Genomic DNA, 101,958 nt, shown 5'->3' with positions numbered 1-101,958 from the left:
CCAAGCCATGTCTCATCATGGGTGATTTTAACGCTCATCACATCTTATTTGGCTGTCAATCAAATAACAGTAGAGGAAATAGTTTGTACAATATTATTGATGAATTTGACTTGTGTATTTTAAATGATGGTAATCCAACAACAGTGCAATATCCAAATAGGAATCCATCTGCAATTGATATAACTCTTGTCAGTCCCACATTAGCTCCACTTTGTGAATGGCGTGTTCATGATGACCCAATGGGCAGTTACCACTATCCAACTCTGGTTGATATAATTGTGAAGCCATCCATATATGAATCCCGACCTGTAGAAGAAAAATATATTTATAATAGAGCAGACTGGTCCAAGTATTATAATTTATCAGAAATCTGTTTTTCTTATTTAGACATTGGTAATACAGAACCTCTTAATTTGTATAATAATTTTGTAAATATTTTATATGACATTCGTTCAGAAACAGTTCCAAAACTAGAATCAAAACAATCCATGAAGGTCATGAGGAAACCTGTTCCCTGGTGGAACCAAGCATGCCTTGACGCTGTTAAAAAATCTAAAGAAGCCTTAAGTCTATATAGAACATCACCCAGCATTGCTAACTTTATAAACTACAAAAAGGTTGATGCTCAGAAAAAAAGAACATTAAAAGAAGAACGTGTGAGGTCTTGGCATGAGTTATGCAGTAGTTTTAATAGGATGACACCGGTTTCTAGGATATGGGGATACATGAAAAAGTTTAAAAGAATTGGCTCTTCTCACAATAGATATTTAAATGATGAATGGGTGCCAAGTTTTTTAGATAAATTATCAGACTCATCTCCATTAAATAAAAATAATTTAAATAACATTAATCAGTCAGATGAAACTCCAAGTAACATTTTTCTAAATAGACTATTTACACTTAATGAACTGTTTATATCACTCAAAAGTAGAAAAGACACAACACCAGGGTTAGACAATATACCATATATGTTAATAAAAAAGTTGCATCCTAATGCTATAGAAATACTTTTGCATATTTATAATAAATTATGGGATTGTTTAGTCATTCCAGAATCATGGAAAACACAATGTGTCATTCCCATCTTAAAGCCAAATAAACCAGTAAATAGTCCTTCATCATACAGACCAATTTCATTGTCATCATGTTTAGGCAAACTTTTTGAAAATATGTTAAAGTTACGTTTAGATTACTACGCAGAAACTCAAGGAAAGCTACCGGATGTTCAGTTTGGATTCAGAAAAGGCAAAAGCTGCACTGAAAGTTTTGTTTCATTTATTAGTGACCTTAAAAAGGCTAAACTTAGTCATACAAATGTTATATGTGTTTTTCTAGATGTAAAAGGTGCCTTTGATAATGTTAATATTGAAAGTTTAATTACTGTATTACATCAATTAGATCTCCCTGCAAAAATTTTAAATTGGATTTTTGGTTTTTTATATAATAGGACTGTATATGTAAAATTTAACAATAAGCTGTATGGCCCTACAACAGCTAATAAAGGAACAATGCAAGGTGCAACCTTATCACCCTTATTGTACCTTTACACATCTCAAATCCTTAGTTTTGTAAATACATCCCAAGTTAAAATATTGCAATTTGCTGATGACTTGCTTTTGTACTGTGAAAATCAAAATCTAAATATGGCTGTTGATTATATGAACACCGCTTTAACTCAATTACAAAGATATTACAGCAACATTTTAAAATTAGAAGTTAGTCCCGATAAAAGTAAAGTCTTAGTAATCAGTAGAGACCCATATGCACAGTCCATTGTAAATATTAGTTATAATAATAATGTAATTCCTATTGCCAATCATCACAAATTTCTAGGTGTTATTATAGATGATAAATTGAAATTTGATAAACATATAGACTATATAAGCCAAAATGCTATGAAAAGCATAAATATTATGAGAAGTTTAGCAGGAACATTCTGGGGTTCTGACCCAAAAACACTAAATATGCTTTACAAAAGCATAGTCAGAAGCCATTTTGACTATAGTTCCCTAGCATACATGAATGCGAGTAGCACGCTTTTAAGAAAATTGGATGTATTACAAAACATTGGTTTGAGAGTCATAAGTGGAGCCATGCGCACCACTCCCATTAACTCAATGGAAATTGAAAATTGTATACCTCCATTGTTCTTGCGTCGTTTACAGCTGGCTGAGAGATTTTGTTTAAAGGAGTTGTCGTGTGAGAATCTTGTTGTCTTAGATAAAGTGTTATACCCAGTAGAAATTGCTCAGTCAGCTAACATCTCGGCTAATACTCTCATTACAGGTTCTTTACCTGAAATATCCATAATTATGATGAACACCAAAAAAGTGACAAAAAATATGTACATAGATAACCAGTGGCCAATTTATAAGTACTCATATAATACTTTACTAAGTTATTTTAATGTTAAATCTCACTTAGACCTGATTAAAAACAAATTTGACTTTCTTGAATTTATAAATGATAAACATGACTACTATATTATCTATACTGATGGCTCCAAAAATGACCATGTTAAAGCTGCATATTATGACCCTCAAATGAAAGTGACAAAATGTATCAAAATCAATAGTAATTGTAGTATATTCACGGCTGAAGCTTGGGCAATATTAGAAGCTTTGACATATGTAAATAGTAATGTAAATAATGTAAATATTCTAATTGTAAGTGACTCTAAGAGTGTTTTAACTGCTGTATGTAACAGTTCGTTAGAATATAAGCAAAATTATATAATATGTCAGATTAAGGATAGGCTATGTAAGTTACAGAAAAATGTAGAATTTTTATGGGTGCCCTCCCACAGTGGCATAACAGGAAACGAGGTTGTGGATCAGGCGACTCGTCGGGACCACGACCTGGACCTCACAGAATCTTTTAAAGTGCCATTTACTGATTATTACCATTACTTCAAAAGTATTACTAAAGGAATATGGAAAGAATATTGGAGACATAATACAGAATTACTGGATAAAGGAAGATGGTATGCAAGCATACAAAACGACTTACCAACAACACCGTGGTATTATAACTTTAAATACACCACCAGGAAATTCATGACATGTATAAACCGTCTGCGATTTGGTCATTGTTTGGTCCCAGCACATCTTAAGAGGAAAAATATTATTACTGATGATAAGTGTACATATTGTTTTAAAGAAAATGCGGACATAAAACACGTTATATTTGATTGTGAATCGTTTGCCATGCAAAGGCTGTTACTTGTCAGTGTCATTAGTGATGTTGCTGAAGAGAACTCGTTAAGCAAAGAGTAAAGTAAGTATAATAGGTAAAGAGAGCCCTCTTGAAGCATTTTATGGAAACTCATTTGAAAGCGCCATCTCTGATTCTCCCCCGAAACTAAGTATGTATGTGTGCGTGTACAACTACATATGCATCCATACGTGTACTTTCGTCCCACATAATATTAGGTCTACTTGGTCGGTTTAAAAGTCCATTTTTTGATTGGTTTCTTGTAACAAATAACTGTAATTGTTTACAAGGAGTCAAACAAAAAATGTACTTGTAAACCGCCCAAGTAGACCTAACATTATGTGGAAAACGTTAATTAATGTTATCAATAATGGAATTATAAAAAAAACAGAATATTAAAGTAAATATGTTTATTGCTTTCATTTTGTTGATAGCGTAATACAATAAGTGTAGGGAAAATAGTAACAGAGACAATAGACTCGTAAAGAAGCAAACTTGTTGTTTACCTCTCGTGCTTATATCGAGATCAAAACATGCGAAATATTCCAAAATTACTAGTGTATAGAGAGATTTAAAAAGTGGAATCTTGATCGTTGCAGAGTCACGAGAAGCGAGCAAACTTTGCTGCCGAGAGTAATTCATGTTTTACTCCACATGATCCCTAGGAAAGTACAATTTTTGGTAAATAATAGAAAAGAAGGCGTGTGGTGAAAAAGCATTCACACACAAGAAGATACATGTTAATAAGAAAATTTACTACGCCATAAGAATAAGAAGAGCCTAAAAATATGCGTTATACCAGTGCAAACTCCATTTAACATATTTTATTTTTGTAATGTTTATGTCTGTTGTAATATGATTGTGCTGCACGTTTAGTTTCGTCGTCATCATCATTATAATTTATTTTACCACATAATATGCGATTAACTGATCTGCACCAACTGTACAGTAAAACATTTATTGTAGTGTTTGTGAAATACTGGGTCAGTTTATCTTTATGTATAAAACATTTAAAAGGATAATCAACCAACACATCAGTTATTGCGGTAATGTCTTTTTTCAAGTTATTCTTCGGCACATTTTTTTTTAAAAACGACATTGTAATATTTTGTATGTCATGAAAACAATTGACAAAATCCTCGCTTGGGTAGCAAAGCCATCGCCTCGTGCTATATTCTTTTGCTTTAATGAATGCATTTTTTTTGTCTGCGTCTTGTCCATCAACTAGACTTTCTCTGCAGGTCTCACACCTTTTGACAACATTTTTAAGACATTTAGTCAGTACCCATCCACACACATAATTCCGCTGACCCGCATCGGATTCTTGTAAATTGTCACATGAGAAAACCTCAGCATTACATTCTACATCCTTTTCAGGTGGAACGTCTGCGTCTGCATGTTTTTCTTTCAGAAAGAAATCTAGTGTTTGTAGACATTTATTTGAGTCATCTTCGCAGTTCGCATTTTTGGAATGGAGCGAGTTATAATTGTTTAATAAAAGCGCTTTAAAGGCCGCTTCAAACGCCGTAGTATTAGGCGCGTTGTTTCTTGCCCCATAGCTGCGAATGTTCCCGAAAAAGTTTTCTAAGGGATCCTGATTTAAGTGTCGGGTTAATAAAATGTCAAAACCGAACTTTTCCGACAAAACTGTCCATATTCTTTCTACACCTTCTATAGTTTTAATAAAATTAATAACAGATGGGACGGTCTGTTCGATTTTTCGCATTTTATTCCCACTCATTTCTTGTTTTTTTATAAATGTTACTGTCTTTAAAATTGTTTTACAGTCTTGCCATAGTTTATGATGTGGCGAATTCCGCTTCACGCATCCTTTGTATTTTTTTCCGTTAGGAATGCTTATGGTATTTCCATTCAGGCTGTCGAATAGGTCGTCGAGCATCAAAGTAATGTCAATTAATTGACGACACTCCTGAGGCAGATCGCCACTGGCCGATAGGTGTTCAGCGGCTACAGCTACGCTATGGCTAAATAATTGGGTCGCTAATTTGACTCGCATTTTTTTTATTTTTTGTCGATTTACATGCTCTTCGGTCAACTTGTCCACTAGCCGTAGTTCTCCATATGTTCGGTCGGCGGCATATAACATTTCATAATGTTGCCACATCACTATTTTCTCTTGCCCGTTTGTGACATAGCGCATGTCCTTGGAAAGTAAATTATTCCTGAGTCCCTTCATTAAATGGGGAGTGTCATAAATATGGATAATGTTTTTGCCATTTATTTTAAAATGTTCATATGGTAACTCCTTCTGTAGCTGTTTATTTTCTTTTTTGGTGTCATTTACTAGTTCCTTGATGGCTCCAACATTTACTTGGCTCTGATCACAAACAGTATTCACGATTATGAGACCAGATTTTTGTGCGTGTTTGATAACATCCACAATAATGTTTTTTAATTCCGTTTTCTGCAAACATGTCGTAAAATAGTAGGCAATCGGTTGCTTAAAATTATGTTTGATTCCTTTTACCATAAATACTAAGGCGTGGTCCGCAAACGCCTTGTCACGGTTGCAAGCAAAGCCTTCCATTCTATCCTTCTGCGCATTATAAGAAACCTGCGGTTTTAATGACATCTCGTCGAACATGAGGCTGCATAATCTGTCAGATAGGTTTTGCTTCGCAACAGTTTCCTTAATTTTTTTGAAAATTATAGGGTTTATCCCCGGTCTAAGTTTTATCTGGCCCAGTAAGCGCTTCATAGCTTTTGTAGATGGTAAGGTAAAATATTTATGAAGTAATGCATAGCATTTCGGACTTTTTTTGTATACAGATAATGACAACACCTTTTCTTCAACAGTGAAGCGTCGTCCTTTTGGTGTTTTTTTCGCTTGCTGCTGCATCTGCATAAATAGTCGCGCTGGTTTTGTCATGTTATTTACAATATCCTGGAATGCAGGATTGGTTGTGAGGTCTTCGGCATTTGCCAGCCTCGCTGCAAATGACTTGGATTTTTTCTGTAACCTTATTATCTCAGTACGTAGCCGCTTGATTTTTGTACGCAGTGAGATTGATTCTGCTAAGCTGGTGCTAGATGATTTTGTTTTCAGCCCATCTGAAAAACAAAACTGAATGTGTGAATTTGGAAGCATGGTTAAAAATAATAAACCGCACTGTTACAATAGAGACTATTACTGCCATGTTCTGCCGCCAGAGGGCAACATTAATTTGTTTGGTAAACCACAATGCAGTGGTTCCTAACCTTTTCAGTCCGGTCACCCCTATGACTAACTAGGTAACCTGATCTTAAACTGATTTTTATGAAATTTGGTACCAATAGAGATAGTTTTCTGAGTTGGTACCGAGGAAGGACAAAGGATAGCTTTTATAAGATAAGATAAAAAAGGAAGCTCCGTGGAAGTATGTGTGGGTAATCTATGTATAATAAGCAAATAGTCTGTTCGAGATCCTGAAAACGGTGAAAAATAGAGATACTACTCTTAAAAATACGTGTAGTATCTCTATTTTTCACCGTTTTCAGGATACCTCATTAGTTTCGTCATGATGCCTAGAAAAATGTATTCGAAGAGAGTATTAGCACACAAAAAATATCAAAAGTTATAAACAAAAAAAGGGGAGATTAAATAGTTGTTTTTTATTTCCCCAATATCGCAATAAGTATCTGTCCTTCCTTTTCCCGAAGCGATTTTGTGCTGGCTAAAGCTATTAGAACCCTTAATTTTCAGTGATATATAAGGCTTAACATGCTTTACTTTTAATATTTTTTGTGTACATTACACGCTTCGAATACATTTTTCTAGGCATCATGACGAATGAGATATCACACGTATTTTTAGGAGTAGTATTTCTATTTTTCACTGTTTTCAAGATCTCGAACAGGCTAAAAAGGTGGATAAAAAGTAAGCTACTTAAATCATAAATTCCACGTAGAATAAGTCGTGGGCAAAAGTTAGTAGGTATACAGTGTGTAACTGGCTTGCGGGCATTTATTAAAACTGATAATAATATGATCCATTAGCAGTTGTTTTCGTGTATTAGCAAATCATATTAATGTGAATTAACAGCTTAATTAAATTTCGTATTTGCGTAATTGTCGTTACTCATATCGCTAACGCACGTGGTACAAGGCATATCATGGTACGGGGATAAAAAACTGAGACAACTCTATAGCCCGCTCCACACTCGCGCGCGAATCGCGGCGCGAAGCCGCGAACGCGAGTCTGGAGTCGATTTCGCATATCAGCGAACTAGACTCCACACTCGCGTTCGCGGCTTCGCCCGCGATTCACGCGCATAGTCTGGAGGGGGCTTATCACAAAATTACTGTCGTCCTTATCATTGCGTTCATATATGGAGGTTTTAAGTGTTTTTTGTAAACTTTGACATGATAATTTCAAAAGTCGTCAACACGTCGGGTTGTCAAAACACACCAAAAAATATGCAAAAGTGGTATTAGATTTTCTTTAAAATGGGTTACGATGCTCAAGAGCTGTTAATACACGTGGAACTGCAGCTCAAGGCTTAAGGCTTTATCGGAAACACTTCCCTAATTGACGACATCCACACAATGCTCGATTGATAACAGCGGCTTCTCAGCGAGTTCGTGAGATCCAGCCAATCGCCCCTGGTCAGCTTGAAAGCGCAATGCACGGGACCGTGCCAGTGCAAGTTGGGGAATGGATTCTCGAGCACTTCAGACAGGTAGCAAACCAACGACAAGTACCTTACCTACTCGTATTATGTGGCGTTAATGTATTATATTGTAATGTATAAAAATTAGGGGTTTGAATTTAAGTTTAATTTAGTTGGTAATAAAGTGTTTATCAATGAAACTAGTGCCTTTAATTTGGTGTAGCTATCTTAAGTGTTGTTGGTATACTTGGTATCGCTAACTCTTAAAATTAAACGTCGTAATAATAATAAACAAAGTATGAAGAGCTGTCATTAGCACTTACTTGTCAATTTACTGTGCTGACCATTGCTGGCAATTAAAATTTCGTTAGAAAGTTAATAAAGGCTGAATTTTAGTTTTTTAAGTAAATTAAGATCATGGTTAAGTTAAAGAACTATGTTACTTTACCCTGTTTCAATAAAAGCCCACTTGTCGGTAACAGACTGTATACCTATTGTATAAATGTAAATATACCTTGACCGCCCAAAGCACCTCCCGCCCATTTAGATTTGCTTATCACGCTGTAATTATGCTCCATGATTACACCGGCGCGAGCTTGAGCAGCACTCGTATCTTGAGTTATAGCTGAAAAAGTATTAAGATTCTTATTATCTATCCATTATACATACCTACCTACTAAATAGGCAGAAATTTATGTCATGAATTTCTATCGCTTTATTGTACAGTGTTGAGTGAGGTACGGCTAAACCGGAAATAACTGAATCGAATTTGATGAAATCCGCTCGTACTCTGAAGCTATGGCTGTGGCTAAATGTCTCTGTCGCATAGAGCTGGGTGCGCCTCATGCTGCCCTCCAGTCGCTATTATGTGTTCCCTTGTTTGGGATGAGGTTGTTATTGTTACTCATGAAACCATGACATTAAGTAAAATTTCTGTGAGAATGAAATAGAGGGCAACTGCTAGAATACTCTCCTTCACATTCCATATTTTAATTGCTTAATTTTACAAAAAAACATGTACCTTTACAAGTAATTAAACAATATTAGTTAGTTGTACATTGTTGTTCAATACAATTTTCGTTGGTCGCCACTTGAGAGACATCTAGTATCGAGTAGCGGTACTGATAATTCCGCTACTCGATGCTAGATGTCGACTATGAAAATACTAATATTTTTGGTACCAAAACTGATGGAGTGAGCACTCTTGTCTTACTATATTTCTCTATGGTATTATTTAAGCAAAAACCTACCTGCGGAATTGCTTTGTGTTGGTGTACTGAGACTCTGAAACTGCGGAAAGAAGGCGGCTTGAGGCATTTCAAAAACATCTGAAAATATCATTTTTATATATAAATAACGTTAGAAAAAGAGAAAATGTGGCGAGTAACAAAAAACCCGTGGTAGCCTGTTCGGTAAGGGAAATTATCGCTTACAAACAACAAACACAAACAAACAAACTTTTATCCCTTTTTAACCCCCTTAGGGGTTGAATTTCCAAAATCGCTTCTTATCTCTTGTACACTTTATATATAAATCTAACCTGGTGTGCAAATTTCAAATTTCTATCTTTTGTAGTTTCGGCTCTGCGTTGATGAATCAGTCAGTTGATGTGTCGGTCAGGACACTTGCATTGCATTTATATATAAAAATATAATATAAAATATATAGATTACCCGTATTGGTTGGTAATGCAGCCTGCTGTGGTGCTTCAATAGAAACTTGTTGTAAGTTTGAGGTAGAGGCTTGTTCATTAATGTTTGGCTGAGTAGCATGCGAAATTTCCAAGATGTCAACATGCCTTTGTTCTGTAAAAAGGTACAGAGATTGGTTGTTGCGCATGCAAATTTGAACCCCATACAAACTTTCATCCCTTTTGAACCCCTTAGGGGTTGAATTTCTCAAAATCGCTTCTTATCTCTTGTACACTTTATATATAAATCTAACCTGGTGTGCAAATTTCAAATTTCTATCTTTTGTAGTTTCGGCTCTGCGTTGATGAATCTGTCCGTCGGTCAGGACACTTGCATTTATATATAAAAAATATATAGATTACCCGTATTGATTGGTAATGCAGCCTGCTGTGGTGCTTCAATAGAAACTTGTTGTAAGTTTGAGGTAGAGGCTTGTTCATTAATGTTTGGCTGAGTAGCATGCGAAATTTCCAAGTTGTCAACATGCCTTTGTTCTGTAAAAAGGTACAGAGGTTGGTTGATGCTCTAATGGACGGAATAGTTCATATGACGGAATTAGCTACGTTAACCATATTTCTGTCAGCGGTACATTGCATGTAATGGCTTCTTTTCTCTAAATATCACTATAAAAATTATGCATACTGCTTTTTAAAACACGTAACAATAGTAACCTAATCAATCAGTACAGTCAGCAGCAGAAGTTGCTAAGCGGGCGAGTGGTTTAAAATGATCTGGACGCGACTTTATAGTTAAGACAATAAGAGCATGTCAAGGTAATTTCGAATACCTCGCCCGCTTAGCAACTTCTGCTGTTGACTGTACTACAAGTACCATTGCGGCTACGTGCCAGATACAGCCTAGTCGCATTTTTTGTTTTAAGTCCGACTCACGCTTGAAGCTAAAGGTACTCCTCTTTGGGACACTTCGGGAATTCGGCCACAAAACTTTATTTTTTAACTTCCTCATTTACCGCCCAAAAGTGGCCCTTATGCCTAAAATTCATTTCTTTACGTTACACGTCCATCCGTGTTTGGGTCACTAATTTACATAATTATGTGTACCAAATTTCAACTTAATTGGTCCAGTAGTTTCCGAGAAAATAGGCTGTGACAGACGGATAGACAGACAGACGCACGAGTGATCCTATAAGTGTTCCGTTTTTTCCTTTTGAGGAACGGAACCCTAAAAACATCCTTATAAAGAGTTAGACTGGTTTTTCCGACTTACGTATAACTAATTCTGAAAGATAATCTTATAGATTCATACCAGGTAAATGCAGTGAAGGCACTGCTAATCTATTTAACCGGTGATTACGGTTTTTGTCTGCATTCTTGAAATGTTTATCACAAATGATCCTCTTCTTATGGTACTCATAATCCGAAGATTTTTCCAACTTGCCACCAACAAGTGTGACCCAAGATTTGAATTGTTCTGGATACTTGTCAGGATTTGGAAAGCGATGGGTTATTGTTCCTGAAAAAATAAATTTACTCTCCTTGTATTATGTCTGCCTGATACATGTAATGTAAGATAATGTTAAAATAAGTATGTATAACACATATTTTTATACCATGTCTGGAGTATCTAGATATGGGATTTTGAACTATACATATGCATAGATATGACAAGATTCTTATAGCTATATTTTATTGTTAATTAATAATATTTAAATGATAAGTTTTAAGAGGTATTCTAATAAGCCTACAATTTTTCATTTTTATTTGTATTAGGTATAGGTTATTTTAAGTAATTGCTATGCCCTTGCAGGGTTCATGTTTGAAACAACTTATTTGTTATTTACTACCTATATGTACAACATGAATGCAAATAAAGAACTTGAACTTGAACTTGAATGTATTAGGTACCACAATTCGTGAAAATGAACTTACCAGTGTTTTTACATCCAAAAGCACATAGTCTAGGCATTGTAGCAGATTTATCGATAGTGGCCTGCCTTATCAAAAGTTACTAGTACTTAGGTACTAGTACTTAGGTACCTACCACGAAATAAATTTACTGTAAAATAGCGTCCATATCGCACAAAATAACACAGCACACAGCGAATGCTCAACGACAAGGCGGAGCAACACAGAGATAACTCAACGCACTTTCGGGGTTTTCATAACAGGGTATGTGTTTTAATTCGGGCTATAATCTAATTTCTTCAGAACCGTAACGAAGAAAATGGCTGAACCATCACTGAAATATTTCAAATTTACCCTCTTCCAGTGACAGCAAAAAAAATTGCTTGTCTATGCTTGACATGGTCTTGGCGGATATGCAAGTGTTGCCAGCATAAAAAAACAGTATAATTAAATCAAATTTATAACAAAATTCTTATTTTTTCACAAAATTGATTGAAAATTATAATAATTACAAATATGAATTCGTACTTATTTTAATTTAAATATTAATGCCACTGAAATTATATACATTTTATAGTGACATCTGGTGAAGTAGTTTGTGTAATCGGAAGTCAACTAATTTTGTGAGAAGCAAGATATAGAAGTCGCCTGCATCTTTACTGACGTTAACTACATTTGTAGTGTCCCCCCCCTGTGTGTCGTTAAGTGTTCCCCGCCTCGTTCAAGATTTATTATCTAACCCAGTTTATTTTATACCAGTATTTAATTTTATTTTAAATACTGTAAAAGAAATTTAATTTAAATGTATATACTTGATTGTCATGTAAGATATAAATTACTTGTATATTAAGTTTCAAAAGAGTTAATGTTATATAAGTTGTGTTTGCTAATTGATACTAAAATTGTTATTCTTTGTGTACTAGTTTATCTCATGTTGTTATGGCTATTATTGTGGTTTTTTATGGTTTTTATGTAATGTTTATGAATACGACTGAAGGACTTGTATCCATGGTCATGTAATAAATTAAAAAAAAAAAAAAAACCTGTTTCGTATAGTTCGTTTTTTTTTTAACACTATAGTCCGTTTATTTTAGCATTAGAAAGAACTTCGCAGAAGTTCGCTAGTGGTTCTAAATCTGGCACTTTTAGCGGTAACAATTTGAAGTAAATTATATGTATTGACCATGCTACATTAGATAATTCAATAATTATTAACAATAAACGAGCCTGATAAAAACTGCACGCTTTCTTCTGCGGAGTTCTTTCTAATGCTAAAAAAACGAACTATAGAAATAAGGTAAACAATCTTGATGTGTCTTTTAATTGAAAAACACATTTTAAAAATAAATTACGGCAAATATGTAACAATTATGAATCTAATACGATCATTTCTAATCTTCTGCTTTCATAAGTAATAGTTTTCTATTTTTAGAAAGCGTTTTTCAATTAAAAGGCATGTCAAGATCGCTTACCTTCTTGCAAGTTTTTTCTAATGTTAAAAAAACGAACTATGGTTAACGTTCGCGAGGACTCATTTTTGGGTTCGAAATGAGTGCAGAGTGCAAGTGAGTAGAATGTTTAAATTGTTTTAAAATAATAAACGAATACGATTATGACCGTGACCGTTTCTTATTCCAATTTTGTTTGCTCTGAAATGGATCATCCATTAATTACATCACACGTTTAGGGGGAGGGAGGGGTCAAGAAAATGTGACATATTGTGACATGGGGGAGGGGGAAGACACAAACTTTGTGACGTCACTTTAACTTCATCAGTAACCGAAAATTTATTTAAATTATTTTATTCGCTGTACATAACAAGTTTTTAAAACAATAATCGTTTGTATTCGTTATATTTCTTTCCTAAGCAGTTTTGGGTTATAAAATTACTAATATTTATATCGACAAAAATATTTTGATAAAATATTAATAATACTTAGGTACAATACTTAATTCTATTTGGCGATTTCGTAGAAAAAATGTGACGTCACACTAGGGGGGAGGGGTTTGCCAAATGTGACCAAGTGTGACAAGGAGGGGGGGAGGGGTCAAAAAACCTAGAAATTGGTGTGACGTAATTAATGGATGACCCCAAATCCAAAGAGCATATAATCACTACATGTTACTATCCAGAATCCGGTCGGTTAGTCGTTCACTAACCGGTATCCGGCCGGATGTTAAAATATTGGCCGGATAGGCCGGATACCGGATAATAACCGAATATCCGGTGCATCTCTAGTCCAAATTACGTAGGTAGCTTTTATTTCATGTTTTTCGAAGCTGATATTCTTTGCTCTGGATTTTGTCGAATATGGCTCTTTTACATGTAAATGGGGAAAGGGAAAATATGTAATAAAATCAAGGTTTTATCATGAACTAGCCTTTATTATATACGTACTGTCTATTAGGCGTTGAAACTAATATCTTATATCTATGTCCACATGACGATGGTTCATTTTAAACGATGGTTTATATTTCGTGTTAGGTTTTAGGCGTTGGCGACGATCCAGTCGGTGTATCTGTTGACGCGAGTGTTGACACCGGGGAAGTCAGGGTGGGCGCACCCCATGCCCCAGGATACGATACCGACTTGGACGTCGGTGGGGTAAATTACACGGTGGACGAGAGGTCCACCGGAGTCGCCCTGGCAGGCATCCTTGCCACCATGGTACTGGATGCCAGCGCATATCATATTGTCGGTGATATCGGGCCAGTTCTGGTAGCCAGGCTGGGTTTTCAGCCAGGCGTACTGGGCGGAGCAGTAGGCTTGGCTAATAATGTTGATTTCGACATGCTGGAGCTGCTCAGGGTAGCTGCCGCCGCTCTGCGGGAAGTTAATAGTTTAATCCAACATAGTAAATCAAACAGAGGGTGGAAAGGGAATAAAACTTATTGAGCGAAGCGTTAGCGTAGAGGTTTCCGTTTTAACTCGAGCAAATAGCTATCGTATGTCCGCTACAGGCTACAGGTCGTAATGCTCAACCGATTCTCGTGAAATTATGTAACCATATTCATTGCTGAAATAGTTTTTTTGTCTATTTTGTTTTCGGAAATGTTTCCAAATGCGGAAATTGGCATAAAGGACTTAAGCACCAATAGGGTCTCAGGCGCTTAAGACCATTGAGTTCACTGTGATAACAAGGCTTTATTAATCTTAGAATAAATTTAAAACATTGTTAGCAGACGTTTATGCTTGTTAAAAATTAAAACAAGGCTTTTTTTTTATTGTCCTACTAAGCGGTATATGTCATCCTCTCTCCTCATGGTTTTACTGCACCTGAAAGATGTACATAGTTTAACTTACGGAGAGGGCGCCCCATCCGATGGTGGTGACTGGGGTGCCATCAGGGAGGTTGTAGTTGGGGCCACCAATGCTCACAACACCCACGGTGTCGCTGAAAATGGCGGGGGTGGCGAGTTGGATGATGGCGATGTCGTTGTCGAGGGTGTTGCGGTTGTAGCCGCCATGCAAGTTCAGCCGGGACACTTGGTGCTCGGTGCCGCCGCTCGACGCCAGCGAGGTGCCGAGGCGAACTCGCCACTGGTTCTCACTGTCTCCTCTACACAAAAAACGCCAATTCATAATTGGATCACAAAAAACTTATTCTTTTTTTACCTACATTACATAGCTTCTAGTTCATGAGCCCCATCCAGACTATGCGCGTGAATCGCGGGCGAAGCCGCGAACACGAGTGTGGAGTCGATCCCCCCCGGCCCGCCCCGGCTTCGCACGGGTTAACAGATTATACACCTAAACCGATGATAGGTGAAAACCTTCGAGCAACACGGAAGGGAGGCGGCATTCGCACTATTTCCCCTCTGCCTAGGTACAAGATCAACTGATCTAGCGCGGGTAATAAAACTAGTTGGGCTCGGATTTTTCACTATAGACCAAGTCCAAGCGGGCGGGGGACTTTGTTTCATGGTGTTTGTTTAGTACAATTATTTTTAAATTTTGCGTTTGCCTTTCAATTCTTAATTCTTTATTCGTTAATCACCGGTACATAAATAGGTGGTAGTGATAACTTTTTCTTTGACAAATAAGTAGATGGGTACATTGTTTTAATATTTTTGAATATATAGAGTAGAGTACCTACTCGTACCTGCCTGGTATATATGTATATCTTCTCCCTTTCAATATGTTTGGTCCTCGTATCGCGTTCGGTAGGTATGGTATTATATGGTATATCGGTTTTTATTGTTATTGGGGCTAACTTTTAAACTACATATGTAGTGGCATACAAAATACACCTATGTTGCTCCAATCTTTCATAAAAATATAGCTTGTAGTACGTATAGTTATAGTATTAAAGTAAAATGGCTGTGACATACAGACAAACGAACAGACAGATCTTGGTTACGGTACCCTAAAAAGCTAGTTGTACCTACTAGACTTTGCATCTTATCCGTGTTTAGACCTGATAAAAATATGTCTTGTAATTCATACCGCAAACAGCCTGATGGTTTTAGGCGGTACCTATCTGTAAAGCCCAGTACTTCACACTCGTACGCGAATCGCGGCGCGGAGCTGCGAACCAGTGAATGAATATTCCTTCACTGCTGCGAACTGCGATTTCGCAGATCTGTGAAATCGACTTCACACTGGATGCCCGCTCGTCCACACTCGTGCGCGAATCGCGGCGCGAAGCCACGAACGCGAGTGTGGAGTCGATTTTGTAGATCTGCGAACTTTACTTGTAAACCAGTATTGAACTTACTCGTAGCAATGCGCCGCCGAGAGGACGGACCGGGAATTGATGAGGGAGCCACCGCACCACTGCTCCCAGAATATGTTCCACAGATGGTACTGCATGTTGGCCATGTATTGGTACTCTTCTGCTGTCGTGGGAGTGCCCCCCACGATACGTTGTGGGTTTTTATGGGCCGCTGTAAACATATAGTTAAATGAATTTGAGTTTTTAACCGACTTCAAAAAAGAAGGAGGATGTCATTGCAAAAACTTCATCCTTCTTGGGAATCAGGCAGAAAGTGCTGCGTATTTAACCTTTGCTTGTTAGTAAATAAGGTGGATTGGGATAACTTAGAAAACGGGGTAATTTTGAATATAGCAGGGGTGCCCAATCTTTTTCAGTCCGTGGTGCACTTGCGATTTTAAAATTTCGGCGGCGGTGCTCTAATCTAGCTTGGCTATTTGAAATAGATAGGAAGGGAACATGGTGAGGACACTTGAGGAGGATTGCCTCACGGGGCCCCTCTCTACTACGGTGGCCCAGGGCGCCGTGGCGCGCAGTTTCGGAACCCCTGGAATATAGCAAATATCCATAAAACCCAAAGCACTTCATACTTTAGCAACACGTACATGCTGTTGCTACTGCAACGTTTAAATGACCACGGCATCGGCATCTTGCTTACTGTTGCTACAGTAGATAAAGACGGATTGGCCGGTCGAAGTATTTAGCAGTTGGTGCCAGTATAGATTGTCCTGTCAATCCCTAGAAATGTGTCAAATTCTTGTTTTTTTTAATGGGATTTTGCCAGCCTTTGAAGCCAAATCTCATAGAACTAAACTTGAGAAAGGGGCAAGCTATGATGGCGCCATATATGCAAACTTTTGACAGTTACCGAACCCCATTACCCCGCCACACATTAACATTTCTGTCATTTCTATTACAGGCTTTTTCAGGCATTTTTGAATTTCGATCGCTCGCTTTAGTCACACGAAAATCGGTGAAAAAAGTGCGAAATCCTGATTTTTAACACGCTTTTATTAGGTCGACCTGTATATACAGGGTGAAATTTAAATCACTGGCCATATTCATTCCCGGCACTAGGTTACACTTAAGGAATCTATTTAGCGAAAAAAAAGAGTACACTTTTTTTTAATTTTCATTTTTCAATTTTTAAATATTTTCCACGAGTCGTGGTCACCCTATTACCACAAATGTAAACAAACCTAATAGTAGGTTTTAACAACAACATCAGCAAAACCCTTATCTGACCTTCACTAAACCTTATAATCGTTGCAATAGGGTCCACCCAGTTAGTGTTGGCGATGGTAGGCAGGTTTATCAATTTCGAGGGTAGTCTAAACTAAACCATTCCGCGCTAGCGGTAAACATAACGGTAAGCATAAATGATTAGTCACTCGTCACTCGCCAACCTTAAAATAATAATCGCGCGCGTACTAAGGTTAAAAAAAATGTTTTCGAACCGGGAATATTACGAAGTGGTACGGTGTTATTTATTAAGTGGTGAGTGTTTACGTGGTGCACAAAGATTAATACGAAATGGAATCCGTTCCACGCCTTCGCAGACAAGGATTGAATCCAAGAGTACCATCTCGTGGGACTTTCGTTAATTGCGTCGATTTTTAATCAAATGTACGTAAGTTGATTCAATTTTTTAAATACGCCTGAATGCAAAGATTCCTGACCTAGTTTTTACTCATTGTTTTCAAGCCACGGACGTTTTGTTAATAATCATTAGTCAGAAATAACATTTTAGATTAAAAATGGGTTGCCTTTGCATTTTGACGGTTCTAAGCCCGTTAATATGAAAGGAAAAATTAGCAACTTATGTAGGTAATCTCGCTGCAATAGGGTTCATAATTGGTGACGCGATTGCAAACAGCGGGAGGGGCGGGGTGTCAATGACCTTAACTGATAAGAGAGAAGCGGGTGTAGTGGGTAGTTGTCGGTTCACCATAACGTACGAGGTTTTTAGGACAACTTGATGATGAGTTATTTCGAAAAAAATGTACTGAGCGGTAAAGAAAAAACACGTGTTTAATATTTTTTCGAGTTCTTTCGGTTGTTTCAATTTGGCCAGTGAATTAAATTTCACCCTGTATGCACAAAAGAGATAGGTACAGAAATCAATCTACATACAAAGCGCGCTCGAGCAACGCACACATAGACACTGCTCACGGACACGATATCTCGGACCAGTTGGGACCAGTGCGAGCGCGAGTGCCATCCGCTTGAGACACGCGTCTGTGAACTTTTTTGTGCAATAATGGAGAAACAAAACAAAAAGTTATTATAACTGTACAGTGGACGGTTGTTTAAATTCATCATTAACCGGTGAATTGTCGTTTTTTAAGCTACCAGTGGTTTCAGAGAGAATGCGTATGCGAATTTATTACATTGTACATGAGAATGCGAATTTATTACACTTTAAAATATAATAATCGTGCATTTCGCCTATCTCGAAATCATCGCAAGATATTTTCTGTGGCAAATTTGTAATATAACAATGACATTTAAAATTAAAATAGCTATTTGAGTTATTAATGTTATTATTAATTTATATTTCGATTCTTCCCGTTTCATCCTCAACAATAAATCAAACAACTAGATACCAGATACGATACGATAGATACGAGTGCCACTACCACGATAGTTTTTTGTGCATAAGTCATGCATAGTTCGCAACAATCGCAACCCTCTAGGGCGACCGCCGAGCGTAGGTATGAAAAGTAAAGTACATACATGTGATTGACTTCTGTACTTATCTGTTTTGTGCTGTATGTAACTAACTATGTACCTAATGGAATCTAAGGTAACTAATTTAACCATCTTCCAAGGATCGTAGCGTCATGAAAATTGGCAGCTGTATGTAGTTCTGATAACAATACAATATTATGGTACTGTCGAACTGATCTGATGATGGAGACAGGAGGTGGCCATAGGAACTCTCGACCTGTATGTAACTAACTACCCATATAACCATTCCAGTCGCAGAATCATCAAAGTGGTAACTAAATGTCAGATGTGTCGTAACAGAGTCCACACAATGTGTCTAGAATTGTTTCGAAACAAAGTGTCGTCGCCGTGTCTACACTTTTCCGTAACAAGGTGTCGACACTTTTGTGTGCACTTTGCGTGCGGTTTGCGACTAAATCTGACAGCAAATTTGTGACAGCAAATGTCAATATAAAATACCTCTTGAAAACCAAAGTTTGTCAAACTACTATTAGTGTCTCGTGTACTCGTAATTCTAGTAATCATGGGCGTAAGTCATCATGGGCGATGCGAATGATAAAAATCGACCAAAACCATATAAACACCCAACACCCGTCAACCTTTTACAGAAAAGTTTTTAAAGAAATGCAATACGCTACTAGGTCAGGCAACGAATGCTCAATAAAGTTGTAGAGGGAAATGCTCGGAACACAATTTTTGGCTCCTTAACTTGGTTTGGACAAGTTAGGAGGTGAACATATCAAAAGTCCTCGGCCGTAGCCTTTGAGCGGGGGGCAGAGAGGGGGCTTTGAACTTTGAAGGTCCCATTTTCCAGTTTTTCGATTATATCTCGGAAACTATGCATCGTAGCGACATGGCCACTTATAGAAAATGAAAGTTAATTTAATTTGTTACAAGTTTATTTAGTCAATTTTTTCCATATATTGAATAGTTTTTGAGATATCCGCTCTTGAAACTTTATTTAGGGCTCTCAATTTTATCTTAATCTCTACATCAGTGAAGGTGCTAGGCCGTGTTCCACAAAATTTTAAAACAATTTTTTTAGGGTTCCGTACCTCAAAAGGAAAAAATGGAACCCTTATAGGATCACTCGTGCGTCTGTATGTCTGTCCGTCTGTCACAGCCTATTTTCTCGGAAACTACTGGACCAATTAAGTTGAAATTTGGTACATATATGTAAACTAGGGACCCAAAGACGGACATATAACGTAAACAAATTGATTTTATACCCAAAAAATGACCATTGCCCCCCCCCCCCCCCCACCCCGTTATCTCCGAAACTACTAGGTCATAAATTTTGAAAAAAATCACAAAATAGTCCTTTACCTATCACGATTATTAAGATGACAGGAAAACATATTAGAAATGTGCAGCCAAGCGCGAGGCGGACTTAATGAACGGAACCCTTAATACGCGAGTCCGGCTCGCACTTGGCCGGTATTTTTTAAACTCCTCTTGACGCTTAACCGCTGAACCGATTTCGTTGAAATTTGGTATAGAAATAGTTTGCGTCCCGGAACAGGACATAGGATAGATCTTATAACCAAAATCATCTTTTGAAGGTGTGAAAAGTGGCGTGAAAATTTGTACGGACAATCAATAACCGCTGAACCGATTTATATGATGGGATGGTCTACAATTCTACATCTTTGATTTAGTTGAAAATGATAAAAAACATGACTTCAAACCTAAACTTAAACAGTAAGTATTAACTTCAAGAATTCAATTCTGAATTCCCCCCTGCACCACATTTCACACCTTTAAAGGATGATTTTTGAGATAACTTATTATGTCCTGTCTCGGGACTCAAAATATATGTGTACCTTTAAATTAAAACTGTTCAGCAGTTTAAGCATGAAGAGGAGTTTAAAAGAAAGTATTTTAATAAGTTTATATGTTTTTACTTCGGAATGGTGTCAATGTGATACCATAACTAAATTTGGTACTGTGAATTTATACGAAAACGATACCAAACATGGCCTCGTAGCTTTACTGATGTAGAAGTCAAGATAAAATTGAGAGCCCTAAATTCTTATTACTTGGCCTAACTTGTGTAAAAGGAAAAGGAAAAATAAAAGTCTTCGGCAGGAATATAAGACACAAATATAATTTTTAGAGTTACTATTTCAACCATCAAACATAAACATACCTTGATTATATTATTCTAGTGAGATACGCATATATAAACAAAAACATTAACAAAATTACAAGGTCGAAATGTCACGGAGCTTATGTGAGTTATATGTGAAAAATAAAAACTTTTATGACAAGAAAATCTGGACACAATTTTATTTAAGAATCATCCAATTGCGTCGAGGAATCATCAGTATTTTTGCTTGTTTCATTACCTCCTTGCTTCTTTTTTTGTCCTTTGTATTCTGTAGCAATTGGTTAGATCTGAAAATAAAGATAACTTGCGTCGTCACGGATGTCGATTTATAGGTTTTATAGTGCAGAATTCGAAAATGATGACCATTTTATAATCCAAGATGGCGGCTACGCATGTTGTCATAAAAGTCGTCATGAATATTGTTTTATAGGTTTTAGGACGTGGCAGGTCCAACAATAGGGTATATTACTGCAATGTTCTGCCGCCAGAGTGCAGCACTACCGACTCAGTAAATTCATAGACTAACTTATACATACTGTGCCTTAAACTGTTTTTTGACAAGTTTTCAAAGACAATAAAATATGACATTGATGCATCAAGGCGGTTTGTTAACAAGTGCCTACCGGTAAACGCGAAAATCGAAAGTTAGTTATCCGCCTCTTTATCGCTCGAATATGCGAGAGTGATAGAGAGGCAGAAACCGAACCCTCGATTGTCGTGTTTCACGATAGGCGATATGTGAGTGACGAAGTGACGCATGTTTGTTTACTGTATGTGTACTACTAGTGCCACCTACGCAGAGCTTTGCCTAATATTCCCTATTGTCTACATCACTGTAATTGAAGTCACAGGCCTCCATGGGCTACGGTAATCGCTTACCATCAGACGGGCGGTGTGGTTGTTTGCCACCAACATGTTAGTTAAAAAAAAACTCCACTATATCGCCAGTTAATACCTAAGTACTTATTTTGCGAAGCTAATGACATTTGTCACAAGAAATACGACAATTGTCACGAAATTCCGACACAGAACTCAAGAATTACCGAAAGTTCTTTGAAATCTTGTGACAATTTCCATCATTATCATCATAAACATCGCAAAAGAAGTACCTGTTTTTGCCGATATAATAAAGTTTTTAAAAATAATACAATGATGGTGACAAACAGGAATACGGCCCGCCCGATGGTAAGCGATAACCGTAGCCCATGGATGCCTGTGACGTCAGCAACAATGAGACTTGTCGAAATGTCGCACCTGTCACGTTACGTCACATTGTCACGCCAGGGAGTACATCTGAAAATTGTGTGTTCCCATTTGTCCCCATCCCGATAAGGTGGGAAAAAATGGGAAATATTTACATGCAAATCCTATTCCATCTGTTCCCTACGGAGATAAATGGGAATACATCCGAAAATTGTGTGTTCCCATTTGTCCCCACCCCGATAAGGTGAAAAAAATGGGAAATATTTACATGCAAATCCTATTCCATCTGTTCCCTGCGAGGATAAATGGGATTACATCCGAAAATTGTGTGTTCCCATTTGTCCCCACCCCGATAAGGTGGGAAAAAATGGGAAATATTTACATGCAAATACTATTCCATCTGTTCCCTGCGGGGATAAATGGGATTACATCTGAAAATTGTGTGTTCCCATTTGTCCCCACCCCGAAAAGGTGGGAAAATTGGGAAATATTTACATGCAAATCCTATTCCATCTGTTCCCTACGGGGATAAATGGGAATACATCTGAAAATTGTGTGTTCCCATTTGTCCCCACCCCGATAAGGTGGAAAAAATGGGAAATATTTACATGCAAATCTTATTCCATCTGTTCCCTACGGGGATAAATGGGAATACATCTGAAAATTGTGTGTTCCCATTTGTCCCCACCCCGATAAGGTGGAAAAAATGGGAAATATTTACATGCAAATCTTATTCCATCTGTTCCCTGCGAGGATAAATGATAAATGGGATTACATCCGAAAATTGTGTGTTCCCATTTGTCCCCAGCCCGATAAGGGGGGAAAAAATGGGAAATATTTACTTTCAAATCCTATTCCATCTGTTCCCTGCGGGAATAAATGGGAATACATCCAAAAATTGTGTGTTCCCATTTGTCCCCGCCCCGAAAAGGTGGGAAATATTTACATGCAAATCCTATTCGATTTACGTACAAAAATGTCCCCCTGTCAACTTTCAATCGAGATTTAATCGATAATTTATTCGATTAATATTCAGATTAATGCAATTTCAATCTATGTTAGGTCGACTAAATTAATCGCGATTAAAATATGAGGATTAACTTTTTTTTATTCCACGGCATGGCTCTTACATTTTGAGAATATCTGAAAACGAATGAACACAAGGAGCCATTTTGCAAATCCAGTAACTTTGTTATTACTTTTGACAGCGCGTGTCATGTGTCAACACAGAGTCGACACAAAGTCGAAACATTGCGACTACTTTGTGACTGCAATATTTCTCAGCCTTAAACCATATTTATACATCATAATTAACAAGTTTCGTAGTATGTAAAGCGTTATTTCTGTTATTTAAGTATAGTATACGCATCGAAGTACTAAAAATGCATCAAATAATATAGTTATGAACACAGGCACTGAGAAGTAAACAATTTCATTTCCGGCTATACTAAAACAATGTGGTGGCGCGTTGATTATATTACACTTAGTTTATCAAATCACTCGAGCAGTTTAATTCCCCATAATAATTTAAGTCCTATTGTAATATAAATGCAAACAATATATAATTACGTCTTGTAATCCGTTTTAGAGATGGCGTATTAATGTCACTTATTTTTATTTAAGCATTTTTCCATCTGACAGATTCCATTTGACAGGAACAAAATGAACGAATGAACGAATGATTTTGGCATAAAGTAGTCGCAAACCCGAAACAATGTGTGCACACGGCGACCACACTTTATGTCACTTTGTGTCATGTGTCGACCCTTCCCCATTTCTGGTAACTGTGTCGACACGGCGACGACTCTGCGACTGGAATTGTGACCGAAACAGACGGTGTCGACACAAGATGTGTCAACACCGCGTCGTAACGGCGACTAGAAATGGTTGTATGGGTATGTAATGGAATCTAAGGTAACTAATTTAACCATCTTCCAAGGATCGTAGCGTCATGAAAATTGGCAGCTGTAGGTATGTAGTTCTGATGACAATACAATAATATGGTACTGTCGAACTGATCTGATGATGGAGATAGGAGGTGGCCATAGGAAATCTGTGATGAAACAACGCAACCTAATTGTGTTAGGGGTTTTTAGACTTGTCTCGATGAGTATTCGTTGTCTGTCGTAAGACAAGTACAGTCAGCGATAAAAGCTTATACCAAAAATTAAATTTTTGCCAAAAACTTATTGAAATATGAACTATAAAAATTTGGAATCTAGTGGTATAGATGGACCACTCGTTTTCAATTCTATTAGTAGAATTTAAATGCCTTAGCTAAGTAGTGGAGATATTGTGGAACGAAATACACGAAATCGAGCGGTCGTAATTCAAAAATTGGCTCCTAGCCCGAAACCCGAACGAGAACTGTTAGCCCCCATTCGCACGACAGCTTTTACAACGCGCGTTAAAAAAGCGCTTGAATCTGTCCCCACTCTAAATTCGATTTAACGACCAAGGCTTAAAGTCGAAAATCCAACAACGCTTGATAAAAAGCGCTACCGCTGTCGTGTGAATAACTAAATACACATGTATCCATTTGTGTCATTCAAGTGCTTTTTTAACGCGCGTTGAAAAAGCTGTCGTGCGTATGGGGTATGGGGGCTTAGTGTGAGGACTTTTGCGATTAACTCAAAAGCCCCCGCCACACTCGTTCGTGGCTTCGCGCCGCGATTCGCGCACAGTGTGGAGCGGGCTACAGGGAGTGATATCTTCCGGCGGACTGTGGACTAGGTAATCAGCTCTGCACAGACTTGTATGACAAAGCGTGGAAATGAGATCATCAATTCTATGAAAATATGACGTTATTAATTAATGACACTACATACAATACTTTGTTTTGTCAGTCGGTGCAGTTAAATAGCTTAACGGATTCTAAGAGTCCTTAACAGTAATAAGTAGGTACCATATTTAAATGATTGGGCAATAAAAAAGAAACATTTCAAAATACGATTGGGTAAACCATTCAAAATAGTACAGTCAGCATCAAAATAGATATTGACGGCCAAAGTGACCAAATCTATCGTTCGTAAGTTCGTAACACAACTTTGACACCATAGAAATAAGGATGTGTTCCGATATATTTGACCACTTTGGTCGTCATTGTCCATTTACTTACCTAACTTTAGTTACATTGAAAACAATAATTAAACAAACATTTACCTTACTAAATTTAATAATTAAAACAGAGATTAAATAACCAAATAAATAAATTATAAGTCTAACCCTAAATTAGCCTGAGGCATTGAAAACACCCATTCCCACATAACAAAAACTACCAAATTCAGGATCTACCTCTTGGCCGTCTTAAAGGGGCATTAAATATTATTTTCACCACACCAGCTCGGAAAGCCTTACTTTTGCACTTCGAAAACTGATGGGAACTAATACCTAACGCTCAGATGCCCTAGTATGTTTCAGGGCCCTCTCAATATTCGCTCGCGACCCACCAATGGGTCGCGACCCATAGTTTGGGAAATGCTGACATAATCTATTCGAAAGTTAGTTAAAAACTAGTTTAAAAAAATGCACACATTCATTTGGTTACCGGTTAGCCGATTACTGACTGCATGGGTACTAGGGCATGCAATATCAGTCTCGGGAAAGGTTTCAAATTTCCCGGGTTTGGGTCAGGACCAGTTCCGAGAAATCCCGGGAATTCGGGAAATTTCGGGAAAATTAAAAAAGTTAACATTTTGATTGAATTGATTATAACAAAATGATTAATTAATATTTATATTAGTTTTTAAACTAAATCATACTTAACGGTTTTTATTTCGACTAAAATATACCTATCTATAATGTCAATAGTCAAATTCAGACGTTTTCTAAGATTCAACTAACTAACGAACTAATACGGCTCAGCAACCCAAAAAGGGTTTTGGCCTCCGAAACGAAAGCACGCCACTTTTCCCGATTCTGCGCCGTTTCCTGCCAATTATCGGCTTAAAGCTGACACAGATCTGCTTCCACACTGTCTCCCCAGTGGTACTTGGGCCGACCTACCGGGCGGCCACCAGTCGGTCTTCCCAGGTATGCCCACTTGGTAGCCCGATCCTCTCCCATTCTTAATAGGTGACCGAACCAGCGAAGTCTGTGGGATTTCGTTTCGCCGATGATATTGGGTCCGGCCACCAACTCCTCGATTTCGGCGTTCTCCCGTATCTTCCACGTGCCGTTGTCTCTTTTGATAGGTCCCAGGATCTTACGAAAGGTCTTTCTTTCCACTACCATGAGCTGACTTTCCTCTTTTTGTGTTAGTGTTCAAGTCTCGCACCCGTACATAAGGATTGGTCGGATAACGGTCTTATATATCCTTAACTTAGTATTTCTGCTGAGAAGCCTGGACATCAACACTTTATGGAGGGCTGCGCTGCATCGCATGGCGTTTTAGATGCGAATATTGATCTCCTCCTACCCCCAACATGGAGACTTCCGCGCTGAACTCGTGTATTTTTGTAGAGCTTCATGTATTCAGTTTTTGACCGGTTAATCCTGTGACCTATCCTAGGGGCCTCTCGCTCCAAGACACTGGCTGCCTGTACTACTTCATCGCGGCTTTCCCCTAATAAAGCCAGGTCGTCCGCGTACCCTATCACTTTGTGCTTGCCGCTCAATTCCAGCCTTATGTCCAACGTTAACACTGTTCGGACAACATTTTCAAGGGCTAAGTAGAAGAGCACGAGTGATAAGGCATCTTCCTGCTTTAGACCGGTCATCACCTTGAATTCCTCGGTCAGCTTACCGCCTACCATGACACGCATCCTACTCTCTTTTGTTGCTGTACTACTAGTTTTCTAGGGATATTAAAATTTACAAGAATGGCATACGGAGCGTCCCTATCTATGCTGTCATAGGCCTTAGTGAAGTCCACAAACAAAGAGTGAACGCTTTGGGCGTACTCTCCCACTTCTTCTTCATAATCTCTTTGAGCAAGAAAATCTGGTCCGTCGTGCTGCGGTTTCTGCGGAAACCACATTGGTAATCCCCAAGGATTCTTTCAGAATATGGTTCCAGCCTCTTGAGCAGTACGTTGGACAAAACTTTGTACGCTGTATTGAGTAAAGCGATTCCTCGATAGTTTGAGCATCTCTTTTTCAAGCCTTTTTTGTGGACTGGACAGATGACACTGACGTTCCATTCGTGTGGCTGTTCCTCTAGCTCTCATTTGCTGGTAATATGAGGGTAAATAACTGATCGCATCTAAACTCTGTCACTTAAACTCTTGTTCACTTAAGATCTTAATCGGTTACAAATGTAACCAGTCGAAGAAAACGTACTCATATACCATTGCTCTGTTGAACAAAGTATTGTTTTAGAAGAAAAAAAATATATATATATATATATATATATATATATAAATATATATATATATATATATATATATATATCTATATATATGTATGTACAACATAATTTCGGCTTGTAGCCAATTCGCAATTAGACATAAATCGATATAACATATCAATTATAAATTTCCCGAAACTTCGATATTTTCCCGGGAATTTTGTTTCCAGTTCCGATACTGGCTGAAAGTGCCCGTTCCCGGGAATTCTCGAGAAAAATCAGTCTCGGGAATTCCCGGGAGCATGCCCTAATGGGTACTTACCTATTTTGTAGCTGTTTAGCCAGACATCGTAAATTTTATAGCATTTTCGGTGCAGTGGAGAGCCAATTTTCGGAATTGGTTGTTTCAACCCTAATGATTAATTAGCGTTCATTACGTTAATATTAACCTTAATTTACCATTTCAGTTGGAATTATCTATACCAATTCCGTTAACACCACTCCGCTGCACCGAAAATGCTATAAAATTTACGATGTCTGCTGGTTACACAATGGTATTAAAGTGAGGTAACGAAATAAAATGGTTCTAAACAGGTAGGTACCTAAATTGGACAGATGGACAAATTAAATAGGTCTTATATAAATTCGACAGCTTACCTGCGGCCAGGCCCAAAAGGGCGAAGAGGACCAAAACACGCATGGCTCTAGTTGGATACCTGCTATTGGCATGAGGTGAAAAGTAATTTCTATTTATATACTCAAATGCGCCTCTTATCAAATATTAATCAGCTTTAAATTTTATAGGTGCTGATTACTGCGCTTAAGATATACTTACTGCAGGTGTTTAAGAGACAAACGAACCTAATCAGCCACCGCCATGCAATCGAAATTACGCTCTGATTTTAAGATGACGTTCTGAAATACCATGAAAGGGTCTAGCAGGCTAAGCGAACTATTAGAAGTGCCCCCAACGACGGATTTGGTCATTCTTTCAGGTGGTGTACTGGCAGGTCCTAAGAACTCTCTATGCTTAAGAGCCAACAGGAGTGGTCATTTCTCCATACAAACGTACTCGACTCTTTCCTCCGTGGGTTTTGATGCTAGAGCAATGATTTTTTCAACACAGATTAATATTATCAATATCTGTGTTGGACCGTTTTGCTTTTTTTGATATTTTTGTTTTTTAAGGTGCTAGAGCCCTTCAAAAATGGCCAAAATGGCCTAATTGACTATGTCGCAATGAGAGGCGTAGTATTCAAAACTGATATCAATTAGCCAAAAAAGCAAAACGGTCCAACACAGATAATTTCATAATCATTTAGATTTTCAAGTTTGGTAAGGATTGGTTAAGTTTTGGAGGAGGAAACAGTCGAGTACGAAACCTCGATTTTTGAGATTTTTACGCGGGATTTTTCGCCTTCTCCTTATCGCACTAGTTTTTGGAGCCGCTTCCGTTAGCGAGACAGGTATATTTACCTAAAATATTTAAAACTCAGCTCCTGTTTCGTCTTAATATCAGTCCTCGATCTTCTTTTGTTTTCGAGTTATTCGGGATAACGTAAAATAATCAGTGTATCATTGAAAGTGACATATTTTGTAATCTGTTCAAGTTCGATTAACCAAACAAAATTATATTTGACAACAATAAAATAGACTACATAATTTTTAAGGAAAAAAACCGACTTCTATGGGGCCCGGTGAAAGATTATGGTAGATGGTGCACTATGTAGAAAAGGAGGTAAAACCAGTACTTTCTAGTAGCATTTCGTTTCCGTAAGGGTCGTAGTTCTAGCCTAACCTAACCCACTTCTCTGATAGCAGTTCGGTTCTGTGAAGATCGCAGTTCGAACCTAATCAAACCCACTTTTCTAGTAGCATTTCGTTTCTGTAAGACTCGCAGTTCTAACCAAACCTAACCCACTTTTGTTCGGTTCTGTGAGGATCGCAGTTCAAACCTAACCTAACCCACTTAACGGCGCATGCGGTGCGGTGTACGGGAGTTTGAGCGGGAGGGGTTTGGCATCATCATACCCACATTTTATGGTAGGTAATCATAGTGGTTTATTTAGTTTAGGTATCATAGTGGTTTTCCGGGTCAAGGTCCGGGTCTCTGAGTGAGAGTCCGGGTCCGAGTCCCGGTCCGAGTCCGGGTCCGGGTCCGAGTCCGGGTCCGAGTCCGGGTCCGAGTCCGGGTCCGAGTCCGGGTCCGAGTCCGAGTCCGAGTCCGGGTCCGAACCGGATCCGGGTATGAGTCCGGGTCCCAGTCCAAGTCAAAATCGAAATTCGAAATCACCAAACATGTACTATGCGTCGTTGAAGAGTTTTGTTCTGATCATCATCAGCAGTTCCACTTCATCAAATGCGACAGTTTTTAATGTAAATGCTTGATTTTATGATGAAAATACAAAAAATTCTATACGTATGCCTTTAAGATTTGAGGAGTTCCCTCGATTCCTTATGGATCCCATCATCAGAACTCAAGCTTGACAAAATTGTGGCTTAAAAACTTAACTTGCTTAACAAACATAACGAAGAGGACAAATCGCCAAAGGTGAACTATGCGTCGTTGAAGAGTTCCGTTCTGATCATCATCAGCAGTTCCACTTCATCAAATGTCACGTTTTTGAATGTATATGCTTGATTTGTTGTTAAAACACAAAAATCACCATATGTATGCCTATAAGATTTGAGGAGTTCCGTCGATTCCTCATAGATCCCATCATCAGAACTGGATTTTGACAAAAACGGGACCAATCTGTATGCATATACATACAATCAAAAAAATAATTTTCAAAATCGGTCCAGCAATGACGGAGATATGGAGTAACAAACATAAAAAATAAAAAAAATAAAAATAAAAAACATACAACCGAATTGATAACCTCCTCCTTTGGGATTTGGAAGTCGGTTAAAAATGAATATGTTTAACCTGCATCATGTCCTTATACTTCATTAAAAAAAACAACGGGTTGCACTCCGGGAGTGCCGACAGAAGTAAAAACTCAATGACTAGTCCAAAATTTGTCTGCAGCACTATAATAATAATTGACCCATCCTCCTTTCTATTGAAATACTTTAGTTCCGAAATTGCTGGCCAGTGAGCTTAAATTTGTAGAGTTAATTGTTTAAAATTCGAATAGAAATTGTAAAGTTACCTTGCAGACCTCGCATCTAAATATATTTGGTCATGATATTTTGAGTTTTATTCACCAGTACTAGAGTTCACTTTTATTAGCAATTTCATCAATATGTAGCTTTATTGAATTATATTTGAGTGATATAAAGTTAGAATGTAACTGTGAGATCCTCGTATTTCAGCCCGTACAAGATTAGAACATTGAGCTTTATTTTTAATAAAAATTAGGTATTTATTAAAACAGATATTAAATAACAAAATAAATTAATCATAAATCTAGCCCTAAATTAGCCTGAGGCATTGTTCCCAGGATGCTGGCCGCGTTCCCCCTCTGCACAGCGAGGCTGAGTTTTTGGGCAAAAAAAGGGGCAGCTCGTAGGTCGCCAGACACCCAGACCAGTTTGGTAGAAATTTCTTTAACTAGTTTTTTGGTGTCTGACGACCAAGGACCGAGAGTTTCAATTGCAAGTGCCGCAAATACGTAATTCGGTTGCAAAAATGCGTATTTGCGACACTTGGTAATTTGGGCGTCGTCTGCTGCCGTCCCCGGCCTCCTGGCAGAGCCCAGGACGTGGGATGGGGCCAGTGTATCAACACATGTTACATCCCACGCCAAGGGCCGCCCCAGGAACCAAGGTACGAGCGAGCAGCCGTCGGGCCTTTTGCCATCCGCCGCAGATAGACCTACTGGCTCCAGGGTTGCTGGTATGGAAGCGGTACCGAGTGCTCTGCGGATTAGGTCGTTTAGGGCTGTGTGTCTATAAAATCGGCCGGCGCTTGATTGACAGTGGAGTCCGTGGTGCCCATAAGCGTCAACATGGCTTCCACAGTGGGTGCAAGCGTGTGGCTCGCAGGCTTTCAAACCAAGCCTGAGGCATACGGCTACGCGCAGTGACGCCGGGGCGAGGCGCGCAGCCAATGCCCTGACTCGGGTTCCGATACTGCGAGCAGTCTAGCACGGTCGCGGGGGTTCAAATTATTGTCCAAAAGGGATTTATGGGTTGTTTTTATTTTTATGAGGTCCCAGGATGCTTGGCTGGCTTTTTCGGTAGCTGGGCTCTCGCCGGGATTTTCAGCACTCCAAGTTGACTCTGCATCTGCCAAGCTCGCCACTACCACACCAGTGGGATTGGTGACATTAAGAATGCCACAGATGAGATGAGCGACGCTGTGGACAGATGAGAGAAAAGCGGGGAGAGCCAGATCGCCCGTAGAGCGGATACCCAGGCCACCATAATTAATAGGCAAAGTAGCCTGGGACCAGCTTTGAGGGCTGAAAGAGACATTTAGAATTTTACAAACCGAATTTTTTAATATGTTGTCAATGGATGACGTAAGATGAGCTTTATTGCTTAATTGACCTGATTAAGCAATAAATAATAAATAATTGACCTGATTATGATACGTTATGACTAAAGTTCTTTGGTGAATAATATTGTCCGTTACGTTACGCGTTACGCTGAATCGAGTTTATCATTTTTTCCCCACCTCAAAAAGTGCTCAGCGCGGGTCTCTATTGTTTCCCAAATAGTTTTAAGTCATAATGTATTGTTTTTTTTTTCGTTAGTCATAATTGGTTTTTCTCAGAAACGCGTAACTTTTCAGGATTGCCTCAAAACAAACCTAACCTAACCTATCCTATCTATAGAATATCTTTACGAAAATCCTGAAAAATTAATGGTTTCAGTTTTATGACTAACGATAATATGACAAACAATACATTATGACTTAAAACTTTATGGGAAACAAAGGGACCCCGCTCAGCGCCGCTAAAGAAGTTATCACTTCAAAAAAACATTTTATTTTTTCTTCTCATTATTTTTTATACTATTCGCGGAGGTACACCTATAAAAAAATATGCATGAGTAGCCACTAATACCCACCCACTACATACACATATAAAAATATTTGCATAAATCTTCGTGCGTCATGTCAAAAAAAAAAATTATCGGACAAGGGTTTCGGAAACGGCTCCTCGACTCCTCGAGGCGTCTGACACTTTCTACCTATACAAAGATATGTAGGTACTTCCCAGCATCGGTGATCACGTGATGCTTTCTATAAAAAATATGTGTCAATGGATGTGTCGGAAATATTTTTTCACCACACCAGCTCGGAAAGGCTTACGTTGCACTTCAAAAACTGATAGCAAAGTTGCATTTTGTTCACATGTGAGGCAAAAATAAAGTAATCAAATGAAAATTTTGAGTTGTTTTCTTATGTTTGCTGGTAGAATTGACTTTTAAATGATGATTTTGGATGATAAATATTTAATAACATTCATTTGGATTTGTTTTCGTTTGATATTTTACATTTAATAGGTAGGCATTTGCTTCGGGCTGGTGTGGTGAAAAATTTTGTGTTTCACTCGGGGGCAAATTTGTTTATCCCTCGTGATTTGAAACCCTCGTAACGCCCAAGATTCCAATTTTGGAATCTTTCTTTTGCTCGGGTATCAATATTAGCACGAGCGGTTAAACAACAACTTTGCCTCCGAGTAAAACAAGTAACTACATATTACCTGCACCTTTCGGTATCCATATCTGCATTTTCCAAGTGATGTTTCCCTAGAGTACCAATACCTCAAAAGAAAATAACTGATTTGCAAGACCGAAGTGATCCCATAAGTGTTCCGTGAACAACGTTTTGTACGGAACACTAAGAACGGAACCCTAGCTGCTTATTAATGATTAAACGAACTTACCTGAAGTGAAGTTCTATCATAATTATACGAAGCGCCTCGTCCGAAGAGATTAGTAACTGAAGATATATATACATGTAGTTACGCCGGTAGGTGTCACCACTCTGCACTTAGTTTGGAGTTATTTTTTAAATTTTTATTTTTTAATAAGTGGGTATGCCTAGAATCCACCTTCTGGCCGCCAGCGCTCCGTCCCTTCATTAAGTTGAGAGATATATTTTTCATATATAGTACATACATTGATTGATGTATTTTATATAAGATAGTAAGGGGATGAGCAAAGCGATGGGTGGGAGGGAGCTATGTTACTAATCTCTTCGGACGAGGCGCTTCGTATAATTATGATAGAACTTCACTTCAGGTAAGTTCGTTTAATCATTAATTATACTTCGCGCCTCGTCCTCGAGATTAGTAACTGAAGATATATATACATGTAGACTTTGAGAGTAATATTTTTCGAAAAATCATCAATCAATGACGATACATATTTATATAATTATTAGGTAATTTATACTATAAAATGTAATTGTATTTATGTGATACCCAGAAATTCTACAGATTTGTAAATATTATGCTACTATAACTAGGATCAGGTACTATAGGCAGGATGTTAATCTTAAACACTTTTAATACCATTATATTGCAATCATTTATTACATAAACGAGAAATAAATCACATATCTGTAAACTGAAGTCGCAATTAGTCATTATACTAATTGGTACAATTATCACATTAAACGCCTACATATAGGATAATGTAGGACTATATAAAAGTTTATTAAATTATACAAAATTTTAATCCTGTAACTATTAGGTACTAGATTTATATAGAAAAATTAAGTATCATTTTTCGCTAAACATATTTCTGAAAGCTTAGCAGTTTTATACAATCAACCGATACTGGAAATGTTTGATATCTTTTTCATAATTTATTTATTTAATACAGAAAGCGCCAGAGACAGACAGTCTTCGCTATTTAAAATGGGCCTTTGGTAAAACTTTGCAAAAGTATTGGACTGTCCGCTCCACCCTGCGGTGTTTCGAATGGCGTCGACGCTGACGCCTCGCGCTTGCGCGTGCGACACGGCGGCGTGCCGCGTGCTGTGCCCGCTGAACGCCGCCGTGTCGACCCCGCACTCGCTCAGCGTGCGCTTGATCCATCGGCTGAGCGTTTGCGAGCCTACTGGCTTGTGTGGCTTTTTAGTAGCGATGAACAGGCTTACAGATTTTCGTAAGGGCTTTGTTATATTCATGTAGCAAGAAAGCACTTCCGCTGGACATATGGAAGGGTTTTCGCGGAAAAAGGGTAGATATATAATAGGTTGTTTACAGCCAAGTCTTGATGTTTTCAAGATATCTGGAATTTTAATAGATATACATTCAGAAGTTATTTCAATGTTTTTAACATTAATTTTTGAGATTGTTTGGACTCTGTGAGCAGTAGTCAGAGCCAGCAATGTAACCGTTTTGTTTGAGAGCCTTTCAAGGTTTAGTTTATCGTTAGGAAACCAATCGCTCAAATGATTTAATACGAGATTGGTATCCCAAGTTGCATTGTACTTGGGCATTGGAGGTCGTAGACGAAAAACGCCTTTAAAGAATCTCTGAAGCCTGTCATCATTTGATATTGTCGGACCTAAGACTAAAGATAAGGCCGATCTACAGGAGTTTAATGTACCATATTGACTACCTTCATTAAACAGATTGGTCAAAAAATAGACTACTGTCGGAACAGACGCGTCATATACGTCGACTGAATTGTTTTTACAAAACTGCCACCACTTTTTAAGACAAACATCATATTGTTTTATCGTGTTTGGTGATAGGGAAGCTATCATAATGTCTAATGAGGATGGAGGTAGGGTTCTTCTCGATAGCGCGACCCGCATAATATCCCTGCAGCCAGGGTAATCGAGTTGTGTATTCGTTGGGAACTGGAATGAGAAATTAAAGCATTGCTACATGGCTGAAATGTTATGACTTCGCTAGCAAGGAGACTTCGAAAGACAGGGTACCATGGTTGTGTTGGCCACAAAGGTACTACCATGATACCCGTAGCTTTATCTGAAATAACCTTCCGAAGAGCTTTCAGTACAACCGAAAAAGGTGGGAAAGCGTAAAAGAACATGTCTGTCCAGGCTACGGTAAAAGAGTCTACAGCATAGGCATCAGGGTCTTTGTGCCAGGAAATGTATTTTGCGCATTTCTTATTTATACGACTTGCGAATAAATCAATTACCGGTAAACCGAAATTGTACACTATCCGATTAAAAGCCCAATCGGCTAATTCCCATTCTATATCCGGATGTGATCTCCTTGATTCGTAATCGGCTATGATATTATCGCGGGATCTTATATAAGATGCAAACACAAACAACTTTCTTTGTTCGCACCATTGCCAGAACTCCCTCGTAACCTGGGTAAGGTGAGGGTATTGTATACCTCCCATTCGGTTAATGTACGCTATCGCGGTAGTATTATCTAGCCGTAGGAGTATCTGGCAATTGTACAATTCACATGCGTAAATTTTTAAAGCAATAAATGCGGCAAGCAGCTCTAAATAATTGATATGATTTTCTCGTTCAGTACTGGACCATTGGCCGCTTGCCGTATCATCTCCACAGGCTGCCCCCCACCCCGTAGTTGAGGCGTCAGAAAATATTTGAATTCGGTAATTGGCAACATTTCATATTTTTAAGTGCTACTTTTTATTGTCTACATCGAAAAAACGCACTAATTTAAGGTACCCGTATTTTTTTTATTTTGCGTAAGTCCTATATTTTGGTCATAAAATCTATTTATATTGTTACTTGAAACAAAAGGGCGTATGTAACAAACGTCATTTGTGAGAATCGTGACGTCACGGATCTGTTTCATACACTGGAAAAAACGTTGAATTAATTTACGTTTGAGCATAGACAACAGTGCGAGTCACATAACTTCAAACGTTAAAAATAAAATCACAAATTAACAAGTGTCACAAACTTCAAAACTCAAGTCAAACGATTGGTTTTCATCCCGTTTTCAATAATATTTGTTTCTAGAAATGCCTCGTATTAAACATTGTTTTTTCAAAACATGCCAAAACAACACTGGTTTGTCGGCGAAAAAGAAGTTTTTTACTGTTCCGACGGACAATAAAGCTCAGTGGTGTGCAGCAGCCGGCTGGGATCATGTACCTACAAGGGCATTATTTATTTGCGAAGATCATCTGAATGTATGTACCTAATATCAGAATGTATGTAACTATGTACTATGAAGTGCCGGTATAGCTCGGTGATAAGACGCGTGACTTTCAAACCGGAGGTTGCGGGTTCAAACCCCGGCCGTACCACTGGGTTTTTCGGAACTTACTAACGTACGAAATACCGTTCATTACCATTTGGAAAGTCGTGATAATTCAGTGTCGTAAATAATAAAATCACACAAGAAAAATATCCGAACAATGTGAACTGTTAGTAAACCATTGTCAAGTGTCACTGGTAGTGAAGTGACAATGACAATGTCAACCCAATCGGAAGTCATTTCTTTGCTTGTAGTGGCAGAACTGAAGCAGCTGGGTGACGTCAATTTCCGTTTTAACTATTTTTAGAGATTTTGAATACAAAAAATCGTAAAAAATATATAAAATATATTTTTTTGTAATCTACAGGAGCCCCTCTCGAAATGGTTTTCGATTTAGGGATATTGAAATTTTTGAAATGTTGTCAATTATCTGTGCGAATGCAACTATGGGAATTATCGATATTCATTAACCACCAATGTATGTCAGGTAGGATTGACTCGGGTATACTCATTGTACGATTATAATTATCGTGGCCTTGTAAGTTAAGGAACTTGCACCGTTCCAGTTCCTTCGTATACAGCCATCCGTACTCGATAGCCGGGCATGCTGAGACTAGTAGGCCGGTGAGTTTTGCTAGCTGTCTAATCTTACAATGTTTAATTTTTAAAAACAGTTCTAACTCAGATTTTATGCGAGCTCGTTTTTCAGAAGGTAAGCTAAGTCGTAAACGACGCGAGTCGATAATCATTCCTAGGAATTTACACGATGTCATAGGCGTAAGTATACTTTTCTCTTGATTGATAATAAAGCCTAATGAAATCAATAATTGTTCTGTTAATTTTATGTTTTCTAGACATTGTTCGTAACTTTGACCAAAAAGTAACCAATCATCGAGATACAGGGTAGAAAGAAGGCCTGCGGAACGTAGTAGTTTTACAATAGGTTTTGTGATTTTTGTAAAAATATAAGGCGCAGTGTTGAGGCCGAACGGTAAAACGTTGAACTCGTACATTTTATTTTCATAGATAAATCGTAGGTATTTTCTTGATTCCTCGTGAATTTTTATTAAAAAATACGCGTCTTTCAAATCAAGCGTGGCCATAAAGCAATCCGGAGTTAAAAGCTTAACAGCTGTTCGCAAATCCTCGAGCTTGAAATGGTCAGTTTTAATAAATCTATTTAACTGTTTTAGATTGAGTATAAAACGCATTTTTCCGTTCGGCTTCGGCACAAGAAAAATACCGGACACAAATTGGCCGTCACAAGGATTACACTCAGATATAGCACCTATTTGCAAGAGATTATTAATGGCATCTACAAAATGTGACTTCTCTACATCAGAATATTCTGGCACTGAGGGCAAAGAATGTTGAACAACAGTACTTGAGAAATTGATTTTATAGCCCTCTATCCATGAAAGTATGGTGCGGTCATTAGTAATAAGCGCCCACTGTTTATAAAATAGTGATAAACGGCCAGCGTACTTAACTGTTTCTAGTAGTAGTGGCGCGGCGGGGGCTGGTGCGCGTACGACGGCCTGTAGTAGCGCGCGGGCGGCGCCGGGGGTAGCTGGGGCGGCGGCGCGCGGGGAGCAGGCGCGCGACCCCTCGGAGTCGGAACCGGCGGCGGCGGGCCCGGCGGCGGCCTGCGCGGCGCTGGGCCTCGGCGGTTTAAAGGCCGTGACACACTGGATCTCACCCTCTTGTATTGCGCTACGGGCTGCTTAGGAACAGGAGCTTTTATCTCTCCGCCGGATTTAATCATGGCTTTCGCTGATTTAAGCGTTTCTGTCAAGTTTTCGCCAAATAGGCAAGTGTCTATCTTGGTATTCGCCAGATGGTCTTTGAGATCTTTTTTCAATGAGAAAAGTATAAAATTGCGTCTGGTTACGCTGTCTGCGTATTGTAAATCGCACAAAATACGACCGAGGTCTATAAGTTTTTGTAACAGGTCGTTATTTTTCTCTTTCAAATTTAATTGCGATGTAATTATTTCACTAAGACAAGATATTGCGCAAGCCATTTCCTTTTGCTTGGACTCGATGCCTTTGTCTCGTTTAGCAAAATTTTCTGAAATGGCAGCTTTGATCTCAGGGTTTAACTTTGGTGCGCCTATTTTCACGCAATTAGCAGGTATTAGGTATTTGCTAAGGAGGTCCTTACGGATTTCTTTAGTTATACCTTCTGTGGCTACATGTGTGAAGCGGGTAGCTATTTCTGCACGTACCTCTTTGCCATATATTGTGGCCGACGAGGGGTCATCTCCCAGAATTTGTAATACATCGTCGTCCAAATCGATCGTGTCAGCGACCTTATTATTATCGGCCTGGTCAGCAGTGGACGTGCTTGTGCCTGGTATGGCTATGGCGCTTGGGCCGGTTATGGCGCTGGAGCTGGTGCCGGCTATGGCGCTGGAGCTGGTGCCGGGTACGGCATTGTCGCTTGTATTTGTCACGGCCTGTGTGTTGGTCTGTATAGCGCTTTGCTGAGCCTCCGTAGGCTTTATCAAATTTTCAACCGAATTCTGAGGTTCGTCTATAGGACTATTATTGGCCTCAATAGGGTCTTCCTGATACTCAGCGCCATTATATTGGTCATTCTGACTGTATGGACCATAGTTCAGTTCATAATCCGGGTATTCCGGAAACCAATCATCTGGTCGTAAAACCGGTGATGCTGAGAACAAAAAGCAATACTTAGGTTGCTTTCATATTCATTTATTCGATTAAAAATGTTAAACAAATTAATAACCTCTTCGCGACTACATAATTAAGTAAGTACCTACAAAATCTATGACTTTATTTTTTACTCATAAAACTCAAAAATATTATTACTAATTAATATTCTAATCATCTGAACTGAACCAGATAACGCATGTTATCCCTTCTTAAAGTTAGGTAACAATTCCCAATGAATTGTACGCCAACCGTCATACCATGCGGACCATGCGTCGACTTAGCCCCAACGGCTAATCGGAGTGCATTGATGTAATTATGTATGTATAAGTATGAATTCAATAGCTTAATTTTTTAATAGATCAGACATTTAGTTAGGTATCAGTCCCCAATGAACTGAACGCCAACCGATGCAATTTGTACTTTGATTTATCCCCAGTGGATAAATCTGAGTGCATATATACCTAGGTTTAATAACCTTGGCAACAATCCAATCAAAACAGAACTAGGACTGCTGTAGACCGATTTCAGATCTTTACCCTTGCAGGTAAAGATCGGATAGCAACAATCCGACCTTTACCCATTTAAAATTCAGCAGTGATTGTCAAACTTTGATTTTTTATGACTGCAATAACTCTGTTTTTATCGTAATTATTTCGTTCTTTAATTTTTATTCGAGGACGGTAATTCAAAAGGAATAGATTTTAGCAGTGTACGTAGCTATATACATATATATATATATATATATGTATTAATGTATTACATAGGAAATTGTTTCCATTGACATATCACGCTTTGAAAGCCACAGATTTACCAAATTTTCGTACACGGGTTAAGATCGGAAGCCAAAATAGAAAGTTTTAAACATTTGATGAGAACTTTTAAGTTTCCAGTAAAGTTATTCGTGGCTGAAATTCATATACGTTGGAGGAGGTTAACATCTGATATACTCTTTTAGATACCTTATTATCTAAGCATTAGAACCGGTTTCGCCATCCGATGTTCTTTCGGGATGACAAATTCATCTTTACCCTCGTATAAAACTGAAACCGTTGAACATTGAAGGTTGCCAATATTCAGGCTTAAACTTCGGTTATTATTTAACGATTTGCACCATATTTCTAGAAGCTGACACGTACTGAGATCGAGAAAAAACATATTTCGCGAGGTCTCCCAATGAGTCCCAAATCCGTCCGGTATTACCCCAACATACCTTAGTTCAGCGGTTTCACACACGAATTCGAGCCAATCGTGCAGTCAAACGCAACTAGTTGCGACCAATCGCGCGCTTGATGCGAACTCATCAACCAATCATGTTGTAGCGGTGTCACACCGCTGTACTGTCCCCATTCTTATTGCCCAGATTATACGTTAATGATTTTTAGCAGCGAAAACTTTGGACGCGGGTTCGCGTGACTCTTAAGGTAGGCGCGGTAGCCAAGTTATTGTTATCTTATCCTTTATTATCCCTAATATTTATTAAATGATATTTCATGCTAGAATAGTCCGGGTCAGAGTCGAGGCCTCTGACACTTTCTACCCCATACCACAGAACAAATAATAGTACTAACGTACAGAAAGGACACTTCCTACAAAATCGAAGTTTGATAGCGGTTCGGGGTCGAATCATGCTATCCCTATCTAATATATGGCACTATCTCTTTCGGCTATTTAGGGTTGTCAAAATTCAAGTGATTATCTTATCTGTGGTCCTGCACGCAAAAGGAAGTCAAGTGGTGCCAACCCTAATAATTGCTCGGAGCAATGCTGAGCCGAGCCTATACCTACAAAGATATGTAGGTACTTCCCAGCCTCGGTGATCATGTGATACTTTCTATAGAAAGGAAATACTTTTTCCTGCACTTTTCGGTATCCATATCCATTTTCCAAGTGATGTTTCTCATTATTAGAGTAGGTACCGTACCATACCGTACCTACTCTATCTCTCGTGTAACTATCCGTCGGTCTACCATGTCTTATTTCAATTAGATAAACAGCCGTCTAATTGGCAGATAAGGCGGATGGCTCGTTCTTACATATGTTCTACAAAAATGTACAGTTCGCGCGAACACGCTAGTTTTCTCTCCTGTGGGCAATAGTTAACAGCTTGTGGGCATGTAAGTAATGATTTTATCATAGTTCTGTAAATAAAAGGAGGTCCTTTTTACATGGATAAGGGTTAAATAAGAAAATTGACCTTTACAGCCCTTAACTCTTGTGTATGTCTACAGGAAAGAACGTAACACAGTGATGTGTTTGACCCGCTTTATACGTAGGGAGGTACTTAAAAATAAAACTACATTTCATTATATGCTAGGGTTTATTATACGTATTAAGTTTTTAAGCGTTGGCGACGATCCAGTCGGTGTATCTGCTGACGCGAGCGTTGACACCGGGGTAGTCAGCGTGGGCGCACCCGTAGCCCCAGGACACGGCACCGATGAGGACGTCGGTGGTGCTCCTGTGGACGAGAGGACCGCCGGAGTCGCCCTGGCAGGCGTCCTTGCCGCCGACGTGCTGGATACCGGCGCACAGCATGTTGTCAGTCACATCGGGCCAGCTTGAGAAACCGGGCAGACTCTTCAGGTACGCGTATCTTTCTTTGCAGAAGTCCATGTTGATGATGTTGATGTCAACGTGCTGGAGCTGCTCAGGGGCGCTGCCGCCGCTCTGCGAGAAGTTAACAGATTAATCAAATAAAGTGGAAATGGAATTAAACTTATTGACCGAAGGGCTAGCGAAGGTTTCCGTTTTAACTCTGGCGAATTGCTTTCGTATGCCCGGATGTTCACGTCTACAGGTCGTAATTCCCAACCGATTCTCGTGAAATTTTATGACCATCAGATTCGTTAATGAAATAGTTTTTGTCTGTTTAGTTTTTGGAAATATTTAAAAAATTTGGCGTTCGAAAACGCAGTGAGAGCGCCAATAGTCCGAGGCTGAAATTAAGCCTTTCACCCGAGTACCTCTATACTATTTTTCGGTTTCACGGAGCCGAAAAGCGGCAACTTCGTTTAGCGCAGCGTGCCGGAAGTTGACGCTTTGCGCACGGAGAACAAAAAAAATGCAAGATAATATATTAACTTACGGTGAGAGTGCCCCATCCGATGGTGTAAACTACAGTGCCATCAGCGAGGTTGTAGTTGGCACCAGCGATGCTGACGGGAGCCACGCTGTTGCTGTATACGGCGGCGGTGGCGAGGCGGACGATAGCAATGTCGTTGTCGAGGGTTCTGTCACTGTACCCGGCGTGCACGATCAGCTGGGACACTTCGTGCTCGATGCCGCCGCTCGACGCCTGCGACGTGCTGAGGCGAACTCGCCAATCGGCAGCACGGTCGCCGCTACACAATAAAAATGATGGTATTACCACACAGAAGCAAGGTGAACAGCGATTGAACGTTCATGCACTCGCGTGAATATGTACCTACAGTCAACACACGTGATTGTTATGCCATTAAGGGTTCTTGCCAAATTGGAAATTCTACTTATAGCATAAGTATTGCAACCAATTTAACTAGGACCCTAAATGGTGCAACACTCGCCGAGCGTGATGGTAGGTTTTTAGCCGCACGCCCGCTGATCGCAACTTACTTTTATACTCGGGATATTATTTTAGATGCCTAGCCAACGTGACAATCGTTTACGCTCTGTAGCGAACGAAACTGTCTCCATCGCATGCTAATAGTGATAAAGAGAGATGACTACTACTATTATTGTTCCAAACGACTGTTATCCTGCCTTTTGTTTTTTAAGAATTACGCCCTCTTCTCAGGGTGTTCAAAACATGAAGTTGGTTAGATTACTTACTAGTAGCAATGCGCCGCCGAGAGGACGGACTGTGTGTTGATGAGGGAGCCACCGCAAGCCTGGCTCCACCAGATGCCCCACCACCCGTATTGCATGTTGCTCATGTACGGGTATTCCTCCACGGTGGTGGGAGTGCCCCCCACAATGCGTTGTGGGTTCCTAGGGACGGCTGAAAACATAATTATTAAATTTATAATGTATACTTACCTACATACTTAATTATGACGGCTGACACAAATGTATTGTTTAGAACAGAACTCTTCAACGATGCATAGTTCACGTTTGGCGATTTTTCCTCTTCGTTATGTTTGTTACGCAAGTTAAGTTTTTAAGCCACATTTTTGTCAAGCTCGAGTTCTGATGATGGGATCCATAAGGAATCGAGGGAATTCCTCAAATATCAAAGGCATGCGTATAGAGATTTTTGTATTTACATCAGAAACTCAAGCATTTTCATTAACTGTCGCATTTGATCAAGTGGAACTGCTGATGATGACCAGAACAGAACCCTTCAACGACGCATAGTACACGTTTAGTGATTCCGAATTTCGATTCACTGGTAGAAAAGGAGGTAAAACCACCCACTTTTCTACTAGCATTTCGTTTCTGTAAGGCTCGCAGTTCTAAGTGTTCTAAGGGTTTGAGCGGGAGGGGCTATAGTAAGATTGGCATCATCATACTTTATACCTACATATTTTATGGTAGGTAATCATAGTGGTTTATTATCCGGGTCCGAGTCCGGGTCCGATTCCGTGTCCGAGTCTGAGTCCGGATCCTAGTCCGGGTCCGAGTCCGGGCCCGAATCCGGGACCGAGTCCAGGTTCGGGTTCGGGTCCGAACCGGATCCGGGTATGAGTCCGGTTCTGGGTCCGAGTCCACCTGGTCTGGGTCAGAGACCAAACGTGTACTATGCGTCGTTGAAGAGTTCCGTTCTTTTTGATGGAAATGCTTGATTTTGTGATGAAAATACAAAAAAATCTATACGAAGCCTTTAATATTTGAGGAGTTCTCTCGATTCCTTATGATTCCCATCATCAGAACTCGAGCGTGACAAAAATGTGGCTTTAAAAGTTACTTGCTTAACAAACATAACGAATAGGAAAAATCGCCAATCGTGAACTATGCGTCGTTGAAGAGTTTTGTTCTGATCATCATCAGCAGTACCACTTCATCAAATGTGACAGATTTTAATGAAAATGCTTGATTTTCTGATGTAAATACAAAAATCTCTACACGTGTGCCTTTAAGATTTGAGGAGTTCCCTCGATTCCTCATGGATCACATCATCAGAACTCGAGCTTGACAAAAATGTGGCTTAAAAACTTAATTTGCGTAACAAACATAACGAAGAGGACAAATCGCCAAACGTGACCTATGCGTCGTTGAAGAGTTTCGTTCTGATCATCATCAGCAGTTCCACTTCACCAAATGTCACTTTTTTGGATGTATATATATATATATATATATATATATATGATTGAGTTGTTGATAGAAACCTAAAAATCACTATATGTATGCCTTTAAGATTTGAGGAGTTCCCTCGATTCCTCATGGACTCCATCATCAGAACTGTGTTTTGACAAAAACGGGACCAATCTGTATGCATAAACATACAATCAAAAAAAGAATTTTCAAAATCGGCCCAGTAATGACGGAGATATGGAGTAATAAACATAAAAAAATAAAAAAACATACAACCGAATTGATAACCTCCTTCTTTGAGATTTGGAAGTCGGTTAAAAAGTATAAATAATGGAGACACAGTTCTGCAAGTATGGAATGTTTTATAGGAAATATCCTCCTCTTTTATAATTTTCATTACCGTTTGGGGCAAAAAATAAAGGTACAGATTTTAAAATACGAGTAGATAAACCATTAAATGCGGTAAAGGGTTAAGTAGATAAGTTTAAGTTACATATAAATAAGCACCTAGTACTTGCATACTAAGCTAATTATAATAGGAGCCTCGTCTGCCAACAAACCGCTATGTGGTTTGGCAGAAGAATGTATTGTATCTAAATGTAAGTAAGCTTGTGAATAAACGCTTTATTTATTTTTATTTTATTTTTTTTATTCAAAATAGTACAGTCAGCATCAAATAAGTAGTGATGACCAAAGTGACCAAAACTCGTAACACAACTTTGACACCATAGAAATAAGGATGTGCTCCGATATGTTTGACCACTTTGGCTGTCATTGTCCATTTGATGACTGTACACTCAGATGATGGAGTCGAAAAGTGGTGGACCACTTTCTTGGCTGACCGTACTTTACCTAACTTTTAAAAACTCCCATTCCCACCTAACAAAAACTGCCAAATCCAGGATCCACCCACCTCTTGGCCGTCTTAAAAAGGGGGCATAAAATATTATTTGTAATCGCTCAGATGCCCTAGTACAGCCATTCTCAAAGTGTGTTCCGCGGAACCCTAGGGTTCCACGAAAATATACTTGTAATAATAATAAAAAAACCAGCTATTCTATAGGTATATCTGGTCCACAGTGATGAACGAAAATTTTTAATTTGGGGTTCCGTCAAATATTTCGCTTGCCGAAAGGGTTCCGTCACCAAAAAAGTTTGAGAACCGCTGCCCTAGTAGTTTCACTTTTCAGGGCCTAGGTACTCAATATTCGCTCGCGACCCATACCCATAGTTTGGTAAGTGCTGACATAATCTATTCGAAAGTTAGTTAAAAACTAGTTAAAAAAAATACACCTTTCATATATTTGGTTACCGGTTAGCCGATTAGGTACTGACTGGATATTTTATAGCTGGATAGCCAGACATCGTAAATTTTATAGCATTCTCGGTGCAGCGGAGAGCCAATTTTCGGAATTGGTATAAACAATTTCAACCCTAATGATTAATTAGCGTTAATATTAACCTTAATTTACCATTTCAGTTGGATTTATCAATACCAAAAATGCTATAAAATTTACGATGTCTGTTGGTTAGATAATGGTATTAAAGTGAGGTAACGAAATAAAATGGTTCTAAATAGGTAGGTACCTACCTAAATTGGACAGATGGACAAATTAAATAGGTCTTATAAATCCGACAGCTTACCTGCGGCCAGGCCCAAAAGGGCGAAGAGGACCAAAACACGCATGGCTCTATAGTTGGATACCTGCTATTGGCATGAGGTGAAAAGTAATTTCTATTTATATACTCGAATGCGCCTCTTATCAAATACTAATCATAATCAGCTTAAACATTTATAGATGTTAATTACAGTGCTTAAGATATACTTACTGGTGTTTACAAGTAAGAGTCATACGAACCTGCCACCGCCATGCAATCGAAATTACGGTATGATTTTAAAATGACGTTCTGAAATACCAAGAGACATGAATATTCAAATAATATGTGTTGTACAGTCAACTGTAAAAATATGGGTGTACAAATCATCTCAAAAATATGTCCCATAACTCTTATTTATTTATTTATTTACATAAGGAGATCCAACAGCTAACTAAATGACAATGGAATCATAAATAGATATATAGAGCCAATTACAGGAACTCGCAAATAGATATGTAGTAAAAACATATACTTAAGTAACACGCTTATGTCAGTAAATTAAGAACTATGGGACATATTTTTGAGTAAGTTGTCTAAACACATATTTTTACAGTTGGCTGTAACTAGTACTTTGTTGCTAGAAATTGTAAATATTGTAATACAAATAAATTATTAGTTAGTTACTATTTTTAGTACCTATTGACGTTTACTCAGGACTGGCCTTTACGGGCATTAAAAATTGTAGGTACTAAGGTATGTTGGGATAATATCGGTTGCGGGTGAAGACCGTAGGAAATTCATTTTCGCCAAAATAGGCTTTATTTCTTAATTTTGACAACAATGTGCAAGACGCTATTTCATTGCGCTTCGGACACCAGTGTCCCTCCGCCGCTCAGTGATGTCGGATGGGTACTATGCGCCTTTAAAGAGAGCAAGGTAATTTTGGTAATTTTTCTGGCCATCCGATCTTCGCCCTGTAATTTATGTCGTGTATTTTGATAAAACTGTGGTTGTTTTTGTGATTCAGTGGATGTCAAATTTCGTTTAGAAGGTTTATCTTTAAATCAATCCAATCAAAACAGAACTAGGACTGCTGTAGACCGATTTCCGATCTTTACCCTTGCAGGTAAAGATCGGATAGCAACAATCCGACCTTTACCCATTTAAAATTCAGCAGTGATTGTCAAACTTTGATTTTTATGACTGCAATAAATCTGTTTTCATCGTAATTATTTCGGTCTTTAATTTTTATTCGAGGACGGTAATTCAAAAGGAATAGATTTTAGCAGTGTACGTAGCTATATATATATAGGTATTAATGTATTACATAGGAAATTGTTTCTATTGACATATCACACTTTGAAAGCCACAGATTTACCAAATTTTCGTACACGGGTTAAGATCGGAAGCAAAAATAGAAAGTTTTAAACATTTGATGAGAACTTTTAAGTTTCCAGGTTATTCGTGGCTGAAATTCATATACGTTGGAGGAGGTTAACATCGGATATACTCTTTTAGATACCTTATTATCCAAGCATTAGAACCGGTTTTTTTTCGCCATCCGATGTTCTTTCGGGATGACAAATTCATCTTTACCCTCGTATAAAACTGAAACCGTTGAACATTGAAGGTTGCCAATATTCAGGCTTAAACTTCGGTTATTATTTAACGATTTGCACCATATTTCTAGAAGCTGACACGTACTGAGATCGAGAAAAAACATATTTCGCGAGGTCTCCCAATGAGTCCCAAATCCGTCCGGTATTACCCCAACATACCTTAGTTCAGCGGTTTCACACACGAATTCGAGCCAATCGTGCAGTCAAACGCAACTAGTTGCGACCAATCGCGCGCTTGATGCGAACTCATCAACCAATCATGTTGTAGCGGTGTCACACCGCTGTACTGTCCCCATTCTTATTGCCCAGATTATACGTTAATGATTTTTAGCAGCGAAAACTTTGGGCGCGGGTTCGCGTGACTCTTAAGGTAGGCGCGGTAGCCAAGTTATTGTTATCTTATCCTTTATTATCCCTAATATTTATTAAATGATATTTCATGCTAGAATGGTCCGGGTCAGAGTCGAGGCCTCTGACACTTTCTACCCCATACCACAGAACAAATAATAGTACTAACGTACAGAAAGGACACTTCCTACAAAATCGAAGTTTGACAGCGGTTCGGGGTCGAATCATGCTATCCCTATCTAATATATGGCACTATCCCTTTCGGCTATTTAGGGTTGTCAAAATTCAAGTGATTATCTTATCTGTGGTCCTGCACGCAAAAGGAAGTCAAGTGGTGCCAACCCTAATAATTGCTCGGAGCAATGCTGAGCCGAGCCTATACCTACAAAGATATGTAGGTACTTCCCAGCCTCGGTGATCATGTGATACTTTCTATAGAAAGGAAATACTTTTTCCTGCACTTTTCGGTATCCATATCCATTTTCCAAGTGATGTTTCTCATTATTAGAGTAGGTACCGTACCATACCGTACCTACTCTATCTCTCGTGTAACTATCCGTCGGTCTGCCATGTCTTATTTCAATTAGATAAACAGCCGTCTAATTGGCAGATAAGGCTCGTTCTTACATATGTTCTACAAAAATGTACAGTTCGCGCGAACACGCTAGTTTTCTCTCCTGTGGGCAATAGTTAACAGCTTGTGGGCATGTAAGTAATGATTAGAGATGCAACGGATAGTTGTTTGGCCGGATACCGGATACCGGATATCCGGCCTGGACACTGGCCGAATATCCGGTATCCGGCCGCCGGATATTCGGCCGGCGGATCTATACCTACATTTCGGTTTTTCAGGTGCGCATTCTGCAGGTTTGACCTGTTTCCTAGTAAACGTTCGCGCGGACTCATTTCTAGGTTCGAAATGAGTGCGCGTGCAATTCAGTGGAATGATTAAATTGTTTTAAAATAATAAACAAGTACGATTATGACCGTGTCTGTTTCTTAAATTCAATTTGTTTACTCCGAAATCAAGCAATGTTACTATCCGGTATCCGGCCGGATAGAAGGTCACTATCCGGTATCCGGCCGGATAGTAAAATAGTGGCCGGATAGGCCGGATACCGGATAGTAACCGGATATCCGGTGCATCTCTAGTAATGATTTTATCATAGTTCTGTAAATAAAAGGAGGACTTTTTACGTGGATAAGGGTTAAATAAGAAAATTGACCTTTACAGCCCTTAACTCTTGTGTATGTCTACAGGAAAGAACGTAACACAGTGATGTGTTTGACCCGCTTTATACGTAGGGAGGTACTTAAAAATAAAACTACATTTCATTATATGCTAGGGTTTATTATACGTATTAAGTTTTTAAGCGTTGGCGACGATCCAGTCGGTGTATCTGCTGACGCGAGCGTTGACACCGGGGTAGTCAGCGTGGGCGCACCCGTAGCCCCAGGACACGGCGCCGATGAGGACGTCGGTGGCGCTCCTGTGGACGAGAGGACCGCCGGAGTCGCCCTGGCAGGCGTCCTTGCCGCCGACGTGCTGGATACCGGCGCACAGCATGTTGTCAGTCACATCGGGCCAGCTTGAGAAACCGGGCAGACTCTTCAGGTACGCGTATCTTTCTTTGCAGAAGTCCATGTTGATGATGTTGATGTCAACGTGCTGGAGCTGCTCAGGGGCGCTGCCGCCGCTCTGCGAGAAGTTAACAGATTAATCAAATAAAGTGGAAATGGAATTAAACTTATTGGCCGAAGGGCTAGCGAAAGTCTCGGTTTTAACTCTGGCGAATTGCTTTCGTATGCCCGGATGTTCACCTCTGCAGGTCGCAATTTTCAACCGATGCTCGTGAAATTTTGTGACCAGATTCTTTAATGAAATAGTTATTTTTGTCTGTTTAGTTTTTGGAGATATTTAAAAAATTTGGCGTCCGAAAACGCAGTGAGAGCGCCAATAGTCCGAGGCTGAAAATAAGCTTTTCACCAGAGTACTTATACTATTTTACGGTTTGACGGAGCCGAAAAGCGGCAACTTCGTTTAGCGCAGTGTGCCGAAAGTTGACGCTTTGCACACGAAGAACAAAAAAAAAATCCAAGATAATATATTAACTTACGGTGAGAGTGCCCCATCCGATGGTGTAAACTACAGTGCCATCAGCGAGGTTGTAGTTGGCACCAGCGATGCTGACGGGAGCCACGCTGTTGCTGTATACGGCGGCGGTGGCGAGGCGGACGATAGCAATGTCGTTGTCGAGGGTTCTGTCACTGTACCCGGCGTGAACGATCAGCTGGGACACTTGGTGCTCGGTGCCGCCGCTCGACGCCTGCGACGTGCCGAGGCGAACTCGCCAATCGGCAGCACGGTCGCCGCTACACAATAAAAATGATTGTATTACCACACAGAAGCAAGGTGAACAGCGATTGAACGTTCATGCACTCGCGTGAATACCTACAGTCACCACACGTGATTGTTATGCCATTAAGGGTTCTTGCCAAATTGGAAATTCTATAGCATAAGTATTGCAACCAATTTAGCTAGGACCCTAAATGGTGCAACACTCGCCGAGCGTGATGGTAGGTTTTTAGCCGCACGCCTGCTGATCGCAACTTACTTTTATACTCGGGATATTATTTTAGATTGGCTAGGCCAACGTGACAATCGTTTACGCTCTGTAGCGAACGAAACTGTCTCCATCGCATGCTAATAGTGATAAAGAGAGATGACTACTACTATTATTGTTCCAAACGACTGTTATCCTCCCTTTTGTTTTTTTAAGAATTACGTCCTCTTCTCAGGCTGCTCACAACATGAAGTTGGTTAGATTACTTACTAGTAGCAATGCGCTGCCGAGAGGACGGACTGTGTGTTGATGAGGGAGCCACCGCAAGCCTGGCTCCACCAGATGCCCCACCACCCGTATTGCATGTTGCTCATGTATGGGTATTCCTCCACGGTGGTGGGAGTGCCCCCCACAATGCGTTGTGGGTTCCTAGGGACGGCTGAAAACATATATTTATAATTTATACGCACATTAGTACTTAATTATGACGGCTAACACACACTATTTATGATGTATACAGTGTATACTTAGGTGCATATTTTTGTGTCCCAGTTGAAGAGTTAAGGAATGTCTCCTAAAATTATTTTGTTTAGTAGGTACCTATTATCTACCAACTGTTACTGACCAAATTAAAATAAAACACTGTATAATATTTATGGCGGTTGACGAAATAACCATCCTGAATTTTATTAAATTGTTCTGACCCCACACCGATAGTTTAGAAAAAACACGATCATTATTTTTTTTGACGCAAGGATTTCACAATTTTCTAACCCAGAGGATCGAAGGCTATTGTGCGAAAAATTAGCTAGCTACTACTAGCTGATGGACTAGCCTTTTAACCCACTTGATGGCACTGTTATATATTTTTTCACCACACCAGCTCGGAAAGGCTTATTTTGCACTTCAAAAACTGATAGGAAAGTTGCATTTTATTCACATGTGAGGCAAAGTAATCAAATGCAAATTTTGAGTTGTTTTCTTATGTTTGCTGTTAGAATTGACTTTTAAATGGTGATTTTGGATGAAAAATATTTAATAACATTCATTTGGATTTGATTTGGTCTGATTTTGTTTGATTATATAAGATTTAATATTTGCTTAGGGTTGGTGTGGTGAAAAATTTTGTGTTCACTCGGGGGCAAATTTTGTTTAATCCTCGTGCTTCGAAACCCTCGCAACGTTCAAGATTCCATTTTTCGCACCACTCGCTACGCTCGTGGTTCAATTTTGGACTCTTTCGCTTGCTCGGGTATCAATATTAGCAGGAGCAGTTAAACAACAACATTGCCCTCTTGTAAAACAAATAACTATTACTCATTCATAAAAATCTGCATAAGCATCCAGAGTTTAAGATACAGTAGGCGAACAAAAAACGACTTAAATAAAAATAAATATAATCTTACCGGCAGCGAAGCCCAAAAGGGCGAGAAGAATCAAAGCCCGCATGGTTCTGGTGGAATACCTGACGATTTGCGGTCATATGCAGATTAATGGGCATTTATATAGGCCCGCTCTAGTATCGATAAACCGATATTTTTGTCTAATCTTCGAAGGATAATCAGGTTGATTGATAGTCAAGTCAATTAAGTAGGTACCTCTTTGCTTTGATTGTTTAGCATTACATCATTATAAGACGTATTAGAAGATAAGAACCTTATTTTGCCACAAGTCTGTCCACAAGACGTTCATGCCACTATTGTTTTCTAATTTTATTTTTATTCTGGTTTTAATTTTAAGTGTTTAAAACAGATTGAAAATAAGCAAACCGACCGGGTCATTCGGTCAAAAGTATGGCTACGCAGAATAAAAAAAAGTGCTGAGCGTCGTGGAATAGGCGTGGAACATTTATACAATAATTAATAGTGTTATTTTTAGGGTTCCGTAGCCAAATGGCAAAAAAACGGAACCCTTATAGATTCGTCATGTCTGTCTGTCTGTCTGTCTGTCTGTCTGTCTGTCTGTCTGTCTGTCTGTCCGTCCGTATGTCACAGCCACTTTTTTCCGAAAGTATAAGCACTATACTGTTGAAACTTGGTGAGTAGATGTATTCTGTGAACCGCATTAAGATTTTCATACAAAAATAGAAAAAAAACAATAAATTTTTAGGGTTCCCCATACATAGAACTGAAACCCTAAAAATTTTTTTTCACCAAACCCATACGTGTGGGGTATCTATGGATAGGTCTTCAAAAATGATATTGAGGTTTCTAATATCATTTTCTCCTAAACTGAATAGTTTGCGCGAGAGACACTTCCAAAGTGGTAAAATGTGTGTCCCCCCCCCTGTAACTTCTAAAATAAGAGAATGATAAACCTAAAAAAAATATATGATGTACATTACCATGCAAACTTCCACCGAAAATTGGTTTGAACAAGATTTGGTAAGTAGTTTTTTTTTAATACGTCATAAACCGTAAACCCCAATTTTATTATGTTACTTGCTGTTACGGAACCCTTCATGGGCGAGTCCGACTCGCACTTGGCCGCTTTTTCATTCATTCATTAGTTAAGTACTTTTTAAAGACTTGAGAAGTACCTACTAGACCAAAGTTACCTAGATCAACAAAGTTCTTAAAGTGGTAAAGTATTACCTACATATTATATACTAATTGGTACATAGGTATGAAATTGGTACAGTCACGGAATTTGAAGTATTGAATTAAGACTATTAAGATAAACCGTAAAATTATTCAATGTTCGTATGTCTCACAACAGTTTAAAATGTTTAAATTCGATTAAGGCCCACTTGCACCATTCCACTAATCCGGGGTTAAGCGGTTAAACTATTAACCTAGTGTCAAATTGTATGGCTAACCATGGCAATTCCTGGTTTAACCGGTTAACCCCGGGTTAGTGGAATGGTGCAAGTGGGCCTAAGACTATTTAAGGTTCAAAAACGACAAAGCTTCAAATTTCGTGACTGTACCTGCCTGTATAAACAGCAACAGTCTTAAGAGTGCTATTACATTTCGGGGTTGAGCGAGTTTAGGTATTTTACGCGCTGCGGCAGGCCGTGCGAGCTCAGTATTCCGATCCCTTCTACCACACTCGCACTACAATGATGGATTAAACATTCTTGATCCTTCGCGAAGCATATTGAAATCAACCATAACAACACTAACTGGACTTAACTTATAAAGTCCTAAAACTGTTATTTGGTAAGTACGAAAATACTAAATGCAGTGCAAATGTACATAGGGGCTGTTCATAAATTACGTCATCTATTTTTGACCCCCCATCCCTCAAATCATCCAACAATCATGCTTCGGATGACTCTGTTTCCTCCTACGTCATGCTACCATCATCCGATGTCCAGACCCCCCTCCCCCCCTCCTCCCATTTGAAACGACGTAATTTATGAATAGCCCCATACTCGTACTTATGAACGTATGTAACTCGAAAGAAATTATAGGTACTCGCTTATTTACAAGAAACAAGTTACAAGAAACTGAAGATACACAAGGTCTGATGATGGAGCTGGAAGGTGGCCACGGGTACCAGTCTATCATGTAACTAAACCACTTCGTGTTTGGGCTCGTTTGATTCATCTCAACAAGATCTTTAACATTGAAGATACACAGGGTCTGCTGATGGAGCTGGAAGGTGGCCACGGGTACCAGTCTCTCATGTAACTAAACAATTTCGTGTTTGGGCTCGTTTGATTCGTCTCAACAAGATCTTTGACACAAGACAGTACTCAGAGTCTGATGATGGAGCTGGAAGTTGGCTACCGGTACCAATCAACCATGCAACTAAACCACTTCATGTTTAGGCTCGTTTGACTAGTCTCAACAAGATCTTTGACACTAGGTGATACTCAGAGTCTGATGATGGAGCTGGAAGGTGGTCACCGGTACCAATCAACCATGCAAATAAACGACTTCGTGTTTAGGCTCGTTTGATTCGTCTCAACAAGATCTTTGACACTAGGTGATAAACCAAACACGAAGTGGTTCAGTTATGTGATAGACTGGTACCCGTCGCCACCTTCGAGCTCCATCATCAGACCCTGAGTAGTATCTTGTGTCAAAGATCTTGTTGCGACGAATCAAACGAGCCCAAACACGAAGTGGTTCAGTTACATGGTAGACTGGGACCCGTGGCCACAGTCCAGCTCCATCATCAGACCCTAAGTACTAACTTGTGTCCAAGGTCTTGTTGAGACGAATCAAACGAGCCCAAACATGAAGTGGTTCAGTTACATGATAGCAGTGTTGGCAAAAAATCAATTCGAATTGACGATTGTGAATTGACCGATCAATTCGAATTGACGATTGACGAAACTAATTCTAAATCTACTGATTGAAGATTGACGATTACTAATCGTTAATTCGAATTGATCGGTCAATCCTCAATCGTCTTCTGTCCTCATGATACTGTTACATGATAGACTGGTACCCGTGGCCACCTTTCAGCTCCATAATCAAACCTTGTGTATCTTCAGTGTCAAAGATCTTGTTGAGACTAATCAAACGAGCCCAAACACGAAGTGGTTTAGTTGCATGGTTGATTGGTACCGGTGACCACCTTCCGGCTCCATCATCAGACCCTGAGTACTATCTTGTGTCAAAGATCTTGTTGAGACGAATAAAACGAGCCTAAACACGAAGGGGTTTCGTTGCACGGTTGATTGGTACCGGTGACCACCTTCCGGCTCCATCATTAGACCCTGAGTACTATCTTGTTGAGACGAATAAAACGAGCCTAAACACGAAGAGGTTTAGTTGCATGGTTGATTGGTACCGGTGACCACCTTCCGGCTCCATCATCAGACCCTGAGTACTATCTTGTGTCAAAGATCTTGTTGAGACGAATTAAACGAGCCCAAACACGAAGTGGTTTAGTTGCATGGTTGATTGGTACCGGTGACCACCTTCCGGCTCCATCATCAGACCCTGAGTACTATCTTGTGTCAAAGATCTTGTTGAGACGAATCAAACGAGCCCAAACACGAAGTGGTTTAGTTGCATGGTTGATTGGTACCGGTGACCACCTTCCGGCTCCATCATCAGACCCTGAGTACTATCTTGTGTCAAAGATCTTGTTGAGACGAATCAAACGAGCCCAAACACGAAGTGGTTTAGTTGCATGGTTGATTGGTACCGGTGACCACCTTCCGGCTCCATCATCAGACCCTGAGTACTATCTTGTGTCAAAGATCTTGTTGAGACGAATAAAACGAGCCTAAACACGAAGTGGTTCAGTTATGTGATAGACTGGTACCCGTCGCCACCTTCGAGCTCCATCATCAGACCCTGAGTAGTATCTTGTGTCAAAGATCTTGTTGAGACGAATCAAACGAGCCCAAACACGAAATGGTTTAGTTGCATGGTTGATTAGTACCGGTGATCACCTTCCGGCTCCATCATCAGACCCTGAGAACTATGTTGTGTCAAAGATCTTGTTAAGACGAATAAAACGAGCCTAAACACGAAGTGGTTTCGTTGCATGGTTGATTGGTACCGGTGACCACCTTCCGGCTCCATCATCAGACCCTGAGTACTATCTTGTGTCAAAGATCTTGTTGAGACGAATCAAACGAGCCCAAACACGAAGTGGTTTAGTTGCATGGTTGACTGGTACTGGTGACCACGTTCCGGCTTCATCATCAGACACTGAGTACTATCTTAAGTCAAAGATCTTGTTGAGCCGAATCAAACGTGCCCAAACACGAAGTGGTTTAGTTGCATGGTTGATTGGTACCGGTGACCACCTTCCGGCTCCATCATCAGACCCTGAGTACTATCTTGAGTCAAATAAATACATATAGAATGTCAGGTCGTTTCAAATATTTTTAATCTTGTCCGGTAGTTTATTAAACTGTACCATTATAAATTATAATACTATAAAAACAGTGCTAGGATCAAAGTCTCTCGTTGCGGTTTACACGCACACAGTATAGCGTTTTACACGGCGCCCGCCGCACACAATGATAAAAAACCTCGTCGTCGCCGTTGAAAATGTGCGGAGCCGACCGACACACGTCCTGCCTGTACAAGCTCTGCCGCGGCACTGAGCTGGCGAGCGCGCGTCATCGGTAATATAGAGTAGTTTTCAAATAATTGCCAAAAAATTATAATAGAATTTCATAAACACTAATGTATACCAACAGTATAAGCAAACGTTGCAGATTGCTTGAGTATGAAAATGACTTCGATATTAAGTAGATTTTCGTAGAAATTGACACTTGTTTCGGAGAGAAAATTGAGTTCGTTTTACTTTGATTTTCTCTTTCTCAAAGGTATGTAGAAAAAATATCGTTTGATATGCCGAAAGTACAGGGTATTAGTAATACAAAATAGCCAGGTTTAGCAGAGTAAACTTCTCAACATTTCTAAATAAGAGCTTGCCGTTCAGTGCTTCACGGGGTTTTTCGGAAACGACCATCAGAAAAAAATTCATTACTGATTTAATAAGTCCTTTTTCTAATATTTACAACGATATTTAAAAAGATAAGAAGACGCTTTTACTGGAACAAGTACTCATTGTTTCTAATAATGAGCACAAAGTCCTGAATTTCGTCGACTAGTATCATCAATTTTGCATTATTTCGACTTTTCTTGTAAGAGCGCTCTTAACTGTCCATCGGTGGACCTTATGCCTTTTGTAATAAGGTTTACGAACTGTCAGTTAACAGTGTGCGATGGCACTATTTTCACTTAGAGCGAGCATGCTCTAAGAAGGCATTTTCAGCTCTACTAAAAACGATAAATACGAACATAATAGTTATTTACGATACAAGTGCGGAAAAGAGGAAATTTAAAAAGGAAACCGAAGGTAGTGTTTTAAATCGACACCAGTTGCAAATTACCTATTCGCGTGTGTATCGTGCACGTTTTACAGTACATAATGTACATATATAATAAACTTTTGACATACGCACGAAAAGTGCTATTTTGCGCACTAGTGCGAGAAAATAGGACCATGCGTACTGTAAAGAAAATTTAAATAAAATATGAGCGTTTTAAACAGTGTCAAGGGTAAATTAAATGACTGTTGAAATAAAAGATTAAACTCACATTAAAATAATGATGTATTTGTTGAATTTATGCACAACAAGAAAGACACGATTGAGGTAAGATATAGATCTCAAAATTAAAGTCCTTTGGTACTTAATTCAATTGGAATGTAACGGTTAGCCAACAGCCTGCTTCACTTACTTGGCATCGGCGGAATAAATAGATCAGAGGGCCTAGCCAAGATGCCAATCGTTTGCGCCATGAACGAAACTAATGTTTGTCTATAACTAGGTATCAGTCTTCCATTTATAGTACAGTCATTATATCCAAAAAACCGACCCTACCCGTGAATAATTAGTTCTTGGATTTTTTTTTCGTAGGTCCCTCGGGGGGTTCACTGGGAGTGTAAATTCAAAAAGTAGGCTGAATCAGGCTCCTGCGTATATTCGAAAAATGGTTTTTTTCCAAAAAAAACGGTTTTTCTTCAATAACTCGGTCATTTTTGATTTTACAGTAAAACCGTAAGGACAAAAATTGTAGGAAATTTGATTCTCTACAAGTGAGTTCAGTCATTATATCCAAAAACCGTCCCTTCCCGTGAATAATCAGTTCTTGGATTTTTTTCGTACGTCCCTCGGGGGAATCACTGGGAGTGTAAATTCAAAAAGTAGACTGAATCAGGGTCCTGTGTATATTCGAAAAACGGTTTTTCTTGAATAACTCGGATCATTTTTGATTTTACAGTAAAACCGTGAGGACAACAATTTTAGAAAATTTGATTCTCTACAAGTTTGGTCCTCACAATTTTTCTTCTAGAATCGATAGTTTGGAAATAAAATTTGAAAAAAGCGACAAATTCAAAATATTTTCAACATCTCGTTTATTTTCAACTTTACGACATAAATGAAGAGGACTAAACTTGTAGAGAATCAAATTCTGAACAATTTTGGTTCACACGTTTTTTCCCCCGAAATCTATATTTTAGAAATTAAACCTGAAAAACGCGACAAATTCAAAATATTATCATTATCTCCTATGTTCCATGCTTTACGGCATAAATGAAGGGAAACAAACTTGTAGAGAATCAAATTTTCTAAAATTTTTGTCCTCACGGTTTTACTGTAAAATCAAAATGACCCGAGTTATTCAAGAAAAACCGTTTTTCGAATATACACAGGACTCTGATTCAGTCTACTTTTTGAATTTACACTCCCAGTGATTCCCCCGAGGGACGTACGAAAAAAATCCAAGAACTGATTATTCACGGGAAGGGTCGGTTTTTTGGATATAATGACTGGACTAACTTGTAGAGAATCAAATTTCCTACAATTTTTGTCCTTACGGTTTTACTGTAAAATCAAAAATGGCCGAGTTATTGAAGAAAAACCGTTTTTTTTGGAAAAAAAACCATTTTTCGAATATACGCAGGAGCCTGATTCAGCCTACTTTTTGAATTTACACTCCCAGTGACCCCCCCGAGGGACCTACGAAAAAAAAATCCAAGAACTAATTATTCACGGGTCAAAATCTATAATGACTGTACTATTATGTGGTGCGACATAATAGAGAGACGTTAGCTTATCGTTCGCTACGACGTAAACGATTGGCATCTTAGCTAGGCACCTTGAGGGCCTAGCACACACACACGACGACAATCGTTAATAGAAACGTCAATGAAAACTTAAATAAAGTATGAAATAGTCACGTGACTTTTCGTAGCATCCCGATACATTTTTTTCTTTTTGTTGGCGTTTGTCGATGTATGATTGTCATCTTGGCTAGACCCTCGGTTCTAGATCACTTGTTAAGTCATTTGTAAAATTACACAAGTCTTAGGCGGCAAATTCGTCGGGTGATAACCGAAAACAAAAAAAAAATTAGGGTAAATCGCCAGTAACTGACCGCCCTAAACTAGAAATGAATTGGATGCGGTTTAGTATAAGGTGGCCAGTTACTGGCGAATTACCATATATGGGATTTACAGGTTTACACACAGCAAAAACAAAAAAAAACCCGAAAGTTACTACAATGGATGGATCGTTTAATGTATTTAAGCGCATATGGCGCCACCAAAAAGTTTCAAACTCATTAATGCCTTTAACTACCGGGACTAAACAAATAGATACATCTGTAGGTATGTATACAACTCACAAATCCAAAATTATGGCTGTTGTTAACGCTTTGGTTATTAATACAAAGATCCTTAACGATACGTAAAGCAAGCATTGATTTAGAATAAATTACGCTTACACGAGTGGTGGGAAGGATTCTTATAATCCATACATTGTACAAACGGACCAAGACAAGACAATATATCAATCTTAACATTTACTTAACATTTTGTAAAATTACCTAACTAAAAGAAATATGTATCAAAAACATTAAAAACTGGCTTTATAAAAAAAACTTTCATGGAAAACATTTGAATTATAATAAGGCAGAGGAAACATTGTGTCGAGTACAAGAGTATTTATTGTCGCTTGTACCTAATAAGACGCTATTTCCATAAAGCTTTTTTGAAATCAACCTTATCGACAACGGGCAATGTGGTACCTTTTACTTGAAAAACGGTGAGATACAGCTTAATTTACACGAAGGTAAGAAAGCCAAGGTTGCGCAGTATCATTCTTCCTTCTAACAGACACCTGGGTTCTACGTATATTTTAGTGAGTTACGTCTTGGAGTCGCCAAACTAGAGCTCACATTAGTGTCATCTGACACACATTCTGATAATATCCCATTGACAAAGTTAATCATAAGAAAAGTAGGTAGTTTGAAGGCACCGATATGTTTCTAGGCACTACATTTTCGTCAGTGATGTTTTGGACACCATACGTATATGTATTACTGAACCGTCATTCTCTAACAGCTTAATTTAAAAAAAAGAGTCTGTTCCGATTTAAAGTAGACCATCACTACTATCATGTAAATTATCAGAGGATGGTAGATACTTTTGACGCAATAATGATGAACCGTACTATGTCTAAAGAATCGTAGAAGTACAGCCGGCAGCTGAAGTATCTACAGGGACGAAGTACTCAAAATAATCAACGCATACTCTACTGACAATAGAGTTTGACAATACTTCAACTGTCTCTGCACTCTATAGCTGTCTGTGCATACTGCGTAAGTCTACCACACATAACAGGAAAACTTTTCAGACCAACAAATCTATTACTCACCTAATGATTTATTATACTCAATCTAATTGATTTATATGATTCAAAACAGCTTACAACGATAAATACACAACAAAACCAAAAATATAGTACAAAAATAAATATTAAAAAATACTAAACTGAAAGAAAAACTATTCTAGGCACTGATTTATATCTTAATCTATAGAATATGATACCTTTTAACTTCATTAACAACTATGTAATGCGTCTACAAGGCCTACACTAATAAAGCTTTCATTTTATGATGATTAAATCTACGTATTATTTATTTACATAATAATCATGTCAGGTCAAGTGTAAAAATATGGGCGCATACAAATTAAAAATGTCCCATAATTCTAATCCTCCTCCTCATTCCTCGACACAAGAGCAAGATGAGAAATATTTTTGAATAACATGTGAGCAGCATATTGTTACACTGGACTGTACTAGAAATAACTAATAATTGAGATATTTGCCTGAAGTAATAGACACGGTACTTACACGTTTAATAAATACAAAAAAAAAACAATACCGGGTGTGCCCTGTAACAAAAGCAAAAAATTTAAACATAGAATGTACTCCTCAAACGGTGACACTTTTGTACAACAACTTTAAAAAATTATTAACTATTTAGACTCCCTATTTTTCATACAAAATAAATATTATCTTCAATGGACGCCATATTGTCATTGTGATTGACGTTGCTTGTCACGCCTTAAACATAACAAAATTCGTAATACATTGCGTCTTAGAATAAACTTTAAGTGTATTAAAAATCAAGCCACAAGTTATTTTCAAAAATTCGCTGAACAAATGTTGATCAGTATGAGGAGTACAGCCTACAGTTAAATTTTTTGCTCATATTACAGGCCACACCCGATATATGGAAGGGTCAAGATTATTGATCCGTAGCTGCTGAGCTAAATTAACCTTTTTTCTTATTTTTTCATTGATTAAAACAGCTACCAATTAATAGTTAGAGTAATATGTGTCTAATTAATAGTTTCGATTAGCCGAAAAATGTATAGGTACGGAATATTCTTACTTAAGCAGTTGTTACAAGAAGGATAGTAAGGATACCTAAAGCTGATTTTGTAAGTTTCGCTAGTTTTCTCTAGGGCTGGCTGGCTTAGTGGTAAATATGAAAAGTTAGTGTTCAAATCGTATTGTTTAGGTTTAGATATTACCAGACAGTGTTCTATACTTTTAAGGGTGCGTACGTAGTTCTTACAGTATATTTGGCAGGTTGAAACTCCATAACGATTAATATAACTTACGAATGGATACTTAATCTAGATCTGACTGAGGTGTGTTTACCGAGATTTATTCATCGCACTGTATATTGAATAATTTTAATAACAGTTTTACTTGTTGCTTTCGGTAATGGAAAATCTAATGAGGAAACCTGTCTACGTCTGGTACTTATATACCAACATTTTTTGTACATGGAGAGAAAGCATGTGCCAAGCACTGGGATGTTTTTATCTGGTGCATATTTCTATGCATGTTCCTTAAAAACCACTACGATCAAGTATATAATATTATATTATGTACCAGTGGCGGCGCGTCAAATCCTATCCATAGGCAAGCCGGGGCTAATTTGGCTTACATATTTCGTTTACAACTCTGCTCAAACGTCCAAAGGCAAACAACAGGCAAGCCGGTGGGAATCGGCTTTTATGGACGCGCCGCCACTGTTATGTACCTATTACAAACTCAGGCAAAACCTCGGTGCAACACGGTAATATTAAGAACTTGATCTTATCCGATAACGGAATTTCTGTATTATATAAGCAGGTTTGACGTGTTAAAACTGTATTTATTTACAGACATAATATTACTACGATGAATACACCTCAGTCCATCGGGCGTGGTGATGCGGTGCGTCATTTTACACAATCAATTCTGACAAATAAATAAATAATCTCAAAACAATTGGATCGCGCCGCACCATAATATGTGACGTTTCACGGCAAAAGGTACCTTATAGCGGCTGGCGCTTCCGTCGCATAGCGCCGCAATAATATTGGAGCGGCGTTAATAATAGCGTAAGCGCCAATGGCCATTACCTGTGGAACGTCACATATAATCTTAGAGAATAGAGGACATATACCTATAAAGTAATTTACAGTAAACTTTTAATCCTGCATCTTATCCTATATATAACCCATTCGGAACACGCTGGATTCCCTAGTTACAGAGCACGTGTTTGAAAACGTCCTTTTAAATTAAAAATAAAAATATTATACGCTGCTCACTGATTACCAGTTGGCCGGACGATATCAGCCTGTCAGTGGTTGGGAACCTTTTGTGGTGGTCCTGTACCTTTTGCGACTAACTGACAGGCTGATATCATCCGGCGAACTGGTAATCTGTGGGCCTCTTTAGGGAACCAGCGGGTTACCAAAGAATAAAATGTTAATTGCTAGGAATATACGCACGTTCAAAAGTGTAATTTGTCATAATTATTATATTTTAGGTCCTACTTTCGAATGCCTCTATATTAAATACGGCCGGCTATAAAATCTTAAACTAATTGGTGTTCACCTTACAATTTTGGATATCCTTATCACTAAAGTACAATTAATTACATACATACGTATGATTATTATAAATAAGATTCCAATAATTATCCTAATTATAAGCTATCATACGGATAGCATACACATAATCTCGCTTAGATATTAAACAAAGTTGTCAAAAACAAAAATAATTCTACAATTGCGTATGTATTACAAATACTATATAAACAAACACTTCTGTTTTCATTTAAAATAATTGAAACGCGCGGAAGTACATAGGTACCCAGTCAATTTTATAGATAACCAACGTAATTTTTATTTAATTTAAGAAAATTATGTACTGTGGGCGTTACCGCTAAATACTTAGAGGATATAACCAACGGAGACGCCATGTCTATAATTTTCGGTACACAGTAGTCTGCCGTTTTCTGCGGGGGAGGGGCACATCAAATGTATAGGTACGTCATGTCAGATAAACGTCAGTCCATACATGTGGTTGACCATTGGCCGCCTATTTTCGACAGAGGGGAACGCCTGTTAATGGCCACTCCGTTTGGTTATATTCTCTAAGGCTAAATATGATAACAAAACATTTTAACAACAACGCCCAACATAATAAAATATACTATTCAATCAGGCAATAACAAACACGTCTTCACGCAAACACCATCACAACCACGCCTTCATAACGACTAGCATTTAAAAAGATACAGACAAATAAAAAAAAATCCAACAGCTATAAACATTAAATCGGTCTAGATCCTAAATGATCATTTAAAGTTAAATACGATACAATGAAAACTAAAGATGATGAGATAATGTAGAATTGTAGTTTTTATATAGAATTATTAACCGTTTTAATCAGACCCCAACCAAAACTTCAAGTTGGCTTGTTAGAAAAAAAATCACGATAACATGTATAATTTTCATTTTCAGTTGTATGTCTTTACTCTGCATACCAAAGCGGTATTATTTTAGTATGAAATAACTAGCAATATAGCGGAGGGATCTGACGAGCAAGACTTTAAATTTAAACAGAAGTATATTTTCAGAGTAATTTAAATAAAATTTTAAAATCCGCTCTATAGCCATGTCTTGAGTTGCAAGTTTAGCACGGAGCGCCAATTCTGTATATCAAATAAGTTAGATCTTACATTAAATGCTAGTCGTTAGACGTCAAAACAAACGCTTCGTTTGAAGCGTAAAAAGGCACGTATTTCATAAGATACATACATCTGTATTACATCAATCAGCTACAGAGAAACTTGTGCAGCTGATGTTAAATTAGAACTTATTTACCTAAATCTCGTGACTCAAACCTGCTAACGCCCTTCAGGCAAATAATATACCTATATGAATATCCCGTGTTAAAAATGAAACTCAAAACAAATGCGACACTGTTTCATTCCTATATATGTAGCTTATTTCACTTCTTAGTGTGATATAAATATCTCTCTTAGGCCCACTTGCACCATTCCACTACCGGGATAGTGGAACCTTTTCCCCGGTTAAACCTGATGTTACCATGGTTACCAGTACAATTTGACACTCAGTTGACGGTTAAACCGCTTAACCCCGGGTTAGTGGGCCTAAGTATCTAACTATATATGTATGTATGTGAAATAATTAGTGAGATATCCTTCGAAATATACTGTAAATTAAGAGGCTTTCGGTTGTTGTGGAGATAAGCTCCACGAGAGTACATCCTAAGCCCAAAATCCAAATATTTGACACAAAATTAGTTATATATTATTACAAATATTTAAATACTTATTTATCCTAGTCACATAGCGGTAATTAAGGTTGTAGATAATTGTTAGATATAAACTTATTCCTCAATCCTTACAGTAAAAGGATTAGAACTGATATTTTTGTTTAAGAAATATAATAACTTGTATATATCGATGCATATTTTTAGGTCACAATGTGCCTATGATTTTGATTTCGTCGATTTAGTGTCATTGAATGCTTATAACTTAAGACTTATTTTATTGTATTACTAACAAATAATATGGGCTTAATATGTCTGAAATAAATAATTGAAATTTAAATATAACTAGTCCATTCAGTAAAAAAGGCTATCGCATATGGCTTGAGCAAACGTAGATAGGTAATCGTGACGCAACGATAATTAAGCTATAAGCTGGTGATTAATTTTATTTTAACAGATATATGTAAACCAACGCCATTATCTGCTAATACGTTTGATTAAAATATGATAGTAGGACGCGTCATAGATTCGGCGAGTACCTATTTAACGGTCGGAAAAGACGCAGCAGTAAAATGCGTACTGTTTACTAATTCATTACGGAAAATTCTATTATCAGGGCCTATTTTTATTTTGTCATAGATTTTTTTTCCGTCATATTTCGATAAAATTTGATCGATAGATAAAACTCCCTACTCCCTCCCCACTCCCCTATACAATATAATCCCTCTGTGCAATATACTCGTAAGCGCAATCTCACCGTACGTCTTACAAAATCGTTGCGAACAACTCAGTGGAAGATTTTGTAAGACATACGGCCAATAATATAAGACCTTACGAACAACCGGTCCGACCCCCATGTATGTTTGTTCAACGAAAATAAATGAAACCATCAAGTAAAAAAAAAATGCGGCTACTTCTCGAGTCAGACGTGTAGGATAGAACCGTGGCAGTTTTTCATTCCGACATTTTGTAACCGCATTTTAATATTGAAAAAGAGTTTTTGTCGTTGTCAAATGTGGTGTTACAAGCGGTGTATATTATTTACAATTTTATTAAACGACCGACTGTGGGTCATATTCATATGTTTTAACGAGCTAATGTTGGAAGCTTTGTACTGATTAAAATGCGACGAAGTATTGGAAACTACGTCACGTAATCTATTTAGTTGTACATGATTAATGATTAATTATTTTGATAAAGTTAAGCATGATATTAAACTGTCTCATGTAGATTAAAAATGAAATCGCCAAGATTAGGCTTTTAAATTATTTTCTACTAATTACCTAAGACAAACATGTTTTGTGGGGAAATATTAAGTATGTAATCATCGGAAAATCCAAATACGGTGTATCAACATGTAAATTAAACTGTAATCTTATCAATTTGTGAGATTGTAGCCTACTGGGTTTATCCTTACAACGTAACCAACGAACCGTGGCGTGTTTGGCAAAATCAATTTATATCTGGAATACCGGATATTTAGGTAGGTATGTTATTACTTCAAAATAGTCGCATGGCCTGACATAAATACCTGACCATCACCAGTTGACGTGTTCTACCAGCATATTCAACTTGTTTTGAGAATTTGGGTTATTTGGGTGGCTGGTATTCAACTGCCGACAACGGAGCGGCAGCTAACTTTCACAAGACTTCTTGATTGATACATCTGTAACAACTTTACGAGTTACCGCCTATTAAGAAATGACTGGCCCGACGAGGTTCGCTCTTGCACATTCGAGCGATAGAGGCAAATATAATCGATAGACGAACGAACGATCGAAGGTATTATAATTTTAAGCCCTGTTTAACTCAGAACTTTACTTCTACTTAAGAATAAAAAGGTTAGTAAGGCATTGAGTTATTATTACTATGCAGAAGCCATACCAAACAATGAAATTGTCGCAATCACAACCTGCGCCACGCGACCAAAACGTCGTAAGCGCCGTAAAATCCATGGCGCTTACGCGTTAAGGTCGCGAGATTTACGCCCCGCTTCTCTGGTTTGATGTCAAAACTACTTCAACTCGTGGCGCAAAATATTCTCTGTGCCGGTTCTATACGTTAGTAATAATAGTTAAATGTCCGAAGGTAAAAATTATACCATGTATACGTATAGTAGGGATGAACCGATTCATAAATGAGAGGAGCTTACCGAGGAAAGAGATAAGTGGCGGAAACTGGTGTTAGACGGGCGTAAAATTCACGATGACGCCTGGTTTAAGACACTCGCAAGGAAGCGAGCCAAGCGTCATCAGAGCGACATCTGTTCGCCACGGGCATATTAGACCTGCCACTTGTGGGCGTTGGCCGCTCCCGTATTGGCTTACACAGCTCTGAAAAACGTTGCTGTCTAGTACTGTTTCTATAGTCTGCAATAGACTTTAGGCCAATGATGACGGTAACCTTGGTGCACCAATCCTTGGCGCGCAAGCCCAACTTATTATGGTTTAACAATAGTTAAGGTATAATACCCTAACACGATATCTACTTTTATAATGCCATCATTTTGTTAGTTTCAAGGCAAAACGCCTCTTGTCAAATATTAATAATATGAATATGATAGGCCTATAATTTCTAGAATACATGCTAAGAAAACTAGTAAAGATTATACGGTAATATTTTAGCACTCCGAAATTGAATAGTTTTGTGTAAATAATACCACAAGCAATAAATAAGTACGAAGGGATTATAAAATAACCGTCAAATAAATATAAACGTACCAAATGTACAAAAAAAATCGTTTAAGTTAGAGTCTCGTCCGAGGCAACGAATTTCAATTTATTGTTTGATTTCAAACATTTTGCTCTTATTGTCAGACCGATTGTATTCGAGACAGCTCCAAAAATACAAGAGTATGTTTATTGCATATTATAGTCATCTCTTCGAAATTAGAAATACTTCAAGTTGTGATTTTTTTTTGATTTGCTCGATGGTAAGTAATTACCGTTGCCCATGGACACCTGCAACACCAGAGGTATTGCAAGTGTGTTACCGGCATTTAAGATAGGAGTGCGCTTTTTTCTTGAAGGTCGTACGTAAGAATTTACAAGCGCGACATAGAGGCAACACGTCGAACGTGTTTCGCGGTAGGCCCCAGAGGATCTACCGCGCGAGAGTTCGTTCCACAGTTTTTTGCGAGGCAGGAAGTTTCATTTAATATGTACAGTCCAAATATTCAATCAAAAATTATCGATAAGTAATCGCCAATTACGATAACTAATCAGTCTACATATTAAATTACTTATACTCTAAAGCATAAGTGTAAGAACACTTAAATGATACGAATTTATTGTGGTGACGGACTAGCACTAGCACCACTTCTTCGCACCAATATACAATACATATAAATGTAATTATATACAGAATTGCATCAGGCACTTCTGATCAGCTTTTAAGGCCATTTTTTTAATAGTGAGAGCCTTAATTCGTCTACAATGTATTATTTTGTTACTAAATAACTTATTACAGTTTACAGTCGAGTCGTGTAAGGGCAAATATTCGTCCATTGATAGAATCGACTACTGTAGACAAATTACAGACCTTGATTAGGCCTATAAGCGCCGCTGTACCGTTGTGTTTTTTTAAGGTATGGCTCTGGTTACGTATCTTATATCCGGAAAGACAATATATATTACGGCAAGGATACTAGTAAAGATAAGAAGTCTGTTACTAAGAAACAGGTCGCATTTGTATTCATAGCACTAACACAATTAAAAATCCATTCGTAAACTTTATTGCAACGAAGTCTGCGTATGGTCAATTAACTGTGTCAGTCTTTATAACATTCGCTACAATAGCTTAACGCAAGTGTACTACTGGAGTCCAAGTATGTACAGTCAGCAGCAGAAGTTGCTAAGCGGGCGAAGTGATCAAAATTACCTTGACGCGCTCTTATTTTCTTAACAATAAAGTCGCGTCATGATCATTTTGAACACCTCGCACGCTTAGCAATTATTGCTGCTGACTGTACTAGGAAACGAACTATATGCTACCTGTACACTAGATGACGCTGTTGCTAGAGCGGGACGGGCGGTTAACGCTGTGGGAGCGAGATGACTACTGTTTGAGTGAGCAGGATATCATTTAGACGGTCCGCTTCTGCCGCAGCTGTGACTTGTACACTCGACGTCGTGTCGGAGTGGGACAGGTGACCACTGGCGAAGGAGCGAACGAGATACCAGATACTGGCGGTCGACGGTACGTTTCAGCCACTGCGTGAAATGTCGCAGCTGGCACAGCGCTCTCGAGTCATATCACTTACACTTGTGTTGGAACAGGGTAAGTTACCATTGACGTGGGAGCGAGCGAGACGCCAGATCTCTGGGGATCGACTTTCCGTTTGAGCCACTGCATGAAGCGTCACAGCTGCCTAAGCCTCGAGTCATGTTACTTGTACACTCTTGTTGAATTGGAGCGGGACAGCAGATGACCGGTGTGGGAGCGAGCGAGAGGCCGGATCACTGCCGGTCGACGGTCCGTTTGAGCCACTGCATGAAGCGTCACAGCTGCCTAAGCCTCGAGTCATGTTACTTGTACACTCTTGTTGAATTGGAGCGGGACAGCAGATGACCGGTGTGGGAGCGAGCAAGAGGCCGGATCACTGCCGGTCGACGGTCCGTTTGAGCCACTGCGTGAAGTGCCGCAGCTGCCAAACGGCGCGGGCGCTCTCTTCTCGGAGACGCGCGTTGTGACGACGTAAGCGACGGACCTGGTACAATACACTATATCAGTAATATCCTCTAATGTCCCATCTCTAAGTCTTTTATTAGGATTATTTTGTCGAGAGATTTTATGATTTGTTAATTTTGTAAAATAAAGATACATAACCGTCATAAGCAGAGCTCGGCGGGGGTGAGCTGTTTTCAGAGTTTGCACAACATGGACATGCCTTGTCATTCGACGGTATATGTGGTGTAATTTAATAACTAAAGAAATTATTTTATTTAGGCTACCTTTCCGCTACGATCTTTACGTCGCCATTAAAACAAATTAATTTTATAGCAAGCTTTTTTAGTAAACCTCTTCAAATAATATGTATATCCATCCATATGCTACTATTAAAGTTTATTTGTACATAAGGCATTGTCATTTTAGTTTAGTTACAATTAATAAAGTTTTATTTTAATATTTCTTTATAAGGTGTATCTATATTAATATCTACACTTGACGTAAGTGACGTCAAAATGGCTCACCCCTGCCGAGCTCTGGTCATGAGGTCTGGTCAGACAGAAGCGTGGGAGGGCAACTGATAAAAAAAGTGGAGGCAAATATTCCAGCTGTAACCATTAAAGAAGAAACTTCTCCGCACCGTCCATTTATATTTGCTGCCATCAATTCATATCACTGAGGTCGGGGAGCGGGGGATGAACTACATTCTAAGTCAGGGGTCTCCAAACTTTTTTACCTGAGGGCCATGTTGCACCTCAGAAACTTTCGCGCGGGCCACCGTCGGTTTTTGCGCCGGGGGAGGGTGCCCGGTTGGTGCTGTTAGGAACAGTTCACTCTCAATGAATGCTAAACCCCTGAAGCCTGGCTCCCACGGGCCGGACTGTGGGCACTTGCTTTGGGTGTTGGCGGGCCGGATTGGAACGCGTCGCGGACCGGATTTGGCCCGCGGGCCGGGGTTTGGAGACCCCTGTTCTAAGCCATTAGCTAGCAGTCTTAGGGCCAGTTGCACCAACCACAGTTAACAGACTGATCAACGTCAAGCAGCAGAGAACTATGAAACTTGCCATACAATAAAATTTACCGAATGCTAAAACGGTGACAGACGGTTTGGTGCAACCGACCCTTAGTCGTAAGCCAAATTCTCGTCTGTACGTTATCTAAAAGTGGTCGTGTTTGAGGTTTCCGAGCCCATCCCGGCTTGGATCGTCGTAACGTAGCGTACCTCCTCCTCGAGCTGGTGGTGGTGGCGCGCGGCGGCGGCGTGCTCGGCCTCCAGCGCGGCCACGCGCGCCGCCAGCCCGCACGCGCACGGCGCCAGCGGCGACGCCGACGCGACCGGCGCCGCGTCCGGTGTCTGCACAACATTATAACTTTAGCTCCAACAATAAGGGCTCATTCACACTCACAAGGTGTCACAGACAGTCCCCTATGCCGTGGGTGCATGGAGAAAGAAGAAACAGCCTCTCACGTGGTGTTGGAATGCAGCGGATTGGCCCCATACAGGGCAAAACATCTCGGATCCCCGAGAGACCTCCCCGAGGTCCTACTCGACATAAAAGGTTTGATAGGATTCCTCGAGGAGCTGGGCTGGCAAGACTAGTCCACCCCCTATCACGCAAAATAGGCGCAAGACGTCGAGTTGCGGAAAATCGCCCGTACTACAATACAATACAAGGGCTCATTTAGACGGTGCAAGAACTCGAATGCGAGTTTCATTACATTGCGTTATTTGATCGGTCGGCTGAGTTGATGTAACCTCAATGGTCCGCAATGGAACTACAATTGTATGCGATTTGGCGCGTCGTGTAAATGAGCCCTAAAGGAGGTGATACGTATCGAGAGCACTTTACATCTAAGGTACTCTTATTAGGATATACACTTAGTTTCGATGGAATGTCAACCTTAAGTAAAAACAAAGTAGGGAGCATTTCATTTGCCTAGTGATTTTTTCGAACAAATGAAACTCAACCTAATTGAAAATACAACAAGATTCTAACTTCCTTGGCTATAATTTTGTATAATAGGCGGCACGAGATTAAGGGTCGGTTGCACCAAACTGTTACGAACGTTAAAGAGTTCGCTAAATTTTTATGTATGGAAAGTTTCATAGTAAAGGCGCGGGGCGCGCCGGGTGACGATGATCAGTCTGTCAAATGTGGTTGGTGCAACTGGCACTTAAACTGCATTTAAAAACAAAAAAAATGTTGTTCATTTTGTATGTTGTGTGTTTTGTTTGGTTCAATTTAAATTTATAATAGAAAATGGATGTACTGAATGTAAATAATTGATTGTTAATGTACATAATAGTTTAATTTTAAGAACAATATTTGCATGCTGCCCTTGGCTAAACATGTGATACTGCCTACTTATACCAATTATGTACCATGTGTAAGCAAATAAATAATTATCTTATCTTATCTTATCTTATGCCACTCGCATACAAAATCTTTAGACGAGAGTTGAATGGTTGATCTCTATTCCCACGTGTACCCCGCCGCGGTTAATTGGGCGGGGATAGACTGGAATGAAACACCTAATATTATCTCATCTGTGGACGCCGTGATCGCGTAGAACGGCAACTGAAGGGCATATGAAGGGGAGAAAATTACAGCTCAATCAAAGCATCAATCTCAAAGACTAAATTATAAAGGTCAAACTGCAAAAACCTTACAACGTATCTTAACACCCTACGCCTGCATATGCGGGAAGACACCCTTATGCTTAGGCTAATTTGTAGAGTGCATTTATTATATTTTCTCCAATATGCTCGGAAATGTTCACCTTACTGTAGCAAAAATAGTACGGGAAGTTCTTCGTTAATGTCAAACTCTAACTAAAAAACATCAAACTATCGCTGTCCTGTTCTAGCGGACGGGAAGTAAAAAAACACTACAGTAATAACTTATTACTGTAGTGTTTTTTACTTTTTAATAATAAAAAACGCAAACAGCCAATTATTATTGCCGCGAGCCGCTTCTACACGACCCGATCAGCTATCATTTCACGTGTATGATCGTGCGAATACTGCTTAATAAAATCAAAGATTATTTTTATATTTTTTTAAATCTCATCCGTGTTCATAAAGCTTACATAGTTTGTCAAAGGACTTTCTCATTTCAAACATAGACAAAGAGAATCATACTATCTTTGTCTTACACTAGTACTAGCACCCAAAAGAAAAGGATGGGTGTAGTTTTCCTGGTTCTTACTGACTGAAAAGTTGGTTTGACAAACTATATTGCGCAATTATATTGAATGAACGAATATTGAATGGTACTGAATGGCAGAATAAGTTTATGCCTTTAACTTTTAAAAATTAATTAAAGAGGGAAATTGTTTTTGACATTTTGGATGTGAAGGTTTGATTTGAGTGATGCTTGATGCTTAAATAATAACTATTTTAGCTTATTTCCTCGCATGTTTGGAGAAAAGCACTATATATGCCTCGGCAGGAATAGCAATTCGTGGATTCGTCTTCTTTGTCGGACTCCGCTTCGCGTCGTCCGACAAAATCGAAACTCATCCACGAATTGCCCTTTCCCGGCCTCTGCAATAATGTACTATTCGTCTTATGTAATAAATAGGGATGTACCGACTAGTCGCCGACTAGTCGCCGACTAGTCGGGAAAGCCGACTATCCGGCCTCATTTGTAGTCGGCGATTAGTCGGCGACTAGTCGGCAAAAATGGCCTATTAGTCGGCACTTTATAAGTGACAGAAAAACAGGGTAAAATGAAATAAACAGCAAATATTTACCATAGCTTTTCACATATTTTACCCAAATTCCTATTTAGGGTTCGTACGAAAACTTTTTTTCGAATTATTGACCGTGAGATCGTTTTCTTGTCTGATTGTCCGGTTGTGGTATAAAATATAGTCTTAGAATTATTTTATTTTTCCCTAATTACCTAATATACTTAAATTACTTAATTACGATGAATAGCGCGACGAAAGGTAAAAAACGATTGTTTTTTAAGTGCATCTTAACCGAACTTAGGCGAAATTAATGATCTGGCCGACTAGCCGACCGACTAATCGGCCATCCGAGCGCCGATTAGTCGGCTAGTCGGCCAAATCAATAGTCGGTACATCACTAGTAATAAACCCTAATGTTATGTACTTACGGGTAGTTCAGACCAGGAGTCATGGGTCGGTTCACTTGGAAGAGGTTCTAGCGTAGGGTCAGGGTTGTCTATGGACGGATATTGATGTTCTTCGCAAATCTGAAACAAGATTTAAAGGTGTCATACATTTTGTTTCGTCATAGTTGTTAATTTTATGTTAGGATGGTATTTCATCTGTCCAATATCATGGTCCAATGTCATTGCGTTTTACTCTCGCATTAAGCAAAATGTGAGACGAAATACACATTGGACAGGTGGAATACTGTCTTTATATATAACCTTGCAAATGACGAAAAGGAAACTAGGAGTTCAAGGTTATCTCGTCTAGCTTTAAATGATCGTCTGGGGGTAGCATAGCTATTTTTTGTCGTTTTTGTTCCGCTAACCAGGAGAAAATAGTAATTCAGCCTGTAGACCATAACCGTAGCAACGAGTGATAAGAGAAATATGAAGGATCAGTGCACACAGACTACACAGAGTTGATAACGTGTACTTTACAGCAACGAGATATCCTCATAACAGCATCCAGAAAGAGTTGCATCCTATATCTGATCCTATCCACTGTGGGGCAGAGTTTGAGGTCGGCATGTTCTGTTTCATCTCGACTACAGCCTCGTACAGTAGTGGGCTAGAGGTTGCGGTGTGGTGTACCTGCAGCATGGCGCGGGTGGCGGTGTGCACCACCGTGGCCCAGTCCAGCGCGGCCGCGTCGGGCAGCGGCAGCGGGCCCGGGGTGGGCGGGGCGGGCTAGAGGTTGCGGTGTGGTGTACCTGCAGCATGGCGCGGGTGGCGGTGTGCACCAGCGTGGCCCAGTCCAGCGCGGCCGCGTCGGGCAGCGGCAGCGGGCCCGGGGTGGGCGGGGCGGGCTAGAGGTTGCGGTGTGGTGTACCTGCAGCATGGCGCGCGTGGCGGTGTGCACCAGCGTGGCCCAGTCCAGCGCGGCCGCGTCGGGCAGCGGCAGCGGGCCCGGGGTGGGCGGGGCGGGCTAGAGGTTGCGGTGTGGTGTACCTGCAGCATGGCGCGCGTGGCGGTGTGCACCAGCGTGGCCCAGTCCAGCGCGGCCACGTCGGGCAGCGGCAGCGGGCCCGCGGTGGGCGGGGCGGGCTAGAGGTTGCGGTGTGGTGTACCTGCAGCATGGCGGGGGTGGCGGTGTGCACCAGCGTGGCCCAGTCCAGCGCGGCCGCGTCGGGCAGCGGCAGCGGGCCCGGGGTGGGCGGGGCGGGCTAGAGGTTGCGGTGTGGTGTACCTGCAGCATGGCGGGGGTGGCGGTGTGCACCAGCGTGGCCCAGTCCAGCGCGGCCGCGTCGGGCAGCGGCAGCGGGCCCGGGGTGGGCGGGGCGGGCTAGAGGTTGCGGTGTGGTGTACCTGCAGCATGGCGCGCGTGGCGGTGTGCACCAGCGTGGCCCAGTCCAGCGCGGCCGCGTCGGGCAGCGGCAGCGGGCCCGGGGTGGGCGGGGCGGGCTAGAGGTTGCGGTGTGGTGTACCTGCAGCATGGCGCGCGTGGCGGTGTGCACCAGCGTGGCCCAGTCCAGCGCGGCCGCGTCGGGCAGCGGCAGCGGGCCCGGCGTGGGCGGGGCGGGCTAGAGGTTGCGGTGTGGTGTACCTGCAGCATGGCGCGGGTGGCGGTGTGCACCAGCGTGGCCCAGTCCAGCGCGGCCGCGTCGGGCAGCGGCAGCGGGCCCGGCGTGGGCGGGGCGGGCTAGAGGTTGCGGTGTGGTGTACCTGCAGCATGGCGCGCGTGGCGGTGTGCACCAGCGTGGCCCAGTCCAGCGCGGCCGCGTCGGGCAGCGGCAGCGGGCCCGGCGTGGGCGGGGCGGGCTAGAGGTTGCGGTGTGGTGTACCTGCAGCATGGCGCGCGTGGCGGTGTGCACCAGCGTGGCCCAGTCCAGCGCGGCCGCGTCGGGCAGCGGCAGCGGGCCCGGCGTGGGCGGGGCGGGCTAGAGGTTGCGGTGTGGTGTACCTGCAGCATGGCGCGCGTGGCGGTGTGCACCAGCGTGGCCCAGTCCAGCGCGGCCGCGTCGGGCAGCGGCAGCGGGCCCGGGGTGGGCGGGGCGGGCTAGAGGTTGCGGTGTGGTGTACCTGCAGCATGGCGCGCGTGTCGGTGTGCACCAGCGTGGCCCAGTCCAGCGCGGCCGCGTCGGGCAGCGGCAGCGGGCCCGGGGTGGGCGGGGCGGGCTAGAGGTTGCGGTGTGGTGTACCTGCAGCATAGCGCGCGTGGCGGTGTGCACCAGCGTGGCCCAGTCCAGCGCGGCCGCGTCGGGCAGCGGCAGCGGGCCCGGCGTGGGCGGGGCGGGCTAGAGGTTGCGGTGTGGTGTACCTGCAGCATGGCGCGCGTGGCGGTGTGCACCAGCGTGGCCCAGTCCAGCGCGGCCGCGTCGGGCAGCGGCAGCGGGCCCGGCGTGGGCGGGGCGGGCTAGAGGTTGCGGTGTGGTGTACCTGCAGCATGGCGCGCGTGGCGGTGTGCACCAGCGTGGCCCAGTCCAGCGCGGCCGCGTCGGGCAGCGGCAGCGGGCCCGGGGTGGGCGGGGCGGGCTAGAGGTTGCGGTGTGGTGTACCTGCAGCATGGCGCGCGTGGCGGTGTGCACCAGCGTGGCCCAGTCCAGCGCGGCCGCGTCGGGCAGCGGCAGCGGGCCCGGGGTGGGCGGGGCGGGCTAGAGGTTGCGGTGTGGTGTACCTGCAGCATGGCGCGCGTGGCGGTGTGCACCAGCGTGGCCCAGTCCAGCGCGGCCGCGTCGGGCAGCGGCAGCGGGCCCGGGGTGGGCGGGGCGGGCTAGAGGTTGCGGTGTGGTGTACCTGCAGCATGGCGCGCGTGGCGGTGTGCACCAGCGTGGCCCAGTCCAGCGCGGCCGCGTCGGGCAGCGGCAGCGGGCCCGGGGTGGGCGGGGCGGGCTAGAGGTTGCGGTGTGGTGTACCTGCAGCATGGCGCGCGTGGCGGTGTGCACCAGCGTGGCCCAGTCCAGCGCGGCCGCGTCGGGCAGCAGCGGGCCCGGCGTGGGCGGGGCGGGCTAGAGGTTGCGGTGTGGTGTACCTGCAGCATGGCGCGCGTGGCGGTGTGCACCAGCGTGGCCCAGTCCAGCGCGGCCGCGTCGGGCAGCGGCAGCGGGCCCGGGGTGGGCGGGGCGGGCTAGAGGTTGCGGTGTGGTGTACCTGCAGCATGGCGCGCGTGGCGGTGTGCACCAGCGTGGCCCAGTCCAGCGCGGCCGCGTCGGGCAGCGGCAGCGGGCCCGGGGTGGGCGGGGCGGGCTAGAGGTTGCGGTGTGGTGTACCTGCAGCATGGCGCGCGTGGCGGTGTGCACCAGCGTGGCCCAGTCCAGCGCGGCCGCGTCGGGCAGCGGCAGCGGGCCCGGCGTGGGCGGGGCGGGCTAGAGGTTGCGGTGTGGTGTACCTGCAGCATGGCGCGCGTGGCGGTGTGCACCAGCGTGGCCCAGTCCAGCGCGGCCGCGTCGGGCAGCGGCAGCGGGCCCGGCGTGGGCGGGGCGGGCTAGAGGTTGCGGTGTGGTGTACCTGCAGCATGGCGCGCGTGGCGGTGTGCACCAGCGTGGCCCAGTCCAGCGCGGCCGCGTCGGGCAGCGGCAGCGGGCCCGGCGTGGGCGGGGCGGGCTAGAGGTTGCGGTGTGGTGTACCTGCAGCATGGCGCGCGTGGCGGTGTGCACCAGCGTGGCCCAGTCCAGCGCGGCCGCGTCGGGCAGCGGCAGCGGGCCCGGCGTGGGCGGGGCGGGCTAGAGGTTGCGGTGTGGTGTACCTGCAGCATGGCGCGCGTGGCGGTGTGCACCAGCGTGGCCCAGTCCAGCGCGGCCGCGTCGGGCAGCGGCAGCGGGCCCGGGGTGGGCGGGGCGGGCTAGAGGTTGCGGTGTGGTGTACCTGCAGCATGGCGCGCGTGGCGGTGTGCACCAGCGTGGCCCAGTCCAGCGCGGCCGCGTCGGGCAGCGGCAGCGGGCCCGGCGTGGGCGGGGCGGGCTAGAGGTTGCGGTGTGGTGTACCTGCAGCATGGCGCGCGTGGCGGTGTGCACCAGCGTGGCCCAGTCCAGCGCGGCCGCGTCGGGCAGCGGCAGCGGGCCCGGGGTGGGCGGGGCGGGCTAGAGGTTGCGGTGTGGTGTACCTGCAGCATGGCGCGCGTGGCGGTGTGCACCAGCGTGGCCCAGTCCAGCGCGGCCGCGTCGGGCAGCGGCAGCGGGCCCGGCGTGGGCGGGGCGGGCTAGAGGTTGCGGTGTGGTGTACCTGCAGCATGGCGCGCGTGGCGGTGTGCACCAGCGTGGCCCAGTCCAGCGCGGCCGCGTCGGGCAGCGGCAGCGGGCCCGGCGTGGGCGGCGCGGGCGGCGTGGCGGCGGGCAAGGGCGCTGTCGGCGCGCTGTCGCCGTCGCCGCCCAACTCCGCGTCCATTAGCCGCATTAACTCGTCCTGTGCGACAAACTTATATTCATTAATAATTAAACCTGTTTTATTGTTCATGTCCTATTCAACAAAAAAAGTCTTTCAAACCAAAGAAAAAAAAAAACACAAATTATATCAAAAACCCTATTAAAATTATTCTCACGAGGCCCGACACGAACAATGATTCTAAGACATTTTTTTTACTTCTCTGGTTCTGGAATTCCTCACAGTACCCTAGTACAAAATTACCCATACACTACTAAAATCACATTTTATGATTTACTGCAATCAATCAGATAATGATTTTACCCCTTCAGGCTGATTTAGACGGCGAGCGAACTTACATGCGATTTTAGTTTCATTGCGGACTGTTGGTTACGTCCAATTCATCCGACCGATTAAAACCCACAATGTAATGAATCTCCCATGCAAATTCTCGCATCGTCTAAACGAGCCCTTGATGTGTAACGGTGAACTGACCTGGAGGCTGCCGTGCTTGTGGCGGGCGTGGCGCGGCGAGGCGTCGTGCGAGCGCCGCCGCGCGCCGTCCGCCGGCGGCGACGCTTGCGGCGAGCGCCGCGCGCTGCGGCCCGACCCACCTGCCAACACATACAATACGTTATGCTACTCTAAAAGTATTACATTCATTTGAAACTCGTGGACACAAATTTGAAACGTTCATTGAATCAAATGTAGTAATGGTTTAAGTCAGTGAATCTCAAAGTTGACTGGCCTCCGACCCACCTAATAAAAACTGCCAAATTAGGAACCTACCCTTTGGCTGTCCTAAAAAGGGGGCATAAAATATTGCTCACGTTCAGATTCTATGGTTGGAAGTTTCAGGGCCCACTAAATATTTGCTTGTGACCCATAGTTTGGGAAATGCTGGTAATTTAAGTAGTTTTCCAGCACTTTTTTATTTACTAGAGTTATAAGACGATTATTCTAGCGAGTATAGATGAAGTCACAATTACTTCGTAAAGTTTGAAGTATCGACCGGTGTCGTGCTAGTAGGCGCGCCGGCTGTGACCGGAACACCGTCACAGACACACCATGCGCGGGGAGCTGATGAGAAAACCACTTCGCACACATCCCCGTTCGCCTCTCACCGTTGACCGAAGCCGGGACAGTGTATGGTTGTGACGCCGGGGCTACAGTCCGCGGTACTGACCGGTGCGACGTGACCGGCTCCTCGCCGCCCGTCTCGCAGAGGCACTTGTAGCTGGACGCGTTCGTTGTTGTCACCTGTCCGCGGTACTGACCGGTGCCGTATCCGGAGCTGTCGGAGCGCGGCGGCGAGTGTCCGCGCTCGTAGGCGCGGCGGCCGCGGCCCGGGCGCTGCGCGTCGCCGCGCGCCGGCGCGCTCGGCTCCTCGCCGCCCGTCTCGCAGAGGCACTTGTAGCTGGACGCGTTCGTTGTTGTCACCTGTCCGCGGTACTGACCGGTGCCGTATCCGGAGCTGTCGGAGCGCGGCGGCGAGTGTCCGCGCTCGTAGGCGCGGCGGCCGCGGCCCGGGCGCTGCGCGTCGCCGCGCGCCGGCGCGCTCGGCTCCTCGCCGCCCGTCTCGCAGAGGCACTTGTAGCTGGACGCGTTCGTTGTTGTCACCTGTCCGCGGTACTGACCGGTGCCGTATCCGGAGCTGTCGGAGCGCGGCGGCGAGTGTCCGCGCTCGTAGGCGCGGCGGCCGCGGCCCGGGCGCTGCGCGTCGCCGCGCGCCGGCGCGCTCGGCTCCTCGCCGCCCGTCTCGCAGAGGCACTTGTAGCTGGACGCGTTCGTTGTTGTCACCTGTCCGCGGTACTGACCGGTGCCGTATCCGGAGCTGTCGGAGCGCGGCGGCGAGTGTCCGCGCTCGTAGGCGCGGCGGCCGCGGCCCGGGCGCTGCGCGTCGCCGCGCGCCGGCGCGCTCGGCTCCTCGCCGCCCGTCTCGCAGAGGCACTTGTAGCTGGACGCGTTCGTTGTTGTCACCTGTCCGCGGTACTGACCGGTGCCGTATCCGGAGCTGTCGGAGCGCGGCGGCGAGTGTCCGCGCTCGTAGGCGCGGCGGCCGCGGCCCGGGCGCTGCGCGTCGCCGCGCGCCGGCGCGCTCGGCTCCTCGCCGCCCGTCTCGCAGAGGCACTTGTAGCTGGACGCGTTCGTTGTTGTCACCTGTCCGCGGTACTGACCGGTGCCGTATCCGGAGCTGTCGGAGCGCGGCGGCGAGTGTCCGCGCTCGTAGGCGCGGCGGCCGCGGCCCGGGCGCTGCGCGTCGCCGCGCGCCGGCGCGCTCGGCTCCTCGCCGCCCGTCTCGCAGAGGCACTTGTAGCTGGACGCGTTCGTTGTTGTCACCTGTCCGCGGTACTGACCGGTGCCGTATCCGGAGCTGTCGGAGCGCGGCGGCGAGTGTCCGCGCTCGTAGGCGCGGCGGCCGCGGCCCGGGCGCTGCGCGTCGCCGCGCGCCGGCGCGCTCGGCTCCTCGCCGCCCGTCTCGCAGAGGCACTTGTAGCTGGACGCGTTCGTTGTTGTCACCTGTCCGCGGTACTGACCGGTGCCGTATCCGGAGCTGTCGGAGCGCGGCGGCGAGTGTCCGCGCTCGTAGGCGCGGCGGCCGCGGCCCGGGCGCTGCGCGTCGCCGCGCGCCGGCGCGCTCGGCTCCTCGCCGCCCGTCTCGCAGAGGCACTTGTAGCTGGACGCGTTCGTTGTTGTCACCTGTCCGCGGTACTGACCGGTGCCGTATCCGGAGCTGTCGGAGCGCGGCGGCGAGTGTCCGCGCTCGTAGGCGCGGCGGCCGCGGCCCGGGCGCTGCGCGTCGCCGCGCGCCGGCGCGCTCGGCTCCTCGCCGCCCGTCTCGCAGAGGCACTTGTAGCTGGACGCGTTCGTTGTTGTCACCTGCACAACAATGTATGGGTAAGGGCCAGTTGCACCAATGACATTTAACAGACCGATTAATGTCAAACAGCAGGAGGAATTTCTCGTACAAATAAATTTAGCGAACGCTTTAACGGTGACAGACGGTTTGGTGCAACAGACCCTAAGGGCGACTGACCAACGTCACGCAACAGAGATCTATGAAACTTCCTATAGAATAAAATTTAGCGAACGCTTTAACAGTCACAGACGGTTTGGTGCAACCGCCTCTAAGAAAAATAAATGAAAACTGTGTCTCTGTGAATGTTGGGCCTCCAATACAGGGAGACTTTAATTGCTGTGTCAATAGTGTTTATTGTTGTGTTATAGTTCACTTTTGGATCATCTAGGGCCACTGGCACCATCCCACTAACTCGAGGTTAGGCTATTAAACCATTAATCCTGTGTCAAATTGCACTGGTAACCATGGTAACTCCAGATCATAGATTAGGAATCCTCTAGACCGAGTTTAGAGCAATTATTTCATGCAACCGATGACACCAAAAATGCGGGGGTGCGCGGGACGAGGTGAGCGAAGTCCCGTGCCGTGATTGGTCCGTTTAAAGACACGGACGTCACACAAAGACACTTTCGACTCAAACATGGAGTAAAATTACCGTATGCGTGGCAGAGGGGGTAGCGCGACTATGCTCAGTCTGGAGGATGTTTTGTCTGTGCTCCAGGTTTAACGGGTTTACCCCGGGTTAGTGTAATGGTGCAAGTGGCGCTTAGTATTGTATAGAGTTGTAAAGGTAGTGTGCGTTGGTCACCGTGACGGGGTCGGAGGTCTTGAGCAGGTCGACGAGCTGGTCGTGGTGCAGCGCGACGACGGCGGCGCGGCACACCTCCAGCAGCCGCGCGCCGCGCTTCACGCCCGCCTTGTCCGCCGTGCTGCCGCTCTCCACCGCTATTATCAGCCCGTCCGGCTGCACGTGGAACCCTGCAACGTTAACACCACGTTAGGATCAAAGCCAGATATTGACATAGCCCACCGGATTGGCAAGCTGAAGTGGCAATGGGCAGGCCACATAGCGCGCAGAGAAGATGACCGATGAGGTCGAAAAGTGCTCGAGTGGAGACCACGGACTAGCAAGCGCAGCGTAGGACGTCCACCCACGAGATGGACGGACGACCTTGTTAAGGCCGCCGGAAGACGCTGGATGCGGGTCGCTTCCAACCGGTACGAATGGAGGTTCAAGGGGGAGGCCTGTGGTGGTGAGTAATGGCTTAGACTGTCAAGTGACCTAACCTAAATCTTATGGCTACGACATAAGGTACATACCCAGCTGCGCGGCGGCTCCCCTCGCGAGCGTCCGCTCGGGCAGCAGCTCGGCGTGCGGCGGCGCCAAGCCGGCCAGCCACCGCAGTAGAGCGGGACAGTCGCGTACACGTACTGACTCGCCGCGGTGGTAGAATATACAGACGTATGTTAACTGATAACAGATCTTATGGCTACGACATAAGGTACATACCCAGCTGCGCGGCGGCTCCCCTCGCGAGCGTCCGCTCGGGCAGCAGCTCGGCGTGCGGCGGCGCCAAGCCGGCCAGCCACCGCAGTAGAGCGGGACAGTCGCGTACACGTACTGACTCGCCGCGGTGGTAGAATATACAGACGTATGTTAACTGATAACAGATCTTATGGCTACGACATAAGGTACATACCCAGCTGCGCGGCGGCTCCCCTCGCGAGCGTCCGCTCGGGCAGCAGCTCGGCGTGCGGCGGCGCCACGCCGGCCAGCCACCGCAGTAGAGCGGGACAGTCGCGTACACGTACGGACTCGCCGCGGTGGTAGAATATACAGACGTATGTTAACTGATAACAGATCTTATGGCTACGACATAAGGTACATACCCAGCTGCGCGGCGGCTCCCCTCGCGAGCGTCCGCTCGGGCAGCAGCTCGGCGTGCGGCGGCGCCACGCCGGCCAGCCACCGCAGTAGAGCGGGACAGTCGCGTACACGTACGGACTCGCCGCGGTGGTAGAATATACAGACGTATGTTAACTGATAACAGATCTTATGGCTACGACATAAGGTACATACCCAGCTGCGCGGCGGCTCCCCTCGCGAGCGTCCGCTCGGGCAGCAGCTCGGCGTGCGGCGGCGCCACGCCGGCCAGCCACCGCAGTAGAGCGGGACAGTCGCGTACACGTACGGACTCGCCGCGGTGGTAGAATATACAGACGTATGTTAACTGATAACAGATCTTATGGCTACGACATAAGGTACATACCCAGCTGCGCGGCGGCTCCCCTCGCGAGCGTCCGCTCGGGCAGCAGCTCGGCGTGCGGCGGCGCCACGCCGGCCAGCCACCGCAGTAGAGCGGGACAGTCGCGTACACGTACGGACTCGCCGCGGTGGTAGAATATACAGACGTATGTTAACTGATAACAGATCTTATGGCTACGACATAAGGTACATACCCAGCTGCGCGGCGGCTCCCCTCGCGAGCGTCCGCTCGGGCAGCAGCTCGGCGTGCGGCGGCGCCACGCCGGCCAGCCGCCGCAGTAGAGCGGGACAGTCGCGTACACGTACCGACTCGCCGCGGTGGTAGAATATGCGTGTCCAACCGCCGCTCACCACCCAACCTGGAGAAAAGAACATGAGTGACTACAAATCTTTCTTAAAATTTGGATAACGAAATTTTTTTCACCACAGGAGATAGACTGTGAAAACGATCGGCAGCTGCCGTCCAGCGTTCCGACCAGATACACTCCCCGGGATCATGGCACAGTGTGCCGCGCTACGGCTCGCCACATACAAATAGTATCTTTCAATAGGAAAGAATACATTTTTATAAAATTTAATCTCCAATAAAAACTAAAAATAATCGCAGAATCAAAATTATACAAAACAATTTTTTTATCTAACCCAACCTTTTCAAAAAATAATATAAACTAAGTAACTCACCTAATAGAGTGTTCGTCGGTATGACGAGTATGACCTGCCTCGTGCTGTCCTCCACCAACACTATGGTGTCGGGTGAGACGCCGAGCATGCAGTCCAACACCGCCCCACCCGCGCCTTCATCTTGAACTTGAACCTGCAACAAAACACACATGATTATTGTATCTATCTATTTATATACAGATGAAGTGCATAATTATTTCAACCTCAGTACTTTTTGTACCGAGACTGACTGAAATAGCAAGACACGTTTGTACGTTTCCGTGAATATACGGTGGAAAATAATTGTGCACTACATTTGTATTAGTGTCCAACAGAATTTCTGGTTTCAGTTTAGGCAGGTTTCACCATAGACAGGCGTGTGGCTCACTCCGCGATTTCGTCGCTTTGCTACAGGTAGCTAAAAGTACATCCGTTCGACCCCAATTTTGGGGTTTGCCATAAGCCGCGCGTGGCGCTGTCGCCACCTAGCGGCCATATCTGTTCTGATCGTAACAGACGCGTTTTGTTAGAGAGTGAGTCTTCTGTACCTAGTACTATTATTTATTCTGTGCCATAGATCATATTTCGGCCGAAAATTCGGTTTTGGCTTTCGGCAAAAAAACTGCCGAACCTTTCGGTCGAAGGTTCGGTTTGAGCCGAAACTAGAGCAAAACCAAACCTTTGGTTGACAGTGGTTCGCTGTGACAGTCATGCACAGAGCAAATAATACTAGAGGGGTCCCTCTGTTATTTGAAATGAAATAATGCCAAGTATAATTTTATGACGCAAGGTGGCAGTGCCTTCAACGCGTAAGAACTTTAACCTCGTAAGACCCAAGTAAATTTTTGCGCTTTTGAATATGGAACTTTCTTTTATTTCAACAAGAGTTCAAAACTCGAATATAATTTGTACTTGTACAAGTACGCGGGGACTTACGAGGGTTGGGACAAGGCCTTGTTATACTTACGTGGAAGCACATGGCGCCGCCGACGAGCACGTCGTTGGGACAACTGTAGAGGCGCGGCAGCACCGCTGTGTTATTGTTGCTGCCACTTTTCATTAGCAGCGACGAGAAGATTGCTGCAATAGAACAATATAAAAATAAAGAATATATCGAAATGAAACTTTCGTGAGACATATTTTAAACTGTTGTGTATAAATTCAAGTGAGTGAAACAGTTGTCGTCTAAACAGTTTAAAAAATATATCTTAATTGTAGTGCATTCCGACAACAGACGACTTAGAACGCCACGCCGATTATGCGCGGCGCGTCAAAGTGAACCTTGTCGTACTGCACTGCACGAAGGTTGATATTGAGCTGTAACAGCGCGCGTCAGTTGGCGTCTTTAACCTTTTACCAGGCTGACAGTTTACTAGACCACATGTTTGAAGTGCCGTATGTCGGAAATATATATCGGTATCCCTCTACTCGTATCCCTCAGCGCCACTTGCACCATCTCACTAAGTAGGGGTTAAACCATTTAACCGTTAACCCAGTGTCAAATTGTACTGGGAACCATGGTAAATCCAGGTTTAACCGGTTAACCCTGGGTTAGTGGGGTGGTGCAAGTGGGGCTCAGTCTGGTAAAGGATTAACGGGTTAAGGGTTAGTGAATTGATAATTTGATCATGAACAATGTACGTACAGAACTTCTGTCCGGTCTCGAGCGTGGTGGCGGAGACGTGGTTCTTGGCCAGATCCTTGAGGTACTCCTGCCGCGTGCGTGTGGCCATCGTGCTGAACTTTGGTGATTGTATCGCTGCGTTTTCGCCATTAATCACCTAAAAAACAATTGGGTCATCAATAATCATACATCAGGGATGTCTATTTCTATGATTCGTGATAATAAGGTTTGAACAATGCGACGAACCGCGTTGAGAAAGGCCGCGGAGACCGCGTCTAGGCGCGGCACAACCGTGATCAGTGTGTGCAAAATTACACACTCGTTAACCTTTTGAACGCCAAACGGCCAGCATTTGCCGTGCCACTGACGCCACGGGGGTAAAATTTAGTTTTGTGAATAAATAATGCCAACCTTAAAGTGGGGTTTTTTTCACTAGATTTTCATCAAAAAACGATCGAAGTCAAATGCCGTCTTTGGCGTCGTTGTCACGATTTTGCGTTGACGTCAAGTGCCGTCTGTGGCGTTCAAAAGGTTAAACATACCTTAGGGCTTTGTCTATGCTCCGTTTGCATGAGTTGATTGATAATATGTGGAATGCATAAAATTACAGAAAACACGGTAAAGTTAATATTTATCCTCAAAATACCTAACGATTGCTGGAAAGCATACCAAACTTATTCATACCTTTATTAACATTTACCTGCATTGTTATAAATAATCTCGTATTTATGCAATAAACGAAAGTGCTACACCGAGTCTTGCTTATGTTTCGCTAAATTATTATTGCAATATGTATCTTAATGCAGATTTTACGTAATAATCTATGGATTTGTAGTCCGTGCCTATATTCAATGGTTTTTACTGTATTTTGTCTAAAGCTAGAGGCAGGAGTCTAGTTGTAAATAAAACAGTAAGCATAGGGGCTGTCCATAAATTTTTTGACGATGACCCCCCCCCCCCTAAAATCATGCTTCGAATGACCCCGTTTCCTCCTACGTCATGCTACCGTAATTTATGGACATAACATTCATACTACAACCTACAAACAAGAACCTCACCTTACTCAAAAGAAGATCGGTGAACGCCTCCCCCTTCGGATATACAGCGCCATCCTTGATCGGTGGTCCAAATAAAGGCACTTCCTTCGCCCGACTCACAGCTATGCTATAATGCGTGTTCTCCGTACACGGGTCTATCGCTCGCACAACCACGAACACGTGCTGGAACTGCGAACGAATGTTCCTCGGCGTGAACGGCGCCGCTCCCGGCTCTTGGAACACTATAGTGACTATATCGTTGCCTATATGCCGCTTTCTGAGTAACTGCTGCCTGTTGTTGGGCGTGTAGGGTAGCATAGTTGACACGTGGAACATTATCTCGCAGTTCTGATAGGTTGTGTAGACGGAGTAAAGGCCGGTCGAGTCTGTGCGATTGTCGAGACCCGCTTTGTATTTGTCGAAGTCTTTTAGTCGGACCGTGTGCCCGAGCGTCTGGAGGAACTCTACGAAGGCCGGGCCAGCTTCTTGGTTGTTGTACATTTCTTCTTCGGTGGACTGGCCGCTCTTGCAGTACATAACTCCTACTTTGTAGTGGCGCGTGACGCATTGTTCGTCGAGTCTTAGGAGTTGTTCTTCGGCGCCGCTGCCGTTGGTGCCCAGCCTGTAATTAAAGCAGTTATTAATTAGTAATTAAATACAGCGATCGGGGATTATCGGTATCGTGATCTGGACATTCTAGGCGCGTGGTGTTTTCACCGAGCGTGAAAATAAATGTAGCTTATTGTAGATAATTAAAGCATTGAAATTGTTGCTGGACATTGCACTGCAGTGGTAGCATTTGGCCCGTTTTATAGTAATATGAATGTAACTTGCCTGAGGCAATTCAGTTGCAACTCCGGAGCGACATATTCCAGCACCTCCTTAGTGTTGTAAGTAGCTGTATTGTTGCTGGGTTTGATAGGTAGCGCGTCTTCTAACACGGATCCACGTAGCGTCAACAGTTCCGAAGTGCGGACGACCAGCCGATACTGCCACGCTAGTTGGGACGCTGGTGCGGACGCGTCAGACCCTCCCCTTCTTAATTCCACTCGCTCTTTCTTGATGGAAATCGCGACGGGGCCCAGGGTTTCGTCCATGCCGAACCAGTTTTGGTGTGCTAACAAACAAAATAAAAAAATCAGAACTTTTATTATTAACTGGACTTTTCCTCAAGTCGTTATTTATAGTGGTAAACAGATATTTTCAAGCAGGGTATAAGCATGCATCAAATACATTTTGATGCAGTTGCAGTGAGAACATAAATAATAGTCCATCAATTACAAATCACAAGTGACCTACATGGTCTACTGACAATTCATATGTATCATTTAGGGTCAGAGCTCATACACGGCATGTAACACTCCTAAACATAAGCACACATTGAATGGTTGTATTGTATAAGAATCGGATGTCAGCTGTCATATTGCATAGCCTATACATAACTTAATGCGTATCGAAACGAATACGTCGTGTTTTACACAACGCGTACCATGTACCAATAGCTTAAAAAAATTAAGGTGAATTTTGCCGCAAATAATTATTACGTACAACCACTTCTTTAGTACCTAGTACCTATTGTGCCAATTTGTACGGAGAGCCGTTGTGACGCATATCTGCGTCAGTTTTTAAAGAAAACATTAGTAAGTATTAGGGTTACTAATTTCAACTACATTGCAGGTTTAAATTAGTATTAATGTATACTTAACTAATAATGAAAACCACAGCAGTGGTCACGCAACTTTACCTCAGCGCGTGTATTTCCCAATAGCATTTTGCGCTCTATATAGTTTACGGCTTAAAAACATCGAGGATGGATTTCTTCCTATTTATTGGAATAAAATTACTTATGTTTGTATTTTCAGTGTCAGCGGAAGGATATTATATTTTAGATACAGTCAACGGTAAAAATATGGGTGTAGACAACTTACTCAAAAATATGTCCCATAGTTCTTAATTCACTGAGATAAGAGTTATACTGGAATCAGTTATGTAACGCTGCCATACATGACCCAAAAAATTTTTATTAAGCTATGAGCTTCATCACATCTGATATTTGAGTAATTCTAAGCATTTCTAGCCTGGGGTAGGGGGGAGGGTGGGGTACAAAGACGGCCGCCACCCGTCATCTTTAAAAAAAATCTATTCTGATCCTGGTGGGTACTAGGGCAAGTTTGGTATCATTTTCGTATAAACCAAAGACGTAGAATTCATTGCTGATATTTGTTTTTTTCAGTTTCATAGTAATTTTACAAGAAAAACGTAAAAAGGTGAAAAATTTGGTTGGAGATTTTTGCTACGCGGAGCCGAAACTACAAAAGATAGAAAGTTGAAATTTGCACACAAGATTACATTTATAAAGTGTACAAGAGATAAGAAGCGATTTTGAGAAATTCAACCCCTAAGGGGGTTAAAAAGGGGATGAAAGTTTGTATGGGGTTCAAGTTTTATTTTAAGCTAGGAATTTGAAACTTCGTAAAACGATATATTATTAAAATACAAGAAAACTAATTTCAGCGTTTTTGAAAATTCATCCCCTAAGGTGGTGAAAAAGGGGTTGAAAGTTTGTATGGATATCAAAAAAAATTTCGGACGCGGGACTTGAATCTTTGTACCTACGAATTGCTGACACTTTAGTAAGTTCCGACCGTGAAGTGGCAGATCATTTTGAGCGGTTTTTCTCGAATATCCCGGTAGAAACAACAAGATCCCTTAATTCATCGCCAGACGTCGCTGAAGAAATTTTGAAGACAAATGTGGCAGAATGTACAGAAATCTTCAAATTTTCGTATGTCTCATCGAATATAGTTCTTAAGACTTTTAGGTCTTTAAATTTAAAGAAAACAGAAGATCTTTGGGGCCTGTCTGTCAAAGTATTAGATTCCATCATTGAGTCAATTACACCATACTTAGCTGAGATTTTCAACAGATGCATTGATGCTGGAATTTTTCCAGATATTATGAAACATAGCAAAATTATCCCTCTGTTTAAATCAGGAACGAGAACAGATCCCACGAACTTTAGACCGATTTCAATACTACCGGCATTAAGCAAAGTGTTCGAGAAACTTATTCTGAATCAACTATTGTCACATTTCAACAGAAACAAACTGCTTGACAGCAATCAATTTGGTTTCACCAAAGGTCGATCAACTACTGACGCCGGTGCGGTACTTCTAAAACACATCTTTGATGCTTGGGAAAAAGCTCAAGATGCTGTTGGAATTTTCTGTGATCTGTCAAAGGCATTTGATTGCGTTGATCACGAAAATTTAAAGAGAAAATTAAGCCGCTATGGGATAAAAGCTAGTGCCCTTGACCTGGTCTCATCGTACCTTTCGGATAGAACTCAGCGAGTAGTTATTAATGGAACTCAATCGGCGGGGTCCCCGGTAGCCCTCGGAGTGCCTCAAGGTTCAATTCTTGGTCCCTTCCTGTTTTTGGTATACATTAATGACTTACCAAAAGTTGTGCAAGATAGACATGATATAGTGTTATTTGCAGATGACACTTCCCTTATATTTAAAGTGGACAGAAAGGAAAATAGCTTCGAGAGCATTAATGACGCGCTATCTACCATTGTAAACTGGTTTACGGCAAACAATTTGCTTTTGAACGCCAAGAAAACCAAATGCATCAAGTTTACGCTACCTAACGTCAAGCAGGTAAATAACAGCAAGATTAAAATAAAAGGTGATACGCTGGAATTTGAGGACCGAACTGTTTTCCTGGGAGTCACTCTAGACTCCAAACTGCAATGGCATGCACATATAGGCACTCTAGCCGGAAAACTTAGTTCAGCAGCCTATGCAGTGAGGAGAATCAAACAGCTGACAAACGTAGAGACGGCCAGGCTGGTATACTTTAGTTACTTCCATAGTATTATGTCTTATGGAATTCTGTTGTGGGGAAAAGCGGCAGATATTCAGACAATATTTGTGCTGCAAAAACGAGCTGTACGTTCCATCTATGGACTGGGCGCTCGAGTATCCCTAAGAGAGAAATTCAAAGAAGTTAACATTCTTACCGTTGCATCTCAATACATACTAGAGAATATTATGTATGTTCGGAAAAACATCCACGAATTCAAGGTTAACAGTGATATCCATAACTATAACACTAGAAACAAACATAAACTTGCTGTGCCCGCCCACCGCCTCCGTAAGGTTAGTACGTCTTTCGTCGGGAACTGTACACGTTTTTATAACAAAGTCCCCACTGATGTAGTGAATTTACCACTTCATAAATTTAAGTCGCACATTAAGCACTCCTTGTTACGTAAGGCGTACTACACTGTAAATGATTTTATAAACGATAGAGATGCTTTTAAGCCGGTAGCTTGATTTCATTAGTATAATAAGAATTAAATAAATATTGTTTTTTTTTACATTGTGAATTAAATATGCTAGTGTCCAGTAGAATTGACACATGAGACAATGATGTTCTCGCTTGATTATATTGTTTAATTTAATTTTAGTTTTGGACACTTGGAGACCTTATACATCTCTAAGTACATATTTCTTTATTTGATTTTTATTTTTGATTGTACATACTTACCTATATTTTTAATGTTTCTGACACTTAGAGACCTTTACATCTCTAAGTCAACTTAGGCTAGTAATTATGTGAAGCTATATTACTGTCTTTTTATGTAACATATGAGCACAAAATGCCGTGTCTTACAGCTACATGTTATTACTATTTTAATATTAATATAGGCCGGTAGCTTGAACATGTCATGCTCGCTTAAAAGTCTTTGCTTACGGTGGCGTTGTTGATCGGGTCGCCACTTTCCCGAATGAAGGTTGAGGGAGGCGATGGCTGAGATACGCGTCATACTCGTGAACGGGTGCTGTTTGTGGAGACTGGTCTGTTAAGCTAACACGAGCTATTATACTTAGTAACTTTTATTAATTAATTACAGTGAGACGCCTCATTCTGTTCTCGTATGTTTCTTTTCTTTTAATGAATGTATTAATTATACAGGATATTGACTCTTGGAGACCTTATACATCTCTAAGGATAACTTGATAAACTATATAATCTTATAGTTCTGACACCTAGAGACATTTACACCTCTAAATATTATAGATTTTTTTTGTGTGTGTTTTTTTTATCTGTATTTTGTATGTAATTCGACATTAAGAGACCATATACATCTCTTAGTAATTGTAATACGTTAGATTGAATTGTTAGTTTTATTTTATAAAATTGTTGATGTAAATTCAATGTTGACGTGTAAAAGTGCCCTTGTGGCCTATTTGCTGAATAAATGTTGATGTTGATGTTGATGTATTTGGGGATATTATTAAAAGACAGGAAAAGTTATTTCAGCGTTTTGTAAAATTCATCCCCTAACAGAGTTAAAAAGGGGTTGAAAGTTTGAATCCATTACAAATCCGAGTAGACACACATTTCTTATTGCCTCCCAGGCTTGAAATGCTTAGAATCACTCAAGGAACATATGTGATGAAGCTCATAGCTTAATAAAATTTTTTTGGGTCAACTTTATAACTGCTTCCGCTATTATGGGACATATTTTTGAAATGATTTGTTCACCCATATTTTTACCGTTGACTGTACAATAGTGGTCCCAGATTATAAATCTCGCCACCAAGCGAGTGACCCAGAGACCAGAGATACTTTTGGTAAGAGAACGTACGCTATGATCATGTCAAAGAGTAATAAACCTTAAAATAATACTTGCGTTTCGAGGCCTAACACTTGTTCCAGATGCAGTTCCTGGAGTAAGATTTAAGGCAGGGTACACCAGCTGGGTGTGCGTAGACATGCACATGCGTGTGCGCAAAATAGTTGGACCAGTGCATGCTCACGTCACGCAAGCGTTGAGCCGTCTCTCACAAAGGATCGGTATATTGCAACGCGCCTACGTAGGCGTGAATATCTAGTGTCTATGGAAACGCATTATGTGTGCACAGACCTTTATGCTTTTCCCTGTATCTGTTACTGTCTAATGCCATACGATTAAATACAATTACATGTAATAGATAGAATAGAAGCAGTTCTTATTATATGACACCAAAGAATGTGGGCTGATAGGCCACGGAGAGGCCGTAGGCCGCGCTAATATTGTAACTTACACTGCCCATAGAAGTAGTTCCTATAGTACAGCGCTCCTAAATCCTGGCTCTCGACGGGCAGGGGCGTCAGTGTGTTCGCAAACGGGCACCCATGCCGCCAGTGAGTGTGGCCCGGCGGAAACTCGAGGACGGAGAGGCCGTAGGCCGCTCGAGGCCGGTGCCAGCTGCCAGCTTGTCCTGGGATCGCGCCGCGTGATGTCCGCCGGCATAGGGATACGCAGCGCTCTTCTTCGCCTGTGGAACGAATAATTTTCTGGTTTAATCAATTAGCTCTTCTTAAGATAACCCTTACTTTGCCCACCCTATCATTTTAGTATTGGGATATAAACAAGACTAGAGATTAGTCTTTACATTGTAACTTTATTCATCACAAAATCATTTCATCATGAGTGTGAGTACTGTGAGTAGGTATGTAATGCATGCTACAAATACAATCACAAAAAATTAGAAATCTTATAGATGACATGACTTATGTTTTAAATTAACATACAAATCTAGTTTTGAAGCATGGATAGCAAAACTGCAAAAGATAATGTAAGAGAAAAGATATATTCAATGTAAATATAGTTTTTATAAGTTTTTCTATTGGAGATTGTGATTGATAAGCAGCTCTTCGTTAATTAAATGTGTGAAACTTATCACGTAGCGAAATAAGACAGGTAATCTTGATGCGCAATTAGGCGTTACTTATATATATTTTTAACAATCTTAATTTTATTGAATGCTTCTGAGAGTTTAATTCGAATACGCGCGACTTTAAGTATGGACTCACGCGCGAGATCACTACTCATGCTAGACCGCCAGGACTGGGTTGCAATTTAATAATAAAACTGGGTAAGTGGTTCAACAGATTCATTGATAGCACAAGATGTTTAAGCACAGAATAAATAATAGTACTAGGTACAGAAGACTCACTCTCTAACAAAACGCGTCTGTTACGATCAGCACAGATGTGGCCGCTAGGTAGCGACAGCGCCACGCGCGGCTTATGGCAAACCCCAAAATTGGGGTCGAACGGATGTACTTTTAGCTACCTGTAGCAAAGCGACGAAATCGCGGAGTGAGCCACGCCTGGTTTAAGTCTAAGAAAAAATTATGGCTTCGAGAGTACCCAGAGATATTCAGTGTTTACCACATTTGAAGAATTTGTCTTAAACTTTACACATCAAATACAATCAATAAATATTTGTTATGAGCAAAGGGGCACGTGTACATTGCACAATTGAATATTCCATTATCATGTTGCCAATCACATTTTAAGTTATTTTTATTTAATGTTTTTGACTTGTTTTTGTACCATATATATGAATAAATTTCTATCACATTGACATAGGTCAAGTTTCACTAAAGCTGCCATCTGTGAGGTAATTCCACAATTTGGGACGTAGCCATCCATACTCCATAATTTTACAAATGTAATAGTAGCTAAGTATGTCTGTTTTCATGCATAAACCACTGCGCTGGTTGTAATGAAATTTGGTATATAACAGAAATTATCATTCTAGACAAACAAAGTCAGGGGCAGAAGCTAGTCTTGTAAAAATTCTATAACTTCATACTTCATTATTCATTTTAAACACCTGGACTGCTTAACTACCTCTAATGTTGACTGTATTGTAACAAATATATTGCAAGGTAATTAGTTCATTTTCATCACACTCGCTCAGTGAATGTGGAATTGCACGCAGGTTTAGCGGGAGTTATAGAAAAAGCGTTCTCCCTAGGGAGTTATGAAGTTTCGAGTGCCATAATTAACAATTTTTTTTGTCTTTATACTTAATTTTTGTATCACAAGTGTGATGGATGAAAAACATTGTGTGTAACTCGGGGCGTAATAATATTGCAAACTCGAGTCTATAAATCGCTCCGGCAAGCTGTTGCGATTTAACTTACTCTCGTTTGCAATATTCAACTTACGCCCCAGGTTGCACAATGTACTATGTATTATCTTTTAGGTACTTACAATTACTCTCAATACTGTAAGACATGTAGGTATTGTAGGTAAGTAATACTTTTCCTTACCTACACTAATTGCCATTTTGAAAATCCCTGCCTAAATGACTAATTTGAATTATGCAATAGGTAAACAGTCTCTCATTCTTTCACAGAAAACTATGAGTGATGTTCACAAGTGTATTGCTCTCTGATGACCTTAAACCTGTTTTATGACTCATATGATGAAAATGTAGTTTACGCATAAATTGGAGGCCTATTCTAAATCTTCACCTTCTTTGTTAACATTTTTTAGGGTTCCGTACCCAAAGGGTAAAGCGGGACCCTATTATTTAGGGTTCCGTATCCAAAGGGTAAAACGGGACCCTATTACTAAGACTTCGCTGTCCGTCCGTCCGTCCGTCCGTCTGTCACCAGGCTGTATCTCACGAACCGTGATAGCTAGACAGTTGAAATTTTCACAGATGATGTATTTCTGTTGCCGCTATAACAACAAATACTAAAAACAGAATAAAATAAAAATTTAAATGGGGCTCACATACAACAAACGTGATTTTAGAGCAAACTTAAGCAACGTCGGGAGTGGTCAGTACTTGGATGGGTGACCGTTTTTTTTTTGCTTATTTTGTTTTTTTTTTGCATTATGGTACGGAACCCTTCGTGCGCGAGTCCGACTCGCACTTGCCCGGTTTTGTTAAAAACCTTTTACAGGGTCATATAACTATAACCCATATGATCCTGTAAAGGGTAATGGGGATAAGTTTAGTTACCTCTTTGAATCAAGTAAAACTATTTGTGGCCTTATGATTTCTGAGTTCAAGTAATCATAGTGTTAATATAAAATACTTATAAATAAATTACTACTCATTAATAAACATACATGTAGTTATCAAATTTACAGTGATAAGAGCTCTCCATGTTTATGAAGGTCTAAAAACAAAAGATAATCTTGCAAAATGTGAAAACCGCACACAGATAAAAACTTGATTGCTTATCAGCAGATAAATCAGTAATGAATGTAATTAATTACTACTAATCAATGAGCCAATCAGTGCAATGCACTACTTCATTCATGCAATCACTGATTGTAAGAAAACAAGACTGATTTTTGATGTGAGAGAACATCAAAGATATCTTAACATGTTCAACGCGGTAGGGGGTTGAAAGACCCTATACAAAGTATGGTTAATTTTATTACGAGTTATACTAATTGCCTCAGCGAAGGTGTTACTCGTAAAGGAGGAAATTGAGATGAGACAGCATAAAATTATGTCATAATTGACAAATAATATGTTATTATGAGCTATTTGAAGCGTGAAAATCATTAAGCAACATAATTATGAAAACTTAGTATCACAATTTACAAGAAAGTCAGTGAATTGGATTATGTGCATAAATTGAAGAATTCCGTATGTAATTGTATAGAATTATTGAAGCAGAGTGTACAGCGTGATGCTCCACTGGTTGTTGCGCATAATTGTGGTAATTGAGGAATCAGTCAATGGAAGCATGTGTTGGATTAAACTGTTTGGTGTTTATTTATTGTGATATTTTCATTAAATATCCTTGGTGCATGATTTCATCTTGTTTTTGAAGAGATTAGGTCACTGTAAAGGTTTCTTTCCATTTCTAAAAAATCAAATGAAAGAAAAGAGTGCAATACTAAATTGGAGTAGTTTTGGGGAAGATCATTAGATCATAGAGTAGATTTAATAGGTTCTGATTCTTAAGAGAATTAAGAGATTTAAATAAAATAATAATGTTGGTTAAGCAATGATGAAATCTAAGGTGTGAACATAAAAAAAAAACAGTCTAATTGTGAAGCTTCTCTTTATGAACATTACTAAGATCATATAATGCAAAGAGCCAAATTATTTTGTAAACAACAAGACCATAAACCATTATAATTATGAGTGAAGTAATGGCAAGCTATGGCAGAACAATGTCAGATGTGAGAGTAGAATTGGTGTCACCCGATTCTCAGCCACACAATGGTCATTCCATAGTAAGTTGTAATGCTTACTCTGTACAAATACCAGAGTAATTACACTGTAGGTGCTCTATTAACGTTGCAGACAAATACTAAACATACACCTATGTATTCATTATGAAATGTGATAAGAAATTGATATTTTGTTATTGGATATTTTTGTATACTCCGGTTTCAAGGATTACATGTTCTGTTATTTATATTTATGTGATTATCTGCCTGCATTAGCTTAACAAATATTTATTGGTGTTATTAAATATTTTCCTGCTATTTTCAATTCATCAATTTCACCAATGATGTCAATGTAATCATGCAGAGGGAATTGACTCATAAATGATCTTAAATGGGACAGTAATTTTATTCATACAAATAACATAATGGTTTTTCAAGCTACTCTTCAAAACCAGATTTTATTTATTAAGTCTTATTTATATTACTTACAGTCACATTTAATTAAATCAAACATGCATTTTTCTGTTAATTATAGCCCATATTTTGAAGACAACTGTAACATTACTTGTTTACCAGTGTTACTGTGTTTCCTGGCTAATGGGACTGAGTAACACATAAAAGGTTTTATTACAAAAATGTAAAATACAGCTGAACCTAACCAATCAGGACCCTCGCTAATCTGGTGATCCCTGGAATCCAGAATCTCACACTGAAGAAAATAACTATGATAGTGACTAGTTTTAAATTTCATCCCTGACTAAGAGTGGCTTTAAAAAGAACTGTGAAGATATAAATAAAAAGAGTAACTTAACTGTTTTTTAATGCTAGTAATCTATATCCTTAGATTCATCAAAGTAATATTATAAAACCTCTAGAATTAAATCTGTCTGTTAATTTGTATTATCTTCTCCTCAAGGGTAGGTTGAATATGATAAACAAACTTTACTAACCTCCCAATTCATTTCTAAAGAAGGGACAGGCTTCCAGCAACTCATTTGATCTTCCATCCCCCATGTCAGGTACTGTGTCCTCTCCCAGCGGAGGGCCCCGGGTTGCAAGAGAAGCAGCCGAGGCGCCTGTTGTTGTGTTCCGCCTGCGGCTCAGCAGTGCTCCTCTAATCTCAGCTGCATAACTCAAGTTAGCCATCAAGGATTGACAATCATAGTGAGCAAACTGCTGTTTTTTGATTCCTTCAGGCCTGTCAAGTGACCCATCGTCCATGGGTTGTCGGTGTGTGGGAGCCGCGCCACCCCAAAGCTTGTTGAATTTGAGGCGAGGCTTCGGGCTGGCGCTGGCCCGGGGCGTGGGGCCGTCGGAGGTGTCACCGCTCAAGCCCTGAGCCTTCTCTGTCACGTTGTAGTTGTGCACCATCGCGGGAAGCCTGTCGCTCGCGCCCCCGATCACGTCGATCGAACCGTGACTCCCATACTCGCGCCGCAACCCGTTTCCGGACGGATGTTCGCCGTATATCAAGTCGAGACTCGAGTTACTGCGATACATAACATCTCTGGCTTCCTTCCGTCGGAGATGATCCGGAGCGTACATGGCATATTTCGACGAGTGTCAGTTCGCTCTACACTCTCGACAAATAAATAAAAGAACACTGAAGCGCTCACTGACGATACACTAATTAAAATACATTCGTAAATACCACGAATTACTACGATGTTCAGACGTACACAGTGAGTGACTTCACAACATGATGAATAGCCGAACTTTCGTTTATTGTCACATAATCACAAACAAACTGTGTGCTTAACACTAACGATACACTATTTTGCGATATTCTATATATACAAAGCTAACACACGTCTTCACAACACAAAAACGAAAACGAATGAATGAAACGAAATTTATGAAAGAAAAAACATTATTCGCGAGTAAACGTATAATGTTGCCAAGAGAAAAATACAGAGTAACGAACGAAACGGTATTTTGAGTGCCAGTGTTAAATAGTACATTATTGTCGAGCTTCGAGCAACACCGGCTTCCGACACGTCGGAAGGGAGGGGCCCAAGCGATATCTCACCGTACAAATTATAAAGGAGAGCTATCTTTTATGATAAGACGGTTGTAAAAGTGTCCAGTGGCCTATTTTATAAAGCTACAAGTTACAATTTACAAGCGGAAGTCTCTATCTAACGCTATGTGTTAGAACGAGACTTCCGCTTGTAAAATGTAACTTGTAGCTTTATAAAATGGGCCACAGCTGTCAGCTTAAAGAATAGTTCGAAATCTCTCCGGTGGCGCTAGTAGGTAGTACCGGGAACTAACATGAATTTAGACCTTATTGACTGAGTGAAGTGCGCTGTCAGTTTTTTGAAATTTTATTAAAAATTTTCATAAAGTGATTTATTTAATTTAGGATTTCCTTGTGCAGTAAAACTAGCCGCCCCTGTCTCAGTACGCATCATATAGACTGCCACCTCTGTTATCTAGCCACCTCGGGCCTGGGCTTACCAGGCCTTAAGCCCCACATTCACACTCCTACCTTGTAGGCCGCCTCGTAGTCCGCCTCGTTGGGTAGGATTGTGTATGGGGGTTGCGGACTACGAGCCGTCCTACAAACGGCTAAACGGTAGGACGGCTCGTATTATCGTATTATCGACTACGAGGCGGCCTACAAGGTAGGAGTGTGAATGTGGGGCTTTAGGGCAAATCCACCGCTATAGGATATATTTTCTATAGTAAAAATGGGAAAAGTTTGCATCGTAAACAGTTGCCAAAGTGGGCGTAAGAGGAAAAAACAGAAAAATGTTACGAAATCCGTATCTTTTTTCCAACCAACGGTAAGTATGTAATTTTCACTACACCTTATAAAACAAAGTCCTCCGCCGCGACTGTCTGTTCGTGGGTTTGAATGTATCTTTGCGATAAACAAACTACTGGACGGTTTCAGTTCGATTTTCATGCGGTTTTCACCTATCAATAGAGTGATTCTTGAGGAAGGTTTACGTATATAATTTGTTGACTATAGTTCGTTTTTTTTAGCATTAGAAAGAACTTGCAAGAAGGTAAGCGATTTTGACATGTCTTTTAATTGAAAAACGCTTTTTAAAATTCAAAAACTATTACTGATGAAAGCAGAAGAATATAAATGATCGTATTAGATTCATAATTGTTACATATTTGCCGTAACTTATTTTTAAAAAGACACATCAAGTTTGTTTACCTAATTTCTAATGCTAAAAAAAACGAACTATAGTGCGAAGCCGGTCGCTAGTTATTTAATAAAATATTATATTGTGATTTTTATATTTTTCTTATAAAATTCACAATTTCACTTCAACAATTCTTCATTTTTCTATTAATTCTCAGACTCCGGCACGGTTAGAAAGTTGGAAAAAGTCGTTAGGAATTGCATTAAAAGCAAATGATTATATTTGCCATCTTCATTTTAAAGAAGAAAATATAAATATGTACGAAAAGTTAACTATTAAAGGAGAGCTCAAATATATTCCTACACAAAGAAAAACGCTTAAAGAAGAAGCTGTGCCCACGATTGAGCATCAGTTTATTCCCATTCCCGAACATGAACTCCAAGCCAATACTATTCACATAGAGGAATCTTTCGAACCATACCCCAATCAACCTAAGGACGAGCAGCAACAACAAATCAATGCCGAGCAACAGGAATTATCAGAAGATCAAAATGATTCTAATAATTTAATGGATTATGAAATGATACAACAGGACTTTGCGGAACCATTGTTTAGTCAATATCAGGATACTAATGTAACAATAAATCCAATAGAGAATTTTAAAAGTAAGTTTCGGGCATTTTCGTTGTTGCCGCCTTTTTGGCTACATGCAGAAAATCCTAATGGGCTGGTATTTATGCGAATGGATCCAAAAACTCAGAAGATTAAACATCATATACGTTTAAACGATGATCTAACTGTCACTGTAAGTGTTTATTAATGTAACAATAAAATTCGGTTGGCATGATTTGAATTTGTAACGAAACATAATTGCTATTTAATTGCAGGTAATTTTTCCCAATAATGAACAATTGCCACTAAAGGAGAAAATTAATTCATATGACAACACCTACGATTACTTAAAATCGGTTGAAAGATGGCCTTTGTGCGTTGGTACTCAGATTGACGACAATAAGTAAGTTTTGGTAGATTGTTAACCAAGGGATGAACGCAGTGAGAGTATAGTCCGAGGCTAAAATGATGCCATTCACCCGAGTTAAACACTCTACTTTTCATTTCGAATACGAGGAACCTAGCCCCAAAGCTTGTACTATGGGTGTAGACGATAATACAACTGTTTGCAGTTGTCTTATGAATATATATACCATAATGTAACAGTTGTATTTAAAATAAAAGGATAACTCGTAAGCCTAACTTTGATTTTATTTAACATTTTTGTCATTCAAAATATTGTATGTAACGGTACATTAAATAGGTCTTAATTCTTGAACCTATCCTTTTAAAACTCGACTTTTATGTGTATTTTAAGAACCCTTATTATGTAGGTACCTGTAGATTAAAGCACTATTTATACATAAACAATGGTACAGGAGAATAATAAAAGATAAAAACGAATTTATCTAATATATAATTACATCAATTTTCAGATTTTGTAAAGGTGTGATTATTGGTGATGATACTTACGAAAGAAATCAACAGTACCCAAGATGTAAATCTTGTCGAATATTACGAAATCGTTTGCAGAACCGTAATTCCACTTCAACTCTATTACAAAAAATGGCAGAAGCAAAACGGTGCGCTTCAAATCTTGTACATAAATGCAAGCGTCTGAAGAGGACGGTAAGTCTTATGCCAGCTACATACGTACGATAAATCGTTGCGATAAGACTGTGCAGTCCGACTGTGCAGATAATCGAACCGTGTGTATGACAAATCGTTACGATAATCGACAATCGGACAATCGGACTGCACAGTTTTATCGCAACGATTTATCGTTACGTATGTAGCCGGCATTAAAGCCGTAACAGACTACCGCACCGTGCCACGACCTTGATGGTGCGGTTAAAATATCTCTTTCACGCTCCAAATTATAGCTACATCCTTAGCCCCCTCCAGACTATGCGCGTGAATCGCGGGCGAAGCCGCGAACGCGAGTGTGGAGTCGATTTCGCAGGTCTGCGTTCTGGACTCCACACTCGCGTTCGCGGCTTCGCCCGCGATTCACGCGCATAGTCTGGAGGGGGCTCTTAACGCACGTACGGCGACCACCTTACGACTATCGATACGTGCGCCGCACCGCACTAAAGTCGCGGTATGGTGCGGTAGTCTGTTACGGCTTTTTATCAAAAACATATTAAATAAATAAATAATAGGGAACATCTAAAGGCCCCTGTACATAATGGGCCAGCGCCGGCCAGGCCAAGGGACGCTGCCATGCGGTAGAATGAGGTAGCAATATCACTTGCTCCCTCTAACGCATAAATGCGTCCC

The 101,958-nt window shown here is 41.5% G+C and overlaps 5 protein-coding genes and 1 long non-coding RNA gene across 8 annotated transcripts; 1 reads left to right on the top strand and 5 right to left on the bottom strand.

The window, feature by feature from the left end:
- Positions 1-13,830: 13,830 nt before the first annotated feature.
- On the bottom strand, positions 13,831-26,891 carry LOC134671599 (trypsin, alkaline C-like). Its single transcript, XM_063529461.1, has 4 exons — positions 26,639-26,891; positions 16,098-16,266; positions 14,684-14,939; positions 13,831-14,203 (listed from the first exon to the last, which is right to left on the bottom strand). The coding sequence occupies exons 1-4, from the start codon at positions 26,889-26,891 to the stop codon at positions 13,868-13,870; spliced, it is 1,014 nt and encodes a 337-aa protein (XP_063385531.1). The 3' UTR covers positions 13,831-13,867.
- Positions 26,892-38,040: 11,149 nt separating this feature from the next.
- Positions 38,041-40,570, bottom strand: LOC134671542 (uncharacterized). The gene is made up of 2 exons (XM_063529405.1): positions 40,562-40,570; positions 38,041-39,249 (listed from the first exon to the last, which is right to left on the bottom strand). Exons 1-2 carry the CDS (start codon positions 40,568-40,570, stop codon positions 38,041-38,043), a joined length of 1,218 nt encoding a protein of 405 aa, XP_063385475.1.
- A 951-nt stretch (positions 40,571-41,521) lies between these two features.
- On the bottom strand, positions 41,522-52,102 carry LOC134679537 (trypsin CFT-1-like). Of its 3 annotated transcripts, none has more exons than XM_063538510.1 (4): positions 51,989-52,036; positions 43,031-43,199; positions 42,309-42,564; positions 41,522-41,890 (listed from the first exon to the last, which is right to left on the bottom strand). In XM_063538510.1, exons 1-4 carry the CDS (start codon positions 52,029-52,031, stop codon positions 41,561-41,563), a joined length of 798 nt encoding a protein of 265 aa, XP_063394580.1. In that variant the 5' UTR covers positions 52,032-52,036; the 3' UTR covers positions 41,522-41,560. The 3 variants fall into 3 exon arrangements, with proteins under 3 accessions (XP_063394580.1, XP_063394574.1, XP_063394568.1); XM_063538504.1 differs by lacking the exon at positions 51,989-52,036 and adding an exon at positions 46,097-46,154; XM_063538498.1 differs by lacking the exons at positions 41,522-41,890; positions 42,309-42,564; positions 43,031-43,199 and adding exons at positions 49,349-49,717; positions 50,136-50,391; positions 50,853-51,021 and having other exon boundaries at positions 51,989-52,102.
- Positions 52,103-57,600: 5,498 nt separating this feature from the next.
- Positions 57,601-69,099, bottom strand: LOC134679532 (uncharacterized). The gene is made up of 2 exons (XR_010100346.1): positions 59,083-69,099; positions 57,601-57,843 (listed from the first exon to the last, which is right to left on the bottom strand). It is a non-coding gene; the product is annotated as an uncharacterized LOC134679532 (long non-coding RNA).
- A 283-nt stretch (positions 69,100-69,382) lies between these two features.
- Positions 69,383-98,349, bottom strand: LOC134671525 (signal-induced proliferation-associated 1-like protein 3). The gene is given in 27 exon segments (XM_063529387.1): positions 69,383-69,646; positions 70,829-70,960; positions 73,731-73,829; positions 75,096-75,191; positions 75,453-75,615; positions 75,674-75,786; positions 76,048-76,210; positions 76,269-76,448; positions 76,507-76,686; positions 76,742-76,921; positions 76,980-77,159; positions 77,218-77,397; positions 77,456-77,635; positions 77,694-77,873; positions 77,932-78,122; positions 78,306-78,315; positions 78,571-78,700; positions 80,804-80,966; positions 81,755-81,924; positions 83,407-83,571; positions 83,894-84,026; positions 84,840-84,952; positions 85,518-85,653; positions 86,555-87,155; positions 87,368-87,650; positions 92,632-92,865; positions 97,477-98,349. Coding segments are annotated over 27 exon segments (5,061 nt in total). The 5' UTR covers positions 98,072-98,349; the 3' UTR covers positions 69,383-69,535.
- Positions 98,350-99,704: 1,355 nt separating this feature from the next.
- Positions 99,705-100,739, top strand: LOC134670336 (uncharacterized). Its single transcript, XM_063528143.1, has 2 exons — positions 99,705-100,432; positions 100,515-100,739. The coding sequence occupies exons 1-2, from the start codon at positions 99,944-99,946 to the stop codon at positions 100,644-100,646; spliced, it is 621 nt and encodes a 206-aa protein (XP_063384213.1). The 5' UTR covers positions 99,705-99,943; the 3' UTR covers positions 100,647-100,739.
- Positions 100,740-101,958: the final 1,219 nt, after the last annotated feature.

This window comes from Cydia fagiglandana, chromosome 1 (genome assembly GCF_963556715.1).
Source record: "Cydia fagiglandana chromosome 1, ilCydFagi1.1, whole genome shotgun sequence".
Taxonomy (NCBI): domain Eukaryota; kingdom Metazoa; phylum Arthropoda; class Insecta; order Lepidoptera; family Tortricidae; genus Cydia; species Cydia fagiglandana.
Note: the sequence above shows the minus strand (reverse complement) of the source record. Positions and strands in the feature narration are given on the sequence as shown.

What these genes read in the sequence shown, in the direction of transcription:
- LOC134670336 (XM_063528143.1), top strand. Translation starts at nt 99,944, where the DNA reads ATGTACGAAAAGTTAACTATTAAAGGAGAGCTCAAATATATTCCTACA. An exon ending in ACGATGATCTAACTGTCACT is followed by an intron (nt 100,433 to 100,514) that starts GTAAGTGTTTAT and finishes ATTTAATTGCAG; the next exon opens with GTAATTTTTCCCAATAATGA.
- LOC134671599 (XM_063529461.1), bottom strand. Translation starts at nt 26,891, where the DNA reads ATGGTAGGCGGTAAGCTGACCGAGGAATTCAAGGTGATGACCGGTCTA. An exon ending in GCGAGAGGCCCCTAGGATAG is followed by an intron (nt 16,267 to 26,638) that starts GTCACAGGATTA and finishes ATATGTTTACAG; the next exon opens with CGGCCCATAAAAACCCACAA. An exon ending in TCGGATGGGGCGCCCTCTCC is followed by an intron (nt 14,204 to 14,683) that starts GTAAGTTAAACT and finishes AACTTCCCGCAG; the next exon opens with AGCGGCGGCAGCTACCCTGA.
- LOC134679537 (XM_063538498.1), bottom strand. Translation starts at nt 52,031, where the DNA reads ATGCGGGCTTTGATTCTTCTCGCCCTTTTGGGCTTCGCTGCCG. An exon ending in CCTTTTGGGCTTCGCTGCCG is followed by an intron (nt 51,022 to 51,988) that starts GTAAGATTATAT and finishes ATATGTTTTCAG; the next exon opens with CCGTCCCTAGGAACCCACAA. An exon ending in TCGGATGGGGCACTCTCACC is followed by an intron (nt 49,718 to 50,135) that starts GTAAGTTAATAT and finishes AACTTCTCGCAG; the next exon opens with AGCGGCGGCAGCGCCCCTGA.